The sequence below is a fragment of the Hydractinia symbiolongicarpus genome, chromosome 6 (genome assembly GCF_029227915.1).
Source record: "Hydractinia symbiolongicarpus strain clone_291-10 chromosome 6, HSymV2.1, whole genome shotgun sequence".
Classification (NCBI taxonomy): Eukaryota; Metazoa; Cnidaria; class Hydrozoa; order Anthoathecata; family Hydractiniidae; genus Hydractinia; species Hydractinia symbiolongicarpus.
In genome coordinates this window covers 28,181,575-28,325,753 of record NC_079880.1, presented here as the reverse complement: position 1 = coordinate 28,325,753, position 144,179 = coordinate 28,181,575, and positions in this window count along the sequence as shown.

The window sequence follows — 144,179 nt, the reverse complement described above, 5'->3', positions numbered from 1 at the left end:
CAAACGAAATACCACGATTTCCCTAAATCCCGGGCTTGTCCCGTATAGTCGAATGCTTACAAAAAAAGTACCCTGTGAGTAAACTCATTTCCGGAACGATGTTTTAAATTATTATTTCACCTCTAAAGCCCATGAGACTTGTAGTTTTTAAAAATGTTTTCATTTTTGATGGGACGCTGAATAAAAGAAGTTTAATCGCCGGCAAACGAAAACCCGCAATTTACTGTAAATCCCGGACTGGGCCCGTAAAGTCAAAAGTATCCAAAGAAAGTATCCAGGAAGTAAACTCATTTCCCGAACGATTTTTTAAATTATTTTTTCACCACTAAAACGCATGAGACTTGTAGTTTTCAAAAATGTTTTCATTTTTGATGAGACGCTTAATGAAAGAGATTTAATCGCCGGCAAACGAAAACCAGCGATTTCCCCTAAATCCCGGGCTTGGCCCGTGTAGTCGAATGTATACAAAGAAAGTACCCAGGGAGTAAACTCATTTCCCGAACGATTCTTTAAAAATTTTTTTCACCACTAAAACGCATGAGACTTGTAGTTTTCAAAAAAGTTTTCATTTTTGATGAGACGCTTAATGAAAGAGGTTTAATCGCCGGCAAACGAAAACCCGCGGTTTTCCGCAAAATCCCGGGCTTGGCCGTATAGTCGAATGTAAACAAAGAAAGTACCCTGTGAGTAAACTCATTTCCGGAACGATTTTTTAAATTATTTTTTCACCACTAAAGCGCGTGAGACTTGTAGTTTTCAAAAATGTTTTTATTTTTGATGAGACGCTGAATAAAAGAAGTTTAATTGCCGGCAAACGAAAATCCGCGATTTCCCGTAAATCCCGGGCTTGGCCCGTATAGTTGAATGTATATAAAGGAAGTACCCAGGGAGTAAACTGATTTCCCGAACGATTTTTCAAATTATTTCTGCACCAATAGAACGAAAGATACTTGTAGTTTCCAAAAATGTTTTTATTTTTAATGAGACGCTTAATGAAAGAGGTTTAATCGCCGGCAAACGAAATACCACGATTTCCCTAAATCCCGGGATTGTCCCGTATAGTCGAATGCTTACAAAGAAAGTACCTTGTGAGTAAACTCATTTCCAGAACGATTTTTTAAAATATCTTTTCACCACTAAAACGCATGAGACTTGTAGTTCTCGAAAATGTTTTTATTTTTGATGAGACGCTGAATAAAGGAGTTTAATCGCCGGCAAACGAAAACCCGCGATTGCACGTAAATCCCGGACTCGGCCCGTATAGTCGAATGTATATAAAGAAAGTACCCAAGGTGCAAACTCATTTCCCGAGCGAATTTTTAAATTTTTTTTTCACCACTAAAACGCATGACACTTATAGTTTTCAAAAATGTTTTCATTTTTGATGAGACGCTTAATGAAAGAGGTTTAATCGCCGGCAAACGAAAACCCTTGATTTCCCGTAAATCCCGGGCTTGGCATGTATAGTCGAATGTATACAAAGAAAGTACCCTGTGAGTAAACTCATTTCCAGAACGATTTTTTAAATTATTTTTTCACCACTAAAAGGCGTGAGACTTGTAGTTTTCAAAAATGTTTTCATTTTTGATGAGACGCTGAATAAAAGAAGTTTAATCGCCGGCAAACGAAAACCCTCGATTTCCCGTAAATCCCGGGCTTGGCACGTATAGTTGAATGTATATAAAGAAAGTACCCAGGAAGTAAACTGACTTCCCGAACGATTTTTCAAATTATTTCTGCACCAATAGAACGAATGAGACTTGTACTTTCCAAAAATGTTTTCATTTTTAATGAGACGCTTAATGAAAGAGGTTTAATCGCCGGCAAACGAAATACCACGATTTCCCTAAATCCCAGGCTTCTCCCGTATAGTCGAATGCTTACAAAAAAAGTACCCTGTGAGTAAACTCATTTCCGGAACGATTTTTTAAATTATCTTTTCACCACTAAAACGCATGAGACTTGTAGTTTTCAAAAATGTTCTCATTTTTAATGAGACGCTTAATGAAAGAGGTTTAATCGCCGGCAAACGAAAACCCGCGATTTCCCGTAAATCCCGGGCTTGTCCCGTATAGTCGAATGTATACAAAGAAAGTACCCTGTGAGTAAACTCAATTCCAGAACGATTTTTTAAATTATCTTTTCACCACTAAATCGCATGAGACTTGTTGTTTTCAAAAATGTTTTCATTTTTGATGAGACGCTGAATAAAAGAAGTTTAATCGCCGGCAAACGAAAACCTGCGATTTCCCGTAAATCCCAGACTCGGCCCGTATAGTCAAAAGTGAACAAGGAAAATACCCAAGGGAGTAAAGTCATTTCCCGAACGATTTTTTAAATTATTATTTCACCACTAAAGCCCATGAGACTTGTAGTTTTTAAAAATGTTTTCATTTTTGATGAGACGCTGAATAAAAGGAGTTTAATCGCCGGCAAACGAAAACCCGCCATTTCCAGCAAACGAAAACCCGCGATTTACCGTATATCCCGGATTCGGCCCGTAAAGTCAAAAGTATACAAAGAAAGTACCCAGGGAGTACACTTATTTCCCGAACGATTTTTTAAATTATTTTTTCACCTCTAAAACGCATGAGACTTGTAGTTTTCAAAAATGTGTTCATTTTTGATGAGACGCTTAATGAAAGAGGTATAATCGCCGGCAAACGAAAACCAGCGATTTCCCCTAAGTGCCGGGCTTGGCCCGTGTAGTCGAATGTATACAAAGAAAGTACCCAAGAAGTAAACTCATTTCCCGAACGATTTTTTAAATATTTTTTTCGCCACTAAAACGCATGAGACTTGTAGTTTTCAAAAATGTTTTCATTTTTGATGAGACGCTTAATGAAAGGGGTTTAATTGCCGGCAAACGAAAACCCGCGATTTTCCGTACATCCCGGGCTTGGCCCGTATAGTCAAAAGTATACAAAGAAAGTACCCAGGGAGTAAACTCATTTCCCGAACGATTTTTTAAATTATTATTTAACCACTAAAACGCATGAGACTTGTAGTTCTTAAAAATGTTTTCATTTTTGATGAGACGCTGAATAAAAGAAGTTTAATCGCCAGCAAACGAAAACCCGCGATTTACCGTATATCCCGGATTCGGCCCGTAAAGTCAAAAGTATACAAAGAAAGTACCCAGGGAGTACACTTATTTCCCGAACGATTTTTTAAATTATTTTTTCACCTCTAAAACGCATGAGACTTGTAGTTTTCAAAAATGTTTTCATTTTTGATGAGACGCTTAATGAAAGAGGTATAATCGCCGGCAAACGAAAACCAGCGATTTCCCCTAAGTGCCGGGCTTGGCCCGTGTAGTCGAATGTATACAAAAAAAGTACCCAGGGAGTAAACTCATTTCCCGAACGATTTTTTAAATATTTTTTTCGCCACTAAAACGCATGAGACTTGTAGTTTTCAAAAATGTTTTCATTTTTGATGAGACGCTGAATAAAAGAAGTTTAATCGCCGGCAAACAAAAACCCGCGACTTCCCGTAAATCCCCGACTTGGGCCGTATAGTCGAAAGTATACAAAGAAAGTACCCAGGGAGTAAACTCATTTCCCGAACGATTTTTTAAATTATTTTTTCACCACTAAAACGCATGAGACTTGTAGTTTTCAGAAATGTTTTCATTTTTGATGAGGCGCTTAGCGAAAGTGGTTTAATCGCCGGCAAACGAAAACCCGCGATTTCCCGTAAATCCCGGACTCGGCCCGTATAGTCAAAAGTATACAAAGAAAGTACCCAGGGAGTAAACTCAATTCCCGAACGATTTTTTAAATTATTATTTCACCACTAAAGCCCATGAGACTTGTAGTTTTCAAAAATGTTTTCATTTTTGATGAGACGCTTAATGAAAGAGGTTTAATCGCCGGCAAACGAAAACCCTCGATTTCCCGTAAATCCCGGGCTTGGCATGTATAGTCGAATGTATACAAAGAAAGTACCCTGTGAGTAAACTCATTTCCAGAACGATTTTTTAAATTATTTTTTCACCACTAAAAGGCGTGAGACTTGTAGTTTTCAAAAATGTTTTCATTTTTGATGAGACGCTGAATAAAAGAAGTTTAATCGCCGGCAAACTAAAACCCTCGATTTCCCGTAAATCCCGGGCTTGGCACGTATAGTTGAATGTATATAAAGAAAGAACCCAGGGAGTAAACTGACTTCCCGAACGATTTTTCAAATTATTTCTGCACCAATAGAACGAATGAGAATTGTACTTTCCAAAAATGTTTTCATTTTTAATGAGACGTTTAATGAAAGAGGTTTAATCGCCGGCAAACGAAATACCACGATTTCTCTAAATCCCAGGCTTCTCTCGTATAGTCGAATGCTTACAAAAAAAGTACCCTGTGAGTAAACTCATTTCCGGAACGATTTTTTAAATTATCTTTTCACCACTAAAACGCATGAGACTTGTAGTTTTCAAAAATGTTCTCATTTTTAATGAGACGCTTAATGAAAGAGGTTTAATCGACGGCAAACGAAAACCCGCGATTTTCCGTAAATCCCGGGCTTGTCCCGTATAGTCGAATGTATACAAAGAAAGTACCCTGTGAGTAAACTCATTTCCAGAACGATTTTTTAAATTATCTTTTCACCACTAAATCGCATGAGACTTGTTGTTTTCAAAAATGTTTTCATTTTTGATGAGACACTGAATAAAAGAAGTTTAATCGCCGGCAAACGAAAACCTGCGATTTCCCGTAAATCCCAGACTCGGCCCGTATAGTCAAAAGTGAACAAGGAAAATACCCAAGGGAGTAAACTCATTTCCCGAACGATTTTTTAAATTATTATTTCACCACTAAAGCCCATGAGACTTGTAGTTTTTAAAAATGTTTTCATTTTTGATGAGACGCTGAATAAAAGGAGTTTAATCGCCGGCAAACGAAAACCCGCCATTTCCCGTAAACCTCGGACTCGGCCCGTATAGTCAAAAGTATACAAAGAAAGTACCCAGGGAGTAAACTCATTTCCCGAACGATTTTTTAAATTATTATTTAACCACTAAAACGCATGAGACTTGTAGTTCTTAAAAATGTTTTCATTTTTGATGAGACGCTGAATAAAAGAAATTTAATCGCCGGCAAACGAAAACCTGCGATTTCCCGTAAATCCAGGACTCGGCCTGTAAAGTCAAAAGTATGCAAAAAAAGTACCCAGGGAGTAAACTCATTTCCCGAACGATTTTTTAAATTATTATTTAACCACTAAAGCCCATGAGACTTGTAGTTTTCAAAAATGTTTTCATTTTTGATGAGACGCTGATTAAAAGAAGTTTAATCGCCAGCAAACGAAAACCCGCCATTTCCCGTAAATCCCGGGCTCGGCCCGTATAGTCAAAAGTATACAAAGAAAGTACCCAGGGAGTAAACTCATTTCCCGAACGATTTTTTATATTATTTTTTCACCACTAAAACGCATGAGACTTGTAGTTTTCAAAAATGTTTTTATTTTTGATGGGACGCTGAAAAAAAAGAAGTTTAATCGCCAGCAAACGAAAACCCGCGATTTACCGTATATCCCGGATTCGGCCCGTAAAGTCAAAAGTATACAAAGAAAGTACCCAGGGAGTACACTTATTTCCCGAACGATTTTTTAAATTATTTTTTCACCTCTAAAACGCATGAGACTTGTAGTTTTCAAAAATGTTTTCATTTTTGATGAGACGCTTAATGAAAGAGGTATAAACGCCGGCAAACGAAAACCAGCGATTTCCCCTAAGTGCCGGGCTTGGCCCGTGTAGTCGAATATTTACAAAGAAAGTACCCAGGGAGTAAACTCATTTCCCGAACGATTTTTTAAATATTTTTTTCGCCACTAAAACGCATGAGACTTGTAGTTTTCAAAAATGTTTTCATTTTTGATGAGACGCTGATTAAAAGAAGTTTAATCGCCAGCAAACGAAAACCCGCCATTTCCCGTAAATCCCGGGCTTGGCCCGTATAGCCAAAAGTATACAAAGAAAGTACCCAGGGAGTAAACTCATTTCCCGAACGATTTTTTATATTATTTTTTCACCACTAAAACGCATGAGACTTGTAATTTTCAAAAATGTTTTCATTTTTGATGGGACGCTGAAAAAAAGAAGTTTAATCGCCAGCAAACGAAAACCCGCAATTTACCGTATATCCCGGATTCGGCCCGTAAAGTCAAAAGTATACAAAGAAAGTACCCAGGGAGTACACTTATTTCCTGAACGATTTTTTAAATTATTTTTTCACCTCTAAAACGCATGAGACTTGTAGTTTTCAAAAATGTTTTCATTTTTGATGAGACGCTTAATGAAAGAGGTATAATCGCCGGCAAACGAAAACCAGCGATTTCCCCTAAGTGCCGGGCTTGGCCCGTGTAGTCGAATGTATACAAAGAAAGTACCCAGGGAGTAAACTCATTTCCCGAACGATTTTTTAAATATTTTTTTCGCCACTAAAACGCATGAGACTTGTAGTTTTCAAAAATGTTTTCATTTTTGATGAGACGCTGAATAAAAGAAGTTTAATCGCCGGCAAACGAAAACCCGCGACTTCCCGTAAATCCCCGACTCGGGCCGTATAGTCAAAAGTATACAAAGAAAGTACCCAGGGAGTAAACTCATTTCCCGAACGATTTTTTAAATTATTTTTTCACCACTAACACGCATGAGACTTGTAGTTTTCAGAAATGTTTTCATTTTTGATGAGACGCTTAATGAAAGTGGTTTAATCGCCGGCAAAAGAAAACCCTCGATTTCCCGTAAATCCCGGGCTTGGCACGTATAGTTGAATGTATATAAAGAAAGAACCCAGGGAGTAAACTGACTTCCCGAACGATTTTTCAAATTATTTCTGCACCAATAGAACGAATGAGAATTGTACTTTCCAAAAATGTTTTCATTTTTAATGAGACGTTTAATGAAAGAGGTTTAATCGCCGGCAAACGAAATACCACGATTTCTCTAAATCCCAGGCTTCTCTCGTATAGTCGAATGCTTACAAAAAAAGTACCCTGTGAGTAAACTCATTTCCGGAACGATTTTTTAAATTATCTTTTCACCACTAAAACGCATGAGACTTGTAGTTTTCAAAAATGTTCTCATTTTTAATGAGACGCTTAATGAAAGAGGTTTAATCGACGGCAAACGAAAACCCGCGATTTTCCGTAAATCCCGGGCTTGTCCCGTATAGTCGAATGTATACAAAGAAAGTACCCTGTGAGTAAACTCATTTCCAGAACGATTTTTTAAATTATCTTTTCACCACTAAATCGCATGAGACTTGTTGTTTTCAAAAATGTTTTCATTTTTGATGAGACACTGAATAAAAGAAGTTTAATCGCCGGCAAACGAAAACCTGCGATTTCCCGTAAATCCCAGACTCGGCCCGTATAGTCAAAAGTGAACAAGGAAAATACCCAAGGGAGTAAACTCATTTCCCGAACGATTTTTTAAATTATTATTTCACCACTAAAGCCCATGAGACTTGTAGTTTTTAAAAATGTTTTCATTTTTGATGAGACGCTGAATAAAAGGAGTTTAATCGCCGGCAAACGAAAACCCGCCATTTCCCGTAAACCTCGGACTCGGCCCGTATAGTCAAAAGTATACAAAGAAAGTACCCAGGGAGTAAACTCATTTCCCGAACGATTTTTTAAATTATTATTTAACCACTAAAACGCATGAGACTTGTAGTTCTTAAAAATGTTTTCATTTTTGATGAGACGCTGAATAAAAGAAATTTAATCGCCGGCAAACGAAAACCTGCGATTTCCCGTAAATCCCGGACTCGGCCTGTAAAGTCAAAAGTATGCAAAAAAATTACCCAGGGAGTAAACTCATTTCCCGAACGATTTTTTAAATTATTATTTAACCACTAAAGCCCATGAGACTTGTAGTTTTCAAAAATGTTTTCATTTTTGATGAGACGCTGATTAAAAGAAGTTTAATCGCCAGCAAACGAAAACCCGCCATTTCCCGTAAATCCCGGGCTCGGCCCGTATAGTCAAAAGTATACAAAGAAAGTACCCAGGGAGTAAACTCATTTCCCGAACGATTTTTTATATTATTTTTTCACCACTAAAACGCATGAGACTTGTAGTTTTCAAAAATGTTTTTATTTTTGATGGGACGCTGAAAAAAAAGAAGTTTAATCGCCAGCAAACGAAAACCCGCGATTTACCGTATATCCCGGATTCGGCCCGTAAAGTCAAAAGTATACAAAGAAAGTACCCAGGGAGTACACTTATTTCCCGAACGATTTTTTAAATTATTTTTTCACCTCTAAAACGCATGAGACTTGTAGTTTTCAAAAATGTTTTCATTTTTGATGAGACGCTTAATGAAAGAGGTATAATCGCCGGCAAACGAAAACCAGCGATTTCCCCTAAGTGCCGGGCTTGGCCCGTGTAGTCGAATGTTTACAAAGAAAGTACCCAGGGAGTAAACTCATTTCCCGAACGATTTTTTAAATATTTTTTTCGCCACTAAAACGCATGAGACTTGTAGTTTTCAAAAATGTTTTCATTTTTGATGAGACGCTGATTAAAAGAAGTTTAATCGCCAGCAAACGAAAACCCGCCATTTCCCGTAAATCCCGGGCTTGGCCCGTATAGCCAAAAGTATACAAAGAAAGTACCCAGGGAGTAAACTCATTTCCCGAACGATTTTTTATATTATTTTTTCACCACTAAAACGCATGAGACTTGTAGTTTTCAAAAATGTTTTCATTTTTGATGGGACGCTGAAAAAAAGAAGTTTAATCGCCAGCAAACGAAAACCCGCAATTTACCGTATATCCCGGATTCGGCCCGTAAAGTCAAAAGTATACAAAGAAAGTACCCAGGGAGTACACTTATTTCCTGAACGATTTTTTAAATTATTTTTTCACCTCTAAAACGCATGAGACTTGTAGTTTTCAAAAATGTTTTCATTTTTGATGAGACGCTTAATGAAAGAGGTATAATCGCCGGCAAACGAAAACCAGCGATTTCCCCTAAGTGCCGGGCTTGGCCCGTGTAGTCGAATGTATACAAAGAAAGTACCCAGGGAGTAAACTCATTTCCCGAACGATTTTTTAAATATTTTTTTCGCCACTAAAACGCATGAGACTTGTAGTTTTCAAAAATGTTTTCATTTTTGATGAGACGCTGAATAAAAGAAGTTTAATCGCCGGCAAACGAAAACCCGCGACTTCCCGTAAATCCCCGACTCGGGCCGTATAGTCAAAAGTATACAAAGAAAGTACCCAGGGAGTAAACTCATTTCCCGAACGATTTTTTAAATTATTTTTTCACCACTAACACGCATGAGACTTGTAGTTTTCAGAAATGTTTTCATTTTTGATGAGACGCTTAATGAAAGTGGTTTAATCGCCGGCAAAAGAAAACCCGCGATTTCCCGTAAATCCCGGACTCGGCCCGTATAGTCGAATGTATATAAAGAAAGTACCCAAGGTGCAAACTCATTTCCCGAGCGAATTTTTAAATTTTTTTTCACCACTAAAACGCATGACACTTGTAGTTTTCAAAAATGTTTTCATTTTTGATGAGACGCTTAATGAAAGAGGTTTAATCGCCGGCAAACGAAAACCCTCGATTTCCCGTAAATCCCGGGCTTGGCATGTATAGTCGAATGTATACAAAGAAAGTACCCTGTGAGTAAACTCATTTCCAGAACGATTTTTTAAATTATTTTTTCACCACTAAAAGGCGTGAGACTTGTAGTTTTCAAAAATGTTTTCATTTTTGATGAGACGCTGAATAAAAGAAGTTTAATCGCCGGCAAACGAAAACCCTCGATTTCCCGTAAATCCCGGGCTTGGCACGTATAGTTGAATGTATATAAAGAAAGTACCCAGGGAGTAAACTGACTTCCCGAACGATTTTTCAAATTATTTCTGCACCAATAGAACGAATGAGACTTGTACTTTCCAAAAATGTTTTCATTTTTAATGAGACGCTTATTGAAAGAGGTTTAATCGCCGGCAAACGAAATACCAAGATTTCCCTAAATCCCAGGCTTCTCCCGTATAGTCAAATGCTTACAATAAAAGTACCCTGTGAGTAAACTCATTTCCGGAACGATTTTTTAAATTACCTTTTCACCACTAAAACGCATGAGACTTGTAGTTTTCAAAAATGTTCTCATTTTTAATGAGACGCTTAATGAAAGAGGTTTAATCGCCGGCAAACGAAAACCCGCGATTTCCCGTAAATCCCGGGCTTGTCCCGTATAGTCGAATGTATACAAAGAAAGTACCCTGTGAGTAAACTCATTTCCAGAACGATTTTTTAAATTATCTTTTCACCACTAAATCGCATGAGACTTGTTGTTTTCAAAAATGTTTTCATTTTTGATGAGACGCTGAATAAAAGAAGTTTAATCGCCGGCAAACGAAAACCTGCGATTTCCCGTAAATCCCAGACTCGGCCCGTGTAGTCGAAAGTGAACAAGGAAAATACCCAAGGGAGTAAACTCATTTCCGGAACGATTTTTTAAATTATTATTTCACCACTAAAGCCCATGAGACTTGTAGTTTTTAAAAATGTTTTCATTTTTGATGAGACGCTGAATAAAAGGAGTTTAATCGCCGGCAAACGAAAACCCGCCATTTCCCGTAAACCCCGGACTCGGCCTGTATAGTCAAAAGTATACAAAGAAAGTACCCAGGGAGTAAACTCATTTCCCGAACGATTTTTTAAATTACTATTTAACCACTAAAACGCATGAGACTTGTAGTTCTTAAAAATGTTTTCATTTTTGATGAGACGCTGAATAAAAGAAATTTAATCGCCGGCAAACGAAAACCTGCGATTTCCCGTAAATCCCGGACTCGGCCTGTAAAGTCAAAAGTATGCAAAAAAAGTACCCAGGGAGTAAACTCATTTCCCGAACGATTTTTTAAATTATTATTTAACCACTAAAGCCCATGAGACTTGTAGTTTTCAAAAATGTTTTCATTTTTGATGAGACGCTGATTAAAAGAAGTTTAATCGCCAGCAAACGAAAACCCGCGATTTACCGTATATCCCGGATTCGGCCCGTAAAGTCAAAAGTATACAAAGAAAGTACCCAGGGAGTACACTTATTTCCCGAACGATTTTTTAAATTATTTTTTCACCTCTAAAACGCATGAGACTTGTAGTTTTCAAAAATGTTTTCATTTTTGATGAGACGCTTAATGAAAGAGGTATAATCGCCGGCAAACGAAAACCAGCGATTTCCCCTAAGTGCCGGGCTTGGCCCGTGTAGTCGAATGTATACAAAGAAAGTACCCAGGGAGAAAACTCATTTCCCGGACGATTTTTTAAATATTTTTTTCGCCACTAAAACGCATGAGACTTGTAGTTTTCAGAAATGTTTTCATTTTTGATGAGACGCTTAATGAAAGTGGTTTAATCGCCGGCAAAAGAAAACCCGCGATTTCCCGTAAATCCCGGACTCGGCCCGTATAGTCGAATGTATATAAAGAAAGTACCCAAGGTGCAAACTCATTTCCCGAGCGAATTTTTAAATTTTTTTTCACCACTAAAACGCATGACACTTGTAGTTTTCAAAAATGTTTTCATTTTTGATGAGACGCTTAATGAAAGAGGTTTAATCGCCGGCAAACGAAAACCCGCCATTTCCCGTAAACCCCGGACTCGGCCCGTATAATCAAAAGTATACAAAGAAAGTACCCAGGGAGTAAACTCATTTCCCGAACGATTTTTTAAATTATTTTTTCACCACTAAAACGCATGAGACTTGTAGTTTTCAAAAATGTTTTCATTTTTGATGAGACGCTGAATAAAAGAAGTTTAATCGCCGGCAAACGAAAATCCGCGATTTCCCGTAAATCCCGGACTCGGCCCGTATAGTCAAAAGTATACAAAGAAAGTACCCAGGGAGTAAACTCATTTCCCGAACGATTTTTATATTATTTTTTCACCACTAAAACGCATGAGACTTGTAGTTTTCAAAAATGTTTTCATTTTTGATGAGACGCTGAATAAAAGAAGTTTAATCGCCGGCAAACGAAAACCCGCCATTTCCCGTAAACCCCGGACTCGGCCCGTATAATCAAAAGTATACAAAGAAAGTACCCAGGGAGTAAACTCATTTCCCGAACGATTTTTTAAATTATTTTTTCACCACTAAAACGCATGAGACTTGTAGTTTTCAAAAATGTTTTCATTTTTGATGAGACGCTGAATAAAAGAAGTTTAATCGCCGGCAAACGAAAACCCGCCATTTCCCGTAAATCCCGGGCTTGGCCCGTATAGTCAAAAGTATATAAAGATAGTACCCAGGGTGTAAACTCATTTCCAGAACGATTTTTTAAATTATTATTTCACCACTAAAGCCCATGAGACTTGTAGTTTTTAAAAATATTTTCATTTTTGATGAGACGCTGAATAAAAAAAGTTTAATCACCGGCAAACGAAAACCCGCGACTTCCGGTAAATCCCGGACTCGGCCCGTATAGTCAAAAGTATACAAGGAAAGCACCCAGGGAGTAAACTCATTTCCCGAACGATTTTTTAAATTATTTTTTCACCACTAAAACGCATGAGATTTGTAGTTTTCAGAAATGTTTTCATTTTTGATGAGACGCTTAATGAAAGTGGTTTAATCGCCGGCAAACGAAAACTTGCGATTTTCCGTAAATCCCGGGCTTGGCCCGTATAGTCGAATGTATACAAAGAAAGTACCCTGCAAGTAAACTCATTTCCAAAACGATTTTTTAAATTATCTTTTCACCACTAAAACGCATGAGACTAGTAGTTTCAAAAATATTTTCATTTTTGATGAGACACTGAATAAAAGAAGTTTAATCGCCGGCAAACGAAAACCCGCGATTTACCGTATATCCCGGATTCGGCCCGTAAAGTCAAAAGTATACAAAGAAAGTACCCAGGGAGTACACTTATTTCCCGAACGATTTTTTAAATTATTTTTTCACCTCTAAAACGCATGAGACTTGTAGTTTTCAAAAATGTTTTCATTTTTGATGAGACGCTTAATGAAAGAGGTATAATCGCCGGCAAACGAAAACCAGCGATTTCCCCTAAGTGCCGGGCTTGGCCCGTGTAGTCGAATGTATACAAAGAAAGTACCCAGGGAGAAAACTCATTTCCCGGACGATTTTTTAAATATTTTTTTCGCCACTAAAACGCATGAGACTTGTAGTTTTCAAAAATGTTTTCATTTTTGATGAGACGCTGAAAAAAAGAAGTTTAATTGCCGGCAAACGAAAACCCGCGACTTCCCGTAAATCCCCGACTCGGGCCGTATAGTCAAAAGTATACAAAGAAAGTACCCAGGGAGTAAACTCATTTCCCGAACGATTTTTTAAATTATTTTTTCACCACTAAAACTCATGAGACTTGTAGTTTTCAGAAATGTTTTCATTTTTGATGAGACGCTTAGCGAAAGTGGTTTAATCGCCGGCAAACGAAAACCCGCGATTTCCCGTAAATCCCGGACTCGGCCCGTATAGTCAAAAGTATACAAAGAAAGTACCCAGGGAGTAAACTCATTTCCCGAACGATTTTTATATTATTTTTTCACCACTAAAACGCATGAGACTTGTAGTTTTCAAAAATGTTTTCATTTTTGATGAGACGCTGAATAAAAGAAGTTTAATCGCCGGCAAACGAAAACCCGCCATTTCCCGTAAACCCCGGACTCGGCCCGTATAATCAAAAGTATACAAAGAAAGTACCCAGGGAGTAAACTCATTTCCCGAACGATTTTTTAAATTATTTTTTCACCACTAAAACGCATGAGACTAGTAGTTTCAAAAATATTTTCATTTTTGATGAGACGCTGAATAAAAGAAGTTTAATCGCCGGCAAACGAAAACCCGCCATTTCCCGTAAACCCCGGACTCGGCCCGTATAATCAAAAGTATACAAAGAAAGTACCCAGGGAGTAAACTCATTTCCCGAACGATTTTTTAAATTATTTTTTCACCACTAAAACGCATGAGACTAGTAGTTTCAAAAATATTTTCATTTTTGATGAGACACTGAATAAAAGAAGTTTAATCGCCGGCAAACGAAAACCCGCCATTTCCCGTAAATCCCGGGCTTGGCCCGTATAGTCAAAAGTATACAAAGAAAGTACCCAGGGAGTAAACTCATTTCCCGAACGATTTTTTATATTATTTTATCACCACTAAAACGCATGAGACTTGTAGTTTTTAAAAATGTTTTTATTTTTGATGGGACGCTGAATAAAAGAAGTTTAATCGCCGGCAAACGAAAAACCGCGATTTCCCGTAAATCCCGGACTCGGCCCGTATAGTCAAAAGTATACAAAGAAAGTATCCAGGGAGTAAACTCATTTTCCGCACGATTTTTTAAATTATTTTTTCACCACTAAAATGCATGAGACTTGTAGTATTCAAAAATGTTTTCATTTTTGATGAGACGCTTAATGAAAGAGGTTTAATTGTCGGCAAACTAAAACCAGCAATTTCCCCTAAATCCCGGGCTTGGCCCGTGTAGTCGAATGTATACAAAGAAAGTACCCAGGGAGTAAACTCATTTCCCGAACGTTTTTTTAAATTTTTTTTTCACCACTAAAACGCATGAGACTTGTAGTCTTCAAACTTGTTTTCATTTTTGATGAGACGCTGAATAAAAGAAGTTTAATCGCCGGCAAACGAAAACCTGCGATTTCCCGTAAATCCCGGACTCGGCCTGTAAAGTCAAAAGTATACAAAGAAAGTACCCAGGGTGTAAATTCATTTCCCGAACGATTTTTTAAACTATTATTTCGCCACTAAAGCCCATGAGACTTGTAGTTTTTAATTTTTTTTTCATTTTTGATGAGACGCTGAATAAAGGAAGTTTTATCGCCGGCAAACGAAAACCCGCGACTTCCCGTAAATCCCGGACTCGGCCCGTATAGTCAAAAGTATATAAAGAAAGTACCCAGGGTGTAAACTCATTTCCCGAACGATTTTTTAAATTATTATTTCACCACTAAAGCCCATGAGACTTGTAGTTTTCAAAAATGTTTTCATTTTTGATGAGACGCTGAATAAAAGAAGTTTAATCGCCGGCAAACGAAAACCCTCGATTTCCCGTAAATCCCGGGCTTGGCCCGTATAGTCAAAAGTATACAAAGAAAGTACCCAGGGAGTAAACTCATTTCCCGAACGATTTTTTAAATTATTTTTTAACCACTAAAACGCATGAGACTTGTAGTCTTCAAACTTCTTTTCATTTTTGATGAGACGCTGAATAAAAGAAGTTTAATCGCGGGCAAACGAAAACCTGCGATTTCCCGTAAATCCCGGGCTGGGCCTGTAAAGTCAAAAGTATACAAAGAAAGTACCCAGGGTGTAAACTCATTTCCCGAACGATTTTTTAAATTATTATTTCACCACTAAAGCCCATGAGACTTGTAGTTTTCAGAAATGTTTTCATTTTTGATGAGACGCTTAATGAAAGTGGTTTAATCGCCGGCAAACGAAAACCCGCGATTTCCCGTAAATCCAGGGCTTGGCCCGTATAGTCAAAAGTATACAAAGAAATTACCCAGGGAGTAAACTCATTTCCTGAACGATTTTTTAAATTATTTTTTAACCACTAAAACGCATGAGACTTGTAGTCTTTAAACTTGTTTTCATTTTTGATGAGACGATGAATAAAAGAAGTTTAATCGCCGGCAAACGAAAACCTGCGATTTCCCGTAAATCCCGGACTCGGCCTGTAAAGTCAAAAGTATACAAAGAAAGTACCCAGGGTGTAAACTCATTTCCCAAACGATTTTTTAAATTATTTTTTCACCACTAAAACGCATAAGACTTGTAGTTTTCAAAAATGTTTTCATTTTTGATGAGACGCTGAATAAAAGAAGTTTAATCGCCGGCAAACGAAAACCCGCGATTTCCCGTAAATCCCGGGCTTGGCCCGTATAGTCAAAAGTATGCAAAGAAAGTACCCAGGCAGTAAACTCATTTCCCGAACGATTTTTTAAATTATTTTTTAACCACTAAAACGCATGAGACTTGTAGTCTTCAAACTTGTTTTCATTTTTGATGAGACGCTGAATAAAAGAAGTTTAATCGTCGGCAAACGAAAACCTGCGATTTCCCGTAAATCCTGGACTCGGCCTGTAAAGTCAAAAGTATACAAAGAAAGTAGCCAGGGTGTGAACTCATTTTCCGAAGGAATTTTAATATTACTATTTCACCACTAAAGCCCATGAGACTTGTATTTTTTAAAAATTTTTTCATTTTTGATGAGACGCTGAATAAAAGAAGTTTAATCGCCGGCAAACGAAAACCCGCGATTTCCCGTAAATCCCGGGCTTGTCCCGTATAGTCGAATGTGTACAAAGAAAGTACCCTATGAGTAAACTCATTTCCACAACGATTTTTTATATTATTTTTTCACCACTAAAACGCATAAGACTTGTAGTTTTCAAAAATGTTTTCATTTTTGATGAGACGCTGAATAAAAGAAGTTTAATCGCCGGCAAACGAAAACCCGCGATTTCCCGTAAATCCCGGGCTTGGCCCGTGTAGTCAAAAGTATACAAAGAAAGTACCCAGGGAGTAAACTCATTTCCCGAACGATTTTTTAAATTATTTTTTAACCACTAAAACGCATGAGACTTGTAGTCTTCAAACTTGTTTTCATTTTTGATGGGACGCTGAATAAAAGAAGTTTAATCGCCGGCAAACGAAAACCTGCGATTTCCCGTAAATTCTGGACTCGGCCTGTAAAGTCAAAAGTATACAAAGAAAGTACCCAGGGTGTTAACTCATTTCCCGAACGAATTTTTATATTATTATTTCACCACTAAATCCCATGAGACTTGTAGTTTTTAAATTTTTTTTCATTTTTGATGAGACGCTGAATAAAAGAAGTTTAATCGCCGGCAAACGAAAACCCGCGATTTCCCGTAAATCCCGGGCTTGTCCCGTATAGCCGAATGTATACAAAGAAAGTACCCTATGAGTAAACCCATTTCCACACCGATTTTTTAAATTATTTTTTCACCACTAAAACGCATAAGACTTGTAGTTTTCAAAAATGTTTTCATTTTTGATGAGACACTGAATAAAAGAAGTTTAATCGCCGGCAAACGAAAACCCGCGATTTCCCGTAAATCCCGGGCTTGGCCCGTATAGTCAAAAGTATACAAAGAAAGTACCCAGGCAGTAAACTCATTTCCCGAACGATTTTTTAAATTATTTTTTAACCACTAAAACGCATGAGACTTGTAGTTATCAAACTTGTTTTCATTTTTGATGAGACGCTGAACAAAAGAAGTTTAATCGCCCGCAAACAAAAACCTGCGATTTCCCGTAAATCCTGGACTCGGCCTGTAAAGTCAAAAGTATACAAAGAAAGTACCCAGGGTGTAAACTCATTTCCCGAACGAATTTTTATACTATTATTTCACCACTAAAGCCCATGAGACTTGTATTTTTTAATTTTTTTTTCATTTTTGATGAGACGCTTAATGAAAGAGGTATAATCGCCGGCAAACGAAAACCAGCGATTTCCCCTAAGTGCCGGGCTTGGCCCGTGTAGTCGAATGTATACAAAAAAAGTACCCAGGGAGTAAACTCATTTCCCGAACGATTTTTTAAATATTTTTTTCGCCACTAAAACGCATGAGACTTGTAGTTTTCAAAAATGTTTTCATTTTTGATGAGACGCTGAATAAAAGAAGTTTAATCGCCGGCAAACAAAAACCCGCGACTTCCCGTAAATCCCCGACTTGGGCCGTATAGTCGAAAGTATACAAAGAAAGTACCCAGGGAGTAAACTCATTTCCCGAACGATTTTTTAAATTATTTTTTCACCACTAAAACGCATGAGACTTGTAGTTTTCAGAAATGTTTTCATTTTTGATGAGGCGCTTAGCGAAAGTGGTTTAATCGCCGGCAAACGAAAACCCGCGATTTCCCGTAAATCCCGGACTCGGCCCGTATAGTCAAAAGTATACAAAGAAAGTACCCAGAGAGTAAACTCAATTCCCGAACGATTTTTTAAATTATTATTTCACCACTAAAGCCCATGAGACTTGTAGTTTTCAAAAATGTTTTCATTTTTGATGAGACGCTTAATGAAAGAGGTTTAATCGCCGGCAAACGAAAACCCTCGATTTCCCGTAAATCCCGGGCTTGGCATGTATAGTCGAATGTATACAAAGAAAGTACCCTGTGAGTAAACTCATTTCCAGAACGATTTTTTAAATTATTTTTTCACCACTAAAAGGCGTGAGACTTGTAGTTTTCAAAAATGTTTTCATTTTTGATGAGACGCTGAATAAAAGAAGTTTAATCGCCGGCAAACGAAAACCCTCGATTTCCCGTAAATCCCGGGCTTGGCACGTATAGTTGAATGTATATAAAGAAAGAACCCAGGGAGTAAACTGACTTCCCGAACGATTTTTCAAATTATTTCTGCACCAATAGAACGAATGAGACTTGTACTTTCCAAAAATGTTTTCATTTTTAATGAGACGTTTAATGAAAGAGGTTTAATCGCCGGCAAACGAAATACCACGATTTCTCTAAATCCCAGGCTTCTCTCGTATAGTCGAATGCTTACAAAAAAAGTACCCTGTGAGTAAACTCATTTCCGGAACGATTTTTTAAATTATCTTTTCACCACTAAAACGCATGAGACTTGTAGTTTTCAAAAATGTTCTCATTTTTAATGAGACGCTTAATGAAAGAGGTTTAATCGCCGGCAAACGAAAACCCGCGATTTCCCGTAAATCCCGGGCTTGTCCCGTATAGTCGAATGTATACAAAGAAAGTACCCTGTGAGTAAACTCATTTCCGGAACGATTTTTTAAATTATCTTTTCACCACTAAATCGCATGAGACTTGTTGTTTTCAAAAATGTTTTCATTTTTGATGAGACACTGAATAAAAGAAGTTTAATCGCCGGCAAACGAAAACCTGCGATTTCCCGTAAATCCCAGACTCGGCCCGTATAGTCAAAAGTGAACAAGGAAAATACCCAAGGGAGTAAACTCATTTCCCGAACGATTTTTTAAATTATTATTTCACCACTAAAGCCCATGAGACTTGTAGTTTTTAAAAATGTTTTAATTTTTGATGAGACGCTGAATAAAAGGAGTTTAATCGCCGGCAAACGAAAACCCGCCATTTCCCGTAAACCTCGGACTCGGCCCGTATAGTCAAAAGTATACAAAGAAAGTACCCAGGGAGTAAACTCATTTCCCGAACGATTTTTTAAATTATTATTTAACCACTAAAACGCATGAGACTTGTAGTTCTTAAAAATGTTTTCATTTTTGATGAGACGCTGAATAAAAGAAATTTAATCGCCGGCAAACGAAAACCTGCGATTTCCCGTAAATCCCGGACTCGGCCTGTAAAGTCAAAAGTATGCAAAAAAAGTACCCAGGGAGTAAACTCATTTCCCGAACGATTTTTTAAATTATTATTTAACCACTAAAGCCCATGAGACTTGTAGTTTTCAAAAATGTTTTCATTTTTGATGAGACGCTTATTAAAAGAAGTTTAATCGCCAGCAAACGAAAACCCGCCATTTCCCGTAAATCCCGGGCTCGGCCCGTATAGTCAAAAGTATACAAAGAAAGTACCCAGGGAGTAAACTCATTTCCCGAACGATTTTTTATATTATTTTTTCACCACTAAAACGCATGAGACTTGTAGTTTTCAAAAATGTTTTTATTTTTGATGGGACGCTGAAAAAAAGAAGTTTAATCGCCAGCAAACGAAAACCCGCGATTTACCGTATATCCCGGATTCGGCCCGTAAAGTCAAAAGTATACAAAGAAAGTACCCAGGGAGTACACTTATTTCCCGAACGATTTTTTAAATTATTTTTTCACCTCTAAAACGCATGAGACTTGTAGTTTTCAAAAATGTTTTCATTTTTGATGAGACGCTTAATGAAAGAGGTATAATCGCCGGCAAACGAAAACCAGCGATTTCCCCTAAGTGCCGGGCTTGGCCCGTGTAGTCGAATGTTTACAAAGAAAGTACCCAGGGAGTAAACTCATTTCCCGAACGATTTTTTAAATATTTTTTTCGCCACTAAAACGCATGAGACTTGTAGTTTTCAAAAATGTTTTCATTTTTGATGAGACGCTGATTAAAAGAAGTTTAATCGCCAGCAAACGAAAACCCGCCATTTCCCGTAAATCCCGGGCTTGGCCCGTATAGCCAAAAGTATACAAAGAAAGTACCCAGGGAGTAAACTCATTTCCCGAACGATTTTTTATATTATTTTTTCACCACTAAAACGCATGAGACTTGTAGTTTTCAAAAATGTTTTCATTTTTGATGAGACGCTTAATGAAAGAGGTTTAATCGCCGGCAAACGAAAACCCTCGATTTCCCGTAAATCCCGGGCTTGGCATGTATAGTCGAATGTATACAAAGAAAGTACCCTGTGAGTAAACTCATTTCCAGAACGATTTTTTAAATTATTTTTTCACCACTAAAAGGCGTGAGACTTGTAGTTTTCAAAAATGTTTTCATTTTTGATGAGACGCTGAATAAAAGAAGTTTAATCGCCGGCAAACGAAAACCCTCGATTTCCCGTAAATCCCGGGCTTGGCACGTATAGTTGAATGTATATAAAGAAAGTACCCAGGGAGTAAACTGACTTCCCGAACGATTTTTCAAATTATTTCTGCACCAATAGAACGAATGAGACTTGTACTTTCCAAAAATGTTTTCATTTTTAATGAGACGCTTATTGAAAGAGGTTTAATCGCCGGCAAACGAAATACCAAGATTTCCCTAAATCCCAGGCTTCTCCCGTATAGTCGAATGCTTACAATAAAAGTACCCTGTGAGTAAACTCATTTCCGGAACGATTTTTTAAATTACCTTTTCACCACTAAAACGCATGAGACTTGTAGTTTTCAAAAATGTTCTCATTTTTAATGAGACGCTTAATGAAAGAGGTTTAATCGCCGGCAAACGAAAACCCGCGATTTCCCGTAAATCCCGGGCTTGTCCCGTATAGTCGAATGTATACAAAGAAAGTACCCTGTGAGTAAACTCATTTCCAGAACGATTTTTTAAATTATCTTTTCACCACTAAATCGCATGAGACTTGTTGTTTTCAAAAATGTTTTCATTTTTGATGAGACGCTGAATAAAAGAAGTTTAATCGCCGGCAAACGAAAACCTGCGATTTCCCGTAAATCCCAGACTCGGCCCGTGTAGTCAAAAGTGAACAAGGAAAATACCCAAGGGAGTAAACTCATTTCCGGAACGATTTTTTAAATTATTATTTCACCACTAAAGCCCATGAGACTTGTAGTTTTTAAAAATGTTTTCATTTTTGATGAGACGCTGAATAAAAGGAGTTTAATCGCCGGCAAACGAAAACCCGCCATTTCCCGTAAACCCCGGACTCGGCCTGTATAGTCAAAAGTATACAAAGAAAGTACCCAGGGAGTAAACTCATTTCCCGAACGATTTTTTAAATTACTATTTAACCACTAAAACGCATGAGACTTGTAGTTCTTAAAAATGTTTTCATTTTTGATGAGACGCTGAATAAAAGAAATTTAATCGCCGGCAAACGAAAACCTGCGATTTCCCGTAAATCCCGGACTCGGCCTGTAAAGTCAAAAGTATGCAAAAAAAGTACCCAGGGAGTAAACTCATTTCCCGAACGATTTTTTAAATTATTATTTAACCACTAAAGCCCATGAGACTTGTAGTTTTCAAAAATGTTTTCATTTTTGATGAGACGCTGATTAAAAGAAGTTTAATCGCCAGCAAACGAAAACCCGCGATTTACCGTATATCCCGGATTCGGCCCGTAAAGTCAAAAGTATACAAAGAAAGTACCCAGGGAGTACACTTATTTCCCGAACGATTTTTTAAATTATTTTTTCACCTCTAAAACGCATGAGACTTGTAGTTTTCAAAAATGTTTTCATTTTTGATGAGACGCTTAATGAAAGAGGTATAATCGCCGGCAAACGAAAACCAGCGATTTCCCCTAAGTGCCGGGCTTGGCCCGTGTAGTCGAATGTATACAAAGAAAGTACCCAGGGAGAAAACTCATTTCCCGGACGATTTTTTAAATATTTTTTTCGCCACTAAAACGCATGAGACTTGTAGTTTTCAAAAATGTTTTCATTTTTGATGAGACGCTGAAAAAAAGAAGTTTAATCGCCGGCAAACGAAAACCCGCGACTTCCCGTAAATCCCCGACTCGGGCCGTATAGTCAAAAGTATACAAAGAAAGTACCCAGGGAGTAAACTCATTTCCCGAACGATTTTTTAAATTATTTTTTCACCACTAAAACTCATGAGACTTGTAGTTTTCAGAAATGTTTTCATTTTTGATGAGACGCTTAGCGAAAGTGGTTTAATCGCCGGCAAACGAAAACCCGCGATTTCCCGTAAATCCCGGACTCGGCCCGTATAGTCAAAAGTATACAAAGAAAGTACCCAGGGAGTAAACTCATTTCCCGAACGATTTTTATATTATTTTTTCACCACTAAAACGCATGAGACTTGTAGTTTTCAAAAATGTTTTCATTTTTGATGAGACGCTGAATAAAAGAAGTTTAATCGCCGGCAAACGAAAACCCGCCATTTCCCGTAAACCCCGGACTCGGCCCGTATAATCAAAAGTATACAAAGAAAGTACCCAGGGAGTAAACTCATTTCCCGAACGATTTTTTAAATTATTTTTTCACCACTAAAACGCATGAGACTTGTAGTTTTCAAAAATGTTTTCATTTTTGATGAGACGCTGAATAAAAGAAGTTTAATCGCCGGCAAACGAAAATCCGCGATTTCCCGTAAATCCCGGACTCGGCCCGTATAGTCAAAAGTATACAAAGAAAGTACCCAGGGAGTAAACTCATTTCCCGAACGATTTTTATATTATTTTTTCACCACTAAAACGCATGAGACTTGTAGTTTTCAAAAATGTTTTCATTTTTGATGAGACGCTGAATAAAAGAAGTTTAATCGCCGGCAAACGAAAACCCGCCATTTCCCGTAAACCCCGGACTCGGCCCGTATAATCAAAAGTATACAAAGAAAGTACCCAGGGAGTAAACTCATTTCCCGAACGATTTTTTAAATTATTTTTTCACCACTAAAACGCATGAGACTTGTAGTTTTCAAAAATGTTTTCATTTTTGATGAGACGCTGAATAAAAGAAGTTTAATCGCCGGCAAACGAAAACCCGCCATTTCCCGTAAATCCCGGGCTTGGCCCGTATAGTCAAAAGTATATAAAGATAGTACCCAGGGTGTAAACTCATTTCCAGAACGATTTTTTAAATTATTATTTCACCACTAAAGCCCATGAGACTTGTAGTTTTTAAAAATATTTTCATTTTTGATGAGACGCTGAATAAAAAAAGTTTAATCACCGGCAAACGAAAACCCGCGACTTCCCGTAAATCCCGGACTCGGCCCGTATAGTCAAAAGTATACAAGGAAAGCACTCAGGGAGTAAACTCATTTCCCGAACGATTTTTTAAATTATTTTTTCACCACTAAAACGCATGAGACTTGTAGTTTTCAGAAATGTTTTCATTTTTGATGAGACGCTTAATGAAAGTGGTTTAATCGCCGGCAAACGAAAACCCGCGATTTTCCGTAAATCCCGGGCTTGGCCCGTATAGTCGAATGTATACAAAGAAAGTACCCTGCAAGTAAACTCATTTCCAAAACGATTTTTTAAATTATCTTTTCACCACTAAAACGCATGAGACTAGTAGTTTCAAAAATATTTTCATTTTTGATGAGACACTGAATAAAAGAAGTTTAATCGCCGGCAAACGAAAACCCGCGATTTACCGTATATCCCGGATTCGGCCCGTAAAGTCAAAAGTATACAAAGAAAGTACCCAGGGAGTACACTTATTTCCCGAACGATTTTTTAAATTATTTTTTCACCTCTAAAACGCATGAGACTTGTAGTTTTCAAAAATGTTTTCATTTTTGATGAGACGCTTAATGAAAGAGGTATAATCGCCGGCAAACGAAAACCAGCGATTTCCCCTAAGTGCCGGGCTTGGCCCGTGTAGTCGAATGTATACAAAGAAAGTACCCAGGGAGAAAACTCATTTCCCGGACGATTTTTTAAATATTTTTTTCGCCACTAAAACGCATGAGACTTGTAGTTTTCAAAAATGTTTTCATTTTTGATGAGACGCTGAAAAAAAGAAGTTTAATTGCCGGCAAACGAAAACCCGCGACTTCCCGTAAATCCCCGACTCGGGCCGTATAGTCAAAAGTATACAAAGAAAGTACCCAGGGAGTAAACTCATTTCCCGAACGATTTTTTAAATTATTTTTTCACCACTAAAACTCATGAGACTTGTAGTTTTCAGAAATGTTTTCATTTTTGATGAGACGCTTAGCGAAAGTGGTTTAATCGCCGGCAAACGAAAACCCGCGATTTCCCGTAAATCCCGGACTCGGCCCGTATAGTCAAAAGTATACAAAGAAAGTACCCAGGGAGTAAACTCATTTCCCGAACGATTTTTATATTATTTTTTCACCACTAAAACGCATGAGACTTGTAGTTTTCAAAAATGTTTTCATTTTTGATGAGACGCTGAATAAAAGAAGTTTAATCGCCGGCAAACGAAAACCCGCCATTTCCCGTAAACCCCGGACTCGGCCCGTATAATCAAAAGTATACAAAGAAAGTACCCAGGGAGTAAACTCATTTCCCGAACGATTTTTTAAATTATTTTTTCACCACTAAAACGCATGAGACTAGTAGTTTCAAAAATATTTTCATTTTTGATGAGACGCTGAATAAAAGAAGTTTAATCGCCGGCAAACGAAAACCCGCCATTTCCCGTAAACCCCGGACTCGGCCCGTATAATCAAAAGTATACAAAGAAAGTACCCAGGGAGTAAACTCATTTCCCGAACGATTTTTTAAATTATTTTTTCACCACTAAAACGCATGAGACTAGTAGTTTCAAAAATATTTTCATTTTTGATGAGACACTGAATAAAAGAAGTTTAATCGCCGGCAAACGAAAACCCGCCATTTCCCGTAAATCCCGGGCTTGGCCCGTATAGTCAAAAGTATATAAAGAAAGTACCCAGGGAGTAAACTCATTTCCCGAACGATTTTTTATATTATTTTATCACCACTAAAACGCATGAGACTTGTAGTTTTTAAAAATGTTTTTATTTTTGATGGGACGCTGAATAAAAGAAGTTTAATCGCCGGCAAACGAAAAACCGCGATTTCCCGTAAATCCCGGACTCGGCCCGTATAGTCAAAAGTATACAAAGAAAGTATCCAGGGAGTAAACTCATTTTCCGCACGATTTTTTAAATTATTTTTTCACCACTAAAATGCATCAGACTTGTAGTATTCAAAAATGTTTTCATTTTTGATGAGACGCTTAATGAAAGAGGTTTAATTGTCGGCAAACTAAAACCAGCAATTTCCCCTAAATCCCGGGCTTGGCCCGTGTAGTCGAATGTATACAAAGAAAGTACCCAGGGAGTAAACTCATTTCCCGAACGTTTTTTTAAATTTTTTTTTCACCACTAAAACGCATGAGACTTGTAGTCTTCAAACTTGTTTTCATTTTTGATGAGACGCTGAATAAAAGAAGTTTAATCGCCGGCAAACGAAAACCCGCGATTTACCGTATATCCCGGATTCGGCCCGTAAAGTCGAATGTATACAAAGAAAGTACCCTGCAAGTAAACTCATTTCCAAAACGATTTTTTAAATTATCTTTTCACCACTAAAACGCATGAGACTAGTAGTTTCAAAAATATTTTCATTTTTGATGAGACACTGAATAAAAGAAGTTTAATCGCCGGCAAACGAAAACCCGCGATTTACCGTATATCCCGGATTCGGCCCGTAAAGTCAAAAGTATACAAAGAAAGTACCCAGGGAGTACACTTATTTCCCGAACGATTTTTTAAATTATTTTTTCACCTCTAAAACGCATGAGACTTGTAGTTTTCAAAAATGTTTTCATTTTTGATGAGACGCTTAATGAAAGAGGTATAATCGCCGGCAAACGAAAACCAGCGATTTCCCCTAAGTGCCGGGCTTGGCCCGTGTAGTCGAATGTATACAAAGAAAGTACCCAGGGAGAAAACTCATTTCCCGGACGATTTTTTAAATATTTTTTTCGCCACTAAAACGCATGAGACTTGTAGTTTTCAAAAATGTTTTCATTTTTGATGAGACGCTGAAAAAAAGAAGTTTAATTGCCGGCAAACGAAAACCCGCGACTTCCCGTAAATCCCCGACTCGGGCCGTATAGTCAAAAGTATACAAAGAAAGTACCCAGGGAGTAAACTCATTTCCCGAACGATTTTTTAAATTATTTTTTCACCACTAAAACTCATGAGACTTGTAGTTTTCAGAAATGTTTTCATTTTTGATGAGACGCTTAGCGAAAGTGGTTTAATCGCCGGCAAACGAAAACCCGCGATTTCCCGTAAATCCCGGACTCGGCCCGTATAGTCAAAAGTATACAAAGAAAGTACCCAGGGAGTAAACTCATTTCCCGAACGATTTTTATATTATTTTTTCACCACTAAAACGCATGAGACTTGTAGTTTTCAAAAATGTTTTCATTTTTGATGAGACGCTGAATAAAAGAAGTTTAATCGCCGGCAAACGAAAACCCGCCATTTCCCGTAAACCCCGGACTCGGCCCGTATAATCAAAAGTATACAAAGAAAGTACCCAGGGAGTAAACTCATTTCCCGAACGATTTTTTAAATTATTTTTTCACCACTAAAACGCATGAGACTAGTAGTTTCAAAAATATTTTCATTTTTGATGAGACGCTGAATAAAAGAAGTTTAATCGCCGGCAAACGAAAACCCGCCATTTCCCGTAAACCCCGGACTCGGCCCGTATAATCAAAAGTATACAAAGAAAGTACCCAGGGAGTAAACTCATTTCCCGAACGATTTTTTAAATTATTTTTTCACCACTAAAACGCATGAGACTAGTAGTTTCAAAAATATTTTCATTTTTGATGAGACACTGAATAAAAGAAGTTTAATCGCCGGCAAACGAAAACCCGCCATTTCCCGTAAATCCCGGGCTTGGCCCGTATAGTCAAAAGTATACAAAGAAAGTACCCAGGGAGTAAACTCATTTCCCGAACGATTTTTTATATTATTTTATCACCACTAAAACGCATGAGACTTGTAGTTTTTAAAAATGTTTTTATTTTTGATGGGACGCTGAATAAAAGAAGTTTAATCGCCGGCAAACGAAAAACCGCGATTTCCCGTAAATCCCGGACTCGGCCCGTATAGTCAAAAGTATACAAAGAAAGTATCCAGGGAGTAAACTCATTTTCCGCACGATTTTTTAAATTATTTTTTCACCACTAAAATGCATCAGACTTGTAGTATTCAAAAATGTTTTCATTTTTGATGAGACGCTTAATGAAAGAGGTTTAATTGTCGGCAAACTAAAACCAGCAATTTCCCCTAAATCCCGGGCTTGGCCCGTGTAGTCGAATGTATACAAAGAAAGTACCCAGGGAGTAAACTCATTTCCCGAACGTTTTTTTAAATTTTTTTTTCACCACTAAAACGCATGAGACTTGTAGTCTTCAAACTTGTTTTCATTTTTGATGAGACGCTGAATAAAAGAAGTTTAATCGCCGGCAAACGAAAACCTGCGATTTCCCGTAAATCCCGGACTCGGCCTGTAAAGTCAAAAGTATACAAAGAAAGTACCCAGGGTGCAAATTCATTTCCCGAACGATTTTTTAAACTATTATTTCGCCACTAAAGCCCATGAAACTTGTAGTTTTTAATTTTTTTTTCATTTTTGATGAGACGCTGAATAAAGGAAGTTTTATCGCCGGCAAACGAAAACCCGCGACTTCCCGTAAATCCCGGACTCGGCCCGTATAGTCAAAAGTATATAAAGAAAGTACCCAGGGTGTAAACTCATTTCCCGAACGATTTTTTAAATTATTATTTCACCACTAAAGCCCATGAGACTTGTAGTTTTCAAAAATGTTTTCATTTTTGATGAGACGCTGAATAAAAGAAGTTTAATCGCCGGCAAACGAAAACCCTCGATTTCCCGTAAATCCCGGGCTTGGCCCGTATAGTCAAAAGTATACAAAGAAAGTACCCAGGGAGTAAACTCATTTCCCGAACGATTTTTTAAATTATTTTTTAACCACTAAAACGCATGAGACTTGTAGTCTTCAAACTTCTTTTCATTTTTGATGAGACGCTGAATAAAAGAAGTTTAATCGCGGGCAAACGAAAACCTGCGATTTCCCGTAAATCCCCGGCTGGGCCTGTAAAGTCAAAAGTATACAAAGAAAGTACCCAGGGTGTAAACTCATTTCCCGAACGATTTTTTAAATTATTATTTCACCACTAAAGCCCATGAGACTTGTAGTTTTCAGAAATGTTTTCATTTTTGATGAGACGCTTAATGAAAGTGGTTTAATCGCCGGCAAACGAAAACCCGCGATTTCCCGTAAATCCAGGGCTTGGCCCGTATAGTCAAAAGTATACAAAGAAATTACCCAGGGAGTAAACTCATTTCCTGAACGATTTTTTAAATTATTTTTTAACCACTAAAACGCATGAGACTTGTAGTCTTTAAACTTGTTTTCATTTTTGATGAGACGATGAATAAAAGAAGTTTAATCGCCGGCAAACGAAAACCTGCGATTTCCCGTAAATCCCGGACTCGGCCTGTAAAGTCAAAAGTATACAAAGAAAGTACCCAGGGTGTAAACTCATTTCCCAAACGATTTTTTAAATTATTTTTTCACCACTAAAACGCATAAGACTTGTAGTTTTCAAAAATGTTTTCATTTTTGATGAGACGCTGAATAAAAGAAGTTTAATCGCCGGCAAACGAAAACCCGCGATTTCCCGTAAATCCCGGGCTTGGCCCGTATAGTCAAAAGTATGCAAAGAAAGTACCCAGGCAGTAAACTCATTTCCCGAACGATTTTTTAAATTATTTTTTAACCACTAAAACGCATGAGACTTGTAGTCTTCAAACTTGTTTTCATTTTTGATGAGACGCTGAATAAAAGAAGTTTAATCGTCGGCAAACGAAAACCTGCGATTTCCCGTAAATCCTGGACTCGGCCTGTAAAGTCAAAAGTATACAAAGAAAGTAGCCAGGGTGTAAACTCATTTTCCGAAGGAATTTTAATATTACTATTTCACCACTAAAGCCCATGAGACTTGTATTTTTTAAAAATTTTTTCATTTTTGATGAGACGCTGAATAAAAGAAGTTTAATCGCCGGCAAACGAAAACCCGCGATTTCCCGTAAATCCCGGGCTTGTCCCGTATAGTCGAATGTGTACAAAGAAAGTACCCTATGAGTAAACTCATTTCCACAACGATTTTTTATATTATTTTTTCACCACTAAAACGCATAAGACTTGTAGTTTTCAAAAATGTTTTCATTTTTGATGAGACGCTGAATAAAAGAAGTTTAATCGCCGGCAAACGAAAACCCGCGATTTCCCGTAAATCCCGGGCTTGGCCCGTGTAGTCAAAAGTATACAAAGAAAGTACCCAGGGAGTAAACTCATTTCCCGAACGATTTTTTAAATTATTTTTTAACCACTAAAACGCATGAGACTTGTAGTCTTCAAACTTGTTTTCATTTTTGATGGGACGCTGAATAAAAGAAGTTTAATCGCCGGCAAACGAAAACCTGCGATTTCCCGTAAATTCTGGACTCGGCCTGTAAAGTCAAAAGTATACAAAGAAAGTACCCAGGGTGTTAACTCATTTCCCGAACGAATTTTTATATTATTATTTCACCACTAAATCCCATGAGACTTGTAGTTTTTAAATTTTTTTTCATTTTTGATGAGACGCTGAATAAAAGAAGTTTAATCGCCGTCAAACGAAAACCCGCGATTTCCCGTAAATCCCGGGCTTGTCCCGTATAGCCGAATGTATACAAAGAAAGTACCCTATGAGTAAACCCATTTCCACACCGATTTTTTAAATTATTTTGTCACCACTAAAACGCATAAGACTTGTAGTTTTCAAAAATGTTTTCATTTTTGATGAGACACTGAATAAAAGAAGTTTAATCGCCGGCAAACGAAAACCCGCGATTTCCCGTAAATCCCGGGCTTGGCCCGTATAGTCAAAAGTATACAAAGAAAGTACCCAGGCAGTAAACTCATTTCCCGAACGATTTTTTAAATTATTTTTTAACCACTAAAACGCATGAGACTTGTAGTTATCAAACTTGTTTTCATTTTTGATGAGACGCTGAACAAAAGAAGTTTAATCGCCCGCAAACAAAAACCTGCGATTTCCCGTAAATCCTGGACTCGGCCTGTAAAGTCAAAAGTATACAAAGAAAGTACCCAGGGTGTAAACTCATTTCCCGAACGAATTTTTATACTATTATTTCACCACTAAAGCCCATGAGACTTGTATTTTTTAATTTTTTTTTCATTTTTGATGAGACGCTGAATAAAAGAAGTTTAATCGCCGGCAAACGAAAACCCGCGATTTCCCGTAAATCCCGGGCTTGTCCCGTATAGTCGAATGTATACAAAGAAAGTACCCTATGAGTAAACTCATTTCCACAACGATTTTTTAAATTATTTTTTCACCATTAAAACGCATAAGACTTGTAGTTTTTAAAAATGTTTTCATTTTTGATGAGACGCTGAATAAAAGAAGTTTAATCGCCGGCAAACGGAAACCCGCGATTTCCCGTAAATCCCGGGCTTGGCCCGTGTAGTCAAAAGTATACAAAGAAAGTACCCAGGGAGTAAACTCATTTCCCGAACGATTTTTTAAATTATTTTTTAACCACTAAAACGCATGAGACTTGTAGTCTTCAAACTTGTTTTCATTTTTGATGAGACGCTGAATAAAAGAAGTTTAATCGCCGGCAAACAAAAACCTGCAATTTCCCGTAAATCCTGGACTCGGCCTGTAAAGTCAAAAGTATACAAAGAAAGTACCCAGGGTGTAAACTCATTTCCCGAACGAATTTTTATATTACTATTTCAACACTAAAGCCCATGAGACTTGTATTTTTTAAAATTTTTTTCATTTTTGATGAGACGCTGAATAAAAGAAGTTTAATCGCCGGCAAACGAAAACCCGCGATTTCCCGTAAATCCCGGGCTTCTCCCGTATAGTCGAAAGTATACAAAGAAAGTACCCTATGAGTAAACTCATTTCCACAACGATTTTTTAAATTATTTTTTCACCACTAAAACGCATAAGACTTGTAGTTTTCAAACTTGTTTTCATTTTTGATGAGACGCTGAATAAAAGAAGTTTAATCGCCGGCAAACGAAAACCTGCGATTTCCCGTAAATTCTGGACTCGGCCTGTAAAGTTAAAAGTATACAAAGAAAGTACCCAGGGTGTTAACTCATTTCCCGAACGAATTTTTATATTATTATTTCACCACTAAATCCCATGAGACTTGTAGTTTTTAAAATTTTTTTCATTTTTGAAGAGACGCTGAATAAAAGAAGTTTAATCGCCGGCAAACGAAAACCCGCGATTTCCCGTAAATCCCGGGCTTGTCCCGTATAGTCGAATGTATACAAAGAAAGTACCCTATGAGTAAACTCATTTCCACAACGATTTTTTAAATTATTTTTTCTCCACTAAAACGCATAAGACTTGTATTTTTTAAAATTTTTTTCATTTTTGATGAGACGCTGAATAAAAGAAGTTTAATCGCCGGCAAACGAAAACCCGCGATTTCCCGTAAATCCCGGGCTTCTCCCGTATAGTCGAATGTATACAAAGAAAGTACCCTATGAGTAAACTCATTTCCACAACGATTTTTTAAATTATTTTTTCACCACTAAAACGCATAAGACTTGTAGTTTTCAAACTTGTTTTCATTTTTGATGAGACGCTGAATAAAAGAAGTTTAATCGCCGGCAAACGAAAACCTGCGATTTCCCGTAAATTCTGGACTCGGCCTGTAAAGTCAAAAGTATACAAAGAAAGTACCCAGGGTGTTAACTCATTTCCCGAACGAATTTTTATATTATTATTTCACCACTAAATCCCATGAGACTTGTAGTTTTTAAAATTTTTTTCATTTTTGATGAGACGCTGAATAAAAGAAGTTTAATCGCCGGCAAACGAAAACCCGCGATTTCCCGTAAATCCCGGGCTTGTCCCGTATAGTCGAATGTATACAAAGAAAGTACCCTATGAGTAAACTCATTTCCACAACGATTTTTTAAATTATTTTTTCTCCACTAAAACGCATAAGACTTGTATTTTTTAAAATTTTTTTCATTTTTGATGAGACGCTGAATAAAAGAAGTTTAATCGCCTGCAAACAAAAACCCGCGATTTCCCGTAAATCCCGGGCTTGTCCCGTATAGTCGAATGTATACAAAGAAAGTACCCTATGAGTAAACTCATTTCCACAACGATTTTTTAAATTATTTTTTCACCATTAAAACGCATAAGACTTGTAGTTTTCAAAAATGTTTTCATTTTTGATGAGACGCTGAATAAAAGAAGTTTAATCGCCGGCAAACAAAAACCCGCGATTTCCCGTTAATCCCGGACTCGGCCTGTAAAGTCAAAAGTATACATAGAAAGTACCCAGGGTGTAAACTCATTTCCCGAACGATTTTTTAAATTATTATTTCACCACTAAAACCCATGAGACTTGTAGTTTTCAGAAATGTTTTCATTTTTGATGAGACGCTGAATAAAAGAAGTTTAATCGCCGGCAAACGAAAACCTTCGATTTCCCGTAAATCCCGGACTCGGCCTGTAAAGTCAAAAGTATACAAAGAAAATACCCAGGGTGTAAACTCATTTCCCGAACGATTTTTTAAATTATTTTTTCACCACTAAAACGCATAAGACTTGTAGTTTTCAAAAATGTTTTCATTTTTGATGAGACGCTGAATAAAAGAAGTTTAATCGCCGGCAAACGAAAACCCGCGATTTTCCGTAAATCACGGGCTTGGCCCGTATAGTCAAAAGTATACAAAGAAAGTACCCAGCCAGTAAACTCATTTCCCGAACGATTTTTTAAATTATTTTTTAACCACTAAAACGCATGAGATTTGTAGTCTTCAAACTTGTTTTCATTTTTGATGAGACGCTGAATAAAAGAAGTTTAATCGCCGGCAAACGAAAACCTGCGATTTCCCGTAAATCCCGGACTCGGCCTGTAAAGTCAAAAGTATACAAAGAAAGTACCCAGGGTGTAAATTTATTTCCCGAACGATTTTTTAAATTTTTTTTTCACCACTAAAACGCATAAGACTTGTAGTTTTCAAAAATGTTTTCATTTTTGATGAGACGCTGAATAAAAGAAGTTTAATCGCCGGCAAACAAAAAACCGCGATTTTTCGTAAATCCCGGACTCGGCCCGTATAGTCAAAAGTATACAAAGAAAGTACCCAGGGAGTAAACTCATTTTCCGAACGATTTTTTAAATTATTTTTTCACCACTAAAACGCATGAGACTTGTAGTTTTCAAAAATGTTTTCATTTTTGATGAGACGCTGAATAAAAGAAGTTTAATCGCCGGCAAACGAAAACCCGCGATTTCCCGTAAATCCCGGACTTGGCCCGTATAGTCAAAAGTATACAAAGAAAGTACCCAGGCAGTAAACTCATTTCCCGAACGATTTTTTAAATTATTTTTTAACCACTAAAACGCATGAGACTTGTAGTCTTCAAACTTGTTTTCATTTTTGATGAGACGCTGAATAAAAGAAGTTTAATCGCCGGCAAACGAAAACCTTCGATTTCCCGTAAATCCTGGACTCGGCCTGTAAAGTCAAAAGTATACAAAGAAAGTACCCAGGGTGTAAACTCATTTCCCGAACGAATTTTTATATTACTATTTCACCACTAAAGCCCATGAGACTTGTATTTTTTAAAATTTTTTTCATTTTTGATGAGACGCTGAATAAAAGAAGTTTAATCGCCGGCAAACGAAAACCCGCGATTTCCCGTAAATCCCGGGCTTGTCCCGTATAGTCGAATGTATACAAAGAAAGTACCCTATGAGTAAACTCATTTCCACAACGATTTTTTAAATTATTTTTTCACCACTAAAACGCATAAGACTTGTAGTTTTCAAAAATGTTTTCATTTTTGATGAGACGCTGAATAAAAGAAGTTTAATCGCCGGCAAACGAAAACCCGCGATTTCCCGTAAATCCCGGGCTTGGCCCGTGTAGTCAAAAGTATACAAAGAAAGTACCCAGGGTGTTAACTCACTTCCCGAACGAATTTTTATATTATTATTTCACCACTAAATCCCATGAGACTTGTAGTTTTTAAAATTTTTTTCATTTTTGATGAGACGCTGAATAAAAGAAGTTTAATCTCCGGCAAACGAAAACCCGCGATTTCCCGTAAATCCCGGGCTTGTCCCGTATAGTCGAATGTATACAAAGAAAGTACCCTATGAGTAAACTCATTTCCACAACGATTTTTTAAATTATTTTTTCACCACTAAAACGCATAAGACTTGTAGTTTTCAAAAATGTTTTCATTTTTGATGAGACACTGAATAAAAGAAGTTTAATCGCCGGCAAACGAAAACCCGCGATTTCCCGTAAATCCCGGGCTTGGCCCGTATAGTCAAAAGTATACAAAGAAAGTACCCAGGCAGTAAACTCATTTCCCGAACTATTTTTTAAATTATTTTTTAACCACTAAAACGCATGAGACTTGTAGTTATCAAACTAGTTTTTATTTTTGATGAGACGTTGAACAAAAGAAGTTTAATCGCCGGCAAACGAAAACCTGCGATTTCCCGTAAATCCTGGACTCGGCCTGTAAAGTCAAAAGTATACAAAGAAAGTACCCAGGGTGTAAACTCATTTCCCGAACGAATTTTTATATTATTATTTCACCACTAAAGCCCATGAGACTTGTATTTTTTAAAATTTTTTTCATTTTTGATGAGACGCTGAATAAAAGAAGTTTAATCACCGGCAATCGAAAACCCGCGATTTCCCGTAAATCCCGGGCTTGTCCCGTATAGTCGAATGTATACAAAGAAAGTACCCTATGAGTAAACTCATTTCCACAACGATTTTTTAAATTATTTTTTCACCATTAAAACGCATAAGACTTGTAGTTTTCAAAAATGTTTTCATTTTTGATGAGACGCTGAATAAAAGAAGTTTAATCGCCGGCAAACGAAATCCCGCGATTTCCCGTAAATCCCGGACTCTGCCTGTAAAGTCAAAAGTATACAAAGAAAGTACCCAGGGTGTAAACTCATTTCCCGAACGATTTTTTAAATTATTATTTCACCACTAAAGCCCATGAGACTTGTAGTTTTCAGAAATGTTTTCATTTTTGATGAGACGCTGAATAAAAGAAGTTTAATCGCCGGCAAACGAAAACCTGCGATTTCCCGTAAATCCCGGGCTTGTCCCGTATAGTCGAATGTATACAAAGAAAGTACCCTATGAGTAAACTCATTTCCACAACGATTTTTTAAATTATTTTTTCACCACTAAAACGCATAAGACTTGTAGTTTTCAAAAATGTTTTCATTTTTGATGAGACGCTGAATAAAAGAAGTTTAATCGCCGGCAAACGAAAACCCGCGATTTCCCGTAAATCCCGGGCTTGGCCCGTGTAGTCAAAAGTATACAAAGAAAGTACCCAGGCAGTAAACTCATTTCCCGAACGATTTTTTAAATTATTATTTCACCACTAAAGCCCATGAGACTTGTAGTTTTCAGAAATGTTTTCATTTTTGATGAGACGCTGAATAAAAGAAGTTTAATCGCCGGCAAACGAAAACCTGCGATTTCCCGTAAATCCCGGACTCGGCCTGTAAAGTCAAAAGTATACAAAGAAAGTACCCAGGGTGTAAACTCATTTCCCGAACGATTTTTTAAATTATTTTTTCACCAATAAAACGCATAAGACTTGTAGTTTTCAAAAATGTTTTCATTTTTGATGAGACGCTGAATAAAAGAAGTTTAATCGCCGGCAAACGAAAACCCGCGATTTTCCGTAAATCACGGGCTTGGCCCGTATAGTCAAAAGTATACAAAGAAAGTACCCAGCCAGTAAACTCATTTCCCGAACGATTTTTTAAATTTTTTTTTCACCACTACAACGCATAAGACTTGTAGTTTTCAAAAATGTTTTCATTTTTGATGAGACGCTGAGTAAAAGAAGTTTAATTGCCGGCAAACGAAAACCCGCGATTTCCCGTAAATCCCGGGCTTGGCCCGTATAGTCAAAAGTATACAAAGAAAGTACCCAGGCAGTAAACTCATTTCCCGAACGATTTTTTTAATTATTTTTTAACCACTAAAACGCATGAGAATTGTAGTCTTCAAACTTGTTTTCATTTTTGATGAGACGCTGAATAAAATAAGTTTAATCGCCGGCAAACGAAAACCCGCGATTTCCCGTAAATCCCGGGCTTGGCCCGTATAGTCAAAAGTATACAAAGAAAGTACCCAGGGAGTAAACTCATTTTCCGAACGATTTTTTAAATTATTTTTTCACCACTAAAACGCATGAGACTTGTAGTTTTCAAAAATGTTTTCATTTTTGCTGAGACGCTTAATGAAAGAGGTTTAATCGCCGGCAAACGAAAACCAGCGATTTCCCGTAAATCCCGGGCTTGGCCCGTATAGTCAAAAGTATACAAAGAAAGTACCCAGGGAGTAAACTCATTTCCCGAACGATTTTTTAAATTATTTTTTAACCACTAAAATGCATGAGACTTGTAGTCTTCAAACTTGTTTTCATTTTTGATGAGACGCTGAATAAAAGAAGTTTAATCGCCGGCAAACGAAAACCTGCGATTTCCCGTAAATCCCGGACTCGGCCTGTAAAGTCAAAAGTATACAAAGAAAGTACCCATGGTGTAAACTCATTTCCCGAACGATTTTTTAAATTTTTTTTTCACCACTAAAACGCATAAGACTTGTAGTTTTCAAAAATGTTTTCATTTTTGATGAGACGCTGAATAAAAGAAGTTTAATCGCCGGCAAACGAAAAACCGCGATTTCTCGTAAATCCCGGACTTGGCCCGTATAGTCAAAAGTATACAAAGAAAGTACCCAGGGAGTAAACTCATTTTCCGAACGATTTTTTAAATTATTTTTTCACCACTAAAACGCATGAGACTTGTAGTTTTCAAAAATGTTTTCATTTTTGCTGAGACGCTTAATGAAAGAGGTTTAATCGCCGGCAAACGAAAACCAGCGATTTCCCCTAAATCCCGGGCTTGGCCCGTATAGTCGAATGTATAGAAAGAAAGTACCCAGGGAGTAAACTCATTTCCCGAACGATTTTTTAAATTATTTTTTAACCACTAAAACGCATGAGACTTGTAGTCTTCAAACTTGTTTTCATTTTTGATGAGACGCTGAATAAAAGAAGTTTAATCGCTGGCAAACGAAAACCCGCGATTTCCCGTAAATCCCAGGCTTGTCCCGTATAGTCGAATGTATACAAAGAAAGTACCCTATGAGTAAACTCATTTCCACAACGATTTTTTAAATTATTATTTCACCACTAAATCGCATGAGACTTGTAGTTTTCAAAAATGTTTTCATTTTTGATGAGACGCTGAATAAAAGAAGTTTAATCGCCGGCAAACGAAAAACCGCGATTTCTCGTAAATCCCGGACTTGGCCCGTATAGTCAAAAGTATACAAAGAAAGTACCCAGGGAGTAAACTCATTTTCCGAACGATTTTTTAAATTATTTTTTCACCACTAAAACGCATGAGACTTGTAGTTTTCAAAAATGTTTTCATTTTTGCTGAGACGCTTAATGAAAGAGGTTTAATCGCCGGCAAACGAAAACCAGCGATTTCCCCTAAATCCCGGGCTTGGCCCGTATAGTCGAATGTATAGAAAGAAAGTACCCAGGGAGTAAACTCATTTCCCGAACGATTTTTTAAATTATTTTTTAACCACTAAAACGCATGAGACTTGTAGTCTTCAAACTTGTTTTCATTTTTGATGAGACGCTGAATAAAAGAAGTTTAATCGCTGGCAAACGAAAACCCGCGATTTCCCGTAAATCCCAGGCTTGTCCCGTATAGTCGAATGTATACAAAGAAAGTACCCTATGAGTAAACTCATTTCCACAACGATTTTTTAAATTATTATTTCACCACTAAATCGCATGAGACTTGTAGTTTTCAGAAATGTTTTTATTTTTGATGAGACGCTTAATGAAAGTGGTTTAATCGCCGGCAAACGAAAACCCGCGATTTCCCGTAAATCCCGGGCTTAGCCCGTATAGTCAAAAGTATACAAAGAAAGTACCCAGGGAGTAAACTCATTTCCCGAACGATTTTTTAAATTATTTTTTAACCACTAAAACGCATGAGACTTGTAGTCTTCAAACTTGTTTTCATTTTTGATGAGACGCTGAATAAAAGAAGTTTAATCGCCGGCAAACGAAAACCTGCGATTTCCCGTAAATCCCGGACTCGGCCTGTAAAGTCAAAAGTATACAAAGAAAGTACCCAGGGTGTAAACTCATTTCCCGAACGATTTTTTAAATTTTTTTTTCACCACTAAAACGCTTGAGACTTGTAGTTTTCAAAAATGTTTTCATTTTTGATGAGACGCTGAATAAAAGAAGTTTAATCGCCGGCAAACGAAAAACCGCGATTTCTCGTAAATCCCGGACTCGGCCCGTATAGTCAAAAGTATACAAAGAAAGTACCCAGGAAGTAAACTCATTTTCCGAACGATTTTTTAAATTATTTTTTCACCACTAAAACGCATGAGACTTGTAGTTTTCAAAAATGTTTTCATTTTTGCTGAGACGCTTAATGAAAGAGGTTTAATTGCCGGCAAACGAAAACCAGCGATTTCCCGTAAATCCCGGGCTTGGCCCGTGTAGTCGAATGTATACAAAGAAAGTACCCAGGGAGTAAACTCATTTCCCGAACGATTTTTTAAATTTTTTTTTCACCACTAAAACGCATGAGACTTGTAGTCTTCAAACTTGTTTTCATTTTTGATGAGACGCTGAATAAAAGAAGTTTAATCGCTGGCAAACGAAAACCCGCGATTTCCCGTAAATCCCAGGCTTGTCCCGTATAGTCGAATGTATACAAAGAAAGTACCCTATGAGTAAACTCATTTCCACAACGATTTTTTAAATTATTATTTCACCACTAAATCGCATGAGACTTGTAGTTTTCAAAAATGTTTTCATTTTTGATGAGACGCTGAATAAAAGAAGTTTAATCGCCCGCAAACGAAAAACCGCGATTTCTCGTAAATCCCGGACTTGGCCCGTATAGTCAAAAGTATACAAAGAAAGTACCCAGGGAGTAAACTCATTTTCCGAACGATTTTTTAAATTATTTTTTCACCACTAAAACGCATGAGACTTGTAGTTTTCAAAAATGTTTTCATTTTTGCTGAGACGCTTAATGAAAGAGGTTTAATCGCCGGCAAACGAAAACCAGCGATTTCCCCTAAATCCCGGGCTTGGCCCGTATAGTCGAATGTATAGAAAGAAAGTACCCAGGGAGTAAACTCATTTCCCGAACGATTTTTTAAATTATTTTTTAACCACTAAAACGCATGAGACTTGTAGTCTTCAAACTTGTTTTCATTTTTGATGAGACGCTGAATAAAAGAAGTTTAATCGCTGGCAAACGAAAACCCGCGATTTCCCGTAAATCCCAGGCTTGTCCCGTATAGTCGAATGTATACAAAGAAAGTACCCTATGAGTAAACTCATTTCCACAACGATTTTTTAAATTATTATTTCACCACTAAATCGCATGAGACTTGTAGTTTTCAGAAATGTTTTTATTTTTGATGAGACGCTTAATGAAAGTGGTTTAATCGCCGGCAAACGAAAACCCGCGATTTCCCGTAAATCCCGGGCTTAGCCCGTATAGTCAAAAGTATACAAAGAAAGTACCCAGGGAGTAAACTCATTTCCCGAACGATTTTTTAAATTATTTTTTAACCACTAAAACGCATGAGACTTGTAGTCTTCAAACTTGTTTTCAATTTTGATGAGACGCTGAATAAAAGAAGTTTAATCGCCGGCAAACGAAAACCTGCGATTTCCCGTAAATCCCGGGCTTGGCCGTATAGTCGAATGTATACAAAGAAAGTACCCTGTGAGTAAACTCATTTCCCCAACGATTTTTTAAATTATTTTTTCACCACTAAAACGCATAAGACTTGTAGTTTTCAAAAATGTTTTCATTTTTGATGAGACGCTGAGTAAAAGAAGTTTAATCGCCGGCAAACGAAAACCCGCGATTTCCCGTAAATCCCGGGCTTGGCTCGTATAGTCAAAAGTATACAAAGAAAGTACCCAGGCAGTAAACTCATTTCCCGAACGATTTTTTTAATTATTTTTTAACCACTAAAACGCATGAGACTTGTAGTCTTCAAACTTGTTTTCATTTTTGATGAGACGCTGAATAAAAGAAGTTTAATCGCCGGCAAACGAAAACCCGCGAATTCCCGTAAATCCCGGGCTTGGCCCGTATAGTCAAAAGTATACAAAGAAAGTACCCAGGGAGTAAACTCATTTCCCGAACGATTTTTTAAATTATTTTTTCACCACTAAAACGCATGAGACTTGTAGTTTTCAGAAATGTTTTCATTTTTGATGAGACGCTTAATGAAAGTGGTTTAATCGCCGGCAAACGAAAACCCGCGATTTCCCGTAAATCCCGGGCTTGGCCTGTATAGTCGAATGTATACAAAGAAAGTACCCTATGAGTAAACTCATTTCTACAACGATTTTTTAAATTATTTTTTCACCACTAAAACGCATAAGACTTGTAGTTTTCAAAAATGTTTTCATTTTTGATGAGACGCTGAATAAAAGATGTTTAATCGGCGGCAAACGAAAACCCGCGATTTCCCGTAAATCCCGGGCTGGGCCCGTATAGTCAAAAGTATACAAAGAAAGTACCCAGGGAGTAAACTCATTTCCCGAACGATTTTTTAAATTATTATTTAACCACTAAAACGCATGAGACTTGTAGTGTTCAAACTTGTTTTCATTTTTGATGAGACGCTGAATAAAAGAAGTTTAATCGCCGGCAAACAAAAACCTGCGATTTCCCGTAAATCCCGGACTCGGCCTGTAAAGTCAAAAGTATACAAAGAAAGTACCCAGGGTGTAAACTCATTTCCCGAACGATTTTTTAAATTATTATTTCACCACTAAAGCCCATGAGACTTGTAGTTTTTAAAAATGTTTTCATTTTTGATGAGACGCTGAATAAAAGAAGTTTAATCGCCGGCAAACGAAAAACCGTGATTTCCCGTAAATCGCGGACTCGGCCCGTATAGTCAAAAGTATACAAAGAAAGTACCCAAGGAGTAAACCCATTTCCCGAACAATTTTTTAAATTATTTTTTCACCCCTAAAACACATGAGACTTGTAGTTTTCAGAAATGCTTTCATTTTTGATGAGACGCTTAATGAAAGTGGTTTAATCGCCGGCAAACGAAAACCTGCGATTTCCCGTAAATCCCGGGCTTGGCCGTATAGTCGAATGTATACAAAGAAAGTACCCTGTGAGTAAACTCATTTCCCCAACGATTTTTTAAATTATTTTTTCACCACTAAAACGCATAAGACTTGTAGTTTTCAAAAATGTTTTCATTTTTGATGAGACGCTGAATAAAAGAAGTTTAATCGCCGGCAAACGAAAACCCGCGATTTCCCGTAAATCCCGGGCTTGGCCCGTATAGTCAAAAGTATACAAAGAAAGTACCCAGGGAGTAAACTCATTTCCCGAACGATTTTTTAAATTATTTTTTAACCACTAAAACGCAAGAAATTTGTAGTCTTCAAACTTGTTTTCATTTTTGATGAGACGCTGAATAAAAGAAGTTTAATCGCGGCAAACGAAAACCTGCGATTTCCCGTAAATCCCGGACTCGGCCTGTAAAGTCATAAGTATACAAAGAAAGTACCCAGGGTGTAAACTCATTTCCCGAACGATTTTTTAAATTATTTTTTTACCACTAAAGCCCATGAGACTTGTAGTTTTTAAAAATGTTTTCATTTTTGATGAGACGCTGAATAAAAGAAGTTTAATCGCCGGCAAACGAAAACCTGCGATTTCCCGTAAATCCCGGACTCGGCCTGTAAAGTCATAAGTATACAAAGAAAGTACCCAGGGTGTAAACTCATTTCCCGAACGATTTTTTAAATTATTATTTCACCACTAAAGCCCATGAGACTTGTAGTTTTTAAAAATGTTTTCATTTTTGATGAGACGCTGAATAAAAGAAGTTTAATCGCCGGCAAACGAAAACCTGAGATTTCCCGTAAATCCCGGACTCGGCCTGTAAAGTCATAAGTATACAAAGAAAGTACCCAAGGAGTAAACCCATTTCCGGAACAATTTTTTAAATTATTTTTTCACCCCTAAAACGCATGAGACTTGTAGTTTTCAGAACTGCTTTCATTTTTGATGAGACGCTTAATGAAAGTGGTTTAATCGCCGGCAAACGAAAACCTGCGATTTCCCGTAAATCCCGGGCTTGGCCCGTATAGTCGAATGTTAACAAAGAAAGTACCCTGTGAGTAAACTCATTTCCACAACGATTTTTTAAATTATTTTTTCACCACTAAAACGCATAAGACTTGTAGTTTTCAAAAATGTTTTCATTTTTGATGAGATGCTGAATAAAAGAAGTTTAATCGCCGGCAAACGAAAACCCGCGATTTCCCGTAAATCCCGGGCTTGGCCCGTATAGTCAAAAGTATACAAAGAAAGTACCCAGGGAGTAAACTCATTTCCCAAACGATTTTTTAAATTATTTTTTAACCACTAAAACGCAAGAAACTTGTTGTCTTCAAACTTGTTTTCATTTTTGATGAGACGCTGAATAAAAGAAGTTTACTTGCCGGCAAACGAAAACCCGCGACTTCCCGTAAATCCTGGACTCGGCCCGGATAGTCAAAAGTATACAAAGAAAGTACCCAGGGAGTAAACTCATTTCCCGAACGATTTTTTAAATTATTTTTTCACCACTTAAACGCATGAGACTTGTAGTTTTCAAAAATGTTTTCATTTTTGATGAGACGCTGAATAAAAAAGGTTTAATCGCCGGCAAACGAAAACCCTCGATTTCCCGTAAATCCCGGTCTTTGCCCGTATAGTCGAATATATACAAAGAAAGTACCCTGTGAGTAAACTCATTTCCAGAACGATTTTTTAAATTATTTTTTCACCACTAAAACGCATAAGACTTGTAGTTTTTAAAAATGTTTTCATTTTTGATGAGACGCTTAATGAAAGAGGTTTAATCGCCGGCAAACGAAAACCCGCGATTTCCCGTAAATCACGGGCTTGGCCCGTATAGTCGAATGTATACAAAAAAAGTACCCTGTGAGTAAACTCAATTCCAGAACGATTTTTTAAATTATCTTTTCACCATTAAAACGCATAAGACTGGTAGTTTTCAAAATAGTTTTCATTTTTGATGAGACGCTGAATAAAAGAAGTTTAATCGCCGGCAAACGAAAACCCGCGATTTCCCGTAAATCCCGGGCTTGGCCCGCATAGTCAAAAGTATACAAAGAAAGTACATAGGGAGTAAACTCCTTTTTCCAACGATTTTTTAATTTATTTTTTCACCACTAAAACGCATGACACTTGTAGTTTTCAAAAATGTTTTCATTTTTGATGAGACGCTGAATAAAAGAAGTTTAATCGCCGGCAAACGAAAACCTGCGATTTCCCGTAAATCCCGGACTCGGCCCGTATAGTCAAAAGTATACAAAAAAGTACCCAGGGTGTAAACTCATTTCCCGAACGATTTTTTAAATTATTTTTTCACCACTAAAACGCATGAGACTTGTAGTTTTCAGAAATGTTTTCATTTTTGATGAGACGCTTAATGAAAGTGGTTTAATTGCCGGCAAAGGAAAACCCGCGATTTCCCGTAAATCCCGGGCTTGGCCCGTTTAGTCGAATGTATACAAAGAAAGTACCCTGTGAGTAAACTCATTTCCAAAACGATTTTTTAAATTATCTTTTCACCACTAAAGCCCATGAGACTTGTAGTTTTTAAAAATGTTTTCATTTTTGATGAAACGCTGAGTAAAAGAAGTTTAATCGCCGGCAAACGAAAACCCGCGACTTCCCGTGAGACCCGGACTCGGCCCGTATAGTCAAAAGTATACAAAGAAAGTACCCAGGGAGTAAACTCATTTCCCGAACGATTTTTTAAATTATTTTTTAACCACTAAAACGCAAGAAACTTGTAGTCTTCAAACTTGTTTTCATTTTTGATGAGACGCTGAATAAAAGAAGTTTAATCGCCGGCAAACGAAAACCCTCGATTTCCCGTAAATCCCGGTCTTGGCCCGTATAGTCGAATATATACAAAGAAAGTACCCTGTGAGTAAACTCATTTCCAGAACGATTTTTTAAATTATCTTTTCACCACTAAAGCCCATGAGACTTGTAGTTTTTAAAAATGTTTTCATTTTTGATGAGACGCTGAGTAAAAGAAGTTTAATCGCCGGCAAACGAAAAACCGCGACTTACCGTAAGACGCGGACTCGGCCCGTATAGTCAAAAGTATACAAAGAAGGTACCCAGGGAGTAAACTCATTTCCCGAACGATTTTTTAAATTATTTTTTAACCACTAAAACGCAAGAAACTTGTAGTCTTAAAACTTGTTTTCATTTTTGATGAGACGCTGAATAAAAGAAGTTTAATCGCCGGCAAACAAAAACCCGCGACTTCCCGTAAATCGCGGACTCGGCCCGTATAGTCAAAAGTATACAAAGAAAGTACCCAAGGAGTAAACCCATTTCCCGAATGATTTTTTAAATTATTTTTTCACCCCTAAAACGCATGAGACTTGTAGTTTTCAGAAATCCTTCTTTTTTTGATGAGACGCTTAATGAAAGTGGTTTAATCGCCGGCAAACGAAAACCTGCGATTTCCCGTAAATCCCGGGCTTGGCCCGTATAGTCGAATGTATACAAAGAAAGTACCCTGTGAGTAAACTCATTTCCACAACGATTTTTTAAATTATTTTTTCACCACTAAAACTCATAAGACTTGCAGTTTTCAAAAATGTTTTCATTTTTGATGAGACGCTGAATAAAAGAAGTTTAATCGCCGGCAAACAAAAACCCGCGATTTCCCGTAAATCCCGGGCTTGGCCCGTATAATCAAAAGTATACAAAGAAAGTACCCAGGGAGTAAACTCATTTCCCGAACGATTTTTTAAATTATTTTTTAACCACTAAAACGCAAGAAACTTGTAGTCTTCAAACTTGTTTTCATTTTTGATGAGACGCTGAATAAAAGAAGTTTAATCGCCGGCAAACGAAAACCCGCGACTTCCCGTAAATCCTGGACTCGGCCCGTATAGTCAAAAGTATACAAAGAAAGTACCCAGGGAGTAAACTCATTTCCCGAACGATTTTTTAAATTATTTTTTCACCACTAAAACGCATGAGACTTGTAGTTTTCAAAAATGTTTTCATTTTTGATGAGACGCTGAATAAAAGAGGTTTAATCGCCGGCAAACGAAAACCCTCGATTTCCCGTAAATCCCGGTCTTGGCCCGTATAGTCGAATATATACAAAGAAAGTACCCTGTGAGTAAACTCATTTCCAGAACGATTTTTTAAATTATTTTTTCACCACTAAAACGCATAAGACTTGTAGTTTTCAAAAATGTTTTCATTTTTGATGAGACGCTTAATGAAAGATGTTTAATCGCCGGCAAACGAAAACCCGCGATTTCCCGTAAATCACGGGCTTGGCCCGTATAGTCGGATGTATACAAAAAAAGTACCCTGTGAGTAAACTCAATTCCAGAACGATTTTTTAATATATCTTTTCACCATTAAAACGCATAAGACTGGTAGTTTTCAAAATTGTTTTCATTTTTGATGAGACGCTGAATAAAAGAAGTTTAATCGCCGGCAAACGAAAACCCGCGATTTCCCGTAAATCCCGGGCTTGGCCCGCATAGTCAAAAGTATACAAAGAAAGTACCCAGGGAGTAAACTCATTTTTCCAACGATTTTTTAATTTATTTTTTCACCACTAAAACGCATGAGACTTGTAGTTTTCAAAAATGTTTTCATTTTTGATGAGACGCTGAATAAAAGAAGTTTAATCGCCGGCAAACGAAAACCTGCGATTTCCCGTAAATCCCGGACTCGCCCGTATAGTCAAAAGTATACAAAAAAGTACCCAGGGTGTAAACTCACTTCCCGAACGCATTTTTAAATTATTTTTTCACCACTAAAACGCATGAGACTTGTAGTTTTCAGAAATGTTTTCATTTTTGATGAGACGCTTAATGAAAGTGGTTTAATCGCCGGCAAAGGAAAACCCGCGATTTCCCGTAAATCCCGGGCTTAGCCCGTTTAGTCGAATGTATGCAAAGAAAGTACCCTGTGAGTAAACTCATTTCCGAAACGATTTTTTAAATTATCTTTTCACCACTAAAGCCCATGAGACTTGTAGTTTTTAAAAATGTTTTCATTTTTGATGAAACGCTGAGTAAAAGAAGTTTAATCGCCGGCAAACGAAAACCCGCGACTTCCCGTGAGACCCGGACTCGGCCCGTATAGTCAAAAGTATACAAATAAAGTACCCAGGGAGTAAACTCATTTCCCGAACGATTTTTTAAATTATTTTTTAACCACTAAAACGCAAGAAACTTGTAGTCTTCAAACTTGTTTTCATTTTTGATGAGACGCTGAATAAAAGAAGTTTAATCGCCGGCAAACGAAAACCCTCGATTTCCCGTAAATCCCGGTCTTGGCCCGTATAGTCGAATATATACAAAGAAAGTACCCTGTGAGTAAACTCATTTCCAGAACGATTTTTTAAATTATCTTTTCACCACTAAAGCCCATGAGACTTGTAGTTTTTAAAAATGTTTTCATTTTTGATGAGACGCTGAGTAAAAGAAGTTTAATCGCCGGCAAACGAAAAACCGCGACTTCCCGTAAGACGCGGACTCGGCCCGTATAGTCAAAAGTATACAAAGAAAGTACCCAGGGAGTAAACTCATTTCCAGAACGATTTTTTAAATTATTTTTTCACCACTAAAACGCTAAGACTTGTAGTTTTTAAAAATGTTTTCATTTTTGATGAGACGCTTAATGAAAGAGGTTTAATCGCCGGCAAACGAAAACCCGCCATTTCCCGTAAATCACGGGCTTGGCCCGTATAGTCGAATGTATACAAAAAAAGTACCCTGTGAGTAAACTCAATTCCAGAACGATTTTTTAAATTATCTTTTCACCATTAAAACGCATAAGACTGGTAGTTTTCAAAATAGTTTTCATTTTTGATGAGACGCTGAATAAAAGAAGTTTAATCGCCGGCAAACGAAAACCCGCGATTTCCCGTAAATCCCGGGCTTGGCCCGCATAGTCAAAAGTATACAAAGAAAGTACCCAGGGAGTAAACTCATTTTTCCAACGATTTTTTAATTTATTTTTTCACCACTAAAACGCATGAGACTTGTAGTTTTCAAAAATGTTTTCATTTTTGATGAGACGCTGAATAAAAGAAGTTTAATCGCCGGCAAACGAAAACCTGCGATTTCCCGTAAATCCCGGACTCGGCCCGTATAGTCAAAAGTATACAAAAAAGTACCCAGGGAGTAAACTCATTTCCCGAACGATTTTTTAAATTATTTTTTCACCACTAAAACGCATGAGACTTGTAGTTTTCAGAAATGTTTTCATTTTTGATGAGACGCTTAATGAAAGTGGTTTAATCGCCGGCAAAGGAAAACCCGCGATTTCCCGTAAATCCCGGGCTTGGCCCGTTTAGTCGAATGTATACAAAGAAAGTACCCTGTGAGTAAACTCATTTCTAAAACGATTTTTTAAATTATCTTTTCACCACTAAAGCCCATGAGACTTGTAGTTTTTAAAAATGTTTTCATTTTTGATGAAACGCTGAGTAAAAGAAGTTTAATCGCCGGCAAACGAAAACCCGCGACTTCCCGTGAGACCCGGACTCGGCCCGTATAGTCAAAAGTATACAAAGAAAGTACCCAGGGAGTAAACTCATTTCCCGAACGATTTTTTAAATTATTTTTTAACCACTAAAACGCAAGAAACTTGTAGTCTTCAAACTTGTTTTCATTTTTGATGAGACGCTGAATAAAAGAAGTTTAATCGCCGGCAAACGAAAACCCTCGATTTCCCGTAAATCCCGGTCTTGGCCTGTATAGTCGAATATATACAAAGAAAGTACCCTGTGAGTAAACTCATTTCCAGAACGATTTTTTAAATTATCTTTTCACCACTAAAGCCCATGAGACTTGTAGTTTTTAAAAATGTTTTCATTTTTGATGAGACGCTGAGTAAAAGAAGTTTAATCGCCGGCAAACGAAAAACCGCGACTTCCCGTAAGACGCGGACTCGGCCCGTATAGTCAAAAGTATACAAAGAAGGTACCCAGGGAGTAAACTCATTTCCCGAATGATTTTTAAATTATTTTTTCACCCCTAAAACGCATGAGACTTGTAGTTTTCAGAAATGCTTTCATTTTTGATGAGACGCTTAATGAAAGTGGTTTAATCGCCGGCAAACGAAAACCCGCGATTTCCCGTAAATCCCGGGCTTGGCCCGTATAGTCGAATGTATACAAAGAAAGTACCTTGTGAGTAAACTCATTTCCACAACGATTTTTTAAATTATTTTTTCACCACTAAAACGCATAAGACTTGCAGTTTTCAAAAATGTTTTCATTTTTGATGAGACGCTGAATAAAAGAAGTTTAATCGCCGGCAAACGAAAACCCGCGATTTTCCGTAAATCCCGGGCTTGGCCCGTATAGTCAAAAGTATACAAAGAAAGTACCCAGGGAGTAAACTCATTTCCCGAACGATTTTTTAAATTATTTTTTAACCACTAAAACGCAAGAAACTTGTAGTCTTCAAACTTGTTTTCATTTTTGATGAGACGCTGAATAAAAGAAGTTTAATCGCCGGCAAACGAAAACCCGCGACTTCCCGTAAATCCTGGACTCGGCCCGTATAGTCAAAAGTATACAAAAAAAGTACCCAGGGAGTAAACTCATTTCCCGAACGATTTTTTAAATTATTTTTTCACCACTAAAACGCATGAGACTTGTAGTTTACAAAAATGTTTTCATTTTTGATGAGACGCTGAATAAAAGAAGTTTAATCGCCGGCAAACAAAAACCCGCGATTTCCCGTAAATCCCGGTCTTGGCCTGTATAGTCGAATATATACAAAGAAAGTACCCTGTGAGTAAACTCATTTCCAAAACGATTTTTTAAATTATCTTTTCACCACTAAAGCCCATGAGACTTGTAGTTTTTAAAAATGTTTTCATTTTTGATGAAACGCTGAGTAAAAGAAGTTTAATCGCCGGCAAACAAAAACCCGCGATTTCCCGTAAATCCCGGTCTTGGCCTGTATAGTCGAATATATACAAAGAAAGTACCCTGTGAGTAAACTCATTTCCAAAACGATTTTTTAAATTATCTTTTCACCACTAAAGCCCATGAGACTTGTAGTTTTTAAAAATGTTTTCATTTTTGATGAAACGCTGAGTAAAAGAAGTTTAATCGCCGGCAAACGAAAACCCGCGACTTCCCGTGAGACCCGGACTCGGCCCGTATAGTCAAAAGTATACAAAGAAAGTACCCAGGGAGTAAACTCATTTCCCGAACGATTTTTTAAATTATTTTTTAACCACTAAAACGCAAGAAACTTGTAGTCTTCAAACTTGTTTTCATTTTTGATGAGACGCTGAATAAAAGAAGTTTAATCGCCGGCAAACGAAAACCCGCGACTTCCCGTAAATCCTGGACTCGGCCCGTATAGTCAAAAGTATACAAAAAAAGTACCCAGGGAGTAAACTCATTTCCCGAACGATTTTTTAAATTATTTTTTCACCACTAAAACGCATGAGACTTGTAGTTTACAAAAATGTTTTCATTTTTGATGAGACGCTGAATAAAAGAAGTTTAATCGCCGGCAAACAAAAACCCGCGATTTCCCGTAAATCCCGGTCTTGGCCTGTATAGTCGAATATATACAAAGAAAGTACCCTGTGAGTAAACTCATTTCCAAAACGATTTTTTAAATTATCTTTTCACCACTAAAGCCCATGAGACTTGTAGTTTTTAAAAATGTTTTCATTTTTGATGAAACGCTGAGTAAAAGAAGTTTAATCGCCGGCAAACGAAAACCCGCGACTTCCCGTGAAACCCGGACTCGGCCCGTATAGTCAAAAGTATACAAAGAAAGTACCCAGGGAGTAAACTCATTTCCCGAACGATTTTTTAAATTATTTTTTAACCACTAAAACGCAAGAAACTTGTAGTCTTCAAACTTGTTTTCATTTTTGATGAGACGCTGAATAAAAGAAGTTTAATCGCCGGCAAACGAAAACCCTCGATTTCCCATAAATCCCGGTCTTGGCCCGTATAGTCGAATATATACAAAGAAAGTACCCTGTGAGTAAACTCATTTCCAGAACGATTTTTTAAATTATCTTTTCACCACTAAAGCCCATGAGACTTGTAGTTTTTAAAAATGTTTTTATTTTTGATGAGACGCTGAGTAAAAGAAGTTTAATCGCCGGCAAACGAAAAACCGCGACTTCCCGTAAGACGCGGACTCGGCCCGTATAGTCAAAAGTATACAAAGAAAGTACCCAGGGAGTAAACTCATTTCCAGAACGATTTTTTAAATTATTTTTTCACCACTAAAACGCTAAGACTTGTAGTTTTCAAAAATGTTTTCATTTTTGATGAGACGCTTAATGAAAGAGGTTTAATCGCCGGCAAACGAAAACCCGCGATTTCCCGTAAATCACGGGCTTGGCCCGTATAGTCGAATGTATACAAAAAAAGTACCCTGTGAGTAAACTCAATTCCAGAACGATTTTTTAAATTATCTTTTTACCATTAAAACGCATAAGACTGGTAGTTTTCAAAATAGTTTTCATTTTTGATGAGACGCTGAATAAAAGAAGTTTAATCGCCGGCAAACGAAAACCCGCGATTTCCCGTAAATCCCGGGCTTGGCCCGCATAGTCAAAAGTATACAAAGAAAGTACCCAGGGAGTAAACTCATTTCCAAAACGATTTTTTAAATTATCTTTTCACCACTAAAGCCCATGAGACTTGTAGTTTTTAAAAATGTTTTCATTTTTGATGAAACGCTGAGTAAAAGAAGTTTAATCGCCGGCAAACGAAAACCCGCGACTTCCCGTGAGACCCGGACTCGGCCCGTATAGTCAAAAGTATACAAAGAAAGTACCCAGGGAGTAAACTCATTTCCCGAACGATTTTTTAAATTATTTTTTAACCACTAAAACGCAAGAAACTTGTAGTCTTCAAACTTGTTTTCATTTTTGATGAGACGCTGAATAAAAGAAGTTTAATCGCCGGCAAACGAAAACCCTCGATTTCCCGTAAATCCCGGTCTTGGCCTGTATAGTCGAATATATACAAAGAAAGTACCCTGTGAGTAAACTCATTTCCAGAACGATTTTTTAAATTATCTTTTCAACACTAAAGCCCATGAGACTTGTAGTTTTTAAAAATGTTTTCATTTTTGATGAGACGCTGAGTAAAAGAAGTTTAATCGCCGGCAAACGAAAAACCGCGACTTCCCGTAAGACGCGGACTCGGCCCGAATAGTCAAAAGTATACAAAGAAGGTACCCAGGGAGTAAACTCATTTCCCGAACGATTTTTTAAATTATTTTTTAACCACTAAAACGCAAGAAACTTGTAGTCTTCAAACTTGTTTTCATTTTTGATGAGACGCTGAATAAAAGAAGTTTAATCGCCGGCAAACGAAAACCCGCGACTTCCCGTAAATCGCGGACTCGGCCCGTATAGTCAAAAGTATACAAAGAAAGTACCCAAGGAGTAAACCCATTTCCCGAATGATTTTTAAATTATTTTTTCATCCCTAAAACGCATGAGACTTGTAGTTTTCAGAAATGTTTTCATTTTTGATGAGACGCTGAATAAAAGAAGTTTAATCGCCGGCAAACGAAAACCCGCGATTTTCCGTAAATCCCGGGCTTGACCCGTATAGTCAAAAGTATACAAAGAAAGTACCCAGGGAGTAAACTCATTTCCCGAACGATTTTTTAAATTATTTTTTAACCACTAAAACGCAAGAAACTTGTAGTCTTCAAACTTGTTTTCATTTTTGATGAGACGCTGAATAAAAGAAGTTTAATCGCCGGCAAACGAAAACCCGCGACTTCCCGTAAATCCTGGACTCGGCCCGTATAGTCAAAAGTATACAAAGAAAGTACCCAGGGAGTAAACTCATTTCCCGAACGATTTTTTAAATTATTTTTTCACCACTAAAACGCATGAGACTTGTAGTTTTCAAAAATGTTTTCATTTTTGATGAGACGCTGAATAAAAGAGGTTTAATCGCCGGCAAACGAAAACCCTCGATTTCCCGTAAATCCCGGTCTTGGCCCGTATAGTCGAATATATACAAAGAAAGTACCCTGTGAGTAAACTCATTTCCAGAACGATTTTTTAAATTATTTTTTCACCACTAAAACGCATAAGACTTGTAGTTTTCAAAAATGTTTTCATTTTTGATGAGACGCTTAATGAAAGATGTTTAATCGCCGGCAAACGAAAACCCGCGATTTCCCGTAAATCACGGGCTTGGCCCGTATAGTCGCATGTATACAAAAAAAGTACCCTGTGAGTAAACTCAATTCCAGAACGATTTTTTAAATTATCTTTTCACCATTAAAACGCATAAGACTGGTAGTTTTCAAAATTGTTTTCATTTTTGATGAGACGCTGAATAAAAGAAGTTTAATCGCCGGCAAACGAAAACCCGCGATTTCCCGTAAATCCCGGGCTTGGCCCGCATAGTCAAAAGTATACAAAGAAAATACCCAGGGAGTAAACTCATTTTTCAAACGATTTTTTAATTTATTTTTTCACCACTAAAACGCAGGAGACTTGTAGTTTTCAAAAATGTTTTCATTTTTGATGAGACGCTGAATAAAAGAAGTTTAATCGCCGGCAAACGAAAACCTGCGATTTCCCGTAAATCCCGGACTCGGCCCGTATAGTCAAAAGTATACAAAAAAGTACCCAGGGTGTAAACTCATTTCCCGAACGATTTTTTAAATTATTTTTTCACCACTAAAACGCATGAGACTTGTAGTTTTCAGAAATGTTTTCATTTTTGATGAGACGCTTAATGAAAGTGGTTTAATCGCCGGCAAAGGAAAACCCGCGATTTCCCGTAAATCCCGGGCTTAGCCCGTTTAGTCGAATGTATACAAAGAAAGTACCCTGTGAGTAAACTCATTTCCAAAACGATTTTTTAAATTATCTTTTCACCACTAAAGCCCATGAGAATTGTAGTTTTTAAAAATGTTTTCATTTTTGATGAAACGCTGAGTAAAAGAAGTTTAATCGCCGGCAAACGAAAACCCGCGACTTCCCGTGAGACCCGGACTCGGCCCGTATAGTCAAAAGTATACAAAGAAAGTACCCAGGGAGTAAACTCCATTCCCGAACGATTTTTTAAATTATTTTTTAACCACTAAAACGCAAGAAACTTGTAGTCTTCAAACTTGTTTTCATTTTTGATGAGACGCTGAATAAAAGAAGTTTAATCGCCGGCAAACGAAAACCCTCGATTTCCCGTAAATCCCGGCCTTGGCCCGTATAGTCGAATATATACAAAGAAAGTACCCTGTGAGTAAACTCATTTCCAGAACGATTTTTTAAATTATCTTTTCACCACTAAAGCCCATGAGACTTGTAGTTTTCAAAAATGTTTTCATTTTTGATGAGACGCTCAATGAAAGAGGTTTAATCGCCGGCAAACGAAAACCCGTGATTTCCCGTAAATCACGGGCTTGGCCCGTATAGTCAAAAGTATACAAAGAAAGTACCCAGGGAGTAAACTCATTTCCAAAACGATTTTTTATATTATTTTTTCACCACTAAAACGCATGAGACTTGTAGTTTTCAAAAATGTTTTTATTTTTGATGGGACGCTGAATAAAAGAAGTTTAATCGCCGGCAAACGAAAAACCGCGATTTCCCGTAAATCCCGGGCTTGGCCCGTATAGTCAAAAGTATACAAAGAAAGTACCCAGGCAGTAAACTCATTTCCCGAACGATTTTTTTAATTATTTTTTAACCACTAAAACGCATGAGACTTGTAGTCTTCAAACTTGTTTTCATTTTTGATGAGACGCTGAATAAAAGAAGTTTAATCGCCGGCAAACGAAAACCTGCGATTTCCCGTAAATCCTGGACTCGGCCTGTAAAGTTAAAAGTATACAAAGAAAGTACCCAGGGTGTAAACTCATTTCCCGAACGAATTTTTACATTATTATTTCACTACTAATGCCCATGAGACTTGTAGTTTTTAAATTTTTTTTCATTTTTGATGAGACGCTGAATAAAAGAAGTTTAATCGCCGGCAAACGAAAACCCGCGATTTCCCGTAAATCCCGGGCTTGTCCCGTATAGTCGAATGTATACAAAGAAAGTACCCTATGAGTAAACTCATTTCCACAACGATTTTTTAAATTATTTTTTCACCACTAAAACGCATAAGACTTGTAGTTTTCAAAAATGTTTTCATTTTTGATGAGACGCTCAATGAAAGAGGTTTAATCGCCGGCAAACGAAAACCCGCGATTTCCCGTAAATCACGGGCTTGGCCCGTATAGTCGAATGTATACAAAAAAAGTACCCTGTGAGTAAACTCAATTCCAGAACGATTTTTTAAATTATCTTTTCACCATTAAAACGCATAAGACTGGTAGTTTTCAAAATTGTTTTCATTTTTGATGAGACGCTGAATAAAAGAAGTTTAATCGCCGGCAAACGAAAACCCGCGATTTCCCGTAAATCCCGGGCTTGGCCCGCATAGTCAAAAGTATACAAAGAAAGTACCCAGGGAGTAAACTCATTTCCCCAACGATTTTTTAATTTATTTTTTCACCACTAAAACGCATGAGACTTGTAGTTTTCAAAAATGTTTTCATTTTTGACGAGACACTGAATAAAAGAAGTTTAATCGCCGGCAAACGAAAACCCGCCATTTCCCGTAAATCCCGGGCTTGGCCCGTATAGTCAAAAGTATACAAAGAAAGTACACAGGGAGTAAACTCATTTCCAAAACGATTTTTTATATTATTTTTTCACCACTAAAACGTTGTAGTTTTCAAAAATGTTTTTATTTTTGATGGGACGCTGAATAAAAGAAGTTTAATCGCCGGCAAACGAAAAACCGCGATTTCCCGTAAATCCCGGGCTTGGCCCGTATAGTCAAAAATATACAAAGAAAGTACCCAGGCAGTAAACTCATTTCCCGAACGATTTTTTTAATTATTTTTTAACCACTAAAACGCATGAGACTTGTAGTCTTCAAACTTGTTTTCATTTTTGATGAGACGTTGAATAAAAGAAGTTTAATCGCCGGCAAACGAACACCTGCGATTTCCCGTAAATCCTGGACTCGGCCTGTAAAGTTAAAAGTATACAAAGAAAGTACCCAGGGTGTAAACTCATTTCCCGAACGAATTTTTACATTATTATTTCACTACTAATGCCCATGAGACTTGTAATTTTTAAATTTTTTTTCATTTTTGATGAGACGCTGAATAAAAGAAGTTTAATCGCCGGCAAACGAAAACCCGCGATTTCCCGTAAATCCCGGGCTTGTCCCGTATAGTCGAATGTATACAAAGAAAGTACCCTATGAGTAAACTCATTTCCACAACGATTTTTTAAATTATTTTTTCACCACTAAAACGCATAAGACTTGTAGTTTTCAAAAATGTTTTCATTTTTGATGAGACGCTCAATGAAAGAGGTTTAATCGCCGGCAAACGAAAACCCGCGATTTCCCGTAAATCACGGGCTTGGCCCGTATAGTCGAATGTATACAAAAAAAGTACCCTGTGAGTAAACTCAATTCCAGAACGATTTTTTAAATTATCTTTTCACCATTAAAACGCATAAGACTGGTAGTTTTCAAAATTGTTTTCATTTTTGATGAGACGCTGAATAAAAGAAGTTTAATCGCCGGCAAACGAAAACCCGCGATTTCCCGTAAATCCCGGGCTTGGCCCGCATAGTCAAAAGTATACAAAGAAAGTACCCAGGGAGTAAACTCATTTCCCCAACGATTTTTTAATTTATTTTTTCACCACTAAAACGCATGAGACTTGTAGTTTTCAAAAATGTTTTCATTTTTGACGAGACACTGAATAAAAGAAGTTTAATCGCCGGCAAACGAAAACCCGCCATTTCCCGTAAATCCCGGGCTTGGCCCGTATAGTCAAAAGTATACAAAGAAAGTACACAGGGAGTAAACTCATTTCCAAAACGATTTTTTATATTATTTTTTCACCACTAAAACGTTGTAGTTTTCAAAAATGTTTTTATTTTTGATGGGACGCTGAATAAAAGAAGTTTAATCGCCGGCAAACGAAAAACCGCGATTTCCCGTAAATCCCGGGCTTGGCCCGTATAGTCAAAAATATACAAAGAAAGTACCCAGGCAGTAAACTCATTTCCCGAACGATTTTTTTAATTATTTTTTAACCACTAAAACGCATGAGACTTGTAGTCTTCAAACTTGTTTTCATTTTTGATGAGACGTTGAATAAAAGAAGTTTAATCGCCGGCAAACGAACACCTGCGATTTCCCGTAAATCCTGGACTCGGCCTGTAAAGTTAAAAGTATACAAAGAAAGTACCCAGGGTGTAAACTCATTTCCCGAACGAATTTTTACATTATTATTTCACTACTAATGCCCATGAGACTTGTAATTTTTAAATTTTTTTTCATTTTTGATGAGACGCTGAATAAAAGAAGTTTAATCGCCGGCAAACGAAAACCCGCGATTTCCCGTAAATCCCGGGCTTGTCCCGTATAGTCGAATGTATACAAAGAAAGTACCCTATGAGTAAACTCATTTCCACAACGATTTTTTAAATTATTTTTTCACCACTAAAACGCATAAGACTTGTAGTTTTCAAAAATGTTTTTATTTTTGATGAGACGCTCAATGAAAGAGGTTTAATCGCCGGCAAACGAAAACCCGCGATTTCCCGTAAATCACGGGCTTGGCCCGTATAGTCGAATGTATACAAAAAAAGTACCCTGTGAGTAAACTCAATTCCAGAACGATTTTTAAATTATCTTTTCACCATTAAAACGCATAAGACTGGTAGTTTTCAAAATTGTTTTCATTTTTGATGAGACGCTGAATAAAAGAAGTTTAATCGCCGGCAAACGAAAACCCGCGATTTCCCGTAAATCCCGGGCTTGGCCCGCATAGTCAAAAGTATACAAAGAAAGTACCCAGGGAGTAAACTCATTTCCCCAACGATTTTTTAATTTATTTTTTCACCACTAAAACGCATGAGACTTGTAGTTTTCAAAAATGTTTTCATTTTTGACGAGACACTGAATAAAAGAAGTTTAATCGCCGGCAAACGAAAACCCGCCATTTCCCGTAAATCCCGGGCTTGGCCCGTATAGTCAAAAGTATACAAAGAAAGTACCCAGGGAGTAAACTCATTTCCAAAACGATTTTTTATAATATTTTTTCACCACTAAAACGCATGAGACTTGTAGTTTTCAAAAATGTTTTTATTTTTGATGGGACGCTGAATAAAAGAAGTTTAATCGCCGGCAAACGAAAAACCGCGATTTCCCGTAAATCCCGGACTCGGCCCGTATAGTCAAAAGTATACAAAGAAAGTACACAGGCAGTAAACTCATTTCCCGAACGATTTTTTAAATTATTTTTTAACCACTAAAACGCATGAGATTTGTAGTCTTCAAACTTGTTTTCATTTTTGATGAGACGCTGAATAAAAGAAGTTTAATCGCCGGCAAACGAAAACCTGCGATTTCCCGTAAATCCCGGACTCGGCCTGTAAAGTCATAAGTATACAAAAAAGTACCCAGGGTGTAAACTCATTTCCCGAACGATTTTTTAAATTATTATTTTACCACTAAAGCCCATGAGACTTGTAGTTTTTAAAAATGTTTTCATTTTTGATGAGACGCTGAATAAAAGAAGTTTAATCGCCGGCAAACGAAAACCCGCGACTTCCCGTAAATCGCGGACTCGGCCCGTATAGTCAAAAGTATACAAAGAAAGTACCCAGGGAGTAAACTCATTTCCCGAACGATTTTTTAAATTTTTTTTCACCACTAAAACGCATAAGACTTGTAGTTTTTAAAAATGTTTTCATTTTTGATGAGACGCTTAATGAAAGAGGTTTAATCGCCGGCAAACGAAAACCAGCGATTTCCCCTAAATCCCGGTCTTGGCCCGGGTAGTCGAATGTATACAAAGAAAGTACCCAGGGAGTAAACTCATTTCCCGAACGATTTTTTAATTTTTTTTTTCACCACTAAAACGCATGAGACTGGTAGTTTTCAAAAATGTTTTCATTTTTGATGAGACGCTTAATGAAAGAGGTTTAATCGCCGGCAAACGAAAACCAGCGATTTCCCCTAAATCACGGGCTTGGCCCGTGTAGTCGAATGTATACAAAGAAAGTACCCAGGGAGTAAACTCATTTCCCGAACGATTTTTTAAATTATTTTTTCACCACTAAAACGCATGAGACTTGTAGTTTTCAGAAATGTTTTCATTTTTGATGAGACGCTTAATGAAAGTGGTTTAATCGCCGGCAAACGAAAACCCGCGATTTCCCGTAAATCCCGGGCTTGGCCCGTATAGTCGAATGTATACAAAGAAAGTACCCTGTGAGTAAACTCATTTCCACAACGATTTTTTAAATTATATTTTCACCAATAAAACGCATGAGACTTGTAGTTTTCAAAAATGTTTTCCTTTTTGACGAGAGACTGAATATAAGAAGTTTAATCGCCGGCAAACGAAAACCCGCCATTTCCCGTAAATCCCGGGCTTGGCCTGTATAGTCAAAAGTATACAAAGAAAGTACCCAGGGAGTAAACTCATTTCCCGAACGATTTTTTATATTATTTTTTCACCACTAAAACGCATGAGACTTGTAGTTTTCAAAATTTTTTTTTATTTTTGATGGGACGCTGAATAAAAGAAGTTTAATCGCCGGCAAACGAAAAACCGCGATTTCCCGTAAATCCCGGACTCGGCCCGTATAGTCAAAAGTATACAAAGAAAGTACCCAGGCAGTAAACTCATTTCCCGAACGATTTTTTAAATTATTTTTTAACCACTAAAACGCATGAGATTTGTAGTCTTCAAACTTGTTTTCATTTTTGATGAGACGCTGAATAAAAGAAGTTTAATCGCCGGCAAACGAAAACCTGCGATTTCCCGTAAATCCCGGACTCGGCCTGTAAAGTCAAAAGTATACAAAGAAAGTACCCAGGGTGTAAATTTATTTCCCGAACGATTTTTTAATTTTTTTTTTCACCATAAAACGCATAAGACTTGTAGTTTTCAAAAATGTTTTTATTTTTGATGGGACGCTGAATAAAAGAAGTTTAATCGCCGGCAAACGAAAAACCGCGATTTCCCGTAAATCCCGGACTCGGCCCGTATAGTCAAAAGTATACAAAGAAAGTACACAGGCAGTAAACTCATTTCCCGAACGATTTTTTAAATTATTTTTTAACCACTAAAACGCATGAGATTTGTAGTCTTCAAACTTGTTTTCATTTTTGATGAGACGCTGAATAAAAGAAGTTTAATCGCCGGCAAACGAAAACCTGCGATTTCCCGTAAATCCCGGACTCGGCCTGTAAAGTCATAAGTATACAAAAAAGTACCCAGGGTGTAAACTCATTTCCCGAACGATTTTTTAAATTATTATTTTACCACTAAAGCCCATGAGACTTGTAGTTTTTAAAAATGTTTTCATTTTTGATGAGACGCTGAATAAAAGAAGTTTAATCGCCGGCAAACGAAAACCCACGACTTCCCGTAAATCGCGGACTCGGCCCGTATAGTCAAATGTATACAAAGAAAGTACCCAGGGAGTAAACTCATTTCCCGAACGATTTTTTAAATTTTTTTTCACCACTAAAACGCATAAGACTTGTAGTTTTTAAAAATGTTTTCATTTTTGATGAGACGCTTAATGAAAGAGGTTTAATCGCCGGCAAACGAAAACCAGCGATTTCCCCTAAATCCCGGGCTTGGCCCGGGTAGTCGAATGTATACAAAGAAAGTACCCAGGGAGTAAACTCATTTCCCGAACGATTTTTTAATTTTTTTTTTCACCACTAAAACGCATGAGACTGGTAGTTTTCAAAAATGTTTTCATTTTTGATGAGACGCTTAATGAAAGAGGTTTAATCGCCGGCAAACGAAAACCAGCGATTTCCCCTAAATCACGGGCTTGGCCCGTGTAGTCGAATGTATACAAAGAAAGTACCCAGGGAGTAAACTCATTTTCCGAACGATTTTTTAAATTATTTTTTCACCACTAAAACGCATGAGACTTGTAGTTTTCAGAAATGTTTTCATTTTTGATGAGACGCTTAATGAAAGTGGTTTAATCGCCGGCAAACGAAAACCCGCGATTTCCCGTAAATCCCGGGCTTGGCCCGTATAGTCGAATGTATACAAAGAAAGTACCCTGTGAGTAAACTCATTTCCACAACGATTTTTTAAATTATATTTTCACCACTAAAACGCATGAGACTTGTAGTTTTCAAAAATGTTTTCCTTTTTGACGAGAGACTGAATATAAGAAGTTTAATCGCCGGCAAACGAAAACCCGCCGTTTCCCGTAAATCCCGGGCTTGGCCTGTATAGTCAAAAGTATACAAAGAAAGTACCCAGGGAGTAAACTCATTTCCCGAACGATTTTTTATATTATTTTTTCACCACTAAAACGCATGAGACTTGTAGTTTTCAAAATTTTTTTTTATTTTTGATGGGACGCTGAATAAAAGAAGTTTAATCGCCGGCAAACGAAAAACCGCGATTTCCCGTAAATCCCGGACTCGGCCCGTATAGTCAAAAGTATACAAAGAAAGTACCCAGGCAGTAAACTCATTTCCCGAACGATTTTTTAAATTATTTTTTAACCACTAAAACGCATGAGATTTGTAGTCTTCAAACTTGTTTTCATTTTTGATGAGACGCTGAATAAAAGAAGTTTAATCGCCGGCAAACGAAAACCTGCGATTTCCCGTAAATCCCGGACTCGGCCTGTAAAGTCAAAAGTATACAAAGAAAGTACCCAGGGTGTAAATTTATTTCCCGAACGATTTTTTAAATTTTTTTTTCACCATAAAACGCATAAGACTTGTAGTTTTCAAAAATGTTTTCATTTTTGATGAGACGCTGAATAAAAGAAGTTTAATCGCCTGCAAACAAAAAACCGCGATTTTTCGTAAATCCCGGACTCGGCCCGTATAGTCAAAAGTATACAAAGAAAGTACCCAGGGAGTAAACTAATTTTCCGAACGATTTTTTAAATTATTTTTTCACCACTAAAACGCATGAGACTTGTAGTTTTCAAAAATGTTTTCATTTTTGATGAGACGCTTAATGAAAGAGGTTTAATCGCCGGCAAACGAAAACCAGCGATTTCCCCTAAATCCCGGGCTTGGCCCGTGTAGTCGAATGTATACAAAGAAAGTACCCAGGGAGTAAACTCATTTCCCGAACGATTTTTTAAATTTTTTTTTCACCACTAAAACGCATGAGACTGGTAGTTTTATAAAAATGTTTTCATTTTTGATGAGACGCTTAATGAAAGAGGTTTAATCGCCGGCAAACGAAAACCAGCGATTTCCCCTAAATCACGGGCTTGGCCCGTGTAGTCGAATGTATACAAAGAAAGTACCCAGGGAGTAAACTCATTTCCCGAACGATTTTTTAAATTTTTTTTTCACCACTAAAACGCATGAGACTTGTAGTTTTCAAAAATGTTTTCATTTTTGATGAGACGCTTAATGAAAGAGGTTCAATCGCCGGCAAACGAAAACCAGCGATTTCCCCTAAATCCCGGGCTTGGCCCGTGTAGTCGAATGTATACAAAGAAAGTACCCAGGGAGTAAACTCATTTCCCGAACGATTTTTTAAATTTTTTTTTCACCACTAAAACGCATGAGACTGGTAGTTTTCAAAAATGTTTTCATTTTTGATGAGACGCTTAATGAAAGAGGTTTAATCGCCGGCAAACGAAAACCAGCGATTTCCCCTAAATCACGGGCTTGGCCCGTGTAGTCGAATGTATACAAAGAAAGTACCCAGGGAGTAAACTCATTTCCCGAACGATTTTTTAAATTATTTTTTCACCACTTAAACGCATGAGACTTGTAGTTTTCAGAAATGTTTTCATTTTTGATGAGACGCTTAATGAAAGTGGTTTAATCGCCGGCAAACGAAAACCCGCGATTTCCCGTAAATCCCGGGCTTGGCCCGTATAGTCGAATGTATACAAAGAAAGTACCCTGTGAGTAAACTCATTTCCACAGCGATTTTTTAAATTATATTTTCACCACTAAAACGCATGAGACTTGTAGTTTTCAAAAATGTTTTCCTTTTTGACGAGAGACTGAATAAAAGAAGTTTAATCGCCGGCAAACGAAAACCCGCCATTTCCCGTAAATCCCGGGCTTGGCCCGTATAGTCAAAAGTATACAAAGAAAGTACCCAGGGAGTAAACTCATTTCCCGAACGATTTTTTATATTATTTTTTCACCACTAAAACGCATAAGACTTGTAGTTTTCAAAAAATTTTTTTATTTTTGATGGGACGCTGAATAAAAGAAGTTTAATCGCCGGCAAACGAAAAACCGCGATTTTCCGTAAATCCCGGACTCGGCCCGTATAGTCAAAAGTATACAAAGAAAGTACCCAGGCAGTAAACTCATTTCCCGAACGTTTTTTTAAATTATTTTTTAACCACTAAAACGCATGAGACTTGTAGTCTTCAAACTTGTTTTCATTTTTGATGAGACGCTGAATAAAAGAAGTTTAATCGCCAGCAAACGAAAAACCGCGATTTCCCGTAAATCCCGGACTCGGCCCGTATAGTCAAAAGTATACAAAGAAAGTACCCAGGCAGTAAACTCATTTCCCGAACGATTTTTTAAATTATTTTTTAACCACTAAAACGCATGAGATTTGTAGTCTTCAAACTTGTTTTCATTTTTGATGAGACGCTTAATGAAAGAGGTTTAATCGCCGGCAAACGAAAACCAGCGATTTCCCCTAAATCCCGGGCTTGGCCCGTGTAGTCGAATGTATACAAAGAAAGTACCCAGGGAGTAAACTCATTTCCCGAACGATTTTTTAAATTTTTTTTTCACCACTAAAACGCATGAGACTGGTAGTTTTATAAAAATGTTTTCATTTTTGATGAGACGCTTAATGAAAGAGGTTTAATCGCCGGCAAACGAAAACCAGCGATTTCCCCTAAATCACGGGCTTGGCCCGTGTAGTCGAATGTATACAAAGAAAGTACCCAGGGAGTAAACTCATTTCCCGAACGATTTTTTAAATTTTTTTTTCACCACTAAAACGCATGAGACTGGTAGTTTTCAAAAATGTTTTCATTTTTGATGAGACGCTTAATGAAAGTGGTTTAATCGCCGGCAAACGAAAACCCGCGATTTCCCGTAAATCCCGGGCTTGGCCCGTATAGTCGAATGTATACAAAGAAAGTACCCTGTGAGTAAACTCATTTCCACAACGATTTTTTAAATTATATTTTCACCACTAAAACGCATGAGACTTGTAGTTTTCAAAAATGTTTTCCTTTTTGATGAGACGCTTAATGAAAGAGGTTTAATCGCCGGCAAACGAAAACCAGCGATTTCCCCTAAATCCCGGGCTTGGCCCGTATAGTCAAAAGTATACAAAGAAAGTACCCAGGGAGTAAACTCATTTCCCGAACGATTTTTTATATTATTTTTTCACCACTAAAACGCATAAGACTTGTAGTTTTCAAAAAATTTTTTTATTTTTGATGGGACGCTGAATAAAAAAAGTTTAATCGCCGGCAAACGAAAAACCGCGATTTCCCGTAAATCCCGGACTCGGCCCGTATAGTCAAAAGTATACAAAGAAAGTACCCAGGCAGTAAACTCATTTCCCGAACGTTTTTTTAAATTATTTTTTAACCACTAAAACGCATGAGACTTGTAGTCTTCAAACTTGTTTTCATTTTTGATGAGACGCTGAATAAAAGAAGTTTAATCGCCAGCAAACGAAAAACCGCGATTTCCCGTAAATCCCGGACTCGGCCCGTATAGTCAAAAGTATACAAAGAAAGTACCCAGGCAGTAAACTCATTTCCCGAACGATTTTTTAAATTATTTTTTAACCACTAAAACGCATGAGATTTGTAGTCTTCAAACTTGTTTTCATTTTTGATGAGACGCTGAATAAAAGAAGTTTAATCGCCGGCAAACGAAAACCTGCGATTTCCCGTAAATCCCGGACTCGGCCTGTAAAGTCAAAAGTATACAAAGAAAGTACCCAGGGTGTAAATTTATTTCCCGAACGATTTTTTAAATTTTTTTTTCACCACTAAAACGCATAAGACTTGTAGTTTTCAAAAATGTTTTCATTTTTGATGAGACGCTCAATGAAAGAGGTTTAATCGCCGGCAAACGAAAACCCGCGATTTCCCGTAAATCACGGGCTTGGCCCGTATAGTCGAATGTATACAAAAAAAGTACCCTGTGAGTAAACTCAATTCCAGAACGATTTTTTAAATTATCTTTTCACCATTAAAACGCATAAGACTGGTAGTTTTCAAAATTGTTTTCATTTTTGATGAGACGCTGAATAAAAGAAGTTTAATCGCCGGCAAACGAAAACCCGCGATTTCCCGTAAATCCCGGGCTTGGCCCGCATAGTCAAAAGTATACAAAGAAAGTACCCAGGGAGTAAACTCATTTCCCCAACGATTTTTTAATTTATTTTTTCACCACTAAAACGCATGAGACTTGTAGTTTTCAAAAATGTTTTCATTTTTGACGAGACACTGAATAAAAGAAGTTTAATCGCCGGCAAACGAAAACCCGCCATTTCCCGTAAATCCCGGGCTTGGCCCGTATAGTCAAAAGTATACAAAGAAAGTACACAGGGAGTAAACTCATTTCCAAAACGATTTTTTATATTATTTTTTCACCACTAAAACGTTGTAGTTTTCAAAAATGTTTTTATTTTTGATGGGACGCTGAATAAAAGAAGTTTAATCGCCGGCAAACGAAAAACCGCGATTTCCCGTAAATCCCGGGCTTGGCCCGTATAGTCAAAAATATACAAAGAAAGTACCCAGGCAGTAAACTCATTTCCCGAACGATTTTTTTAATTATTTTTTAACCACTAAAACGCATGAGACTTGTAGTCTTCAAACTTGTTTTCATTTTTGATGAGACGCTGAATAAAAGAAGTTTAATCGCCGGCAAACGAACACCTGCGATTTCCCGTAAATCCTGGACTCGGCCTGTAAAGTTAAAAGTATACAAAGAAAGTACCCAGGGTGTAAACTCATTTCCCGAACGAATTTTTACATTATTATTTCACTACTAATGCCCATGAGACTTGTAATTTTTAAATTTTTTTTCATTTTTGATGAGACGCTGAATAAAAGAAGTTTAATCGCCGGCAAACGAAAACCCGCGATTTCCCGTAAATCCCGGGCTTGTCCCGTATAGTCGAATGTATACAAAGAAAGTACCCTATGAGTAAACTCATTTCCACAACGATTTTTTAAATTATTTTTTCACCACTAAAACGCATAAGACTTGTAGTTTTCAAAAATGTTTTTATTTTTGATGAGACGCTCAATGAAAGAGGTTTAATCGCCGGCAAACGAAAACCCGCGATTTCCCGTAAATCACGGGCTTGGCCCGTATAGTCGAATGTATACAAAAAAAGTACCCTGTGAGTAAACTCAATTCCAGAACGATTTTTAAATTATCTTTTCACCATTAAAACGCATAAGACTGGTAGTTTTCAAAATTGTTTTCATTTTTGATGAGACGCTGAATAAAAGAAGTTTAATCGCCGGCAAACGAAAACCCGCGATTTCCCGTAAATCCCGGGCTTGGCCCGCATAGTCAAAAGTATACAAAGAAAGTACCCAGGGAGTAAACTCATTTCCCCAACGATTTTTTAATTTATTTTTTCATCACTAAAACGCATGAGACTTGTAGTTTTCAAAAATGTTTTCATTTTTGACGAGACACTGAATAAAAGAAGTTTAATCGCCGGCAAACGAAAACCCGCCATTTCCCGTAAATCCCGGGCTTGGCCCGTATAGTCAAAAGTATACAAAGAAAGTACCCAGGGAGTAAACTCATTTCCAAAACGATTTTTTATAATATTTTTTCACCACTAAAACGCATGAGACTTGTAGTTTTCAAAAATGTTTTTATTTTTGATGGGACGCTGAATAAAAGAAGTTTAATCGCCGGCAAACGAAAAACCGCGATTTCCCGTAAATCCCGGACTCGGCCCGTATAGTCAAAAGTATACAAAGAAAGTACACAGGCAGTAAACTCATTTCTCGAACGATTTTTTAAATTATTTTTTAACCACTAAAACGCATGAGATTTGTAGTCTTCAAACTTGTTTTCATTTTTGATGAGACGCTGAATAAAAGAAGTTTAATCGCCGGCAAACGAAAACCTGCGATTTCCCGTAAATCCCGGACTCGGCCTGTAAAGTCATAAGTATACAAAAAAGTACCCAGGGTGTAAACTCATTTCCCGAACGATTTTTTAAATTATTATTTTACCACTAAAGCCCATGAGACTTGTAGTTTTTAAAAATGTTTTCATTTTTGATGAGACGCTGAATAAAAGAAGTTTAATCGCCGGCAAACGAAAACCCGCGACTTCCCGTAAATCGCGGACTCGGCCCGTATAGTCAAAAGTATACAAAGAAAGTACCCAGGGAGTAAACTCATTTCCCGAACGATTTTTTAAATTTTTTTTCACCACTAAAACGCATAAGACTTGTAGTTTTTAAAAATGTTTTCATTTTTGATGAGACGCTTAATGAAAGAGGTTTAATCGCCGGCAAACGAAAACCAGCGATTTCCCCTAAATCCCGGGCTTGGCCCGGGTAGTCGAATGTATACAAAGAAAGTACCCAGGGAGTAAACTCATTTCCCGAACGATTTTTTAATTTTTTTTTTCACCACTAAAACGCATGAGACTGGTAGTTTTCAAAAATGTTTTCATTTTTGATGAGACGCTTAATGAAAGAGGTTTAATCGCCGGCAAACGAAAACCAGCGATTTCCCCTAAATCACGGGCTTGGCCCGTGTAGTCGAATGTATACAAAGAAAGTACCCAGGGAGTAAACTCATTTCCCGAACGATTTTTTAAATTATTTTTTCACCACTAAAACGCATGAGACTTGTAGTTTTCAGAAATGTTTTCATTTTTGATGAGACGCTTAATGAAAGTGGTTTAATCGCCGGCAAACGAAAACCCGCGATTTCCCGTAAATCCCGGGCTTGGCCCGTATAGTCGAATGTATACAAAGAAAGTACCCTGTGAGTAAACTCATTTCCACAACGATTTTTTAAATTATATTTTCACCACTAAAACGCATGAGACTTGTAGTTTTCAAAAATGTTTTCCTTTTTGACGAGAGACTGAATATAAGAAGTTTAATCGCCGGCAAACGAAAACCCGCCATTTCCCGTAAATCCCGGGCTTGGCCTGTATAGTCAAAAGTATACAAAGAAAGTACCCAGGGAGTAAACTCATTTCCCGAACGATTTTTTATATTATTTTTTCACCACTAAAACGCATGAGACTTGTAGTTTTCAAAATTTTTTTTTATTTTTGATGGGACGCTGAATAAAAGAAGTTTAATCGCCGGCAAACGAAAAACCGCGATTTCCCGTAAATCCCGGACTCGGCCCGTATAGTCAAAAGTATACAAAGAAAGTACCCAGGCAGTAAACTCATTTCCCGAACGATTTTTTAAATTATTTTTTAACCACTAAAACGCATGAGATTTGTAGTCTTCAAACTTGTTTTCATTTTTGATGAGACGCTGAATAAAAAAAGTTTAATCGCCGGCAAACGAAAACCTGCGATTTCCCGTAAATCCCGGACTCGGCCTGTAAAGTCAAAAGTATACAAAGAAAGTACCCAGGGTGTAAATTTATTTCCCGAACGATTTTTTAAATTTTTTTTTCACCATAAAACGCATAAGACTTGTAGTTTTCAAAAATGTTTTTATTTTTGATGGGACGCTGAATAAAAGAAGTTTAATCGCCGGCAAACGAAAAACCGCGATTTCCCGTAAATCCCGGACTCGGCCCGTATAGTCAAAAGTATACAAAGAAAGTACACAGGCAGTAAACTCATTTCCCGAACGATTTTTTAAATTATTTTTTAACCACTAAAACGCATGAGATTTGTAGTCTTCAAACTTGTTTTCATTTTTGATGAGACGCTGAATAAAAGAAGTTTAATCGCCGGCAAACGAAAACCTGCGATTTCCCGTAAATCCCGGACTCGGCCTGTAAAGTCATAAGTATACAAAAAAGTACCCAGGGTGTAAACTCATTTCCCGAACGATTTTTTAAATTATTATTTTACCACTAAAGCCCATGAGACTTGTAGTTTTTAAAAATGTTTTCATTTTTGATGAGACGCTGAATAAAAGAAGTTTAATCGCCGGCAAACGAAAACCCGCGACTTCCCGTAAATCGCGGACTCGGCCCGTATAGTCAAAAGTATACAAAGAAAGTACCCAGGGAGTAAACTCATTTCCCGAACGATTTTTTAAATTTTTTTTCACCACTAAAACGCATAAGACTTGTAGTTTTTAAAAATGTTTTCATTTTTGATGAGACGCTTAATGAAAGAGGTTTAATCGCCGGCAAACGAAAACCAGCGATTTCCCCTAAATCCCGGGCTTGGCCCGGGTAGTCGAATGTATACAAAGAAAGTACCCAGGGAGTAAACTCATTTCCCGAACGATTTTTTAATTTTTTTTTTCACCACTAAAACGCATGAGACTGGTAGTTTTCAAAAATGTTTTCATTTTTGATGAGACGCTTAATGAAAGAGGTTTAATCGCCGGCAAACGAAAACCAGCGATTTCCCCTAAATCACGGGCTTGGCCCGTGTAGTCGAATGTATACAAAGAAAGTACCCAGGGAGTAAACTCATTTCCCGAACGATTTTTTAAATTATTTTTTCACCACTAAAACGCATGAGACTTGTAGTTTTCAGAAATGTTTTCATTTTTGATGAGACGCTTAATGAAAGTGGTTTAATCGCCGGCAAACGAAAACCCGCGATTTCCCGTAAATCCCGGGCTTGGCCCGTATAGTCGAATGTATACAAAGAAAGTACCCTGTGAGTAAACTCATTTCCACAACGATTTTTTAAATTATATTTTCACCACTAAAACGCATGAGACTTGTAGTTTTCAAAAATGTTTTCCTTTTTGACGAGAGACTGAATATAAGAAGTTTAATCGCCGGCAAACGAAAACCCGCCGTTTCCCGTAAATCCCGGGCTTGGCCTGTATAGTCAAAAGTATACAAAGAAAGTACCCAGGGAGTAAACTCATTTCCCGAACGATTTTTTATATTATTTTTTCACCACTAAAACGCATGAGACTTGTAGTTTTCAAAATTTTTTTTTATTTTTGATGGGACGCTGAATAAAAGAAGTTTAATCGCCGGCAAACGAAAAACCGCGATTTCCCGTAAATCCCGGACTCGGCCCGTATAGTCAAAAGTATACAAAGAAAGTACCCAGGCAGTAAACTCATTTCCCGAACGATTTTTTAAATTATTTTTTAACCACTAAAACGCATGAGATTTGTAGTCTTCAAACTTGTTTTCATTTTTGATGAGACGCTGAATAAAAGAAGTTTAATCGCCGGCAAACGAAAACCTGCGATTTCCCGTAAATCCCGGACTCGGCCTGTAAAGTCAAAAGTATACAAAGAAAGTACCCAGGGTGTAAATTTATTTCCCGAACGATTTTTTAAATTTTTTTTTCACCATAAAACGCATAAGACTTGTAGTTTTCAAAAATGTTTTCATTTTTGATGAGACGCTGAATAAAAGAAGTTTAATCGCCTGCAAACAAAAAACCGCGATTTTTCGTAAATCCCGGACTCGGCCCGTATAGTCAAAAGTATACAAAGAAAGTACCCAGGAAGTAAACTAATTTTCCGAACGATTTTTTAAATTATTTTTTCACCACTAAAACGCATGAGACTTGTAGTTTTCAAAAATGTTTTCATTTTTGATGAGACGCTTAATGAAAGAGGTTTAATCGCCGGCAAACGAAAACCAGCGATTTCCCCTAAATCCCGGGCTTGGCCCGTGTAGTCGAATGTATACAAAGAAAGTACCCAGGGAGTAAACTCATTTCCCGAACGATTTTTTAAATTTTTTTTTCACCACTAAAACGCATGAGACTGGTAGTTTTATAAAAATGTTTTCATTTTTGATGAGACGCTTAATGAAAGAGGTTTAATCGCCGGCAAACGAAAACCAGCGATTTCCCCTAAATCACGGGCTTGGCCCGTGTAGTCGAATGTATACAAAGAAAGTACCCAGGGAGTAAACTCATTTCCCGAACGATTTTTTAAATTTTTTTTTCACCACTAAAACGCATGAGACTTGTAGTTTTCAAAAATGTTTTCATTTTTGATGAGACGCTTAATGAAAGAGGTTCAATCGCCGGCAAACGAAAACCAGCGATTTCCCCTAAATCCCGGGCTTGGCCCGTGTAGTCGAATGTATACAAAGAAAGTACCCAGGGAGTAAACTCATTTCCCGAACGATTTTTTAAATTTTTTTTTCACCACTAAAACGCATGAGACTGGTAGTTTTCAAAAATGTTTTCATTTTTGATGAGACGCTTAATGAAAGAGGTTTAATCGCCGGCAAACGAAAACCAGCGATTTCCCCTAAATCACGGGCTTGGCCCGTGTAGTCGAATGTATACAAAGAAAGTACCCAGGGAGTAAACTCATTTCCCGAACGATTTTTTAAATTATTTTTTCACCACTTAAACGCATGAGACTTGTAGTTTTCAGAAATGTTTTCATTTTTGATGAGACGCTTAATGAAAGTGGTTTAATCGCCGGCAAACGAAAACCCGCGATTTCCCGTAAATCCCGGGCTTGGCCCGTATAGTCGAATGTATACAAAGAAAGTACCCTGTGAGTAAACTCATTTCCACAGCGATTTTTTAAATTATATTTTCACCACTAAAACGCATGAGACTTGTAGTTTTCAAAAATGTTTTCCTTTTTGACGAGAGACTGAATAAAAGAAGTTTAATCGCCGGCAAACGAAAACCCGCCATTTCCCGTAAATCCCGGGCTTGGCCCGTATAGTCAAAAGTATACAAAGAAAGTACCCAGGGAGTAAACTCATTTCCCGAACGATTTTTTATATTATTTTTTCACCACTAAAACGCATAAGACTTGTAGTTTTCAAAAATTTTTTTTATTTTTGATGGGACGCTGAATAAAAGAAGTTTAATCGCCGGCAAACGAAAAACCGCGATTTTCCGTAAATCCCGGACTCGGCCCGTATAGTCAAAAGTATACAAAGAAAGTACCCAGGCAGTAAACTCATTTCCCGAACGTTTTTTTAAATTATTTTTTAACCACTAAAACGCATGAGACTTGTAGTCTTCAAACTTGTTTTCATTTTTGATGAGACGCTGAATAAAAGAAGTTTAATCGCCAGCAAACGAAAAACCGCGATTTCCCGTAAATCCCGGACTTGGCCCGTATAGTGAAAAGTATACAAAGAAAGTACCCAGGCAGTAAACTCATTTCCCGAACGATTTTTTAAATTATTTTTTAACCACTAAAACGCATGAGATTTGTAGTCTTCAAACTTGTTTTCATTTTTGATGAGACGCTTAATGAAAGAGGTTTAATCGCCGGCAAACGAAAACCAGCGATTTCCCCTAAATCCCGGGCTTGGCCCGTGTAGTCGAATGTATACAAAGAAAGTACCCAGGGAGTAAACTCATTTCCCGAACGATTTTTTAAATTTTTTTTTCACCACTAAAACGCATGAGACTGGTAGTTTTATAAAAATGTTTTCATTTTTGATGAGACGCTTAATGAAAGAGGTTTAATCGCCGGCAAACGAAAACCAGCGATTTCCCCTAAATCACGGGCTTGGCCCGTGTAGTCGAATGTATACAAAGAAAGTACCCAGGGAGTAAACTCATTTCCCGAACGATTTTTTAAATTTTTTTTTCACCACTAAAACGCATGAGACTGGTAGTTTTCAAAAATGTTTTCATTTTTGATGAGACGCTTAATGAAAGTGGTTTAATCGCCGGCAAACGAAAACCCGCGATTTCCCGTAAATCCCGGGCTTGGCCCGTATAGTCGAATGTATACAAAGAAAGTACCCTGTGAGTAAACTCATTTCCACAACGATTTTTTAAATTATATTTTCACCACTAAAACGCATGAGACTTGTAGTTTTCAAAAATGTTTTCCTTTTTGATGAGACGCTTAATGAAAGAGGTTTAATCGCCGGCAAACGAAAACCAGCGATTTCCCCTAAATCCCGGGCTTGGCCCGTATAGTCAAAAGTATACAAAGAAAGTACCCAGGGAGTAAACTCATTTCCCGAACGATTTTTTATATTATTTTTTCACCACTAAAACGCATAAGACTTGTAGTTTTCAAAAATTTTTTTTATTTTTGATGGGACGCTGAATAAAAAAAGTTTAATCGCCGGCAAACGAAAAACCGCGATTTCCCGTAAATCCCGGACTCGGCCCGTATAGTCAAAAGTATACAAAGAAAGTACCCAGGCAGTAAACTCATTTCCCGAACGTTTTTTTAAATTATTTTTTAACCACTAAAACGCATGAGACTTGTAGTCTTCAAACTTGTTTTCATTTTTGATGAGACGCTGAATAAAAGAAGTTTAATCGCCAGCAAACGAAAAACCGCGATTTCCCGTAAATCCCGGACTCGGCCCGTATAGTCAAAAGTATACAAAGAAAGTACCCAGGCAGTAAACTCATTTCCCGAACGATTTTTTAAATTATTTTTTAACCACTAAAACGCATGAGATTTGTAGTCTTCAAACTTGTTTTCATTTTTGATGAGACGCTGAATAAAAGAAGTTTAATCGCCGGCAAACGAAAACCTGCGATTTCCCGTAAATCCCGGACTCGGCCTGTAAAGTCAAAAGTATACAAAGAAAGTACCCAGGGTGTAAATTTATTTCCCGAACGATTTTTTAAATTTTTTTTTCACCACTAAAACGCATAAGACTTGTAGTTTTCAAAAATGTTTTCATTTTTGATGAGACGCTTAATGAAAGAGGTTTAACCGCCGGCAAACGAAAACCAGCGATTTCCCCTAAATCCCGGGCTTGGCCCGTGTAGTCGAATGTATACAAAGAAAGTACCCAGGGAGTAAACTCATTTCCCGAACGATTTTTTAAATTTTTTTTTCACCACTAAAACGCATGAGACTTGTAGTTTTCAAAAATATTTTCATTTTTAATGAGACGCTGAATAAAAGAAGTTTAATCGCCGGCAAACAAAAAACCGCGATTTTTCGTAAATCCCGGACTCGGCCCGTATAGTCAAAAGTATACAAAGAAAGAACCCAGGGAGTAAACTCATTTTCCGAACGATTTTTTAAATTATTTTTTCACCACTAAAACGCATGAGACTTGTAGTTTTCAAAAATGTTTTCATTTTTGATGAGACGCTTAATGAAAGAGGTTTAACCGCCGGCAAACGAAAACCAGCGATTTCCCCTAAATCCCGGGCTTGGCCCGTGTAGTCGAATGTATACAAAGAAAGTACCCAGGGAGTAAACTCATTTCCCGAACGATTTTTTAAATTTTTTTTTCACCACTAAAACGCATGAGACTTGTAGTTTTCAAAAATATTTTCATTTTTAATGAGACGCTTAATGAAAGAGGTTTAATCACCGGCAAACGAAAACCCGCGATTTCCCGTAAATCCCGGGCTTGGCCCGTATAGTCGAATGTATACAAAGAAAGTACCCTGTGAGTAAACTCATTTCCACAACGATTTTTTAAATTATTTTTTCACCACTAAAACGCATAAGATTTATAGTTTTCAAAAATGTTTTCATTTTTGATGAGACGCTGAGTAAAAGAAATTTAATCGCCGGCAAACGAAAACCCGCGACTTCCCGTAAATCCCGGGCTTGGCCCGTATAGTCAAAAGTATACAAAGAAAGTACCCAGGCAGTAAACTCATTTCCCGAACGATTTTTTTAATTATTTTTTAACCACTAAAACGCATGAGACTTGTAGTCTTTAAACTTGTTTTCATTTTTGATGAGACGCTGAATAAAAGAAGTTTAATCGCCGGCAAACGAAAACCTGCGATTTCCCGTAAATCCTGGACTCGGCCTGTAAAGTTAAAAGTATACAAAGAAAGTACCCAGGGTGTAAACTCATTTCCCGAACGAATTTTTACATTATTATTTCACTACTAATGCCCATGAGACTTGTAGTTTTTAATTTTTTTTTCATTTTTGATGAGACGCTGAATAAAAGAAGTTTAATCGCCGGCAAACGAAAACCCGCGATTTCCCGTAAATCCCGGGCTTGTCCCGTATAGTCGAATGTATACAAAGAAAGTACCCTATGAGTAAACTCATTTCCACGACGATTTTTTAAATTATTTTTTCACCACTAAAACGCATAAGACTTGTAGTTTTCAAAAATGTTTTCATTTGTGATGAGACGCTGAATAAAAGAAGTTTAATCGCCGGCAAACGAAAACCCGCGATTTCCCGTAAATCCCGGGCTTGGCCCGTATAGTCAAAAGTATACAAAGAAGGTACCCAGGGAGTAAACTCATTTCCCGAACGATTTTTTAAATTATTTTTTAACCACTAAAACGCATGAGACTTGTAGTCTTCAAACTTGTTTTCATTTTTGATGAGACGCTGAATAAAAGAAGTTTAATCGCCGGCAAACGAAAACTTGCGATTTCCCGTAAATCCCGGACTCGGCCTGTAAAGTCAAAAGTATACAAAGAAAGTACCCAGGGTGTAAACTCATTTCCCGAACGATTTTTTAAATTATTTTTTCACCACTAAAGCCCATGAGACTTGTAGTTTTCAGAAATGTTTTTATTTTTGATGAGACGCTGAATAAAAGAAGTTTCATCGCCGGCAAACGAAAACCTGCGATTTCCCGTAAATCCCAGACTCGGCCTGTAAAGTCAAAAGTATACAAAGAAAGTACCGAGGGTGTAAACTCATTTCCCGAACGATTTTTTAAATTATTTTTTCACCACTAAAACGCATAAGACTTGTAGTTTTCAAAAATGTTTTCATTTTTGATGAGACGCTGAATAAAAGAAGTTTAATCGCCGGCAAACGAAAACCCGCGATTTTCCGTAAATCCCGGGCTTGGCCCGTATAGTCAAAAGTATAGAAAGAAAGTACCCAGGCAGTAAACTCATTTCCCGAACGATTTTTTAAATTATTTTTTAACCACTAAAACGCATGAGACTTGTAGTCTTTAAACTTGTTTTCATTTTTGATGAGACGCTGAATAAAAGAAGTTTAATCGCCGGCAAACGAAAAACCGCGATTTCCCGTAAATCCCGGACTCGGCCCGTATAGTCAAAAGTATACAAAGAAAGTACCCAGGCAGTAAACTCATTTCCCGAACGATTTTTTAAATTATTTTTTAACCACTAAAACGCATGAGATTTGTAGTCTTCAAACTTGTTTTCATTTTTGATGAGACGCTGAATAAAAGAAGTTTAATCGCCGGCAAACGAAAACCTGCGATTTCCCGTAAATCCCGGACTCGGCCTGTAAAGTCAAAAGTATACAAAGAAAGTACCCAGGGTGTAAATTTATTTCCCGAACGATTTTTTAAATTTTTTTTTCACCACTAAAACGCATAAGACTTGTAGTTTTCAAAAATGTTTTCATTTTTGATGAGACGCTGAATAAAAGAAGTTTAATCGCCGGCAAACAAAAAACCGCGATTTTTCGTAAATCCCGGACTCGGCCCGTATAGTCAAAAGTATACAAAGAAAGTACCCAGGGAGTAAACTCATTTTCCGAACGATTTTTTAAATTATTTTTTCACCACTAAAACGCATGAGACTTGTAGTTTTCAAAAATGTTTTCATTTTTGATGAGACGCTTAATGAAAGAGGTTTAACCGCCGGCAAACGAAAACCAGCGATTTCCCCTAAATCCCGGGCTTGGCCCGTGTAGTCGAATGTATACAAAGAAAGTACCCAGGGAGTAAACTCATTTCCCGAACGATTTTTTAAATTATTTTTTCACCACTAAAACGCATAAGACTTGTAGTTTTCAAAAATGTTTTCATTTTTGATGAGACGCTGAATAAAAGAAGTTTAATCGCCGGCAAACGAAAACCCGCGATTTTCCGTAAATCCCGGGCTTGGCCCGTATAGTCAAAAGTATAGAAAGAAAGTACCCAGGCAGTAAACTCATTTCCCGAACGATTTTTTAAATTATTTTTTAACCACTAAAACGCATGAGACTTGTAGTCTTCAAACTTGTTTTCATTTTTGATGAGACGCTGAATAAAAGAAGTTTAATCGCCGGCAAACGAAAAACCGCGATTTCCCGTAAATCCCGGACTCGGCCCGTATAGTCAAAAGTATACAAAGAAAGTACCCAGGCAGTAAACTCATTTCCCGAACGATTTTTTAAATTATTTTTTAACCACTAAAACGCATGAGATTTGTAGTCTTCAAACTTGTTTTCATTTTTGATGAGACGCTGAATAAAAGAAGTTTAATCGCCGGCAAACGAAAACCTGCGATTTCCCGTAAATCCCGGACTCGGCCTGTAAAGTCAAAAGTATACAAAGAAAGTACCCAGGGTGTAAATTTATTTCCCGAACGATTTTTTAAATTTTTTTTTCACCACTAAAACGCATAAGACTTGTAGTTTTCAAAAATGTTTTCATTTTTGATGAGACGCTGAATAAAAGAAGTTTAATCGCCGGCAAACAAAAAACCGCGATTTTTCGTAAATCCCGGACTCGGCCCGTATAGTCAAAAGTATACAAAGAAAGTACCCAGGGAGTAAACTCATTTTCCGAACGATTTTTTAAATTATTTTTTCACCACTAAAACGCATGAGACTTGTAGTTTTCAAAAATGTTTTCATTTTTGATGAGACGCTTAATGAAAGAGGTTTAACCGCCGGCAAACGAAAACCAGCGATTTCCCCTAAATCCCGGGCTTGGCCCGTGTAGTCGAATGTATACAAAGAAAGTACCCAGGGAGTAAACTCATTTCCCGAACGATTTTTTAAATTTTTTTTTCACCACTAAAACGCATGAGACTTGTAGTTTTCAAAAATATTTTCATTTTTAATGAGACGCTTAATGAAAGAGGTTTAATCGCCGGCAAACGAAAACCCGCGATTTCCCGTAAATCCCGGGCTTGGCCCGTATAGTCGAATGTATACAAAGAAAGTACCCTGTGAGTAAACTCATTTCCACAACGATTTTTTAAATTATTTTTTCACCACTAAAACGCATAAGATTTATAGTTTTCAAAAATGTTTTCATTTTTGATGAGACGCTGAGTAAAAGAAATTTAATCGCCGGCAAACGAAAACCCGCGACTTCCCGTAAATCCCGGGCTTGGCCCGTATAGTCAAAAGTATACAAAGAAAGTACCCAGGCAGTAAACTCATTTCCCGAACGATTTTTTTAATTATTTTTTAACCACTAAAACGCATGAGACTTGTAGTCTTCAAACTTGTTTTCATTTTTGATGAGACGCTGAATAAAAGAAGTTTAATCGCCGGCAAACGAAAACCTGCGATTTACCGTAAATCCTGGACTCGGCCTGTAAAGTTAAAAGTATACAAAGAAAGTACCCAGGGTGTAAACTCATTTCCCGAACGAATTTTTACATTATTATTTCACTACTAATGCCCATGAGACTTGTAGTTTTTAATTTTTTTTTCATTTTTGATGAGACGCTGAATAAAAGAAGTTTAATCGCCGGCAAACGAAATCCCGCGATTTCCCGTAAATCCCGGGCTTGGCCCGTATAGTCGAATGTATACAAAGAAAGTACCCTATGAGTAAACTCATTTCCACAACGATTTTTTAAATTATTTTTTCACCACTAAAACGCATAAGACTTGTAGTTTTCAAAAATGTTTTCATTTGTGATGAGACGCTGAATAAAAGAAGTTTAATCGCCGGCAAACGAAAACCCGCGATTTCCCGTAAATCCCGGGCTTGGCCCGTATAGTCAAAAGTATACAAAGAAGGTACCCAGGGAGTAAACTCATTTCCCGAACGATTTTTTAAATTATTTTTTAACCACTAAAACGCATGAGACTTGTAGTCTTCAAACTTGTTTTCATTTTTGATGAGACGCTGAATAAAAGAAGTTTAATCGCCGGCAAACGAAAACTTGCGATTTCCCGTAAATCCCGGACTCGGCCTGTAAAGTCAAAAGTATACAAAGAAAGTACCCAGGGTGTAAACTCATTTCCCGAACGATTTTTTAAATTATTTTTTCACCACTAAAGCCCATGAGTTTTGTAGTTTTCAGAAATGTTTTCATTTTTGATGAGACGCTGAATAAAAGAAGTTTAATCGCCGGCAAACGAAAACCTGCGATTTCCCGTAAATCCCAGACTCGGCCTGTAAAGTCCAAAGTATACAAAGAACGTACCGAGGGTGTAAACTCATTTCCCGAACGATTTTTTAAATTATTTTTTCACCACTAAAACGCATAAGACTTGTAGTTTTCAAAAATGTTTTCATTTTTGATGAGACGCTGAATAAAAGAAGTTTAATCGCCGGCAAACGAAAACCCGCGATTTTCCGTAAATCCCGGGCTTGGCCCGTATAGTCAAAAGTATAGAAAGAAAGTACCCAGGCAGTAAACTCATTTCCCGAACGATTTTTTAAATTATTTTTTCACCACTAAAACGCATAAGACTTGTAGTTTTCAAAAATGTTTTCATTTGTGATGAGACGCTGAATAAAAGAAGTTTAATCGCCGGCAAACGAAAACCCGCGATTTCCCGTAAATCCCGGGCTTGGCCCGTATAGTCAAAAGTATACAAAGAAGGTACCCAGGGAGTAAACTCATTTCCCGAACGATTTTTTAAATTATTTTTTAACCACTAAAACGCATGAGACTTGTAGTCTTCAAACTTGTTTTCATTTTTGATGAGACGCTGAATAAAAGAAGTTTAATCGCCGGCAAACGAAAACTTGCGATTTCCCGTAAATCCCGGACTCGGCCTGTAAAGTCAAAAGTATACAAAGAAAGTACCCAGGGTGTAAACTCATTTCCCGAACGATTTTTTAAATTATTTTTTCACCACTAAAGCCCATGAGTTTTGTAGTTTTCAGAAATGTTTTCATTTTTGATGAGACGCTGAATAAAAGAAGTTTAATCGCCGGCAAACGAAAACCTGCGATTTCCCGTAAATCCCAGACTCGGCCTGTAAAGTCCAAAGTATACAAAGAACGTACCGAGGGTGTAAACTCATTTCCCGAACGATTTTTTAAATTATTTTTTCACCACTAAAACGCATAAGACTTGTAGTTTTCAAAAATGTTTTCATTTTTGATGAGACGCTGAATAAAAGAAGTTTAATCGCCGGCAAACGAAAACCCGCGATTTTCCGTAAATCCCGGGCTTGGCCCGTATAGTCAAAAGTATAGAAAGAAAGTACCCAGGCAGTAAACTCATTTCCCGAACGATTTTTTAAATTATTTTTTAACCACTAAAACGCATGAGATTTGTAGTCTTCAAACTTGTTTTCATTTTTGATGAGACACTGAATAAAAGAAGTTTAATCGCCGGCAAACGAAAACCTGCGATTTCCCGTAAATCCTGGACTCGGCCTTTAACGTCAAAAGTATACAAAGAAAGTACCCAGAGTGTAAACTCATTTCCCGAACGATTTTTTATATTATTATTTCACCACTAAAGCCCATGAGACTTGTAGTTTTTAAAATTTTTTTCATTTTTGATGAGACGCTGAATAAAAGGAGTTTAATCGCTGGCAACCGAAAACCCGCGATTTCCCGTAAATCCCAGGCTTGTCCCGTATAGTCGAATGTATACAAAGAAAGTACCTTATGAGTAAACTCATTTCCACAACGATTTTTTAAATTATTATTTCACCACTAAATCGCATGAGACTTGTAGTTTTCAGAAATGTTTTTATTTTTGATGAGACGCTTAATGAAAGTGGTTTAATCGCCGGCAAACGAAAACCCGCGATTTCCCGTAAATCCCGGGCTTGGCCCGTATAGTCAAAAGTATACAAAGAAAGTACCCAGGGAGTAAATTCATTTCCCGAACGATTTTTTAAATTATTTTTTAACCACTAAAACGCATGAGACTTGTAGTCTTCAAACTTGTTTTCATTTTTGATGAGACGCTGAATAAAAGAAGTTTAATCGCCGGCAAACGAAAACCTGCGATTTCCCGTAAATCCCGGACTCGGCCTGTAAAGTCAAAAGTATACAAAGAAAGTACCCATGGTGTAAACTCATTTCCCGAACGATTTTTTAAATTTTTTTTTCACCACTAAAACGCATAAGACTTGCAGTTTTCAAAAATGTTTTCATTTTTGATGAGACGCTGAATAAAAGAAGTTTAATCGCCGGCAAACGAAAAACCGCGATTTCTCGTAAATCCCGGACTCGGCCCGTATAGTCAAAAGTATACAAAGAAAGTACCCAGGGAGTAAACTCATTTTCCGAACGATTTTTTAAATTATTTTTTCACCACTAAAACGCATGAGACTTGTAGTTTTCAAAAATGTTTTCATTTTTGCTGAGACGCTTAATGAAAGAGGTTTAATCGCCGGCAAACGAAAACCAGCGATTTCCCCTAAATCCTGGCTTGGCCCGTATAGTCGAATGTATACAAAGAAAGTACCCAGGAAGTAAACTCATTTCCCGAACGATTTTTTAAATTATTTTTTAACCACTAAAACGCATGAGACTTGTAGTCTTCAAGCTTGTTTTCATTTTTGATGAGACGCTGAATAAAAGAAGTTTAATCGCCGGCAAACGAAAACCTGCGATTTCCCGTAAATCCTGGACTCGGCCTGTAACGTCAAAAGTATACAAAGAAAGTACTCAGGGTGTAAACTCATTTCCCGAACGATTTTTTATATTATTATTTCACCACTAAAGCCCATGAGACTTGTAGTTTTTAAAATTTTTTTCATTTTTGATGAGACGCTGAATAAAAGAAGTTTAATCGCTGGCAAACGAAAACCCGCGATTTCCCGTAAATCCCAGGCTTGTCCCGTATAGTCGAATGTATACAAAGAAAGTACCCTATGAGTAAATTCATTTCCACAACGATTTTTTGAATTATTATTTCACCACTAAATCGCATGAGACTTGTAGTTTTCAGAAATGTTTTTATTTTTGATGAGACGCTTAATGAAAGTGGTTTAATCGCCGGCAAACGAAAACCTGCGATTTCCCGTAAATCCTGGACTCGGCCTGTAACGTCAAAAGTATACAAAGAAAGTACCCAGGGTGTAAACTCATTTCCCGAACGATTTTTTAAATTATTTTTTAACCACTAAAACGCATGAGACTTGCAGTCTTCAAACTTGTTTTCATTTTTGATGAGACGCTGAATAAAAGAAGTTTAATCGCCGGCAAACGAAAACCTGCGATTTCCCGTAAATCCCGGACTCGGCCTGTAAAGTCAAAAGTATACAAAGAAAGTACCCAGGGTGTAAACTCATTTCCCGAACGATTTTTTAAATTTTTTTTTCACCACTAAAACGCATAAGACTTGTAGTTTTCAAAAATGTTTTCATTTTTGATGAGACGCTGAACAAAACAAGTTTAATCGCCGGCAAACGAAAAACCGCAATTTCTCGTAAATCCCGGACTCGGCCCGTATAGTCAAAAGTATACAAAGAATGTACCCAGGGAGTAAACTCATTTTCCGAACAATTTTTTAAATTAATTTTTCACCACTAAAACGCATGAGACTTGTAGTTTTCAAAAATGTTTTCATTTTTGCTGAGACGCTTAATGAAAGAGGTTTAATCGCCGGCAAACGAAAACCAGCGATTTCCCGTAAATCCCGGGCTTGGCCCGTGTAGTCGAATGTATACAAAGAAAGTACCCAGGGAGTAAACTCATTTCCCGAAAGATTTTTTAAATTTTTTTTTCACCACTAAAACGCATGAGACTTGTAGTTTTCAAAAATGTTTTCATTTTTGATGAGACGCTTAATGAAAGAGGTTTAATCGCCGGCAAACGAAAACCCGCGATTTTCCGTAAATCCCGGGCTTGGCCCGTATAGTCGAATGTATACAAAGAAAGTACCCTGTGAGTAAACTCATTTCCACAACGATTTTTTAAATTATTTTTTCACCACTAAAACGCATAAGACTTGTAGTTTTCAAAAATGTTTTCATTTTTGATGAGACGCTGAGTAAAAGAAGTTTAATCGCCGGCAAACGAAAACCCGCGATTTCCCGTAAATCCCGGGCTTTGCTCGTATAGTCAAAAGTATACAAAGAAAGTACCCAGGCAGTAAACTCATTTCCCGAACGATTTTTTTAATTATTTTCTAACCACTAAAACGCATGAGACTTGTAGTCTTCAAACTTGTTTTCATTTTTGATGAGACGCTGAATAAAATAAGTTTAATCGCCGGCAAACGAAAACCCGCGATTTTCCGTAAATCCCGGGCTTTGCCCGTATAGTCAAAAGTATACAAAGAAAGTACCCAGGGAGTGAACTCATTTTCCGAACGATTTTTTAAATTATTTTTTCACCACTAAAACGCATGAGACTTGTAGTTTTCAAAAATGTTTTCATTTTTGCTGAGACGCTTAATAAAAGAGGTTTAATCGCCGGCAAACGAAAACCAGCGATTTCCCGTAAATCCCGGGCTTGGCCCGTATAGTCAAAAGTATACAAAGAAAGTACCCAGGGAGTAAACTCATTTCCCGAACGATTTTTTAAATTATTTTTTAACCACTAAAACGCATGAGACTTGTAGTCTTCAAACTTGTTTTCATTTTTGATGAGACGCTGAATAAAAGAAGTTTAATCGCCGGCAAACGAAAACCTGCGATTTCCCGTAAATCCCGGACTCGGCCTGTAAAGTCAAAAGTATACAAAGAAAGTACCCATAGTGTAAACTCATTTCCCGAACGATTTTTTAAATTTTTTTTTCACCACTAAAATGCATAAGACTTGTAGTTTTTAAAAATGTTTTCATTTTTGATGAGACGCTGAGTAAAAGAAGTTTAATCGCCGGCAAACGAAAACCCGCGATTTCCCGTAAATCCCGGGCTTGGCCCGTATAGTCAAAAGTATACAAAGAAAGTACCCAGGCAGTAAACTCATTTCCCAAACGATTTTTTTAATTATTTTTTAACCACTAAAACGCATGAGACTTGTAGTCTTCAAACTTGTTTTCATTTTTGATGAGACGCTGAATAAAATAAGTTTAATCGCCGGCAAACGAAAACCCGCGATTTCCCGTAAATCCCGGGCTTGGCCCGTATAGTCAAAAGTATACAAAGAAAGTACCCAGGGAGTAAACTCATTTTCCGAACGATTTTTTAAATTATTTTTTCACCACTAAAACGCATGAGACTTGTAGTTTTCAAAAATGTTTTCATTTTTGCTGAGACGCTTAATGTAAGAGGTTTAATCGCCGGCAAACGAAAACCAGCGATTTCCCGTAAATCCCGGGCTTGGCCCGTATAGTCAAAAGTATACAAAGAAAGTACCCAGGGAGTAAACTCATTTCCCGAACGATTTTTTAAATTATTTTTTAACCACTAAAACGCATGAGACTTGTAGTCTTCAAACTTGTTTTCATTTTTGATGAGACGCTGAATGAAAGAAGTTTAATCGCCGGCAAACGAAAACCTGCGATTTCCCGTAAATCCCGGACTCGGCCTGTAAAGTCAAAAGTATACAAAGAAAGTACCCATGGTGTAAACTCAATTCCCGAACGATTTTTTAAATTTTTTTTTCACTACTAAAACGCATAAGACTTGTAGTTTTCAAAAATGTTTTCATTTTTGATGAGACGCTGAATAAAAGAAGTTTAATCGCCGGCAAACGAAAACCTGCGATTTCCCGTAAATCCCGGACTCGACCTGTAAAGTCAAAAGTATACAAAGAAAGCACCCATGGTGTAAACTCATTTCCCGAACGATTTTTTAAATTTTTTTTTCACCACTAAAACGCATAAGACTTGTAGTTTTCAAAAATGTTTTCATTTTTGATGAGACGCTGAGTAAAAGAAGTTTAATCGCCGGCAAACGAAAACCCGAGATTTCCCGTAAATCCCGGGCTTGGCCCGTATAGTCAAAAGTATACAAAGAAAGTACCCAGGGACTAAACTCATTTTCCGAACGATTTTTTAAATTATTTTTTCACCACTAAAACGCATGAGACTTGTAGTTTTCAAAAATGTTTTCATTTTTGCTGAGACGCTTAATGTAAGAGGTTTAATCGCCGGCAAACGAAAACCAGCGATTTCCTGTAAATCCCGGGCTTGGCCCGTATAGTCAAAAGTATACAAAGAAAGTACCCAGGGAGTAAACTCATTTCCCGAACGATTTTTTAAATTATTTTTTAACCACTAAAACGCATGAGACTTGTAGTCTTCAAACTTGTTTTCATTTTTGATGAGACGCTGAATAAAAGAAGTTTAATCGCCTGCAAACGAAAACCTGCGATTTCCCGTAAATCCCGGACTCGGCCTGTAAAGTCAAAAGTATACAAAGAAAGTACCCATGGTGTAAACTCATTTCCCGAACGATTTTTTAAATTTTTTTTTCACCACTAAAACGCATAAGACTTGTAGTTTTTAAAAATGTTTTCATTTTTGATGAGACGCTGAATAAAAGAAGTTTAATCGCCGGCAAACGAAAAACCGCGATTTCTCGTAAATCCCGGACTTAGCCCGTATAGTCAAAAGTATACAAAGAAAGTACCCAGGGAGTAAACTCATTTTCCGAACGATTTTTTAAATTATTTTTTCACCACTAAAACGCATGAGACTTGTAGTTTTCAAAAATGTTTTCATTTTTGCTGAGACGCTGAATAAAAGAAGTTTAATCGCTGGCAAACGAAAACCCGCGATTTCCCGTAAATCCCAGGCTTGTCCCGTATAGTCGAATGTATACAAAGAAAGTACCCTATGAGTAAACTCATTTCCACAACGATTTTTTAAATTATTATTTCACCACTAAATCGCATGAGACTTGTAGTTTTCAGAAATGTTTTTATTTTTGATGAGACGCTTAATGAAAGTGGTTTAATCGCCGGCAAACGAAAACCCGCGATTTCGCGTAAATCCCGGGCTTGGCCCGTATAGTCAAAAGTATACAAAGAAAGTACCCAGGGAGTAAACTCATTTCCCGAACGATTTTATAAATTATTTTTTAACCACTAAAACGCATGAGACTTGTAGTCTTCAAACTTGTTTTCATTTTTGATGAGACGCTGAATAAAAGAAGTTTAATCGCCGGCAAACGAAAACCTGCGATTTCCCGTAAATCCCGGACTCGGCCTGTAAAGTCAAAAGTATACAAAGAAAGTACCCAGGGTGTAAACTCATTTCCCAAACGATTTTTTAAATTTTTTTTTCACCACTAAAACGCTTGAGACTTGTAGTTTTCAAAAATGTTTTCATTTTTGATGAGACGCTGAATAAAAGAAGTTTAATCGCCGGCAAACGAAAAACCGCGATTTCTCGTAAATCCCGGACTCGGCCCGTATAGTCAAAAGTATACAAAGAAAGTACCCAGGGAGTAAACTCATTTTCCGAACGATTTTTTAAATTATTTTTTCACCACTAAAACGCATGAAACTTGTAGTTTTCAAAAATGTTTTCATTTTTGCTGAGACGCTTAATGAAAGAGGTTTAATCGCCGGCAAACGAAAACCAGCGATTTCCCGTAAATCCCGGGCTTGGCCCGTGTAGTCGAATGTATACAAAGAAAGTACCCAGGGAGTAAACTCATTTCCCGAGCGATTTTTTAAATTTTTTTTTCACCACTAAAACGCATGAGACTTGTAGTTTTCAAAAATGTTTTCATTTTTGATGAGACGCTTAATGAAAGAGGTTTAATCGCCGGCAAACGAAAACCCGCGATTTCCCGTAAATCCCGGGCTTGGCCCGTATAGTCGAATGTATACAAAGAAAGTACCCTGTGAGTAAACTCATTTCCACAACGATTTTTTAAATTATTTTTTCACCACTAAAACGCATAAGACTTGTAGTTTTCCAAAATGTTTTCATTTTTGATGAGACGCTGAGTAAAAGAAGTTTAATCGCCGGCAAACGAAAACCCGCGATTTCCCGAAAATCCCGGGCTTGGCCCGTATAGTCAAAAGTATACAAAGAAAGTACCCAGGCAGTAAACTCATTTCCCGAACGATTTTTTTAATTATTTTTTAACCACTAAAACGCATGAGACTTGTAGTCTTCAAACTTGTTTTCATTTTTGATGAGACGCTGAATAAAAGAAGTTTAATCGCCGGCAAACGAAAGCCCGCGAATTCCCGTAAATCCCGGGCTTGGCCCGAATAGTCAAAAGTATACAAAGAAAGTACCCAGGGAGTAAACTCATTTCCCGAACGATTTTTTAAATTATTTTCTCACCACTAAAACGCATGAGACTTGTAGTTTTCAAAAATGTTTTCATTTTTGATGAGACGCCTAATGAAAGAGGTTTAATCGCCGGCAAACGAAAACCCGCGATTTCCCGTAAATCCCGGGCTTGGCCCGTATAGTCGAATGTATACAAAGAAAGTACCCTGTGAGTAAACTCATTTCCACAACGATTTTTTAAATTATTTTTTCACCACTAAAACGCATAAGACTTGTAGTTTTCCAAAATGTTTTCATTTTTGATGAGACGCTGAGTAAAAGAAGTTTAATCGCCGGCAAACGAAAACCCGCGATTTCCCGTAAATCCCGGGCTTGGCCCGTATAGTCAAAAGTATACAAAGAAAGTACCCAGGCAGTAAACTCATTTCCCGAACGATTTTTTTAATTATTTTTTAACCACTAAAACGCATGAGACTTGTAGTCTTCAAACTTGTTTTCATTTTTAATGAGACGCTGAATAAAAGAAGTTTAATCGCCGGCAAACGAAAACCCGCGAATTCCCGTAAATCCCGGGCTTGGCCCGTATAGTCAAAAGTATACAAAGAAAGTACCCAGGGAGTAAACTCATTTCCCGAACGATTTTTTAAATTATTTTTTCACCACTAAAACGCATGAGACTTGTAGTTTTCAGAAATGTTTTCATTTTTGATGAGACGCTTAGTGAAAGTGGTTTAATCGCCGGCAAACGAAAACCCGCGATTTCCCGTAAATCCCGGGCTTGGCCCGTATAGTCGAATGTATACAAAGAAAGTACCCTATGAGTAAACTCATTTCTACAACGATTTTTTAAATTATTTTTTCACCACTAAAACGCATAAGACTTGTAGTTTTCAAAAATGTTTTCATTTTTGATGAGACGCTGAATAAAAGAAGTTTAATCGCCGGCAAACGAAAACCCGCGATTTCCCGTAAATCCCGGGCTGGGCCCGTATAGTCAAAAGTATACAAAGAAAGTACCCAGGGACTAAACTCATTTCCCGAACGATTTTTTAAATTATTATTTAACCACTAAAACGCATGAGACTTGTAGTGTTCAAACTTGTTTTCATTTTTGATGAGACGCTGAATAAAAGAAGTTTAATCGCCGGCAAACAAAAACCTGCGATTTCCCGTAAATCCCGGACTCGTCCTGTAAAGTCAAAAGTATACAAAGAAAGTACCCAGGGTGTAAACTCATATCCCGAACGATTTTTTAAATTATTATTTCACCACTAAAGCCCATGAGACTTGTAGTTTTTAAAAATGTTTTCATTTTTGATGAGACGCTGAATAAAAGAAGTTTAATCGCCGGCAAACGAAAAACCGTGATTTCCCGTAAATCGCGGACTCGGCCCGTATAGTCAAAAGTATACAAAGAAAGTACCCAAGGAGTAAACCCATTTCCCGAACAATTTTTTAAATTATTTTTTCACCCCTAAAACGCATGAGACTTGTAGTTTTCAGAAATGCTTTCATTTTTGATGAGACGCTTAATGAAAGTGGTTTAATCGCCGGCAAACGAAAACCTGCGATTTCCCGTAAATCCCGGGCTTGGCCCGTATAGTCGAATGTATACAAAGAAAGTACCCTGTGAGTAAACTCATTTCCACAACGATTTTTTAAATTATTTTTTCACCACTAAAACGCATAAGACTTGTAGTTTTCAAAAATGTTTTCATTTTTGATGAGACGCTGAATAAAAGAAGTTTAATCGCCGGCAAACGAAAACCCGCGATTTCCCGTAAATCCCGGGCTGGGCCCGTATAGTCAAAAGTATACAAAGAAAGTACCCAGGGACTAAACTCATTTCCCGAACGATTTTTTAAATTATTATTTAACCACTAAAACGCATGAGACTTGTAGTGTTCAAACTTGTTTTCATTTTTGATGAGACGCTGAATAAAAGAAGTTTAATCGCCGGCAAACAAAAACCTGCGATTTCCCGTAAATCCCGGACTCGTCCTGTAAAGTCAAAAGTATACAAAGAAAGTACCCAGGGTGTAAACTCATTTCCCGAACGATTTTTTAAATTATTATTTCACCACTAAAGCCCATGAGACTTGTAGTTTTTAAAAATGTTTTCACTTTTGATGAGACGCTGAATAAAAGAAGTTTAATCGCCGGCAAACGAAAAACCGTGATTTCCCGTAAATCGCGGACTCGGCCCGTATAGTCAAAAGTATACAAAGAAAGTACCCAAGGAGTAAACCCATTTCCCGAACAATTTTTTAAATTATTTTTTCACCCCTAAAACGCATGAGACTTGTAGTTTTCAGAAATGCTTTCATTTTTGATGAGACGCTTAATGAAAGTGGTTTAATCGCCGGCAAACGAAAACCTGCGATTTCCCGTAAATCCCGGGCTTGGCCCGTATAGTCGAATGTATACAAAGAAAGTACCCTGTGAGTAAACTCATTTCCACAACGATTTTTTAAATTATTTTTTCACCACTAAAACGCATAAGACTTGTAGTTTTCAAAAATGTTTTCATTTTTGATGAGACGCTGAATAAAAGAAGTTTAATCGCCGGCAAACGAAAACCCGCGATTTCCCGTAAATCCCGGGCTTGGCCCGTATAGTCGAATGTATACAAAGAAAGTACCCTGTGAGTAAACTCATTTCCACAACGATTTTTTAAATTATTTTTTCACCACTAAAACGCATAAGACTTGTAGTTTTCCAAAATGTTTTCATTTTTGATGAGACCCTGAGTAAAAGAAGTTTAATCGCCGGCAAACGAAAACCCGCGATTTCCCGTAAATCCCGGGCTTGGCCCGTATAGTCAAAAGTATACAAAGAAAGTACCCAGGCAGTAAACTCATTTCCCGAACGATTTTTTTAATTATTTTTTAACCACTAAAACGCATGAGACTTGTAGTCTTCAAACTTGTTTTCATTTTTGATGAGACGCTGAATAAAAGAAGTTTAATCGCCGGCAAACGAAAACCCGCGAATTCCCGTAAATCCCGGGCTTGGCCCGTATAGTCAAAAGTATACAAAGAAAGTACCCAGGGAGTAAACTCATTTCCCGAACGATTTTTTAAATTATTTTTTCACCACTAAAACGCATGAGACTTGTAATTTTCAGAAATGTTTTCATTTTTGATGAGACGCTAAGTGAAAGTGGTTTAATCGCCGGCAAACGAAAACCCGCGATTTCCCGTAAATCCCGGGCTTGGCCCGTATAGTCGAATGTATACAAAGAAAGTACCCTGTGAGTAAACTCATTTCCACAACGATTTTTTAAATTATTTTTTCACCACTAAAACGCATAAGACTTGTAGTTTTCCAAAATGTTTTCATTTTTGATGAGACCCTGAGTAAAAGAAGTTTAATCGCCGGCAAACGAAAACCCGCGATTTCCCGTAAATCCCGGGCTTGGCCCGTATAGTCAAAAGTATACAAAGAAAGTACCCAGGCAGTAAACTCATTTCCCGAACGATTTTTTTAATTATTTTTTAACCACTAAAACGCATGAGACTTGTAGTCTTCAAACTTGTTTTCATTTTTGATGAGACGCTGAATAAAAGAAGTTTAATCGCCGGCAAACGAAAACCCGCGAATTCCCGTAAATCCCGGGCTTGGCCCGTATAGTCAAAAGTATACAAAGAAAGTACCCAGGGAGTAAACTCATTTCCCGAACGATTTTTTAAATTATTTTTTCACCACTAAAACGCATGAGACTTGTAATTTTCAGAAATGTTTTCATTTTTGATGAGACGCTTAGTGAAAGTGGTTTAATCGCCGGCAAACGAAAACCCGCGATTTCCCGTAAATCCCGGGCTTGGCCCGTATAGTCGAATGTATACAAAGAAAGTACCCTATGAGTAAACTCATTTCTACAACGATTTTTTAAATTATTTTTTCACCACTAAAACGCATAAGACTTGTAGTTTTCAAAAATGTTTTCATTTTTGATGAGACGCTGAATAAAAGAAGTTTAATCGCCGGCAAACGAAAACCCGCGATTTCCCGTAAATCCCGGGCTGGGCCCGTATAGTCAAAAGTATACAAAGAAAGTACCCAGGGACTAAACTCATTTCCCGAACGATTTTTTAAATTATTATTTAACCACTAAAACGCATGAGACTTGTAGTGTTCAAACTTGTTTTCATTTTTGATGAGACGCTGAATAAAAGAAGTTTAATCGCCGGCAAACAAAAACCTGCGATTTACCGTAAATCCCGGACTCGTCCTGTAAAGTCGAAAGTATACAAAGAAAGTACCCAGGGTGTAAACTCATTTCCCGAACGATTTTTTAAATTATTATTTCACCACTAAAGCCCATGAGACTTGTAGTTTTTAAAAATGTTTTCATTTTTGATGAGACGCTGAATAAAAGAAGTTTAATCGCCGGCAAACGAAAAACCGTGATTTCCCGTAAATCGCGGACTCGGCCCGTATAGTCAAAAGTATACAAAGAAAGTACCCAAGGAGTAAACCCATTTCCCGAACAATTTTTTAAATTATTTTTTCACCCCTAAAACGCATGAGACTTGTAGTTTTCAAAAATGTTTTCATTTTTGATGAGACGCTGAATAAAAGAAGTTTAATCGCCGGCAAACGAAAACCCGCGATTTCCCGTAAATCCCGGGCTTGGCCCGTATAGTCAAAAGTATACAAAGAAAGTACCCATGGAGTAAACTCATTTCCCGAACGATTTTTTAAATTATTTTTTAACCACTAAAACGCAAGAAATTTGTAGTCTTCAAACTTGTTTTCATTTTTGATGAGACGCTGAATAAAAGAAGTTTAATCGCCGGCAAACGAAAACCTGCGATTTCCCGTAAATCCCGGACTCGGCCTGTAAAGTCATAAGTATACAAAGAAAGTACCCAGGGTGTAAACTCATTTCCCGAACGATTTTTTAAATTATTTTTTTACCACTAAAGCCCATGAGACTTGTAGTTTTTAAAAATGTTTTCATTTTTGATGAGACGCTGAATAAAAGAAGTTTAATCGCCGGCAAACGAAAACCTGCGATTTCCCGTAAATCCCGGACTCGGCCTGTAAAGTCATAAGTATACAAAGAAAGTACCCAGGGTGTAAACTCATTTCCCGAACGATTTTTTAAATTATTTTTTTACCACTAAAGCCCATGAGACTTGTAGTTTTTAAAAATGTTTTCATTTTTGATGAGACGCTGAATAAAAGAAGTTTAATCGCCGGCAAACAAAAACCTGCGATTTCCCGTAAATCCCGGACTCGGCCTGTAAAGTCATAAGTATACAAAGAAAGTACCCAAGGAGTAAACCCATTTCCCGAACAATTTTTTAAATTATTTTTTCACCCCTAAAACGCATGAGACTTGTAGTTTTCAGAAATGCTTTCATTTTTGATGAGACGCTTAATGAAAGTGGTTTAATCGCCGGCAAACCAAAACCTGCGATTTCCCGTAAATCCCGGGCTTGGCCCGTATAGTCGAATGTTAACAAAGAAAGTACCCTGTGAGTAAACTCATTTCCACAACGATTTTTTAAATTATTTTTTCACCACTAAAACGCATAAGACTTGTAGTTTTCAAAAATGTTTTCATTTTTGATGAGACGCTGAATAAAAGAAGTTTAATCGCCGGCAAACGAAAACCCGCGATTTCCCGTAAATCCCGTGCTTGGCCGTATAGTCAAAAGTATACAAAGAAAGTACCCAGGGAGTAAACTCATTTCCCGAACGATTTTTTAAATTATTTTTTAACCACTAAAACGCAAGAAACTTGTAGTCTTCAAACTTGTTTTCATTTTTGATGAGAAGCTGAATAAAAGAAGTTTACTCCCCGGCAAACGAAAACCCGCGACTTCCCGTAAATCCTGGACTCGGCCCGTATAGTCAAAAGTATACAAAGAAAGTACCCAGGGAGTAAACTCATTTCCCGAACGATTTTTTAAATTATTTTTTCACCACTAAAACGCATGAGACTTGTAGTTTTCAAAAATGTTTTCATTTTTGATGAGACGCTGAATAAAAGAGGTTTAATCGCCGGCAAACGAAAACCCGCGATTTCCCGTAAATCACGGGCTTGGCCCGTATAGTCGAATGTATACAAAAAAAGTACCCTGTGAGTAAACTCATTTCCAGAACGATTTTTTAAATTATTTTTTCACCACTAAAACGCATAAGACTTGTAGTTTTCAAAAATGTTTTCATTTTTGATGAGACGCTTAATAAAAGAGGTTTAATCGCCGGCAAACGAAAACCCGCGATTTCCCGTAAATCACGGGCTTGGCCCGTATAGTCGAATGTATACAAAAAAAGTACCCTGTGAGTAAACTCAATTCCAGAACGATTTTTTAAATTATCTTTTCACCATTAAAACGCATAAGACTGGTAGTTTTCAAAATAGTTTTCATTTTTGATGAGACGCTGAATAAAAGAAGTTTAATCGCCGGCAAACGAAAACCCGCGATTTCCCGTAAATCCCGGGCTTGGCCCGCATAGTCAAAAGTATACAAAGAAAGTACCCAGGGAGTAAACTCATTTTTCCAACGATTTTTTAATTTATTTTTTCACCACTAAAACGCATGACACTTGTAGTTTTCAAAAATGTTTTCATTTTTGATGAGACGCTGAATAAAAGAAGTTTAATCGCCGGCAAACGAAAACCTGCGATTTCCCGTAAATCCCGGACTCGGCCCGTATAGTCAAAAGTATACAAAAAAGTACCCAGGGTGTAAACTCATTTCCCGAACGATTTTTTAAATTATTTTTTCACCACTAAAACGCATGAGACTTGTAGTTTTCAGAAATGTTTTCATTTTTGATGAGACGCTTAATGAAAGTGGTTTAATCGCCGGCAAAGGAAAACCCGCGATTTCCCGTAAATCCCGGGCTTGGCCCGTTTAGTCGAATGTATACAAAGAAAGTACCCTGTGAGTAAACTCATTTCCAAAACGATTTTTTAAATTATCTTTTCACCACTAAAGCCCATGAGACTTGTAGTTTTTAAAAATGTTTTCATTTTTGATGAAACGCTGAGTAAAAGAAGTTTAATCGCCGGCAAACGAAAACCCGCGACTTCCCGTGAGACCCGGACTCGGCCCGTATAGTCAAAAGTATACAAAGAAAGTACCCAGGGAGGAAACTCATTTCCCGAACGATTTTTTAAATTATTTTTTAACCACTAAAACGCAAGAAACTTGTAGTCTTCAAACTTGTTTTCATTTTTGATGAGACGCTGAATAAAAGAAGTTTAATCGCCGGCAAACGAAAACCCTCGATTTCCCGTAAATCCCGGTCTTGGCCCGTATAGTCGAATATATACAAAGAAAGTACCCTGTGAATAAACTCATTTCCAGAACGATTTTTTAAATTATCTTTTCACCACTAAAGCCCATGAGACTTGTAGTTTTTAAAAATGTTTTCATTTTTGATGAGACGCTGAGTAAAAGAAGTTTACTCGCCGGCAAACGAAAAACCGCGATTTCCCGTAAGACGCGGACTCGGCCCGTATAGTCAAAAGTATACAAAGAAGGTACCCAGGGAGTAAACTCATCTCCCGAACGATTTTTTAAATTATTTTTTATTCACTAAAACGCAAGAAACTTGTAGTCTTCAAACTTGTTTTCATTTTTGATGAGACGCTGAATAAAAGAAGTTTAATCGCCGGCAAACGAAAACCCGCGACTTCCCGTAAATCGCGGACTCAGCCCGTATAGTCAAAAGTATACAAAGAAAGTACCCAAGGAGTAAACCCATTTCCCGAATGATTTTTTAAATTATTTTTTCACCCCTAAAACGCATGAGACTTGTAGTTTTCAGAAATGCTTTCATTTTTGATGAGACCCTTAATGAAAGTGGTTTAATCGCCGGCAAACGAAAACCTGCGATTTCCCGTAAATCCCGGGCTTGGCCCGTATAGTCGAATGTATACAAAGAAAGTACCCTGTGAGTAAACTCATTTCCACAACGATTTTTTAAATTATTTTTTCACCACTAAAACTCATAAGACTTGCAGTTTTCAAAAATGTTTTCATTTTTGATGAGACGCTGAATAAAAGAAGTTTAATCGCCGGCAAACGAAAACCCGCGATTTCCCGTAAATCCCGGGCTTGGCCCGTATAGTCAAAAGTATACAAAGAAAGTACCCAGGGAGTAAACTCATTTCCCGAACGATTTTTTAAATTATTTTTTCACCACTAAAACGCATGAGACTTGTAGTTTCCAAAATTTTTTCATTTTTGATGAGACGCTGAATAAAAGAGGTTTAATCGCCGGCAAACGAAAACCATCGATTTTCCGTAAATCCCGGTCTTGGCCCGTATAGTCGAATATATACAAAGAAAGTACCCTGTGAGTAAACTCATTTCCAGAATGATTTTTTAAATTTTTTTTTCACCACTAAAACGCATAAGACTTGTAGTTTTCAAAAATGTTTTCATTTTTGATGAGACGCTTAATGAAAGATGTTTAATCGCCGGCAAACGAAAACCCGCGATTTCCCGTAAATCACGGGCTTGGCCCGTATAGTCGCATGTATACAAAAAAAGTACCCTGTGAGTAAACTTAATTCCAGAACGATTTTTTAAATTATCTTTTCACCATTAAAACGCATAAGACTGGTAGTTTTCAAAATTGTTTTCATTTTTGATGAGACGCTGAATAAAAGAAGTTTAATCGCCGGCAAACGAAAACCCGCGATTTCCCGTAAATCCCGGGCTTGGCCCGCATAGTCAAAAGTATACAAAGAAAGTACCCAGGGAGTAAACTCATTTTTCCAACGATTTTTTAATTTATTTTTTCACCACTAAAACGCATGAGACTTGTAGTTTTCAAACTTGTTTTCATTTTTGATGAGACGCTGAATAAAAGAAGTTTAATCGCCGGCAAACGAAAACCCTCGATTTCCCGTAAATCCCGGTCTTGGCCCGTATAGTCGAATATATACAAAGAAAGTACCCTGTGAATAAACTCATTTCCAGAACGATTTTTTAAATTATCTTTTCACCACTAAAGCCCATGAGACTTGTAGTTTTTAAAAATGTTTTCATTTTTGATGAGACGCTGAGTAAAAGAAGTTTACTCGCCGGCAAACGAAAAACCGCGATTTCCCGTAAGACGCGGACTCGGCCCGTATAGTCAAAAGTATACAAAGAAGGTACCCAGGGAGTAAACTCATCTCCCGAACGATTTTTTAAATTATTTTTTATTCACTAAAACGCAAGAAACTTGTAGTCTTCAAACCTGTTTTCATTTTTGATGAGACGCTGAATAAAAGAAGTTTAATCGCCGGTAAACGAAAACCCGCGACTTCCCGTAAATCGCGGACTCAGCCCGTATAGTCAAAAGTATACAAAGAAAGTACCCAAGGAGTAAACCCATTTCCCGAATGATTTTTTAAATTATTTTTTCACCCCTAAAACGCATGAGACTTGTAGTTTTCAGAAATGCTTTCATTTTTGATGAGACCCTTAATGAAAGTGGTTTAATCGCCGGCAAACGAAAACCTGCGATTTCCCGTAAATCCCGGGCTTGGCCCGTATAGTCGAATGTATACAAAGAAAGTACCCTGTGAGTAAACTCATTTCCACAACGATTTTTTAAATTATTTTTTCACCACTAAAACTCATAAGACTTGCAGTTTTCAAAAATGTTTTCATTTTTGATGAGACGCTGAATAAAAGAAGTTTAATCGCCGGCAAACGAAAACCCGCGATTTCCCGTAAATCCCGGGCTTGGCCCGTATAGTCAAAAGTATACAAAGAAAGTACCCAGGGAGTAAACTCATTTCCCGAACGATTTTTTAAATTATTTTTTCACCACTAAAACGCATGAGACTTGTAGTTTCCAAAATTTTTTCATTTTTGATGAGACGCTGAATAAAAGAGGTTTAATCGCCGGCAAACGAAAACCATCGATTTTCCGTAAATCCCGGTCTTGGCCCGTATAGTCGAATATATACAAAGAAAGTACCCTGTGAGTAAACTCATTTCCAGAATGATTTTTTAAATTTTTTTTTCACCACTAAAACGCATAAGACTTGTAGTTTTCAAAAATGTTTTCATTTTTGATGAGACGCTTAATGAAAGATGTTTAATCGCCGGCAAACGAAAACCCGCGATTTCCCGTAAATCACCGGCTTGGCCCGTATAGTCGCATGTATACAAAAAAAGTACCCTGTGAGTAAACTTAATTCCAGAACGATTTTTTAAATTATCTTTTCACCATTAAAACGCATAAGACTGGTAGTTTTCAAAATTGTTTTCATTTTTGATGAGACGCTGAATAAAAGAAGTTTAATCGCCGGCAAACGAAAACCCGCGATTTCCCGTAAATCCCGGGCTTGGCCCGCATAGTCAAAAGTATACAAAGAAAGTACCCAGGGAGTAAACTCATTTTTCCAACGATTTTTTAATTTATTTTTTCACCACTAAAACGCATGAGACTTGTAGTTTTCAAAAATGTTTTCATTTTTGATGAGACGCTGAATAAAAGAAGTTTAATCGCCGGCAAACGAAAACCTGCGATTTCCCGTAAATCCTGGACTCGGCCCGTATAGTCAAAAGTATACAAAAAAGTACCCAGGGTGTAAACTCATTTCCCGAACGATTTTTTAAATTATTTTTTCACCACTAAAACGCATGAGACTTGTAGTTTTCAGAAATGTTTTCATTTTTGATGAGACGCTTAATGAAAGTGGTTTAATCGCCGGCAAATGAAAACCCGCGATTTCCCGTAAATCCCGGGCTTAGCCCGTTTAGTCGAATGTATACAAAGAAAGTACCCTGTGAGTAAACTCATTTCCAAAACGATTTTTTAAATTATCTTTTCACCACTAAAGCCCATGAGACTTGTAGTTTTTAAAAATGTTTTCATTTTTGATGAAACGCTGAGTAAAAGAAGTTTAATCGCCGGCAAACGAAAACCCGCGACTTCCCGTGAGACCCGGACTCGGCCCGTATAGTCAAAAGTATAAAAAGAAAGTACGCAGGGTGTAAACTCATTTCCCGAACGATTTTTTAAATTATTTTTTAACCACTAAAACGCAAGAAACTTGTAGTCTTCAAACTTGTTTTCATTTTTGATGAGACGCTGAATAAAAGAAGTTTAATCGCCGGCAAACGAAAACCCTCGATTTCCCGTAAATCCCGGTCTTGGCCCGTATAGTCGAATATATACAAAGAAAGTACCCTGTGAGTAAACTCATTTCCAGAACGATTTTTTAAATTATCTTTTCACCACTAAAGCCCATGAGACTTGTAGTTTTTAAAAATGTTTTCATTTTTGATGAGACGCTGAGTAAAAGAAGTTTAATCGCCGGCAAACAAAAAACCGCGACTTCCCGTAAGACGCAGACTCGGCCCGTATAGTCAAAAGTATACAAAGAAAGTACCCAGGGAGTAAACTCATTTCCAGAACTATTTTTTAAATTATTTTTTCACCACTAAAACGCTAAGACTTGTAGTTTTCAAAAATGTTTTTATTTTTGATGAGACGCTTAATGAAAGAGGTTTAATCGCCGGCAAACGAAAACCCGCGATTTCCCGTAAATCACGGGCTTGGCCCGTATAGTCGAATGTATACAAAAAAAGTACCCTGTGAGTAAACTCAATTCCAGAACGATTTTTTAAATTATCTTTTCACCATTAAAACGCATAAGACTGGTAGTTTTCAAAATAGTTTTCATTTTTGATGAGACGCTGAATAAAAGAAGTTTAATCGCCAGCAAACGAAAACCCGCGATTTCCCGTAAATCCCGGGCTTGGCCCGCATAGTCAAAAGTATACAAAGAAAGTACCCAGGGAGTAAACTCATTTTTCCAACGATTTTTTAATTTATTTTTTCACCACTAAAACGCATGAGACTTGTAGTTTTCAAAAATGTTTTCATTTTTGATGAGACGCTGAATAAAAGAAGTTTAATCGCCGGCAAACAAAAACCTGCGATTTCCCGTAAATCCCGGACTCGGCCTGTAAAGTCAAAAGTATACAAAGAAAGTACCGAGGGTGTAAACTCATTTCCCGAACGATTTTTTAAATTATTATTTCACCACTAAAGCCCATGGGACTTGTAGTTTTTAAAAATGTTTTCATTTTTGATGAGACGCTGAATAAAAGAAGTTTAATCGCCGGCAAACGAAAAACCGTGATTTCCCGTAAATCGCGGACTCGGCCCGTATAGTCAAAAGTATACAAAGAAAGTACCCAAGGAGTAAACCCATTTCCCGAACAATTTTTTAAATTATTTTTTCACCCCTAAAACGCATGAGACTTGTAGTTTTCAGAAATGCTTTCATTTTTGATGAGACGCTTAATGAAAGTGGTTTAATCGCCGGCAAACGAAAACCTGCGATTTCCCGTAAATCCCGGGCTTGGCCCGTATAGTCGAATGTATACAAAGAAAGTACCCTGTGAGTAAACTCATTTCCACAACGATTTTTTAAATTATTTTTTCACCACTAAAACGCATAAGACTTGTAGTTTTCAAAAATGTTTTCATTATTGATGAGACGCTGAATAAAAGAAGTTTAATCGCCGGCAAACGAAAACCCGCAATTTCCCGTAAATCCAGGGCTTGGCCCGTATAGTCAAAAGTATACAAAGAAAGTACCCAGGGAGTAAACTCATTTCCCGAACGATTTTTTAAATTATTTTTTAACCACTAAAACGCAAGAAATTTGTAGTCTTCAAACTTGTTTTCATTTTTGATGAGACGCTGAATAAAAGAAGTTTAATCGCCGGCAAACGAAAACCTGCGATTTCCCGTAAATCCCGGACTCGGCCTGTAAAGTCATAAGTATACAAAGAAAGTACCCAGGGTGTAAACTCATTTCCCGAACGATTTTTTAAATTATTTTTTTACCACTAAAGCCCATGAGACTTGTAGTTTTTAAAAATGTTTTCATTTTTGATGAGACGCTGAATAAAAGAAGTTTAATCGCCGGCAAACGAAAACCCGCGATTTCCCGTAAATCCCGGGCTTGGCCCGTATAGTCAAAAGTATACAAAGAAAGTACCCAGGGAGTAAACTCATTTCCCGAACGATTTTTTAAATTATTTTTTAACCACTAAAACGCAAGAAACTTGTAGTCTTCAAACTTGTTTTCATTTTTGATGAGACGCTGAATAAAAGAAGTTTAATCGCCGGCAAACGAAAACCCGCGACTTCCCGTAAATCCTGGACTCGGCCCGTATAGTCAAAAGTATACAAAGAAAGTACCCAGGGAGTAAACTCATTTCCCGAACGATTTTTTAAATTATTTTTTCACCACTAAAACGCATGAGACTTGTAGTTTTCAAAAATGTTTTCATTTTTGATGAGACGCTGAATAAAAGAGGTTTAATCGCCGGCAAACGAAAACCCTCGATTTCCCGTAAATCCCGGTCTTGGCCCGTATAGTCGAATATATACAAAGAAAGTACCCTGTGAGTAAACTCATTTCCAGAACGATTTTTTAAATTATTTTTTCACCACTAAAACGCATAAGACTTGTAGTTTTCAAAAATGTTTTCATTTTTGATGAGACGCTTAATGAAAGATGTTTAATCGCCGGCAAACGAAAACCCGCGATTTCCCGTAAATCACGGGCTTGGCCCGTATAGTCGCATGTATACAAAAAAAGTACCCTGTGAGTAAACTCAATTCCAGAACGATTTTTTAAATTATCTTTTCACCATTAAAACGCATAAGACTGGTAGTTTTCAAAATTGTTTTCATTTTTGATGAGACGCTGAATAAAAGAAGTTTAATCGCCGGCAAACGAAAACCCGCGATTTCCCGTAAATCCCGGGCTTGGCCCGCATAGTCAAAAGTATACAAAGAAAGTACCAAGGGAGTAAACTCATTTTTCCAACGATTTTTTAATTTATTTTTTCACCACTAAAACGCATGAGACTTGTAGTTTTCAAAAATGTTTTCATTTTTGATGAGACGCTGAATAAAAGAAGTTTAATCGCCGGCAAACGAAAACCTGCGATTTCCCGTAAATCCTGGACTCGGCCCGTATAGTCAAAAGTATCCAAAAAAGTACCCAGGGTGTAAACTCATTTCCCGAACGATTTTTTAAATTATTTTTTCACCACTAAAACGCATGAGACTTGTAGTTTTCAGAAATGTTTTCATTTTTGATGAGACGCTTAATGAAAGTGGTTTAATCGCCGGCAAATGAAAACCCGCGATTTCCCGTAAATCCCGGGCTTAGCCCGTTTAGTCGAATGTATACAAAGAAAGTACCCTGTGAGTAAACTCATTTCCAAAATGATTTTTTAAATTATCTTTTCACCACTAAAGCCCATGAGACTTGTAGTTTTTAAAAACGTTTTCATTTTTGATGAAACGCTGAGTAAAAGAAGTTTAATCGCCGGCAAACGAAAACCCGCGACTTCCCGTGAGACCCGGACTCGGCCCGTATAGTCAGAAGTATACAAAGAAAGTACCCAGGGAGTAAACTCATTTCCCGAACGATTTTTTAAATTATTTTTTAACCACTAAAACGCAAGAAACTTGTAGTCTTCAAACTTGTTTTCATTTTTGATGAGACGCTGAATAAAAGAAGTTTAATCGCCGGCAAACGAAAACCCTCGATTTCCCGTAAATCCGGGTCTTGGCCCGTATAGTCGAATATATACAAAGAAAGTACCCTGTGAGTAAACTCATTTCCAGAACGATTTTTTAAATTATCTTTTCACCACTAAAGCCCATGAGACTTGTAGTTTTTAAAAATGTTTTCATTTTTGATGAGACGCTGAGTAAAAGAAGTTTAATCGCCGGCAAACGTAAAACCGCGACTTCCCGTAAGACGCGGACTCGGCCCGTATAGTCAAAAGTATACAAAGAAAGTACCCAGGGAGTAAACTCATTTCCAGAACGATTTTTTAAATTATTTTTTCACCACTAAAACGCTAAGACTTGTAGTTTTCAAAAATGTTTTCATTTTTGATGAGACGCTTAATGAAAGAGGTTTAATCGCCGGCAAACGAAAACCCGCGATTTCCCGTAAATCACGGGCTTGGCCCGTATAGTCGAATGTATACAAAAAAAGTACCCTGTGAGAAAACTCAATTCCAGAACGATTTTTTAAATTATCTTTTCACCATTAAAACGCATAAGACTGGTAGTTTTCAAAATAGTTTTCATTTTTGATGAGACGCTGAATAAAAGAAGTTTAATCGCCGGCAAACGAAAACCCGCGATTTCCCGTAAATCCCGGGCTTGGCCCGCATAGTCAAAAGTATACAAAGAAAGTACCCAGGGAGTAAACTCATTTTTCCAACGATTTTTTAATTTATTCTTTCACCACTAAAACGCATGAGACTTCTAGTTTTCAAAAATGTTTTCATTTTTGATGAGACGCTGAATAAAAGAAGTTTAATCGCCGGCAAACAAAAACCTGCGATTTCCCGTAAATCCCGGACTCGGCCTGTAAAGTCAAAAGTATACAAAGAAAGTACCGAGGGTGTAAACTCATTTCCCGAACGATTTTTTAAATTATTATTTCACCACTAAAGCCCATGGGACTTGTAGTTTTTAAAAATGTTTTCATTTTTGATGAGACGCTGAATAAAAGAAGTTTAATCGCCGGCAAACGAAAAACCGTGATTTCCCGTAAATCGGGGACTCGGCCCGTATAGTCAAAAGTATACAAAGAAAGTACCCAAGGAGTAAACCCATTTCCCGAACAATTTTTTAAATTATTTTTTCACCCCTAAAACGCATGAGACTTGTAGTTTTCAGAAATGCTTTCATTTTTGATGAGACGCTTAATGAAAGTGGTTTAATCGCCGGCAAACGAAAACCCGCGATTTCCCGTAAATCCCGGGCTTGGCCCGTATAGTCAAAAGTATACAAAGAAAGTACCCAGGGAGTAAACTCATTTCCCGAACGATTTTTTAAATTATTTTTTAACCACTAAAACGCAAGAAATTTGTAGTCTTCAAACTTGTTTTCATTTTTGATGAGACGCTGAATAAAAGAAGTTTAATCGCCGGCAAACGAAAACCTGCGATTTCCCGTAAATCCCGGACTCGGCCTGTAAAGTCATAAGTATATAAAGAAAGTACCCAGGGTGTAAACTCATTTCCCGAACGATTTTTTAAATTATTTTTTTACCACTAAAACGCAAGAAATTTGTAGTCTTCAAACTTGTTTTCATTTTTGATGAGACGCTGAATAAAAGAAGTTTAATCGCCGGCAAACGAAAACCTGCGATTTCCCGTAAATCCCGGACTCGGCCTGTAAAGTCATAAGTATACAAAGAAAGTACCCAGGGTGTAAACTCATTTCCCGAACGATTTTTTAAATTATTTTTTTACCACTAAAGCCCATGAGACTTGTAGTTTTTAAAAATGTTTTCATTTTTGATGAGACGCTGAATAAAAGAAGTTTAATCGCCGGCAAACGAAAACCTGCGATTTCCCGTAAATCCCGGACTCGGCCTGTAAAGTCATAAGTATACAAAGAAAGTACCCAGGGTGTAAACTCATTTCCCGAACGATTTTTTAAATTATTTTTTTACCACTAAAGCCCATGAGACTTGTAGTTTTTAAAAATGTTTTCATTTTTGATGAGACGCTGAATAAAAGAAGTTTAATCGCCGGCAAACAAAAACCTGCTTTTCCCGTAAATCCCGGACTCGGCCTGTAAAGTCATAACTATACAAAGAAAGTACCCAAGGAGTAAACCCATTTCCCGAACAATTTTTTAAATTATTTTTTCACCCCTAAAACGCATGAGACTTGTAGTTTTCAGAAATGCTTTCATTTTTGATGAGACGCTTAATGAAAGTGGTTTAATCGCCGGCAAACGAAAACCTGCGATTTCCCGTAAATCCCGGGCTTGGCCCGTATAGTCGAATGTTAACAAAGAAAGTACCCTGTGAGTAAACTCATTTCCACAACGATTTTTTAAATTATTTTTTCACCACTAAAACGCATAAGACTTGTAGTTTTCAAAAATGTTTTCATTTTTGATGAGACGCTGAATAAAAGAAGTTTAATCGCCGGCAAACGAAAACCCGCGATTTCCCGTAAATCCCGGGCTTGGCCCGTATAGTCAAAAGTATACAAAGAAAGTACCCAGGGAGTAAACTCATTTCCCGAACGATTTTTTAAATTATTTTTTAACCACTAAAACGCAAGAAACTTGTAGTCTTCAAACTTGTTTTCATTTTTGATGAGACGCTGAATAAAAGAAGTTTACTCGCCGGCAAACGAAAACCCGCGACTTCCCGTAAATCCTGGACTCGGCCCGTATAGTCAAAAGTATACAAAGAAAGTACCCAGGGAGTAAACTCATTTCCCGAACGATTTTTTAAATTATTTTTTCACCACTAAAACGCATGAGACTTGTAGTTTTCAAAAATGTTTTCATTTTTGATGAGACGCTGAATAAAAGAGGTTTAAACGCCGGCAAACGAAAACCCTCGATTTCCCGTAAATCCCGGTCTTGGCCCGTATAGTCGAATATATACAAAGAAAGTACCCTGTGAGTAAACTCATTTCCAGAACGATTTTTTAAATTATTTTTTCACCACTAAAACGCATAAGACTTGTAGTTTTCAAAAATGTTTTCATTTTTGATGTGACGCTTAATGAAAGAGGTTTAATCGCCGGCAAACGAAAACCCGCGATTTCCCGTAAATCACGGGCTTGGCCCGTATAGTCGAATGTATACAAAAAAAGTACCCTGTGAGTAAACTCAATTCCAGAACGATTTTTTAAATTATCTTTTCACCATTAAAACGCATAAGACTGGTAGTTTTCAAAATAGTTTTCATTTTTGATGAGACGCTGAATAAAAGAAGTTTAATCGCCGGCAAACGAAAACCCGCGATTTCCCGTAAATCCCGGGCTTGGCCCGCATAGTCAAAAGTATACAAAGAAAGTACCCAGGGAGTAAACTCATTTTTCCAACGATTTTTTAATTTATTTTTTCACCACTAAAACGCATGACACTTGTAGTTTTCAAAAATGTTTTCATTTTTGATGAGACGCTAAATAAAAGAAGTTTAATCGCCGGCAAACGAAAACCTGCGATTTCCCGTAAATCCCGGACTCGGCCCGTATAGTCAAAAGTATACAAAGAAAGTACCCAGGGAGTAAACTCATTTTTCCAACGATTTTTTAATTTATTTTTTCACCACTAAAACGCATGACACTTGTAGTTTTCAAAAATGTTTTCATTTTTGATGAGACGCTGAATAAAAGAAGTTTAATCGCCGGCAAACGAAAACCTGCGATTTCCCGTAAATCCCGGACTCGGCCCGTATAGTCAAAAGTATACAAAAAAGTACCCAGGGTGTAAACTCATTTCCCGAACGATTTTTTAAATTATTTTTTCACCACTAAAACGCATGAGACTTGTAGTTTTCAGAAATGTTTTCATTTTTGATGAGACGCTTAATGAAAGTGGTTTAATCGCCGGCAAAGGAAAACCCGCGATTTCCCGTAAATCCCGGGCTTGGCCCGTTTAGTCGAATGTATACAAAGAAACTACCCTGTGAGTAAACTCATTTCCAAAACGATTTTTTAAATTACCTTTTCACCACTAAAGCCCATGAGACTTGTAGTTTTTAAAAATGTTTTCATTTTTGATGAAACGCTGAGTAAAAGAAGTTTAATCGCCGGCAAACGAAAACCCGCGACTTCCCGTGAGACCCGGACTCGGCCCGTATAGTCAAAAGTATACAAAGAAAGTACCCAGGGAGTAAACTCATTTCCCGAACGATTTTTTAAATTATTTTTTAACCACTAAAACGCAAGAAGCTTGTAGTCTTCAAACTTGTTTTCATTTTTGATGAGACGCTGAATAAAAGAAGTTTAATCGCCGGCAAACGAAAACCCTCGATTTCCCGTAAATCCCGGTCTTGGCCCGTATAGTCGAATATATACAAAGAAAGTACCCTGTGAGTAAACTCATTTCCAGAACGATTTTTTAAATTATCTTTTCACCACTAAAGCCCATGAGACTTGTAGTTTTTAAAAATGTTTTCATTTTTGATGAGACGCTGAGTAAAAGAAGTTTAATCGCCGGCAAACGAAAAACCGCGACTTCCCGTAAGACGCGGACTCGGCCCGTATAATCAAAAGTATACAAAGAAGGTACCCAGGGAGTAAACTCAATTCCCGAACGATTTTTTAAATTATTTTTTATTCACTAAAACGCAAGAAACTTGTAATCTTCAAACTTGTTTTCATTTTTGATGAGACGCTGAATAAAAGAAGTTTAATCGCCGGCAAACGAAAACCCGCGACTTCCCGTAAATCGCAGACTAAGCCCGTATAGTCAAAAGTATACAAAGAAAGTACCCAAGGAGTAAACCCATTTCCCGAATGATTTTTTAAATTATTTTTTCACCCCTAAAACGCATGAGACTTGTAGTTTTCAGAAATGCTTTCATTTTTGATGAGACGCTTAATGAAAGTGGTTTAATCGCCGGCAAACGAAAACCTGCGATTTCCCGTAAATCCCGGGCTTGGCCCGTATAGTCGAATGTATACAAAGAAAGTACCCTGTGAGTAAACTCATTTCCACAACGATTTTTTAAATTATTTTTTCACCACTAAAACTCATAAGACTTGCAGTTTTCAAAAATGTTTTCATTTTTGATGAGACGCTGAATAAAAGAAGTTTAATCGCCGGCAAACGAAAACCCGCGATTTCCCGTAAATCCCGGGCTTGGCCCGTATAGTCAAAAGTATACAAAAAAAGTACCCAGGGAGTAAACTCATTTCCCGAACGATTTTTTAAATTATTTTTTAACCACTAAAACGCAAGAAACTTGTAGTCTTCAAACTTGTTTTCATTTTTGATGAGACGCTGAATAAAAGAAGTTTAATCGCCGGCAAACGAAAACCCGCGACTTCCCGTAAATCCTGGACTCGGCCCGTATAGTCAAAAGTATACAAAGAAAGTACCCAGGGAGTAAACTCATTTCCCGAACGATTTTTTAAATTATTTTTTCACCACTAAAACGCATGAGACTTGTAGTTTTCAAAAATGTTTTCATTTTTGATGAGACGCTGAATAAAAGAGGTTTAATCGCCGGCAAACGAAAACCCTCGATTTCCCGTAAATCCCGGTCTTGGCCCGTATAGTCGAATATATACAAAGAAAGTACCCTGTGAGTAAACTCATTTCCAGAACGATTTTTTAAATTATTTTTTTACCACTAAAACGCATAAGACTTGTAGTTTTCAAAAATGTTTTCATTTTTGATGAGACGCTTAATGAAAGATGTTTAATCGCCGGCAAACGAAAACCCGCGATTTCCCGTAAATCACAGGCTTGGCCCGTATAGTCGAATGTATACAAAAAAAGTACCCTGTGAGTAAACTCAATTCCAGAACGATTTTTTAAATTATCTTTTCACCATTAAAACGCATAAGACTGGTAGTTTTCAAAATTGTTTTCATATTTGATGAGACGCTGAATAAAAGAAGTTTAATCGCCGGCAAACGAAAACCCGCGATTTCCCGTAAATCCCGGGCTTGGCCCGCATAGTCAAAAGTATACAAAGAAAGTACCCAGGGAGTAAACTCATTTTTCCAACGATTTTTTAATTTATTTTTTCACCACTAAAACGAATGAGACTTGTAGTTTTCAAAAATGTTTTCATTTTTGATGAGACGCTGAATAAAAGAAGTTTAATCGCCGGCAAACGAAAACCTGCGATTTTCCGTAAATCCTGGACTCGGCCCGTATAGTCAAAAGTATACAAAAAAGTACCCAGGGTGTAAACTCATTTCCCGAACGATTTTTTAAATTATTTTTTCACCACTAAAACGCATGAGACTTGTAGTTTTCAGAAATGTTTTCATTTTTGATGAGACGCTTAATGAAAGTGGTTTAATCGCCGGCAAAGGACAACCCGCGATTTCCCGTAAATCCCGGGCTTAGCCCGTTTAGTCGAATGTATACAAAGAAAGTACCCTGTGAGTAAACTCATTTCCAAAACGATTTTTTAAATTATCTTTTCACCACTAAAGCCCATGAGACTTGTAGTTTTTAAAAATGTTTTCATTTTTGATGAAACGCTCAGTAAAAGAAGTTTAATTGCCGGCAAACGAAAACCGGCGACTTCCCGTGAGACCCGGACTCGGCCCGTATAGTCAAAAGTATACAAAGAAAGTACCCAGGGAGTAAACTCATTTCCCGAACGATTTTTTAAATTATTTTTTAACCACTAAAACGCAAGAAACTTGTAGTCTTCAAACTTGTTTTCATTTTTGATGAGACGCTGAATAAAAGAAGTTTAATCGCCGGCAAACGAAAACCCTCGATTTCCCGTAAATCCCGGTCTTGGCCCGTATAGTCGAATATATACAAAGAAAGTACCCTGTGAGTAAACTCATTTCCAGAACGATTTTTTAAATTATCTTTTCACCACTAAAGCCCATGAGACTTGTAGTTTTTAAAAATGTTTTCATTTTTGATGAGACGCTGAGTAAAAGAAGTTTAATCGCCGGCAAACGAAAAACCGCGACTTCCCGTAAGACGCGGACTCGGCCCGTATAGTCAAAAGTATATAAAGAAAGTACCCAGGGAGTAAACTCATTTCCAGAACGATTTTTTAAATTATTTTTTCACCACTAAAACGCTAAGACTTGTAGTTTTCAAAAATGTTTTCATTTTTGATGAGACGCTTAATGAAAGAGGTTTAATCGCCGGCAAACGAAAACCCGCGATTTCCCGTAAATCACGGGCTTGGCCCGTATAGTCGAATGTACACAAAAAAAGTACCCTGTGAGTAAACTCAATTCCAGAACGATTTTTTAAATTATCTTTTCACCATTAAAACGCATAAGACTGGTAGTTTTCAAAATAGTTTTCATTTTTGATGAGACGCTGAATAAAAGAAGTTTAATCGCCGGCAAACGAAAACCCGCGATTTCCCGTAAATCCCGGGCTTGGCCCGCATAGTCAAAAGTATACAAAGAAAGTACCCAGGGAGTAAACTCATTTTTCCAACGATTTTTTAATTTATTTTTTCACCACTAAAACGCATGAGACTTGTAGTTTTCAAAAATGTTTTCATTTTTGATGAGACGCTGAATAAAAGAAGTTTAATCGCCGGCAAACGAAAACCTGCGATTTCCCGTAAATCCTGGACTCGGCCCGTATAGTCAAAAGTATACAAAAAAGTACCCAGGGTGTAAACTCATTTCCCGAACGATTTTTTAAATTATTTTTTCACCACTAAAACGCATGAGACTTGTAGTTTTCAGAAATGTTTTCATTTTTGATGAGACGCTTAATGAAAGTGGTTTAATCGCCGGCAAAGGAAAACCCGCGATTTCCCGTAAATCCCGGGCTTGGCCCGTTTAGTCGAATGTATACAAAGAAAGTACCCTGTGAGTAAACTCATTTCCAAAACGATTTTTTAAATTATCTTTTCACCACTAAAGCCCATGAGACTTGTAGTTTTCAAAAATGTTTTCATTTTTGATGAGCTGAATAAAAGAAGTTTAATCGCCGGCAAACGAAAACCTGCGATTTTCCGTAAATCCTGGACTCGGCCCGTATAGTCAAAAGTATACAAAAAAGTACCCAGGGTGTAAACTCATTTCCCGAACGATTTTTTAAATTATTTTTTCACCACTAAAACGCATGAGACTTGTAGTTTTCAGAAATGTTTTCATTTTTGATGAGACGCTTAATGAAAGTGGTTTAATCGCCGGCAAAGGACAACCCGCGATTTCCCGTAAATCCCGGGCTTAGCCCGTTTAGTCGAATGTATACAAAGAAAGTGCCGTGTGAGTAAACTCATTTCCAAAACGATTTTTTAAATTATCTTTTCACCACTAAAGCCCGTGAGACTTGTAGTTTTTAAAAATGTTTTCATTTTTGATGAAACGTTGAGTAAAAGAAGTTTAATTGCCGGCAAACGAAAACCGGCGACTTCCCGTGAGACCCGGACTCGGCCCGTATAGTCAAAAGTATACAAAGAAAGTACCCAGGGAGTAAACTCATTTCCCGAACGATTTTTTAAATTATTTTTTAACCACTAAAACGCAAGAAACTTGTAGTCTTCAAACTTGTTTTCATTTTTGATGAGACGCTGAATAAAAGAAGTTTAATCGCCGGCAAACGAAAACCCTCGATTTCCCGTAAATCCCGGTCTTGGCCCGTATAGTCGAATATATACAAAGAAAGTACCCTGTGAGTAAACTCATTTCCAGAACGATTTTTTAAATTATCTTTTCACCACTAAAGCCCATGAGACTTGTAGTTTTTAAAAATGTTTTCATTTTTGATGAGACGCTGAGTAAAAGAAGTTTGATCGCCGGCAAACGAAAAACCGCGACTTCCCGTAAGACGCGGACTCGGCCCGTATAGTCAAAAGTATATAAAGAAAGTACCCAGGGAGTAAACTCATTTCCAGAACGATTTTTTAAATTATTTTTTCACCACTAAAACGCTAAGACTTGTAGTTTTCAAAAATGTTTTCATTTTTGATGAGACGCTTAATGAAAGAGGTTTAATCGCCGGCAAACGAAAACCCGCGATTTCCCGTAAATCACGGGCTTGGCCCGTATAGTCGAATGTACACAAAAAAAGTACCCTGTGAGTAAACTCAATTCCAGAACGATTTTTTAAATTATCTTTTCACCATTAAAACGCATAAGACTGGTAGTTTTCAAAATAGTTTTCATTTTTGATGAGACGCTGAATAAAAGAAGTTTAATCGCCGGCAAACGAAAACCCGCGATTTCCCGTAAATCCCGGGCTTGGCCCGTTTAGTCGAATGTATACAAAGAAAGTACCCTGTGAGTAAACTCATTTCCAAAACGATTTTTTAAATTATCTTTTCACCACTAAAGCCCATGAGACTTGTAGTTTTCAAAAATGTTTTCATTTTTGATGAGCTGAATAAAAGAAGTTTAATCGCCGGCAAACGAAAACCTGCGATTTTCCGTAAATCCTGGACTCGGCCCGTATAGTCAAAAGTATACAAAAAAGTACCCAGGGTGTAAACTTATTTCCCGAACGATTTTTTAAATTATTTTTTCACCACTAAAACGCATGAGACTTGTAGTTTTCAGAAATGTTTTCATTTTTGATGAGACGCTTAATGAAAGTGGTTTAATCGCCGGCAAAGGACAACCCGCGATTTCCCGTAAATCCCGGGCTTAGCCCGTTTAGTCGAATGTATACAAAGAAAGTGCCCTGTGAGTAAACTCATTTCCAAAACGATTTTTTAAATTATCTTTTCACCACTAAAGCCCGTGAGACTTGTAGTTTTTAAAAATGTTTTCATTTTTGATGAAACGTTGAGTAAAAGAAGTTTAATTGCCGGCAAACGAAAACCGGCGACTTCCCGTGAGACCCGGACTCGGCCCGTATAGTCAAAAGTATACAAAGAAAGTACCCAGGGAGTAAACTCATTTCCCGAACGATTTTTTAAATTATTTTTTAACCACTAAAACGCAAGAAACTTGTAGTCTTCAAACTTGTTTTCATTTTTGATGAGACGCTGAATAAAAGAAGTTTAATCGCCGGCAAACGAAAACCCTCGATTTCCCGTAAATCCCGGTCTTGGCCCGTATAGTCGAATATATACAAAGAAAGTACCCTGTGAGTAAACTCATTTCCAGAACGATTTTTTAAATTATCTTTTCACCACTAAAGCCCATGAGACTTGTAGTTTTTAAAAATGTTTTCATTTTTGATGAGACGCTGAGTAAAAGAAGTTTGATCGCCGGCAAACGAAAAACCGCGACTTCCCGTAAGACGCGGACTCGGCCCGTATAGTCAAAAGTATATAAAGAAAGTACCCAGGGAGTAAACTCATTTCCAGAACGATTTTTTAAATTATTTTTTCACCACTAAAACGCTAAGACTTGTAATTTTCAAAAATGTTTTCATTTTTGATGAGACGCTTAATGAAAGAGGTTTAATCGCCGGCAAACGAAAACCCGCGATTTCCCGTAAATCACGGGCTTGGCCCGTATAGTCGAATGTACACAAAAAAAGTACCCTGTGAGTAAACTCAATTCCAGAACGATTTTTTAAATTATCTTTTCACCATTAAAACGCATAAGACTGGTAGTTTTCAAAATAGTTTTCATTTTTGATGAGACGCTGAATAAAAGAAGTTTAATCGCCGGCAAACGAAAACCCGCGATTTCCCGTAAATCCCGGGCTTGGCCCGCATAGTCAAAAGTATACAAAGAAAGTACCCAGGGAGTAAACTCATTTTTCCAACGATTTTTTAATTTATTTTTTCACCATTAAAACGCATGAGACTTGTAGTTTTCAAAAATGTTTTCATTTTTGATGAGACGCTGAATAAAAGAAGTTTAATCGCCGGCAAACGAAAACCTGCGATTTCCCGTAAATCCTGGACTCGGCCCGTATAGTCAAAAGTATACAAAAAAGTACCCAGGGTGTAAACTCATTTCCCGAACGATTTTTTAAATTATTTTTTCACCACTAAAACGCATGAGACTTGTAGTTTTCAGAAAAGTTTTCATTTTTGATGAGACGCTTAATGAAAGTGGTTTAATCGCCGGCAAAGGAAAACCCGCGATTTCCCGTAAATCCCGGGCTTGGCCCGTTTAGTCGAATGTATACAAAGAAAGTACCCTGTGAGTAAACTCATTTCCAAAACGATTTTTTAAATTATCTTTTCACCACTAAAGCCCATGAGACTTGTAGTTTTTAAAAATGTTTTCATTTTTGATGAAACGCTGAGTAAAAGAAGTTTAATCGCCGGCAAACGAAAACCCGCGACTTCCCGTGAGACCCGGACTCGGCCCGTATAGTCAAAAGTATACAAAGAAAGTACCCAGGGAGTAAACTCATTTCCCGAACGATTTTTTAAATTATTTTTTAACCACTAAAACGCAAGAAACTTGTAGTCTTCAAACTTGTTTTCATTTTTGATGAAACGCTGAGTAAAAGAAGTTTAATCGCCGGCAAACGAAAACCCGCGACTTCCCGTAAATCCCGGACTCGGCCCGTATAGTCAAAAGTATACAAAAAAGTACCCAGGGTGTAAACTCATTTCCCGAACGATTGTTTAAATTATTTTTTCACCACTAAAACGCATGAGACTTGTAGTTTTCAGAAATGTTTTCATTTTTGATGAGACGCTTAATGAAATTGGTTTAATCGCCGGCAAAGGAAAACCCGCGATTTCCCGTAAATCCCGGGCTTGGCCCGTTTAGTGGAATGTATACAAAGAAAGTACCCTGTGAGTAAACTCATTTCCAAAACGATTTTTTAAATTATCTTTTCACCACTAAAGCCCATGAGACTTGTAGTTTTTAAAAATGTTTTCATTTTTGATGAGACGCTGAGTGAAAGAAGTTTAATCGCCGGCAAACGAAAAACCGCGACTTCCCGTAAGACGCGGACTCGGCCCGTATAGTCAAAAGTATACAAAGAAGGTACCCAGGGAGTAAACTCATTTCCCGAACGATTTTTTAAATTATTTTTTAACCACTAAAACGCAAGAAACTTGTAGTCTTCAAACTTGTTTTCATTTTTGATGAGACGCTGAATAAAAGAAGTTTAATCGCCGGCAAACGAAAACCCGCGACTTCCCGTAAATCGCAGACTCGGCCCGTATAGTCAAAAGTATACAAAGAAAGTACCCAAGGAGTAAACCCATTTCCCGAATGATTTTTTAAATTATTTTTTCACCCCTAAAACGCATGAGACTTGTAGTTTTCAGAAATGCTTTCATTTTTGATGAGACGCTTAATGAAAGTGGTTTAATCGCCGGCAAACGAAAACCCGCAATTTCCCGTAAATCCCGGGCTTGGCCCGTTTAGTCGAATGTACACAAAAAAAGTACCCTGTGAGTAAACTCAATTCCAGAACGATTTTTTAAATTATCTTTTCACCATTAAAACGCATAAGACTGGTAGTTTTCAAAATAGTTTTCATTTTTGATGAGACGCTGAATAAAAGAAGTTTAATCGCCGGCAAACGAAAACCCGCGATTTCCCGTAAATCCCGGGCTTGGCCCGCATAGTCAAAAGTATACAAAGAAAGTACCCAGGGAGTAAACTCATTTTTCCAACGATTTTTTAAATTATTTTTTCACCATTAAAACGCATGAGACTTGTAGTTTTCAAAAATGTTTTCATTTTTGATGAGACGCTGAATAAAAGAAGTTTAATCGCCGGCAAACGAAAACCTGCGATTTCCCGTAAATCCTGGACTCGGCCCGTATAATCAAAAGTATACAAAAAAGTACCCAGGGTGTAAACTCATTTCCCGAACGATTTTTTAAATTATTTTTTCACCACTAAAACGCATGAGACTTGTAGTTTTCAGAAAAGTTTTCATTTTTGATGAGACGCTTAATGAAAGTGGTTTAATCGCCGGCAAAGGAAAACCCGCGATTTCCCGTAAATCCCGGGCTTGGCCCGTTTAGTCGAATGTATACAAAGAAAGTACCCTGTGAGTAAACTCATTTCCAAAACGATTTTTTAAATTATCTTTTCACCACTAAAGCCCATGAGACTTGTAGTTTTTAAAAATGTTTTCATTTTTGATGAAACGCTGAGTAAAAGAAGTTTAATCGCCGGCAAACGAAAACCCGCGACTTCCCGTGAGACCCGGACTCGGCCCGTATAGTCAAAAGTATACAAAGAAAGTACCCAGGGAGTAAACTCATTTCCCGAACGATTTTTTAAATTATTTTTTAACCACTAAAACGCAAGAAACTTGTAGTCTTCAAACTTGTTTTCATTTTTGATGAAACGCTGAGTAAAAGAAGTTTAATCGCCGGCAAACGAAAACCCGCGACTTCCCGTAAATCCCGGACTCGGCCCGTATAGTCAAAAGTATACAAAAAAGTACCCAGGGTGTAAACTCATTTCCCGAACGATTGTTTAAATTATTTTTTCACCACTAAAACGCATGAGACTTGTAGTTTTCAGAAATGTTTTCATTTTTGATGAGACGCTTAATGAAATTGGTTTAATCGCCGGCAAAGGAAAACCCGCGATTTCCCGTAAATCCCGGGCTTGGCCCGTTTAGTGGAATGTATACAAAGAAAGTACCCTGTGAGTAAACTCATTTCCAAAACGATTTTTTAAATTATCTTTTCACCACTAAAGCCCATGAGACTTGTAGTTTTTAAAAATGTTTTCATTTTTGATGAGACGCTGAGTGAAAGAAGTTTAATCGCCGGCAAACGAAAAACCGCGACTTCCCGTAAGACGCGGACTCGGCCCGTATAGTCAAAAGTATACAAAGAAGGTACCCAGGGAGTAAACTCATTTCCCGAACGATTTTTTAAATTATTTTTTAACCACTAAAACGCAAGAAACTTGTAGTCTTCAAACTTGTTTTCATTTTTGATGAGACGCTGAATAAAAGAAGTTTAATCGCCGGCAAACGAAAACCCGCGACTTCCCGTAAATCGCGGACTCGGCCCGTATAGTCAAAAGTATACAAAGAAAGTACCCAAGGAGTAAACCCATTTCCCGAATGATTTTTTAAATTATTTTTTCACCCCTAAAACGCATGAGACTTGTAGTTTTCAGAAATGCTTTCATTTTTGATGAGACGCTTAATGAAAGTGGTTTAATCGCCGGCAAACGAAAACCTGCGATTTCCCGTAAATCCCGGGCTTGGCCCGTATAGTCGAATGTATACAAAGAAAGTACCCTGTGAGTAAACTCATTTCCACAACGATTTTTTAAATTATTTTTTCACCACTAAAACGCATAAGACTTGCAGTTTTCAAAAATGTTTTCATTTTTGATGAGACGCTGAATAAAAGAAGTTTAATCGCCGGCAAACGAAAACCCGCGATTTCCCGTAAATCCCGGGCTTGGCCCGTTTAGTCGAATGTATACAAAGAAACTATGCTGTGATTAAACTCATTTCCAAAACGATTTTTTAAATTATCTTTTCACCACTAAAGCCCATGAGACTTGTAGTTTTTAAAAATGTTTTCATTTTTGATGAAACGCTGAGTAAAAGAAGTTTAATCGCCGGCAAACGAAAACCCGCGACTTCCCGTGAGACCCGGACTCGGCCCGTATAGTCAAAAGTATACAAAGAAAGTACCCAGGGAGTAAACTCATTTCCCGAACGATTTTTTAAATTATTTTTTAACCACTAAAACGCAAGAAACTTGTAGTCTTCAAACTTGTTTTCATTTTTGATGAGACGCTGAATAAAAGAAGTTTAATCGCCGGCAAACGAAAACCCTCGATTTCCCGTAAATCCCGGTCTTGGCCCGTATAGTCGAATATATACAAAGAAAGTACCCTGTGAGTAAACTCATTTCCAGAACGATTTTTTAAATTATCTTTTCACCACTAAAGCCCATGAGACTTGTAGTTTTTAAAAATGTTTTCATTTTTGATGAGACGCTGAGTAAAAGAAGTTTAATCGCCGGCAAACGAAAAACCGCGACTTCCCGTAAGACGCGGACTCGGCCCGTATAATCAAAAGTATACAAAGAAGGTACCCAGGGAGTAAACTCATTTCCCGAACGATTTTTTAAATTATTTTTTATTCACTAAAACGCAAGAAACTTGTAATCTTCAAACTTGTTTTCATTTTTGATGAGACGCTGAATAAAAGAAGTTTAATCGCCGGCAAACGAAAACCCGCGACTTCCCGTAAATCGCGGACTAAGCCTGTATAGTCAAAAGTATACAAAGAAAGTACCCAAGGAGTAAACCCATTTCCCGAATGATTTTTTAAATTATTTTTTCACCCCTAAAACGCATGAGACTTGTAGTTTTCTGAAATGCTTTCATTTTTGATGAGACGCTTAATGAAAGTGGTTTAATCGCCGGCAAACGAAAACCTGCGATTTCCCGTAAATCCCGGGCTTGGCCCGTATAGTCGAATGTATACAAAGAAAGTACCCTGTGAGTAAACTCATTTCCACAACGATTTTTTAAATTATTTTTTCACCACTAAAACTCATAAGACTTGCAGTTTTCAAAAATGTTTTTCATTTTTGATGAGACGCTGAATAAAAGAAGTTTAATCGCCGGCAAACGAAAACCCGCGATTTCCCGTGAATCCCGGGCTTGGCCCGTATAGTCAAAAGTATACAAAGAAAGTACCCAGGGAGTAAACTCATTTCCCGAACGATTTTTTAAATTATTTTTTAACCACTAAAACGCAAGAAACTTGTAGTCTTCAAACTTGTTTTCATTTTTGATGAGACGCTGAATAAAAGAAGTTTAATCGCCGGCAAACGAAAACCCGCGACTTCCCGTAAATCCTGGACTCGGCCCGTATAGTCAAAAGTATACTAAGAAAGTACCCAGGGAGTAAACTCATTTCCCGAACGATTTTTTAAATTATTTTTTCACCACTAAAACGCATGAGACTTGTAGTTTTCAAAAATGTTTTCATTTTTGATGAGACGCTGAATAAAAGAGGTTTAATCGCCGGCAAACGAAAACCCTCGATTTCCCGTAAATCCCGGTCTTGGCCCGTATAGTCGAATATATACAAAGAAAGTACCCTGTGAGTAAACTCATTTCCAGAACGATTTTTTAAATTATTTTTTTACCACTAAAACGCATAAGACTTGTAGTTTTCAAAAATGTTTTCATTTTTGATGAGACGCTTAATGAAAGATGTTTAATCGCCGGCAAACGAAAACCCGCGATTTCCCGTAAATCACGGGCTTGGCCCGTATAGTCGCATGTATACAAAAGAAGTACCCTGTGAGTAAACTCAATTCCAGAACGATTTTTTAAATTATCTTTTCACCATTAAAACGCATAAGACTGGTAGTTTTCAAAATTGTTTTCATTTTTGATGAGACGCTGAATAAAAGAAGTTTAATCGCCGGCAAACGAAAACCCGCGATTTCCCGTAAATCCCGGGCTTGGCCCGCATAGTCAAAAGTATACAAAGAAAGTACCCAGGGAGTAAACTCATTTTTCCAACGATTTTTTAATTTATTTTTTCACCACTAAAACGCATGAGACTTGTAGTTTTCAAAAATGTTTTCATTTTTGATGACACGCTGAATAAAAGAAGTTTAATCGCCGGCAAACGAAAACCTGCGATTTCCCGTAAATTCTGGACTCGGCCCGTATAGTCAAAAGTATACAAAGAAGGTACCCAGGGAGTAAACTCATTTCCCGAACGATTTTTTAAATTATTTTTTATTCACTAAAACGCAAGAAACTTGTAATCTTCAAACTTGTTTTCATTTTTGATGAGACGCTGAATAAAAGAAGTTTAATCGCCGGCAAACGAAAACCCGCGACTTCCCGTAAATCGCGGACTAAGCCTGTATAGTCAAAAGTATACAAAGAAAGTACCCAAGGAGTAAACCCATTTCCCGAATGATTTTTTAAATTATTTTTTCACCCCTAAAACGCATGAGACTCGTAGTTTTCTGAAATGCTTTCATTTTTGATGAGACGCTTAATGAAAGTGGTTTAATCGCCGGCAAACGAAAACCTGCGATTTCCCGTAAATCCCGGGCTTGGCCCGTATAGTCGAATGTATACAAAGAAAGTACCCTGTGAGTAAACTCATTTCCACAACGATTTTTTAAATTATTTTTTCACCACTAAAACTCATAAGACTTGCAGTTTTCAAAAATGTTTTTCATTTTTGATGAGACGCTGAATAAAAGAAGTTTAATCGCCGGCAAACGAAAACCCGCGATTTCCCGTGAATCCCGGGCTTGGCCCGTATAGTCAAAAGTATACAAAGAAAGTACCCAGGGAGTAAACTCATTTCCCGAACGATTTTTTAAATTATTTTTTAACCACTAAAACGCAAGAAACTTGTAGTCTTCAAACTTGTTTTCATTTTTGATGAGACGCTGAATAAAAGAAGTTTAATCGCCGGCAAACGAAAACCCGCGACTTCCCGTAAATCCTGGACTCGGCCCGTATAGTCAAAAGTATACTAAGAAAGTACCCAGGGAGTAAACTCATTTCCCGAACGATTTTTTAAATTATTTTTTCACCACTAAAACGCATGAGACTTGTAGTTTTCAAAAATGTTTTCATTTTTGATGAGACGCTGAATAAAAGAGGTTTAATCGCCGGCAAACGAAAACCCTCGATTTCCCGTAAATCCCGGTCTTGGCCCGTATAGTCGAATATATACAAAGAAAGTACCCTGTGAGTAAACTCATTTCCAGAACGATTTTTTAAATTATTTTTTTACCACTAAAACGCATAAGACTTGTAGTTTTCAAAAATGTTTTCATTTTTGATGAGACGCTTAATGAAAGATGTTTAATCGCCGGCAAACGAAAACCCGCGATTTCCCGTAAATCACGGGCTTGGCCCGTATAGTCGCATGTATACAAAAGAAGTACCCTGTGAGTAAACTCAATTCCAGAACGATTTTTTAAATTATCTTTTCACCATTAAAACGCATAAGACTGGTAGTTTTCAAAATTGTTTTCATTTTTGATGAGACGCTGAATAAAAGAAGTTTAATCGCCGGCAAACGAAAACCCGCGATTTCCCGTAAATCCCGGGCTTGGCCCGCATAGTCAAAAGTATACAAAGAAAGTACCCAGGGAGTAAACTCATTTTTCCAACGATTTTTTAATTTATTTTTTCACCACTAAAACGCATGAGACTTGTAGTTTTCAAAAATGTTTTCATTTTTGATGAGACGCTGAATAAAAGAAGTTTAATCGCCGGCAAACGAAAACCTGCGATTTCCCGTAAATTCTGGACTCGGCCCGTATAGTCAAAAGTATACAAAGAAGGTACCCAGGGAGTAAACTCATTTCCCGAACGATTTTTTAAATTATTTTTTATTCACTAAAACGCAAGAAACTTGTAATCTTCAAACTTGTTTTCATTTTTGATGAGACGCTGAATAAAAGAAGTTTAATCGCCGGCAAACGAAAACCCGCGACTTCCCGTAAATCGCGGACTAAGCCTGTATAGTCAAAAGTATACAAAGAAAGTACCCAAGGAGTAAACCCATTTCCCGAATGATTTTTTAAATTATTTTTTCACCCCTAAAACGCATGAGACTTGTAGTTTTCAGAAATGTTTTCATTTTTGATGAGACGCTTAATGAAAGTGGTTTAATCGCCGGCAAAGGACAACCCGCGATTTCCCGTAAATCCCGGGCTTAGCCCGTTTAGTCGAATGTATACAAAGAAAGTACCCTGTGAGTAAACTCATTTCCAAAACGATTTTTTAAATTATCTTTTCACCACTAAAGCCCATGAGACTTGTAGTTTTTAAAAATGTTTTCATTTTTGATTAAACGCTGAGTAAAAGAAGTTTAATCGCCGGCAAACGAAAACCCGCGACTTCCCGTGAGACCCGGACTCGGCCCGTATAGTCAAAAGTATACAAAGAAAGTACCCAGGGAGTAAACTCATTTCCCGAACGATTTTTTAAATTATTTTTTAACCACTAAAACGCAAGAAACTTGTAGTCTTCAAACTTGTTTTCATTTTTGATGAGACGCTGAATAAAAGAAGTTTAATCGCCGGCAAACGAAAACCCTCGATTTCCCGTAAATCCCGGTCTTGGCCCGTATAGTCGAATATATACAAAGAAAGTACCCTGTGAGTAAACTCATTTCCAGAACGATTTTTTAAATTATCTTTTCACCACTAAAGCCCATGAGACTTGTAGTTTTTAAAAATGTTTTCATTTTTGATGAGACGCTGAGTAAAAGAAGTTTAATCGCCGGCAAACGAAAAACCGCGACTTCCCGTAAGACGCGGACTCGGCCCGTATAGTCAAAAGTATACAAAGAAAGTACCCAGGGAGTAAACTCATTTCCAGAACGATTTTTTAAATTATTTTTTCACCACTAAAACGCTAAGACTTGTAGTTTTCAAAAATGTTTTCATTTTTGATGAGACGCTTAATGAAAGAGGTTTAATCGCCGGCAAACGAAAACCCGCGATTTCCCGTAAATCACGGGCTTGGCCCGTATAGTCGAATGTATACAAAAAAAGTACCATGTGAGTAAACTCAATTCCAGAACGATTTTTTAAATTATCTTTTCACCATTAAAACGGATAAGACTGGTAGTTTTCAAAATAGTTTTCATTTTTGATGAGACGCTGAATAAAAGAAGTTTAATCGCCGGCAAACGAAAACCCGCGATTTCCCGTAAATCCCGGGCTTGGCCCGCATAGTCAAAAGTATACAAAGAAAGTACCCAGGGAGTAAACTCATTTTTCCAACGATTTTTTAATTTATTTTTTCACCACTAAAACGCATGAGACTTGTAGTTTTCAAAAATGTTTTCATTTTTGATGAGACGCTAAATAAAAGAAGTTTAATCGCCGGCAAACGAAAACCTGCGATTTCCCGTAAATCCCGGACTCGGCCCGTATAGTCAAAAGTATACAAAAAAGTACCCAGGGTGTAAACTCATTTCCCGAACGATTTTTTAAATTATTTTTTCACCACTAAAACGCATGAGACTTGTAGTTTTCAGAAATGTTTTCATTTTTGATGAGACGCTTAATGAAAGTGGTTTAATCGCCGGCAAAGGAAAACCCGCGATTTCCCGTAAATCCCGGGCTTGGCCCGTTTAGTCGAATGTATACAAAGAAAGTACCCTGTGAGTAAACTCATTTCCAAAACGATTTTTTAAATTATCTTTTCACCACTAAAGCCCATGAGACTTGTAGTTTTTAAAAATGTTTTCATTTTTGATGAAACGCTGAGTAAAAGAAGTTTAATCGCCGGCAAACGAAAACCCGCGACTTCCCGTGAGACCCGGACTCGGCCCGTATAGTCAAAAGTATACAAAGAAAGTACCCAGGGAGTAAACTCATTTCCCGAACGATTTTTTAAATTATTTTTTAACCACTAAAACGCAAGAAACTTGTAGTCTTCAAACTTGTTTTCATTTTTGATGAGACGCTGAATAAAAGAAGTTTAATCGCCGGCAAACGAAAACCCGCGACTTCCCGTGAGACCCGGACTCGGCCCGTATAGTCAAAAGTATACAAAGAAAGTACCCAGGGAGTAAACTCATTTCCCGAACGATTTTTTAAATTATTTTTTAACCACTAAAACGCAAGAAACTTGTAGTCTTCAAACTTGTTTTCATTTTTGATGAAACGCTGAGTAAAAGAAGTTTAATCGCCGGCAAACGAACACCCGCGACTTCCCGTGAGACCCGGACTCGGCCCGTATAGTCAAAAGTATACAAAGAAAGTACCCAGGGAGTAAACTCATTTCCCGAACGATTTTTTAAATTATTTTTTAACCACTAAAACGCAAGAAACTTGTAGTCTTCAAACTTGTTTTCATTTTTGATGAGACGCTGAATAAAAGAAGTTTAATCGCCGGCAAACGAAAACCCTCGATTTCCCGTAAATCCCGGTCGTGGCCCGTATAGTCGAATATATACAAAGAAAGTACCCTGTGAGTAAACTCATTTCCAGAACGATTTTTTAAATTATCTTTTCACCACTAAAGCCCATGAGACTTGTAGTTTTTAAAAATGTTTTCATTTTTGATGAGACGCTGAGTAAAAGAAGTTTAATCGCCGGCAAACGAAAAACCGCGACTTCCCGTAAGACGCTGACTCGGCCCGTATAGTCAAAAGTATACAAAGAAGGTACCCAGGGAGTAAACTCATTTCCCGAACGATTTTTTAAATTATTTTTTAACCACTAAAACGCAAGAAACTTGTAGTCTTCAAACTTGTTTTCATTTTTGATGAGACGCTGAATAAAAGAAGTTTAATCGCCGGCAAACGAAAACCCGCGACTTCCCGTAATCGCGGACTCGGCCCGTATAGTCAAAAGTATACAAAGAAAGTACCCAAGGAGTAAACCCATTTCCCGAATGATTTTTTAAATTATTTTTTCACCACTAAAACGCATGAGACTTGTAGTTTTCAAAAATGTTTTCATTTTTGATGAGACGCTGAATAAAAGAGGTTTAATCGCCGGCAAACGAAAACCCTCGATTTCCCGTAAATCCCGGTCTTGGCCCGTATAGTCGAATATATACAAAGAAAGTACCCTGTGAGTAAACTCATTTCCAGAACGATTTTTTAAATTATTTTTTTACCACTAAAACGCATAAGACTTAAAGTTTTCAAAAATGTTTTCATTTTTGATGAGACGCTTAATGAAAGATGTTTAATCGCCGGCAAACGAAAACCCGCGACTTCCCGTAATCGCGGACTCGGCCCGTATAGTCAAAAGTATACAAAGAAAGTACCCAAGGAGTAAACCCATTTCCCGAATGATTTTTTAAATTATTTTTTCACCACTAAAACGCATGAGACTTGTAGTTTTCAAAAATGTTTTCATTTTTGATGAGACGCTGAATAAAAGAGGTTTAATCGCCGGCAAACGAAAACCCTCGATTTCCCGTAAATCCCGGTCTTGGCCCGTATAGTCGAATATATACAAAGAAAGTACCCTGTGAGTAAACTCAATTCCAGAACGATTTTTTAAGTTATCTTTTCACCATTAAAACGCATAAGACTGGTAGTTTTCAAAATTGTTTTCATTTTTGATGAGACGCTGAATAAAAGAAGTTTAATCGCCGGCAAACGAAAACCCGCGATTTCCCGTAAATCCCGGGCTTGGCCCGCATAGTCAAAAGTATACAAAGAAAGTACCCAGGGAGTAAACTCATTTTTCCAACGATTTTTTAATTTATTTTTTCACCACTAAAACGCATGAGACTTGTAGTTTTCAAAAATGTTTTCATTTTTGATGAGACGCTGAATAAAAGAAGTTTAATCGCCGGCAAACGAAAACCTGCGATTTCCCGTAAATTCTGGACTCGGCCCGTATAGTCAAAAGTATACAAAAAAGTACCCAGGGTGTAAACTCATTTCCCGAACGATTTTTTAAATTATTTTTTCACCACTAAAACGCATGAGACTTGTAGTTTTCAGAAATGTTTTCATTTTTGATGAGACGCTTAATGAAAGTGGTTTAATCGCCGGCAAAGGACAACCCGCGATTTCCCGTAAATCCCGGGCTTAGCCCGTTTAGTCGAATGTATACAAAGAAAGTACCCTGTGAGTAAACTCATTTCCAAAACGATTTTTTAAATTATCTTTTCACCACTAAAGCCCATGAGACTTGTAGTTTTTAAAAATGTTTTCATTTTTGATGAAACGCTGAGTAAAAGAAGTTTAATCGCCGGCAAACGAAAACCCGCGACTTCCCGTGAGACCCGGACTCGGCCCGTATAGTCAAAAGTATACAAAGAAAGTACCCAGGGAGTAAACTCATTTCCCGAACGATTTTTTAAATTATTTTTTAACCACTAAAACGCAAGAAACTTGTAGTCTTCAAACTTGTTTTCATTTTTGATGAGACGCTGAATAAAAGAAGTTTAATCGCCGGCAAACGAAAACCCTCGATTTCCCGTAAATCCCGGTCTTGGCCCGTATAGTCGAATATATACAAAGAAAGTACCCTGTGAGTAAACTCATTTCCAGAACGATTTTTTAAATTATCTTTTCACCACTAAAGCCCATGAGACTTGTAGTTTTTAAAAATGTTTTCATTTTTGATGAGACGCTGAGTAAAAGAAGTTTAATCGCCGGCAAACGAAAAACCGCGACTTCCCGTAAGACGCGGACTCGGCCCGTATAGTCAAAAGTATACAAAGAAAGTACCCAGGGAGTAAACTCATTTCCAGAACGATTTTTTAAATTATTTTTTCACCACTAAAACGCTAAGACTTGTAGTTTTCAAAAATGTTTTCATTTTTGATGAGACGCTTAATGAAAGAGGTTTAATCGCCGGCAAACGAAAACCCGGGATTTCCCGTAAATCACGGGCTTGGCCCGTATAGTCGAATGTATACAAAAAAAGTACCCTGTGAGTAAACTCAATTCCAGAACGATTTTTTAAATTATCTTTTCACCATTAAAACGCATAAGACTGGTAGTTTTCAAAATAGTTTTCATTTTTGATGAGACGCTGAATAAAAGAAGTTTAATCGCCGGCAAACGAAAACCCGCGATTTCCCGTAAATCCCGGGCTTGGCCCGCATAGTCAAAAGTATACAAAGAAAGTACCCAGGGAGTAAACTCATTTTTCCAACGATTTTTTAATATATTTTTTCACCACTAAAACGCATGAGACTTGTAGTTTTCAAAAATGTTTTCATTTTTGATGAGACGCTAAATAAAAGAAGTTTAATCGCCGGCAAACGAAAACCCGCGACTTCCCGTGAGACCCGGACTCGGCCCGTATAGTCAAAAGTATACAAAGAAAGTACCCAGGGAGTAAACTCATTTCCCGAACGATTTTTTAAATTATTTTTTAACCACTAAAACGCAAGAAACTTGTAGTCTTCAAACTTGTTTTCATTTTTGATGAGACGCTGAATAAAAGAAGTTTAATCGCCGGCAAACGAAAACCCTCGATTTCCCGTAAATCCCGGTCGTGGCCCGTATAGTCGAATATATACAAAGAAAGTACCCTGTGAGTAAACTCATTTCCAGAACGATTTTTTAAATTATCTTTTCACCACTAAAGCCCATGAGACTTGTAGTTTTTAAAAATGTTTTCATTGTTGATGAGACGCTGAGTAAAAGAAGTTTAATCGCCGGCAAACGAAAAACCGCGACTTCCCGTAAGACGCGGACTCGGCCCGTATAGTCAAAAGTATACAAAGAAGGTACCCAGGGAGTAAACTCATTTTTCCAACGATTTTTTAATATATTTTTTCACCACTAAAACGCATGAGACTTGTAGTTTTCAAAAATGTTTTCATTTTTGATGAGACGCTAAATAAAAGAAGTTTAATCGCCGGCAAACGAAAACCTGCGATTTCCCGTAAATCCCGGGCTTGGCCCGCATAGTCAAAAGTATACAAAGAAAGTACCCAGGGAGTAAACTCATTTTTCCAACGATTTTTTAATATATTTTTTCACCACTAAAACGCATGAGACTTGTAGTTTTCAAAAATGTTTTCATTTTTGATGAGACGCTAAATAAAAGAAGTTTAATCGCCGGCAAACGAAAACCTGCGATTTCCCGTAAATCCCGGACTCGGCCCGTATAGTCAAAAGTATACAAAAAAGTACCCAGGGTGTAAACTCATTTCCCGAACGATTTTTTAAATTATTTTTTCACCACTAAAACGCAGGAGACTTGTAGTTTTCAGAAATGTTTTCATTTTTGATGAGACGCTTAATGAAAGTGGTTTAATCGCCGGCAAAGGAAAACCCGCGATTTCCCGTAAATCCCGGGCTTGGCCCGTTTAGTCGAATGTATACAAAGAAAGTACCCTGTGAGTAAACTCATTTCCAAAACGATTTTTTAAATTATCTTTTCACCACTAAAGCCCATGAGACTTGTAGTTTTTAAAAATGTTTTCATTTTTGATGAAACGCTGAGTAAAAGAAGTTTAAATGCCGGCAAACGAAAACCCGCGACTTCCCGTGAGACCCGGACTCGGCCCGTATAGTCAAAAGTATACAAAGAAAGTACCCAGGGAGTAAACTCATTTCCCGAACGATTTTTTAAATTATTTTTTAACCACTAAAACGCAAGAAACTTGTAGTCTTCAAACTTGTTTTCATTTTTGATGAGACGCTGAATAAAAGAAGTTTAATCGCCGGCAAACGAAAACCCGCGACTTCCCGTGAGACCCGGACTCGGCCCGTATAGTCAAAAGTATACAAAGAAAGTACCCAGGGAGTAAACTCATTTCCCGAACGATTTTTTAAATTATTTTTTAACCACTAAAACGCAAGAAACTTGTAGTCTTCAAACTTGTTTTCATTTTTGATGAAACGCTGAGTAAAAGAAGTTTAATCGCCGGCAAACGAAAACCCGCGACTTCCCGTGAGACCCGGACTCGGCCCGTATAGTCAAAAGTATACAAAGAAAGTACCCAGGGAGTAAACTCATTTCCCGAACGATTTTTTAAATTATTTTTTAACCACTAAAACGCAAGAAACTTGTAGTCTTCAAACTTGTTTTCATTTTTGATGAGACGCTGAATAAAAGAAGTTTAATCGCCGGCAAACGAAAACCCTCGATTTCCCGTAAATCCCGGTCGTGGCCCGTATAGTCGAATATATACAAAGAAAGTACCCTGTGAGTAAACTCATTTCCAGAACGATTTTTTAAATTATCTTTTCACCACTAAAGCCCATGAAACTTGTAGTCTTCAAACTTGTTTTCATTTTTGATGAGACGCTGAATAAAAGAAGTTTAATCGCCGGCAAACGAAAACCCGCGACTTCCCGTGAGACCCGGACTCGGCCCGTATAGTCAAAAGTATACAAAGAAAGTACCCAGGGAGTAAACTCATTTCCCGAACGATTTTTTAAATTATTTTTTAACCACTAAAACGCAAGAAACTTGTAGTCTTCAAACTTGTTTTCATTTTTGATGAAACGCTGAGTAAAAGAAGTTTAATCGCCGGCAAACGAAAACCCGCGACTTCCCGTGAGACCCGGACTCGGCCCGTATAGTCAAAAGTATACAAAGAAAGTACCCAGGGAGTAAACTCATTTCCCGAACGATTTTTTAAATTATTTTTTAACCACTAAAACGCAAGAAACTTGTAGTCTTCAAACTTGTTTTCATTTTTGATGAGACGCTGAATAAAAGAAGTTTAATCGCCGGCAAACGAAAACCCTCGATTTCCCGTAAATCCCGGTCGTGGCCCGTATAGTCGAATATATACAAAGAAAGTACCCTGTGAGTAAACTCATTTCCAGAACGATTTTTTAAATTATCTTTTCACCACTAAAGCCCATGAGACTTGTAGTTTTTAAAAATGTTTTCATTGTTGATGAGACGCTGAGTAAAAGAAGTTTAATCGCCGGCAAACGAAAAACCGCGACTTCCCGTAAGACGCGGACTCGGCCCGTATAGTCAAAAGTATACAAAGAAGGTACCCAGGGAGTAAACTCATTTCCCGAACGATTTTTTAAATTATTTTTTAACCTCTAAAACGCAAGAAACTTGTAGTCTTCAAACTTGTTTTCATTTTTGATGAGACGCTGAATAAAAGAAGTTTAATCGCCGGCAAACGAAAACCCGCGACTTCCCGTAATCGCGGACTCGGCCCGTATAGTCAAAAGTATACAAAGAAAGTACCCAAGGAGTAAACCCATTTCCCGAATGATTTTTTAAATTATTTTTTCACCCCTAAAACGCATGAGACTTGTAGTTTTCAGAAATGCTTTCATTTTTGATGAGGCGCTTAATGAAAGTGGTTTAATCGCCGGCAAACGAAAACCTGCGATTTCCCGTAAATCCCGGGCTTGGCCCGTATAGTCGAATGTATACAAAGAAAGTACCCTGTGAGTAAACTCATTTCCACAACGATTTTTTAAATTATTTTTTCACCACTAAAACGCATAAGACTTGCAGTTTTCAAAAATGTTTTCATTTTTGATGAGACGCTGAATAAAAGAAGTTTAATCGCCGGCAAACGAAAACCCGCGATTTTCCGTAAATCCCGGGCTTGGCCCGTATAGTCAAAAGTATACAAAGAAAGTACCCAGGGAGTAAACTCATTTCCCGAACGATTTTTTAAATTATTTTTTATACACTAAAACGCAAGAAACTTGTGGTCTTCAAACTTGTTTTCATTTTTGATGAGACGCTGAATAAAAGAAGTTTAATCGCCGGCAAACGAAAACCCGCGACTTCCCGTAAATCCTGGACTCGGCCCGTATAGTCAAAAGTATACAAAGAAAGTACCCAGGGAGTAAACTCATTTCCCGAACGATTTTTTAAATTATTTTTTCACCACTAAAACGCATGAGACTAGTAGTTTTCAAAAATGTTTTCATTTTTGATGAGACGCTGAATAAAAGAGGTTTAATCGCCGGCAAACGAAAACCCTCGATTTCCCGTAAATCCCGGTCTTGGCCCGTATAGTCGAATATATACAAAGAAAGTACCCTGTGAGTAAACTTATTTCCAGAACGATTTTTTAAATTATTTTTTCACCACTAAAACGCATAAGACTTGTAGTTTTCAAAAATGTTTTCATTTTTGATGAGACGCTTAATGAAAGATGTTTAATCGCCGGCAAACAAAAACCCGCGATTTCCCGTAAATCACGGGCTTGGCCCGTATAGTCGCATGTATACAAAAAAAGTACCCTGTGAGTAAACTCAATTCCAGAACGATTTTTTAAATTATCTTTTCACCATTAAAACGCATAAGACTGGTAGTTTTCAAAATTGTTTTCATTTTTGATGAGACGCTGAATAAAAGAAGTTTAATCGCCGGCAAACGAAAACCCGCGATTTCCCGTAAATCCCGGGCTTGGCCCGCATAGTCAAAAGTATACAAAGAAAATACCCAGGGAGTAAACTCATTTTTCCAACGATTTTTTAATTTATTTTTTCACCACTAAAACGCATGAGACTTGTAGTTTTCAAAAATGTTTTCATTTTTGATGAGACGCTTAATGAAAGTGGTTTAATCGCCGGCAAAGTAAAACCCGCGATTTCCCGTAAATCCCGGGCTTAGCCCGTTTAGTCGAATGTATACAAAGAAAGTACCCTGTGAGTAAACTCATTTCCAAAACGATTTTTTAAATTATCTTTTCACCACTAAAGCCCATGAGAATTGTAGTTTTTAAAAATGTTTTCATTTTTGATGAAACGCTGAGTAAAAGAAGTTTAATCGCCGGCAAACGAAAACCCGCGACTTCCCGTGAGACCCGGACTCGGCCCGTATAGTCAAAAGTATACAAAGAAAGTACCCAGGGAGTAAACTCATTTCCCGAACGATTTTTTAAATTATTTTTTAACCACTAAAACGCAAGAAACTTGTAGTCTTCAAACTTGTTTTCATTTTTGATGAGACGCTGAATAAAAGAAGTTTAATCGCCGGCAAACGAAAACCCTCGATTTCCCGTAAATCCCGGTCTTGGCCCGTATAGTCGAATATATACAAAGAAAGTACCCTGTGAGTAAACTCATTTCCAGAACGATTTTTTAAATTATCTTTTCACCACTAAAGCCCATGAGACTTGTAGTTTTTAAAAATGTTTTCATTTTTGATGAGACGCTGAGTAAAAGAAGTTTAATCGCCGGCAAGCGAAAAACCGCGACTTCCCGTAAGACGCGGACTCGGCCCGTATAGTCAAAAGTATACAAAGAAAGTACCCAGGGAGTAAACTCATTTCCCGAACGATTTTTTAAATTATTTTTTAACCACTAAAACGCAAGAAACTTGTAGTCTTCAAACTTGTTTTCATTTTTGATGAGACGCTGAATAAAAGAAGTTTAATCGCCGGCAAACGAAAACCCGCGATTTCCCGTAAATCCCGGTCTTGGCCCGTATAGTCGAATATATACAAAGAAAGTACCCTGTGAGTAAACTCATTTCCAGAACGATTTTTTAAATTATTTTTTCACCACTAAAACGCATAAGACTTGTAGTTTTCAAAAATGTTTTCATTTTTGATGAGACGCTCAATGAAAGAGGTTTAATCGCCGGCAAACGAAAACCCGCGATTTCCCGTAAATCACGAGCTTGGCCCGTATAGTCGAATGTATACAAAAAAAGTACCCTGTGAGTAAACTCAATTCCAGAACGATTTTTTAAATTATCTTTTCACCATTAAAACGCATAAGACTGGTAGTTTTCAAAATTGTTTTCATTTTTGATGAGACGCTGAGTAAAAGAAGTTTAATCGCCGGCAAGCGAAAAACCGCGACTTCCCGTAAGACGCGGACTCGGCCCGTATAGTCAAAAGTATACAAAGAAAGTACCCAGGGAGTAAACTCATTTCCCGAACGATTTTTTAAATTATTTTTTAACCACTAAAACGCAAGAAACTTGTAGTCTTCAAACTTGTTTTCATTTTTGATGAGACGCTGAATAAAAGAAGTTTAATCGCCGGCAAACGAAAACCCGCGATTTCCCGTAAATCCCGGTCTTGGCCCGTATAGTCGAATATATACAAAGAAAGTACCCTGTGAGTAAACTCATTTCCAGAACGATTTTTTAAATTATTTTTTCACCACTAAAACGCATAAGACTTGTAGTTTTCAAAAATGTTTTCATTTTTGATGAGACGCTCAATGAAAGAGGTTTAATCGCCGGCAAACGAAAACCCGCGATTTCCCGTAAATCACGGGCTTGGCCCGTATAGTCGAATGTATACAAAAAAAGTACCCTGTGAGTAAACTCAATTCCAGAACGATTTTTTAAATTATCTTTTCACTATTAAAACGCATAAGACTGGTAGTTTTCAAAATTGTTTTCATTTTTGATGAGACGCTGAACAAAAGAAGTTTAATCGCCGGCAAACGAAAACCCGCGATTTCCCGTAAATCCCGGGCTTGGCCCGCATAGTCAAAAGTATACAAAGAAAGTACCCAGGGAGTAAACTCATTTCCCCAACGATTTTTTAATTTATTTTTTCACCACTAAAACGCATGAGACTTGTAGTTTTCAAAAATGTTTTCATTTTTGACGAGACACTGAATAAAAGAAGTTTAATCGCCGGCAAACGAAAACCCGCCATTTCCCGTAAATCCCGGGCTTGGCCCGTATAGTCAAAAGTATACAAAGAAAGTACCCAGGGAGTAAACTCATTTCCAAAACGATTTTTTATATTATTTTTTCACCACTAAAACGCATGAGACTTGTAGTTTTCAAAAATGTTTTTATTTTTGATGGGACGCTGAATAAAAGAAGTTTAATCGCCGGCAAACGAAAAACCGCGATTTCCCGTAAATCCCGGACTCGGCCCGTATAGTCAAAAGTATACAAAAAAAGTACACAGGCAGTAAACTCATTTCCCGAACGATTTTTTAAATTATTTTTTAACCACTAAAACGCATGAGACTTGTAGTCTTCAAACTTGTTTTCATTTTTGATGAGACGCTGAATAAAAGAAGTTTAATCGCCGGCAAACGAAAACCTGCGATTTCCCGTAAATCCCGGACTCGGCCTGTAAAGTCATAAGTATACAAAAAAGTACCCAGGGTGTAAACTCATTTCCCGAACGATTTTTTAAATTATTATTTTACCACTAAAGCCCATGAGACTTGTAGTTTTTAAAAATGTTTTCATTTTTGATGAGACGCTGAATAAAAGAAGTTTAATCGCCGGCAAACGAAAACCCGCGACTTCCCGTAAATCCCGGGCTTGGCCCGGGTAGTCGAATGTATACAAAGAAAGTACCCAGGGAGTAAACTCATTTCCCGAACGATTTTTTAAATTTTTTTTTCACCACTAAAACGCATGAGACTGGTAGTTTTCAAAAATGTTTTCATTTTTGATGAGACGCTTAATGAAAGAGGTTTAATCGCCGGCAAACGAAAACCAGCGATTTCCCCTAAATCACGGGCTTGGCCCGTGTAGTCAAATGTATACAAAGAAAGTACCCAGGGAGTAAACTCATTTCCCGAACGATTTTTTAAATTATTTTTTCACCACTAAAACGCATGAGACTTGTAGTTTTCAGAAATGTTTTTATTTTTGATGAGACGCTTAATGAAAGTGGTTTAATCGCCGGCAAACGAAAACCCGCGATTTCCCGTAAATCCCGGGCTTGGCCCGTATAGTCGAATGTATACAAAGAAAGTACCCAGTGAGTAAACTCATTTCCACAACGATTTTTTAAATTATATTTTCACCACTAAAACGCATGAGACTTGTAGTTTTCAAAAATGTTTTCCTTTTTGACGAGAGACTGAATAAAAGAAGTTTAATCGCCGGCAAACGAAAACCCGCCATTTCCCGTAAATCCCGGGCTTGGCCCGTATAGTCAAAAGTATACAAAGAAAGTACCCAGGGAGTAAACTCATTTCCCGAACGATTTTTTATATTATTTTTTCACCACTAAAACGCATGAGACTTGTAGTTTTCAAAAAATTTTTTTATTTTTGATGGGACGCTGAATAAAAGAAGTTTAATCGCCGGCAAACGAAAAACCGCGATTTCCCGTAAATCCCGGACTCGGCCCGTATAGTCAAAAGTATACAAAGAAAGTACCCAGGCAGTAAACTCATTTCCCGAACGATTTTTTAAATTATTTTTTAACCACTAAAACGCATGAGACTTGTAGTCTTCAAACTTGTTTTCATTTTTGATGAGACGCTGAATAAAAGAAGTTTAATCGCCGGCAAAAGAAAACCTGCGATTTCCCGTAAATCCCGGACTCGGCCTGTAAAGTCATAAGTATACAAAGAAAGTACCCAGGGTGTAAACTCATTTCCCGAACGATTTTTTAAATTATTATTTTACCACTAAAGCCCATGAGACTTGTAGTTTTAAAAATGTTTTCATTTTTGATGAGACGCTGAATAAAAGAAGTTTAATCGCCTGCAAACGAAAACCCGCGACTTCCCGTAAATCGCGGACTCGGCCCGTATAGTCAAAAGTATACAAAGAAAGTACCCAAGGAGTAAACCCATTTCCCGAACAATTTTTTAAATTATTTTTTCACCCCTAAAACGCATGAGACTTGTAGTTTTCAGAAATGCTTTTATTTTTGATGTGACGCTTAATGAAAGTGGTTTAATCGCCGGCGAACGAAAACCTGCGATTTCCCGTAAATCCCGGGCTTGGCCCGTATAGTCGAATGTATACAAAGAAAGTACCCTGTGAGTAAACTCATTTCCACAACGATTTTTTAAATTATTTTTTCACCACTAAAACGCATAAGACTTGTAGTTTTCAAAAATGTTTTCATTTTTGATGAGACGCTGAATAAAAGAAGTTTAATCGCCGGCAAACGAAAACCCGCGATTTCCCGTAAATCCCGGGCTTGGCCCGTATAGTCAAAAGTATACAAAGAAAGTACCCAGGGAGTAAACTCATTTCCCGAACGATTTTTTAAATTATTTTTTAACCACTAAAACGCAAGAAACTTGTAGTCTTCAAACTTGTTTTCATTTTTGATGAGACGCTGAATAAAAGAAGTTTAATCGCCGGCAAACGAAAACCTGCGATTTCCCGTAAATCCCGGACTCGGCCTGTAAAGTCATAAGTATACAAAGAAAGTACCCAGGGTGTAAACTCATTTCCCGAAAGATTTTTTAAATTATTATTTTACCACTAAAGCCCATGAGACTTGTAGTTTTTAAAAATGTTTTCATTTTTGATGAGACGCTGAATAAAAGAAGTTTAATCGCCGGCAAACGAAAACCTGCGATTTCCCGTAAATCCCGGACTCGGCCTGTAAAGTCATAAGTATACAAAGAAAGTACCCAGGGTGTAAACTCATTTCCCGAACGATTTTTTAAATTATTATTTTACCACTAAAGCCCATGAGACTTGTAGTTTATAAAAATGTTTTCATTTTTGATGAGACGCTGAATAAAAGAAGTTTAATCGCCGGCAAACGAAAACCCGCGACTTCCCGTAAATCGCGGACTCGGCCCGTATAGTCAAAAGTATACAAAGAAAGTACCCAAGGAGTAAACCCATTTCCCGAACAATTTTTTAAAGTATTTTTTCACCCCTAAAACGCATGAGACTTGTAGTTTTCAGAAATGCTTTCATTTTTGATGAGACGCTTAATGAAAGTGGTTTAATCGCCGGCAAACGAAAACCTGCTATTTTCCCGTAAATCCCAGGCTTGGCCCGTATAGTCGAATGTATACAAAGAAAGTACCCTGTGAGTAAACTCATTTCCACAGCGATTTTTTAAATTATTTTTTCACCACTAAAACGCATAAGACTTGTAGTTTTCGAAAATGTTTTCATTTTTGATGAGACGCTGAATAAAAGAAGTTTAATCGCAGGCAAACGAAAACCCGCGATTTCCCGTAAATCCCGGGCTTGGCCCGTATAGTCAAAAGTATACAAAGAAAGTACCCAGGGAATAAACTCATTTCCCGAACGATTTTTTAAATTATTTTTTAACCACTAAAACGCAAGAAACTTGTAGTCTTCAAACTTGTTTTTATTTTTGATGAGACGCTGAATAAAAGAAGTTTACTCGCCGGCAAACGAAAACCCGCGACTTCCTGTAAATCCTGGACTCGGCCCGTATAGTCAAAAGTATACAAAGAAAGTACCCAGGGAGTAAACTCATTTCCCGAACGATTTTTTAAATTATTTTTTCACCACTAAAACGCATGAGACTTGTAGTTTTCAAAAATGTTTTCATTTTTGATGAGACGCTGAATAAAAGAGGTTTAATCGCCGGCAAACGAAAACCCTCGATTTCCCGTAAATCCCGGTCTTGGCCCGTATAGTCGAATATATACAAAGAAAGTACCCTGTGAGTAAACTCATTTCCAGAACGATTTTTTAAATTATTTTTTCACCACTAAAACGCATAAGACTTGTAGTTTTCAAAAATGTTTTCATTTTTGATGAGGCGCTTAATGAAAGAGGTTTAATCGCCGGCAAACGAAAACCCGCGATTTCCCGTAAATCACGGGCTCGGCCCGTATAGTCGAATGTATACAAAAAAAGTACCCTGTGAGTAAACTCAATTCCAGAACGATTTTTTAAATTATCTTTTCACCATTAAAACGCATAAGACTGGTAGTTTTCAAAATAGTTTTCATTTTTGATGAGACGCTGAATAAAAGAAGTTTAATCGCCGGCAAACGAAAACCCGCGATTTCCCGTAAATCCCGGGCTTGGCCGGCATAGTCAAAAGTATAGAAAGAAAGTACCCAGGGAGTAAACTCATTTTTCCAACGATTTTTTAATTTATTTTTTCACCACTAAAACGCATGAGACTTATAGTTTTCAAAAATGTTTTCATTTTTGATGAGACGCTGAATAAAAGAAGTTTAATCGCCGGCAAACGAAAACCTGCGATTTCCCGTAAATCCCGGACTCGGCCAGTATAGTCAAAAGTATACAAAAAAGTACCCAGGGTGTAAACTCATTTCCCGAACGATTTTTTAAATTATTTTTTCACCACTAAAACGCATGAGACTTGTAGTTTCCAGAAATGTTTTCATTTTTGATGAGACGCTTAATGAAAGTGGTTTAATCGCCGGCAAAGGAAAACCCGCGATTTCCCGTAAATCCCGGGCTTGGCCCGTTTAGTCGAATGTATACAAAGAAAGTACCCTGTGAGTAAACTCATTTGCAAAACGATTTTTTAAATTATCTTTTCACCACTAAAGCCCATGAGACTTGTAGTTTTTAAAAATGTTTTCATTTTTGATGAAACGCTGAGTAAAAGAAGTTTAATCGCCGGCAAACGAAAACCCGCGACTTCCCGTAAATCCCGGACTCGGCCTGTAAAGTCATAAGTATACAAAGAAAGTACCCAGGGTGTAAACTCATTTCCCGAAAGATTTTTTAAATTATTATTTTACCACTAAAGCCCATGAGACTTGTAGTTTTTAAAAATGTTTTCATTTTTGATGAGACGCTGAATAAAAGAAGTTTAATCGCCGGCAAACGAAAACCTGCGATTTCCCGTAAATCCCGGACTCGGCCTGTAAAGTCATAAGTATACAAAGAAAGTACCCAGGGTGTAAACTCATTTCCCGAACGATTTTTTAAATTATTATTTTACCACTAAAGCCCATGAGACTTGTAGTTTATAAAAATGTTTTCATTTTTGATGAGACGCTGAATAAAAGAAGTTTAATCGCCGGCAAACGAAAACCCGCGACTTCCCGTAAATCGCGAACTCGGCCCGTATAGTCAAAAGTATACAAAGAAAGTACCCAAGGAGTAAACCCATTTCCCGAACAATTTTTTAAAGTATTTTTTCACCCCTAAAACGCATGAGACTTGTAGTTTTCAGAAATGCTTTCATTTTTGATGAGACGCTTAATGAAAGTGGTTTAATCGCCGGCAAACGAAAACCTGCTATTTTCCCGTAAATCCCAGGCTTGGCCCGTACAGTCGAATGTATACAAAGAAAGTACCCTGTGAGTAAACTCATTTCCACAACGATTTTTTAAATTATTTTTTCACCACTAAAACGCATAAGACTTGTAGTTTTCGAAAATGTTTTCATTTTTGATGAGACGCTGAATAAAAGAAGTTTAATCGCCGGCAAACGAAAACCCGCGATTTCCCGTAAATCCCGGGCTTGGCCCGTATAGTCAAAAGTATACAAAGAAAGTACCCAGGGAGTAAACTCATTTCCCGAACGATTTTTTAAATTATTTTTTAACCACTAAAACGCAAGAAACTTGTAGTCTTCAAACTTGTTTTTATTTTTGATGAGACGCTGAATAAAAGAAGTTTACTCGCCGGCAAACGAAAACCCGCGATTTCCCGTAAATCCCGGTCTTGGCCCGTATAGTCGAATATATACAAAGAAAGTACCCTGTGAGTAAACTCATTTCCAGAACGATTTTTTAAACTATTTTTTCACCACTAAAACGCATAAGACTTGTAGTTTTCAAAAATGTTTTCATTTTTGATGAGACGCTTAATGAAAGAGGTTTAATCGCCGGCAAACGAAAACCCGCGATTTCCCGTAAATCACGGGCTCGGCCCGTATAGTCGAATGTATACAAAAAAAGTACCCTGTGAGTAAACTCAATTCCAGAACGATTTTTTAAATTATCTTTTCACCATTAAAACGCATAAGACTTATAGTTTTCAAAAATGTTTTCATTTTTGATGAGACGCTGAATAAAAGAAGTTTAATCGCCGGCAAACGAAAACCTGCGATTTCCCGTAAATCCCGGACTCGGCCAGTATAGTCAAAAGTATACAAAAAAGTACCCAGGGTGTAAACTCATTTCCCGAACGATTTTTTAAATTATTTTTTCACCACTAAAACGCATGAGACTTGTAGTTTCCAGAAATGTTTTCATTTTTGATGAGACGCTTAATGAAAGTGGTTTAATCGCCGGCAAAGGAAAACCCGCGATTTCCCGTAAATCCCGGGCTTGGCCCGTTTAGTCGAATGTATACAAAGAAAGTACCCTGTGAGTAAACTCATTTGCAAAACGATTTTTTAAATTATCTTTTCACCACTAAAGCCCATGAGACTTGTAGTTTTTAAAAATGTTTTCATTTTTGATGAAACGCTGAGTAAAAGAAGTTTAATCGCCGGCAAACGAAAACCCGCGACTTCCCGTAAATCCCGGACTCGGCCTGTAAAGTCATAAGTATACAAAGAAAGTACCCAGGGTGTAAACTCATTTCCCGAAAGATTTTTTAAATTATTATTTTACCACTAAAGCCCATGAGACTTGTAGTTTTTAAAAATGTTTTCATTTTTGATGAGACGCTGAATAAAAGAAGTTTAATCGCCGGCAAACGAAAACCTGCGATTTCCCGTAAATCCCGGACTCGGCCTGTAAAGTCATAAGTATACAAAGAAAGTACCCAGGGTGTAAACTCATTTCCCGAACGATTTTTTAAATTATTATTTTACCACTAAAGCCCATGAGACTTGTAGTTTATAAAAATGTTTTCATTTTTGATGAGACGCTGAATAAAAGAAGTTTAATCGCCGGCAAACGAAAACCCGCGACTTCCCGTAAATCGCGAACTCGGCCCGTATAGTCAAAAGTATACAAAGAAAGTACCCAAGGAGTAAACCCATTTCCCGAACAATTTTTTAAAGTATTTTTTCACCCCTAAAACGCATGAGACTTGTAGTTTTCAGAAATGCTTTCATTTTTGATGAGACGCTTAATGAAAGTGGTTTAATCGCCGGCAAACGAAAACCTGCTATTTTCCCGTAAATCCCAGGCTTGGCCCGTACAGTCGAATGTATACAAAGAAAGTACCCTGTGAGTAAACTCATTTCCACAACGATTTTTTAAATTATTTTTTCACCACTAAAACGCATAAGACTTGTAGTTTTCGAAAATGTTTTCATTTTTGATGAGACGCTGAATAAAAGAAGTTTAATCGCCGGCAAACGAAAACCCGCGATTTCCCGTAAATCCCGGGCTTGGCCCGTATAGTCAAAAGTATACAAAGAAAGTACCCAGGGAGTAAACTCATTTCCCGAACGATTTTTTAAATTATTTTTTAACCACTAAAACGCAAGAAACTTGTAGTCTTCAAACTTGTTTTTATTTTTGATGAGACGCTGAATAAAAGAAGTTTACTCGCCGGCAAACGAAAACCCGCGATTTCCCGTAAATCCCGGTCTTGGCCCGTATAGTCGAATATATACAAAGAAAGTACCCTGTGAGTAAACTCATTTCCAGAACGATTTTTTAAATTATTTTTTCACCACTAAAACGCATAAGACTTGTAGTTTTCAAAAATGTTTTCATTTTTGATGAGACGCTTAATGAAAGAGGTTTAATCGCCGGCAAACGAAAACCCGCGATTTCCCGTAAATCACGGGCTCGGCCCGTATAGTCGAATGTATACAAAAAAAGTACCCTGTGAGTAAACTCAATTCCAGAACGATTTTTTAAATTATCTTTTCACCATTAAAACGCATAAGACTGGTAGTTTTCAAAATAGTTTTCATTTTTGATGAGACGCTGAATAAAAGAAGTTTAATCGCCGGCAAACGAAAACCCGCGATTTCCCGTAAATCCCGGGCTTGGCCGGCATAGTCAAAAGTATAGAAAGAAAGTACCCAGGGAGTAAACTCATTTTTCCAACGATTTTTTAATTTATTTTTTCACCACTAAAACGCATGAGACTTATAGTTTTCAAAAATGTTTTCACTTTTGATGAGACGCTGAATAAAAAAAGTTTAATCGCCGGCAAACGAAAACCTGCGATTTCCCGTAAATCCCGGACTCGGCTAGTATAGTCAAAAGTATACAAAAAAGTACCCAGGGTGTAAACTCATTTCCCGAACGATTTTTTAAATTATTTTTTCACCACTAAAACGCATGAGACTTGTAGTTTCCAGAAATGTTTTCATTTTTGATGAGACGCTTAATGAAAGTGGTTTAATCGCCGGCAAAGGAAAACCCGCGATTTCCCGTAAATCCCGGGCTTGGCCCATTTAGTCGAATGTATACAAAGAAAGTACCCTGTGAGTAAACTCATTTGCAAAACGATTTTTTAAATTATCTTTTCACAACTAAAGCCCATGAGACTTGTAGTTTTTAAAAATGTTTTCATTTTTGATGAAACGCTGAGTAAAAGAAGTATAATCGCCGGCAAACGAAAACCCGCGACTTCCCGTGAGACCCGGACTCGACCCGTATAGTCAAAGGTATACAAAGAAAGTACCCTGTGAGTAAACTCATTTCCCGAACGATTTTTTAAATTATTTTTTAACCACTAAAACGCAAGAAACTTGTAGTCTTCAAACTTGTTTTCATTTTTGATGAGACGCTGAATAAAAGAAGTTTAATCGCCGGCAAACGAAAACCCTCGATTTCCCGTAAATCCCGGTCTTGGCCCGTATAGTCGAATATATACAAAGAAAGTACCCTGTGAGTAAACTCATTTCCAGAACGATTTTTTAAATTATCTTTTCACCACGAAAGCCCATGAGACTTGTAGTTTTTAAAAATGTTTTCATTTTTGATGAGACGCTGAGTAAAAGAAGTTTAATCGCCGGCAAACGAAAAACCGCGACTTCCCGTAAGACGCGGACTCGGCCCGTATAGTCAAAAGTATACAAAAAAGTACCCAGGGTGTAAACTCATTTCCCGAACGATTTTTTAAATTATTTTTTCACCACTAAAACGCATGAGACTTGTAGTTTTCAGAAATGTTTTCATTTTTGATGAGACGCTTAATGAAAGTGGTTTAATCGCCGGCAAAGGAAAACCCGCGATTTCCCGTAAATCCCGGGCTTAGCCCGTTTAGTCGAATGTATACAAAGAAAGTACCCTGTAAGTAAACTCATTTCCAAAACGATTTTTTAAATTATCTTTTCACCACTAAAGCCCATGAGACTTGTAGTTTTCAAAAATATTTTCATTTTTGATGAGACGCTGAATAAAAGAGGTTTAATCGCCGGCAAACGAAAACCCTCTATTTCCCGTAAATCCCGGTCTTGGCCCGTATAGTCGAATATATACAAAAAAAGTACCCTGTGAGTAAACTCAATTCCAGAGCGATTTTTTAAATTATCTTTTCACCATTAAAACGCATAAGACTGGTAGTTTTCAAAATTGTTTTCATTTTTGATGAGACGCTGAATAAAAGAAGTTTAATCGCCGGCAAACGAAAACCCGCGATTTCCCGTAAATCCCGGACTCGGCCCGTATAGTCAAAAGTATACAAAGAAAGTACCCAGGGAGTAAACTCATTTCCCGAACGATTTTTTAAATTATTTTTTCACCACTAAAACGCATGAGACTTGTAGTTTCCAGAAATGTTTTCATTTTTGATGAGACGCTTAATGAAAGTGGTTTAATCGCCGGCAAAGGAAAACCCGCGATTTCCCGTAAATCCCGGGCTTGGCCCATTTAGTCGAATGTATACAAAGAAAGTACCCTGTGAGTAAACTCATTTGCAAAACGATTTTTTAAATTATCTTTTCACAACTAAAGCCCATGAGACTTGTAGTTTTTAAAAATGTTTTCATTTTTGATGAGACGCTGAGTAAAAGAAGTTTAATCGCCGGCAAACGAAAAACCGCGACTTCCCGTAAGACGCGGACTCGGCCCGTATAGTCAAAAGTATACAAAAAAGTACCCAGGGTGTAAACTCATTTCCCGAACGATTTTTTAAATTATTTTTTAACCACTAAAACGCAAGAAACTTGTAGTCTTCAAACTTGTTTTCATTTTTGATGAGACGCTGAATAAAAGAAGTTTAATCGCCGGCAAAGGAAAACCCGCGATTTCCCGTAAATCCCGGGCTTAGCCCGTATAGTCGAATATATACAAAGAAAGTACCCTGTAAGTAAACTCATTTCCAAAACGATTTTTTAAATTATCTTTTCACCACTAAAGCCCATGAGACTTGTAGTTTTCAAAAATATTTTCATTTTTGATGAGACGCTGAATAAAAGAGGTTTAATCGCCGGCAAACGAAAACCCTCGATTTCCCGTAAATCCCGGTCTTGGCCCGTATAGTCGAATATATACAAAAAAAGTACCCTGTGAGTAAACTCAATTCCAGAACGATTTTTTAAATTATCTTTTCACCATTAAAACGCATAAGACTGGTAGTTTTCAAAATTGTTTTCATTTTTGATGAGACGCTGAATAAAAGAAGTTTAATCGCCGGCAAACGAAAACCCGCGATTCCCCGTAAATCCCGGACTCGGCCCGTATAGTCAAAAGTATACAAAAAAGTACCCAGGGTGTAAACTCATTTCCCGAACGATTTTTTAAATTATTTTTTCACCACTAAAACGCATGAGACTTGTAGTTTTCAGAAATGTTTTCATTTTTGATGAGACGCTTAATGAAAGTGGTTTAATCGCCGGCAAAGGAAAACCCGCGATTTCCCGTAAATCCCGGGCTTAGCCCGTTTAGTCGAATGTATACAAAGAAAGTACCCTGTAAGTAAACTCATTTCCAAAACGATTTTTTAAATTATCTTTTAACCACTAAAGCCCATGAGACTTGTAGTTTTCAAAAATGTTTTCATTTTTGATGAGACGCTGAATAAAAGAGGTTTAATCGCCGGCAAACGAAAACCCTCGATTTCCCGTAAATCCCGGTCTTGGCCCGTATAGTCGAATATATACAAAAAAAGTACCCTGTGAGTAAACTCAATTCCAGAACGATTTTTTAAATTATCTTTTCACCATTAAAACGCATAAGACTGGTAGTTTTCAAAATTGTTTTCATTTTTGATGAGACGCTGAATAAAAGAAGTTTAATCGCCGGCAAACGAAAACCCGCGATTTCCCGTAAATCCCGGACTCGGCCCGTACAGTCAAAAGTATACAAAAAAGTACCCAGGGTGTAAACTCATTTCCCGAACGATTTTTTAAATTATTTTTTCACCACTAAAACGCATGAGACTTGTAGTTTTCAGAAATGTTTTCATTTTTGATGAGACGCTGAATAAAAGAGGTTTAATCGCCGGCAAACGAAAACCCTCGATTTCCCGTAAATCCCGGTCTTGGCCCGTATAGTCGAATATATACAAAGAAAGTACCCTGTGAGTAAACTCATTTCCAGAACGATTTTTTAAATTATTTTTTCACCACTAAAACGCATAAGACTTGTAGTTTTCAAAAATGTTTTCATTTTTGATGAGACGCTTAATGAAAGAGGTTTAATCGCCGGCAAACGAAAACCCGCGATTTCCCGTAAATCACGGGCTCGGCCCGTATAGTCGAATGTATACAAAAAAAGTACCCTGTGAGTAAACTCAATTCCAGAACGATTTTTTAAATTATCTTTTCACCATTAAAACGCATAAGACTGGTAGTTTTCAAAATAGTTTTCATTTTTGCTGAGACGCTGAATAAAAGAAGTTTAATCGCCGGCAAACGAAAACCCGCGATTTCCCGTAAATCCCGGGCTTGGCCCGCATAGTCAAAAGTATACAAAGAAAGTACCCAGGGAGTAAACTCATTTTTCCAACCATTTTTTAATTTATTTTTTCACCACTAAAACGCATGAGACTTGTAGTTTTCAAAAATGTTTTCATTTTTGATGAGACGCTGAATAAAAGAAGTTTAATCGCCGGCAAACGAAAACCTGCGATTTCCCGTAAATCCCGGACTCGGCCAGTATAGTCAATAGTATACAAAAAAGTACCCAGGGTGTAAACTCATTTCCCGAACGATTTTTTAAATTATTTTTTCACCACTAAAACGCATGAGACTTGTAGTTTTCAGAAATGTTTTCATTTTTGATGAGTCGCTTAATGAAAGTGGTTTAATCGCCGGCAAAGGAAAACCCGCGATTTCCCGTAAATCCCGGGCTTGGCCCGCTAAGTCGAATGTATACAAAGAAAGTACCCTGTGAGTAAACTCATTTCCAAAACGATTTTTTAAATTATCTTTTCACCACTAAAGCCCATGAGACTTGTAGTTTTTAAAAATGTTTTCATTTTTGATGAAACGCTGAGTAAAAGAAGTTTAATCGCCGGCAAACGAAAACCCGCGACTTCCCGTGAGACCCGGACTCGGCCCGTATAGTCAAAAGTATACAAAGAAAGTACCCAGGGAGTAAACTCATTTCCCGAACGATTTTTTAAATTATCTTTTCACCACTAAAGCCCATGAGACTTGTAGTTTTCAAAAATGTTTTCATTTTTGATGAGACGCTGAATAAAAGAGGTTTAATCGCCGGCAAACGAAAACCCTCGATTTCCCGTAAATCCCGGTCTTGGCCCGTATAGTCGAATATATACAAAGAAAGTACCCTGTGAGTAAACTCATTTCCAGAACGATTTTTTAAATTATTTTTTCACCACTAAAACGCATAAGACTTGTAGTTTTCAAAAATGTTTTCATTTTTGATGAGACGCTTAATGAAAGATGTTTAATCGCCGGCAAACGAAAACCCGCGATTTCCCGTAAATCACGGGCTTGGCCCGTATAGTCGCATGTATACAAAAAAAGTACCCTGTGAGTAAACTCAATTCCAGAACGATTTTTTAAATTATCTTTTCACCATTAAAACGCATAAGACTGGTAGTTTTCAAAATTGTTTTCATTTTTGATGAGACGCTGAATAAAAGAAGTTTAATCGCCGGCAAACGAAAACCCGCGATTTCCCGTAAATCCCGGACTCGGCCCGTATAGTCAAAAGTATACAAAAAAGTACCCAGGGTGTAAACTCATTTCCCGAACGATTTTTTAAATTATCTCTTCACCACTAAAGCCCATGAGACTTGTAGTTTTTAAAAATGTTTTCATTTTTGATGAAACGCTGAGTAAAAGAAGTTTAATCGCCGGCAAACGAAAACCCGCGACTTCCCGTGAGACCCGGACTCGGCCCGTATAGTCAAAAGTATACAAAGAAAGTACCCAGGGAGTAAACTCATTTCCCGAACGATTTTTTAAATTATTTTTTAACC